Source organism: Tachypleus tridentatus, chromosome 10 (genome assembly GCF_004210375.1).
Source record: "Tachypleus tridentatus isolate NWPU-2018 chromosome 10, ASM421037v1, whole genome shotgun sequence".
Classification (NCBI taxonomy): domain Eukaryota; kingdom Metazoa; phylum Arthropoda; class Merostomata; order Xiphosura; family Limulidae; genus Tachypleus; species Tachypleus tridentatus.
Window position 1 is genome coordinate 24,815,723 of NC_134834.1, and position 120,521 is coordinate 24,936,243.

Here is a 120,521-nt window from a genome sequence, read left to right on the forward strand (position 1 = left end):
AATAAAGTTCAGCTATGATGTGAAGTGAGCCATCTCAGAACTCGCTGTAAACAGAAGTACAAACAGCTACTTTAGAACCAAGTTCAGCTATGATGTGAAGTAAGCCATCTCAGAACTCGCTGTAAACAGAAGTACAAACAGCTACTTTAGAACCAAGTTCAGCTATGATGTGAAGTAAGCCATCTCAGAACTCACTGTAAACAGAAGTACAAACAGCTACTTTAGAACCAAGTTCAGCTATGATGTGAAGTAAGCCATCTCAGAACTCGCTGTAAACAGAAGTACAAACAGCTACTTTAGAACCAAGTTCAGCTATGATGTGAAGTGAGCCATCTCAGAACTCACTGTAAATAGAATTACAAACAGCTACTTTAGAACCAAGTTCAGCTATGATGTGAAGTGAGCCATCTCAGAACTCACTGTAAACAGAATTACAAACAGCTACTTTAGAACCAAGTTCAGCTATGATGTGAAGTAAGCCATCTCAGAACTCACTGTAAATAGAATTACAAACAGCTACTTTAGAACCAAGTTCAGCTATGATGTGAAGTAAGCCATCTCAGAACTCACTGTAAACAGAATTACAAACAGCTACTTTAGAACCAAGTTCAGCTATGATGTGAAGTAAGCCATCTCAGAACTCACTGTAAACAGAATTACAAACAGCTACTTTAGAACCAAGTTCAGCTATGATGTGAAGTGAGCCATCTCAGAACTCACTGTAAACAGAATTACAAACAGCTACTTTAGAACCAAGTTCAGCTATGATGTGAAGTGAGCCATCTCAGAACTCACTGTAAACAGAAGTACAAACAGCTACTTTAGAACCAAGTTCAGCTATGATGTGAAGTAAGCCATCTCAGAACTCACTGTAAACAGAAGTACAAACAGCTACTTTAGAACCAAGTTCAGCTATGATGTGAAGTGAGCCATCTCAGAACTCACTGTAAATAGAATTACAAACAGCTACTTTAGAACCAAGTTCAGCTATGATGTGAAGTAAGCCATCTCAGAACTCACTGTAAATAGAATTACAAACAGCTACTTTAGAACCAAGTTCAGCTATGATGTGAAGTAAGCCATCTCAGAACTCACTGTAAATAGAATTACAAACAGCTACTTTAGAACCAAGTTCAGCTATGATGTGAAGTGAGCCATCTCAGAACTCACTGTAAATAGAATTACAAACAGCTACTTTAGAACCAAGTTCAGCTATGATGTGAAGTAAGCCATCTCAGAACTCACTGTAAACAGAAGTACAAACAGCTACTTTAGAACCAAGTTCAGTTTTAGTGTGAAGTGAGCCATCTCAGAACTCACTGTAAATAGAATTACAAACAGCTACTTTAGAACCAAGTTCAGCTATGATGTGAAGTAAGCCATCTCAGAACTCACTGTAAATAGAATTACAAACAGCTACTTTAGAACCAAGTTCAGCTATGATGTGAAGTAAGCCATCTCAGAACTCACTGTAAACAGAATTACAAACAGCTACTTTAGAACCAAGTTCAGCTATGATGTGAAGTGAGCCATCTCAGAACTCACTGTAAACAGAATTACAAACAGCTACTTTAGAACCAAGTTCAGCTATGATGTGAAGTGAGCCATCTCAGAACTCACTGTAAATAGAATTACAAACAGCTACTTTAGAACCAAGTTCAGCTATGATGTGAAGTAAGCCATCTCAGAACTCACTGTAAACAGAATTACAAACAGCTACTTTAGAACCAAGTTCAGCTATGATGTGAAGTGAGCCATCTCAGAACTCACTGTAAACAGAATTACAAACAGCTACTTTAGAATAAAGTTCAGCTATGATGTGAAGTGAGCCATCTCAGAACTCACTGTAAACAGAATTACAAACAGCTACTTTAGAACCAAGTTCAGCTATGATGTGAAGTAAGCCATCTCAGAACTCACTGTAAACAGAAGTACAAACAGCTACTTTAGAACCAAGTTCAGCTATGATGTGAAGTGAGCCATCTCAGAACTCGCTGTAAACAGAAGTACAAACAGCTACTTTAGAACCAAGTTCAGCTATGATGTGAAGTAAGCCATCTCAGAACTCACTGTAAATAGAATTACAAACAGCTACTTTAGAACCAAGTTCAGCTATGATGTGAAGTAAGCCATCTCAGAACTCACTGTAAACAGAAGTACAAACAGCTATTTTAGAACCAAGTTCAGCTATGATGTGAAGTGAGCCATCTCAGAACTCACTGTAAACAGAAGTACAAACAGCTACTTTAGAATAAAGTTCAGCTATGATGTGAAGTGAGCCATCTCAGAACTCACTGTAAACAGAAGTACAAACAGCTACTTTAGAATAAAGTTCAGTTTTTGTGTGAAGTAAGCCATTTAAGAATTCATTTTAAGCAGATCTACAAGCAGTTATTTTAGAACAAACCTCAATTTACATGTACACCATGCCATTACACAACCCATTCTATTGTAGAAACAAGGTCACGTCACGTGCACAGAGATAACAAATCTTACTCTATGGTTTAAAATAAAGTTAACTTACATGTGTAATGAGTTAGGGAACTCGCACTACCATGGAACTAAACTTAATTTACTTATATAATGAGTTATTACAGAACCACATCAGACCATCTACTGTGTCCACCAAGGGACCTTTCATAAGATAAACCATCACAAACCACATTCTGATACAAAGCTAAACTACTGCTGAACTCACAGTATAGTAGAATCACTAATACACTTGTAAATATTACTAAATTAATCCAATACTGTGAATGAAAAGAAAATATGAAAGTTCATTGAAAGATGTAAAGAAAAACATATAAACTACTTAAAATATGGAAGTCTGTTAGGAAGTGAATAATATTAAGAAAGAGATACCAGTATAGATATTTTTAAAGACCTCATGATACTAAACTATACAATTATTTATTTCACAGTAGGCACACAATATCAAATATTTAAATTTCAGCTAAGCATTTGCTCACATAATTACTTAATAAATAAGCCATATCTGTTGTATATTTTGAGAACTCAAGATCTACTTAAAAGATACATCTGAAACATCTGCATAATTAATTGAAGTGCAATTATATTTTCAGTAAATCTTTAAAAAAAACTTTCTAGTAAAAGAAAATAGTTCACAAAATAATACCATGTGCACCATATCTTATCCTGGAAAGACAATTCAGAAGCAAATTCTCTACACTTAATAATACTATCAAATGTCCTCAGTATAATTTGGATAAATGTTATTGGAACATCATAAAAGAGGAATATTTCTGCTTGGCAAATAATGTTCAATAGAAAACCAAAAAACACAAGGCTGCAAACACCTCCAGTGATATATGTGATTCTTATTCATACATTATGATGACAATTTAGATGAGAGCTCAGAAACAGAGTTTACAGTTCTAAATTCTTAACATACTCTACATATGAAAAGTTAAAGAACAAGGCTTAAACCACATTCATCAATATTACAAAATTATATTGTAACGAGTGCTTTTAGCAGTTTTAAGGAAAATCTTATGATCAATACACTATATTTTCCCTTTCATAAATTAAGTTTTCACATCGTACTTGGTACCAAAATATGAAGACAGCATTGTTATAAAATAACATCATTACTTATCTTTGTTAAGCATCGTAGTCTCCAAAAATACAGTACTACTATATTTTATAACTTTGACGTCAATATATAACTTGATAAATGCATACATTTATTGGTCACTCACTGCTATTTCTTGAACAAAGCAAGCTAAACATTATTACGTTTGGTTAAAGCATCTCTTCAAAAGTTGCTATGATGCCACTTTGTCGATTCATGTCCATCTGACCTGCCATCTATAACAAAAATGTAAAAATAATCTAGTCTGAATTAGAATAAAATTATATTTTAATGATTCAAATAATAAAAGTCTAATCAAGGACAGTAAATTATTTCAACTAAATAACACATTTAGATACCTTGAGATTTAAAACCTTGACTATTCTGAAAAATAACATTTCAAATGAGAGTTTTGTTTTAACTTACGGCTTCCTTTTGTCTTTGTGTCTGTTCTTTCTGTTGGTTACAGTCTTCAGCTGCAGAAGTCTGTTGACTGTTGACAACTCAAGACTTATCATCATCCTGAGACTGATGAGATTTACACACTTTTTCTAAAATCTCTTCTTCATCTTTATCCCTTCATCATCAAATTAAATAACTGTGTTAATGTTTAAAATAACTTTAATGTACAAGGTCTAATAAAAAAAACAGCTGAAGTATTTTTGAAACAAAACTCAAAAATTCTATTATTCATCTCACAAAATTAAAATTAAATGCACAAACAAATTGGGCTATCTGCAAGGAACTTAACCCCAGATTTTACACTCATAAGTCCACAGACATACTGCCTAAGACTAAAACAGCCATTAAAAATAAGAGCTGTATAATTAATCCTATCCATCAAATAATCTCACAAAAATAACTGATAATTAGAATTAGTGTTTTCAATTACTACTGTCTTTTATTATTCCAAGTATTGTTCAATTTAAGCAATTAACATCATGAGTTATGAAAACAATTAAGTAATCAAACTTAGTATTTCTGATTATTCATGTAACTGAACTATTCGGTATTACTACTTCCACTGGGGTGACTTACTTCAATGGTATGCATGTGTCATATTTGTACATAAATTATATTTGTTAGATAAATAACCATAATAATGCCTGTTGTTCATGATTATCTTGTATGTTCAAATAACAATGGTACTATAACTTAATATAGTGCTTATTTATTACAAAATGTAACTTAAATTAGGATTTCTTCAGTAAAAACAGCTATGGCAGATAATATTCATTACTCTTTAGTTGTTGAAAAATACATTGATTGCTGAATAGCAACTTCCTTTAAATGTGTTCATCAGAAATTACTAGACTTGAACCATTAACAGTTTAACAATATATATATTAGTGTTAAGTAGTTAGCCCATTTACAGTAATGAGATTCCAGTTTAATCATGATCAGTTCTGGCTACATGAGAAGCACTGAAGACTGAACACAAAGTGGCTATAATCACATTTCTTAAATAAACACTACCCAGTTCAACAAGTCTGATTTATTGACTTCTCAGCATGTGTTTATACATTCTATACTATAATATGTAAACATATTAATGATTATGCTGTGTTGTTTCTAAATTTATTTCCATATTTATTTAATAACTTCTTGCTTAAACATATAAAGTTTTTATACTTGTCAATTATTTTTTAAGTTTTCTATACTGATAGGGCAATTACAAGAAAGATACAAAAATCTCCAACAAAAGATTTTTCCATGTCATCATGATTTTAATACTTCAATTTCCATCTTTTATAATATCCAAAGGGAATCTCTATTACTGTTTGTTTTTTGAATTTTGCACAAAGCTACACGAGGGCTATCTGCACTAGCCATCCCTAATTTAGCAGTACAAGACAAGAGGGAAGGCAGCTAGTCATCACCACCCACTGCCAACTCTTCAACTACACTTTTACCAATGAACAGTAGGATTGTCCATTATATTATAATGCCCCCATGGCTGAAAGTGTGAGCATATTTGGTGCGACGGGGATTCGAACTCATGATCCTCAGATTATGAGTCGAATGCTTTAACACACTTTGCCATGCTGGGCTTCTCTAGTACTATCACAAGCTTTATGGCCAAACAGTAGGTACTGTCTTTGTTTGTCTAGGATAAAAATGGAATTGTTTTCATTGAATTATATCTTATCCATCACAAATTATGACAATAGTTTTACAAGTTTTTATGACATGAAATCTAAGGACAATTATTTTTGTTGAATAATTAGTTTATTTAGTTTCAGTAGCCTTGCAAAATACATTTGAAAGGAACTAATCAAACAGCATTAACCACAATTTGAACTTGTAATAGCTTTAATACTGTATGGTAAATCTGATACATTTCAATGAATAACAATCTAAAAATTACAAACAGGTGTTTATTCCTAAACTGTTGTACCTGAAGATGTTTATTAAATAAAATAAAGAGCAGTGTGAAAATGTTTTCCAAAAACCCAAACATGCTGAAAATAGGAAGATTATTCTCATGTGAGAATAACAAATTAGTTAAATGTGAAAATTTTCCTACACTGAAAATTTATTTCCATCAGGTGGGTACTTACTTCCACTAATGTACATAGATATTCTCATTCAGTGCTGCCCTCTATTTGCATAACATTATTTACTTGTTACAAGCCTATTATTTCTATCTATCCTTTCTGTTCATGTGATTTAAATGATTCACATAGACAAATTACCATGCAACAAACCTCCACCAATAGATGTGCATCATACACGTAGCTCCCTCTGTGATATTCTACCTAACTAACACTTTGAGTTTATACAAAAAAATCTGCACTGGTAGACAGTGAGAGCAGAAGACGTGTCTATTGAGAAATATATTTTTAGTGTTTGAAAAATACAAATTCTAACAAGGTACCTTACTTATGCTCACATACATAGCTAGAATCCCACACTGAATAGATGGAGGAACTGGCACAAAGTAAAAAAGAAAGGAATGCTCCAAAGGACACTTCCAAAGAGGGAATCCTCAGAGAAGAGGATGACTGCACTACTACTGTACCAGCTATACTCTTTGCCCAGACATAGAAAAGGTGAGACTAAGTTAGGTGGACAAAAACGAGGAACACATCAGACTGTGGGTAAAAGAAGGGATGTGCCCCAAAATGTAAAGTAGCTAGGGTACAATCATGTCTACACTACATCATCCTATTCTCAACTAAATAGATGCATTATTTTTATACTGTATATTTCATGTTCAGGAGGAGACCTTCATTGTCCATCACCCTGATGATAATCAGAGGAGGAATAAGCAGAAATATGATGCAGACAGTGTGAGATGAAACTACGTAGAGTGGTCCACATGCTCACTTAAAGAATTTCCTCAAATGGATGATGTAGATGAGATGCAATGGAAAAAATTGAGGTGTATAATCTGATGAGAAGACTCCTGGAATAACTGATAGGAAGAAGGAGTCAATGAAAAACAAGTCAACTGAATTAAAAATCAAACCTAAATGGTAAAGGCGGAAGGAGAAAGACCATAAACAAAGGATAAAAAACGGAAGGAAACCATGTATACGATATACCAGTGAAGATCATAAACAGGACATAGAGGTCTATCTGGATCAGACTGGGTAAAGAAGGGAAATTGAAAAGGAGGAATTACCCATCCTAGTTGCTGAGGTCTTGGGAAGAAAGGATTGTTCTCGATAAGAGAAATGATACAGAGTGAGTGAAACACTGATGGCAAAAAAAATCCAAAGAGCTGCACACTATGGAAAACAACTAATTCAGACAAGGTACTGGAGAGAAAAACTAAAAGTATCAGATAATGCTGCCGAAGGAGACTGAAGAGACCTGATCAATATAACCAAGTGAGGAAAACTGTAATATAATGAAAAGTGGGACAAGCAGGGCAAAACATCTCATCTAAAGACCAACAACAGAAGACATTCCAATTATGTTGATAAACCTCCATAGGAGAAAGTCAAATGAAATGTGTGAACATAGAAATTACTATCTGTGATAAGCAATATCCTCACCAAGAACCTGATAAAAGCCAGACAAAAGGTAAGAATGGTGGAATCAACTACCTAAGGATAAGGCTGACAAAGAAGGGATGGAGTGTTGGGAAGAGGAAACGGTGAAGCAAACTGGATGCGAGGAAATCAGGAGGACCTGATACAGAGTGGAGTGAATGATAAAAATCACCCTGGAAAAGAAGGGGATGGTAAAATATAAACATAAAGGAATTTGTCCAATCTTGACTGAAAGCATTGACAGACAGAGCAAGTCAATGAAGAACTGTAGACCAAAAGGTAACTTGGTATCGAGAAGAGTGATAAATGCATCCAGAGTGCACAATCACTGGAAAACCTGTGGATCTAAAAACCATTCCATCAGATAAATTTTTTCCAGGTTGTAAAGATGATCCATAACCATACTGAAAGCAACCAGAACTTGACACATAAGAAGATGAATACCTTGTGTGTGAGCTCAAAACAGGAAAAGTTTTGACTGCTTGACCAAAGACATCATGGGATGGTTTACTGATTTTGCCCTCTACCTTGTGAGCTTACTACAGCCCTGCATTGCTTCTTATTGCTACCTCATTTTGCTGTGAAGTCATTTCTCACTCTCAGGTGAGCTTTTTCTCTGGGTTTGTGAATGATCACATTTAGACAGTTGAGACATGACAAATCTATCATAGGTCACCAGCCTCTGATTTTCTTGGGAGCCATAAACAACCTGGAATAAAACCATGGGGAAGAATGAACTACAGTTTCAATAACATGTTAAGAGAGAAGATCTTATACTGCCTCATACAGACACTGACATCTGTGAGAATCCCGAGACTATGAAAAAGAGAGCAAATGAATGACAAGTCTTCATGATAAAACATCAAGGGATCATAAATCCCTGGAAAACATTTTACCACAGATGAACAAAGTGGTATGAACAACCTCCAACTTGAGTTGACCCATTACGGTAGTCACCAATACTGTTGATAACATGACACTTGTCACTGATGACAAGAAGATCCCCTTCTGGAAGGTACAGGTAAGGGTAGAAAAGAAGTAAGAACAAAGAACACATACAGGGAATTGTCGATGCTCCATGCAAGATAAATGATCAACCATCAAGAAAAAGAGTCAACTGCCATCTCATAAATTCCAGAGTTGTCAGAAGATCTCCAAAACCAACCAACAGAGAAAAGGAGCCAGATGTAAGCCCTGAAAATAAAAAGTTGATAAAGGAATATGGGACAAAACCACGTCTCTCCCAAAAAGATCCCAACAAGAGAGGAATCAAATACGTAAAGAAAGAGTCGAAGTCATCAAACGTGAGCAAGGAGGTAATTAAGGCAAATTTATCCCCTGAGAAACCTTTAGGATCACAGTGAATTGCCTTGGAGAGAAAGTAAATGGTGAATAAGTACCACAGGATAAATGTGAGATAAAGCAAAGGTGAAAAAATTAGGCATAGGACAATCAGGATTTGCCCTCAAACAGATAAAAGAGATTCCAAGTGTTGCAAATCCAGGAATAGAAAATTGGCCTGATGATAGGTCAAAGCAAACTAGTCTGCAGCCAGCAGAGACTGAGGTATACTTGTGTTATCAAATAGTTGAAATATAAAATACTCAGCATGAACTCCAATATCAGGAGAGGGTGGAAATACAACACATTGAGAGGAAAGGTATCATGTAACAAGGAAGGTAGAGAATTATAGGAAATCGAGGAAAGGAATAACACGGAACATTACTGTGAAATAATCTCCAAAACAACCTGTAACAGGCAAAATGGAAACCACAAGAGTAACCAGAGAAAACATGGCAAATTCAGGTCAAACAGAAAGCTGTTAAAATCATCACCATCATCTTGTTCAGGATTGGCTTGTCGAGTAAGAAGTTGGGCAACATCAGGAGAAGAAGATTGGCTCAAATAACAATTAGTTTCTTGAAAAATAATTACCGATGATTCAAAAGTTTAGTTACCTCTACATAAAACCTGAGTAAATACACCAGTTGAAGGCACAATCTCTGATGTGGTAACATTCATTTTGGAATTCATAATATAAACCAAACAAAACTGTATTGGTAAAGAAAAACAAACATGATAAAATTAATTAATTTCTGTAACTGGGTTTCAAAATTCAAATAATACCATTATGATATATTAAAATAAAATTACAGGTCATAAACTAAATATAAATGCTAAAAAAATTCAAACTTGATTTGAGAGAACATTGAAGAAAATGTCTTAATATAAGCACTGTTGAACAAGAAGTGGTACTCAAATAGAATAGCACAGAGGGAGTCATGAGGTGGAGGTTTGTCATATGAAATTTGCATGCATGAACCAAGTGGGCACGTAAAAATAAAAGGCTTGCAGTGTGCAGAAAACACTTTCCAAATAGAGAGCAGTATAAAATCAAAATTACTTGACTAACAAATCCAACAATTAATGAGCTAGTAAATTCCACTAGCTGCCTCACTCTACTGAAAATAAAGGTAATCTTTTCCACGTTATCCACATCTTATAAGAAATCTTTACTTTCTGTAAGAAACTTCAAACGTTTAAGCAATTTGGAGAGTAAACAACTAATACTGAAGAAATTTTTCATGATTTCTGGATTTAATGAAAAAAAAAAAGGCTTTTTTAGCAAAATATTGGTTTCTAATGTACAAACAAGTCTATTAGTTTTGGGGCTGTGGGTAATCTTAAGAGTATGCCAATGGCAATTCAGAGAGAAAAACTTAAACTAACTACTTCAACATTGCTACATACGAGCTTAGAAAAACTATACATTCAGCTACAAAGATCTTTTCACCTTTGTGTCTCTCTCTCCAAACATAACTTCTTTTCTACTTGCTCTTTTTGCTGTCTCCTCCATTCCTAATGTTCTAACAGTTGCCGCTGCTATATACGATAAACAAGCACAGTCTAAAATGAGCAATGTGACTAACATAACCATGGAGAAAATGAAGAGAATGCCATAGTGGCGGACATGACAATAATATCATGTTAGAAGACATGATTTTTACATTCTCAAAAGATATGATTATCATGGTAGGATGCGATGAATGTTCAAAATTTGTAGGCTTAACAATAATATTACCAAAGGAAGTGGTGTTTCAGAACAGTATTATCATGATAGATGTGAATATTTATATAAATTAAAATACAATACTAGAGTTTTATTTTTCCCATTTTAACATTTTTAATGATTTCATAATAATATGCCTTTTTAAATTCTCAAAATACTTCAACTCTTGCCACTTGAGCCAGCCCAACATCTTTAGTACAGATCCCAGAATGTTCAACAGAGTGTGTGTCACTCTAGAAACTGGTGTTTTAGTGTTATTTTGACAGATCTCCAGGAATGAAGCTTGACAAAACTTCTAAATTGAAAAAACAAAAAAAACTACAGATCAATGAAAATATGACATGATCAAATCTATATGGATTATATCATCCTTCTTATATTTACTCTTTATTACTGAAATGCCATTTATAGTCTGAGAACTGCTAAGAAAATCATCTTGTAAATCCATCATGAATCTCCTTCAACTTCAACACTACACTGCACTGCAACTTTGAGCTTTACGATGCTGTTAGTTTCACATGATACTGAAACCTAATGATTTCTTAGATGTGGTTCTAAGACCCCTTTTTAAAGCTAATGGTACTATAGCTCACTTTGTTTTACTGCAGGTAGGTATTTCATGTTTATTGGCACAAAGTTACTAGGCTATCTGTGCCAAACAAGATGTAGTATATATAGTATATGGTATATGGAAATGAAGGTAAAATTACATAAAATTAAGACCAGCTAGAAGACTGAAGCATTAAGTTCAAACTTGCTGTCAGTCACCTGAAGTTAACCTTTCCAGTCCTGGGTTCAGGTCAAAACAAAATTAAAATGTGTAAAAGATGTTCACTGTCAATGCAGTAATTAATCTCTGATTCAGCTGATATGTCAAATCAAGTTTCTCCTTACTTGATCTGGACCAGTAGTTTAGTTTAGTTGCTACACTTAAATTATCACATTTACAACCACACTGAGAACATTTCTAGCAACTTTCACTGCTACATCATTTACTTATAACTTACTTTCTTCATGAGGGATATAATGATCTCATATCAGGTCATGGATCCAGCTACCTAGACTTTGAAAATAGTGGCAAATGTCTTCTTTTTGTCTAATCAAAACAACCCAAACCTGTCTGGAATGACTCACTTTTTAGGATTTAGATCAAGCAGTCAAACTGGCTCATGTGGCAGGCATTAAGAAAACAAATAGTACGAACATCACATAGATACACATGATACACACGCTTCTTTTAGCTAATAAAACTGCTTTATCTAGATTTGATTAATAATAATCTAACATAATATTTGTAAATTAATCTTTTAACCTTTCAGAGGGTACTTAACATCAGTATAAATATTACAATTAAAATTTTAAACAAAATTCTTCACCTACCATACCTTTTCTGACCTTGAAAGTACGTGTAAATGTAATTTTCATCACAATATCCATATCCAAGAATAATGTGAGAAATGAACCAAAGAGTTCATAAAATAATTAGGTCTATGGATTTTGGTCACAGAACATATTCTCGATGACCTAAGAAGGTTGAAATGTTGTTCTCTCCTTATCAATAAAAGTGTTAATACCCACACCAGCCGTGAAGATGACCTAGGAAGGTCGAAACGTTGTTCTCTCCTCAGCAATAAAAGTCTTAATGCGCATACCAGCCGTGAAGATGACCTATGAAGGTCGAAACATTGTTTTCACCCTCATCAATAAAAGTGTTAATACCCATACCAGCCGTGAAGATGACCTAGAAAGGTCGAAACGTTGTTCTCTCCTCAGCAATAAAAGTCTTAATGCGCATACCAGCCGTGAAGATGACCTAGGAAGGTCGAAACGTTGTTTTCTCCTCATCAATAAAAGTGTTGATACCCATACCAGCCGTGAAGATGACCTAGGAAGGTTGAAACGTTGTTCTCTCCTCAGCAATAAAAGTCTTATTACGCACACCAGCCATGAAGATGACCAAGGAAGGTCGAAACGTTGTTCTCTCCTCAGCAATAAAAGTCTTAATACGCACACCAGCCATGAAGATGACCAAGGAAGGTCGAAACGTTGTTTTCTCCTCAGCAATAAAAGTCTTAATGCGCACACCAGCCATGAAGATGACCAAGGAAGGTCGAAACGTTGTTCTCTCCTCATTAATAAAAGTGTTAATACCCATACAGTCGTGAAGATGACCTAGGAAGGTCGAAATGTTGTTCTCTCCTCAGCAATAAAAGTGTTAATACCCATACAGTCGTGAAGATGACCTAGGAAGGTCGAAATGTTGTTCTCTCCTCAGCAATAAAAGTCTTATTACGCACACCAGCCATGAAGATGACCAAGGAAGGTCGAAACGTTGTTTTCTCCTCAGCAATAAAAGTCTTAATGCGCACACCAGCCATGAAGATGACCAAGGAAGGTCGAAACGTTGTTCTCTCCTCATCAATAAAAGTGTTAATACCCATACAGTCGTGAAGATGACCTAGGAAGGTCGAAATGTTGTTCTCTCCTCAGCAATAAAAGTGTTAATACCCATACAGTCGTGAAGATGACCTAGGAAGGTCGAAACGTTGTTCTCTCCTCATCAATAAAAGTGTTAATACCCATACAGTCGTGAAGATGACCTAGGAAGGTCGAAATGTTGTTCTCTCCTCAGCAATAAAAGTCTTAATACGCACACCAGCCATGAAGATGACCAAGGAAGGTCGAAACGTTGTTCTCTCCTCAGCAATAAAAGTCTTATTACGCACACCAGCCATGAAGATGACCAAGGAAGGTCGAAACGTTGCTCTCCCCTCATCAATAAAAGTGTTAATACCCATACCAGCCATGAAGATCACCTAGAAAGGTCAAAACATTGTTTTCTCCTCATGAATAAAAGTGTTAATACCCATACCAGCCTTGAAGATCACCTAGGAAGGTCAAAACATTGTTTTCTCCTCATCAATAAAAGTGTTAATACCCATACCAGCCATTCTGAGATACAGAAGAACATATGCTCTTACTATGTATAGAGAAACATTACTTCTAACTGCATAATAAAATGCTTTTTAAAATTAAATTTTTTCGTGCTAAATGGCCAATCATTCGAAACTTTCATCTGAAATTCTGTAAATCTCTGATGTTTATATTGGTTAAAGAAAAAAAATCCATTGAACAATAATTAATGTTACAATCCAAAGTGCTCTTACTTAACCACAGAAAAAAAAATCCACTGAACAATAATTAATATGATAAACCAAAGTTCTCTTACTTAACCACAGGAAAAAAAAAATCCATTGAACAATAATTAATGTGATAAACCAAAGTGCTCTTACTTAACCACAGGAAAAAAAAAATCCATTGAACAATAATTAATGTGATAAACCAAAGTGCTCTTACTTAACCACAGGAAAAAAAAAATCCATTGAACAATAATTAATGTGATAAACCAAAGTGCTCTTACTTAACCACAGAAAAAAATCCATTGAACAATAAATAATGTGATAAACCAAAGTGCTCTTACTTAACCACAGGAAAAAATCCATTGAACAATAATTAATGTGATAAACCAAAGTGCTCTTACTTAACCACAGAAAAAATCCATTGAACAATAATTGTGATAAACCAAAGTGCTCTTACTTAACCACAGAAAGAAAATCCATTGAACAATAATTAATGTGATAAACCAAAGTGCTCTTACTTAACCACAGAAAAAATCCATTGAACAATAATTGTGATAAACCAAAGTGGTCTTACTTAACCACAGAAAGAAAATCCATTGAACAATAATTAATGTGATAAACCAAAGTGCTCTTACTTAACCACAGAAAAAAATCCATTGAACAATAATTAATGTGATAAACCAAAGTGCTCTTACTTAACCACAGAAAAAAATCCATTGAACAGTAATTAATGTGATAGACCAAAGTGGTCTTACTTAACCACAGGAAAAAACATTTGTAATGACAGAATTTTATTTCCACATTTTTTCAATTTCTGACACATCAGATAAGATAACAGTAACTTGGATACTTTAAACTACTTGGAGATACTAAAAGCTTGACTGTATATGGTTTTAACAACCCCTATTTAGATTATCATCACTACCACCACCCACTGTTAGTACAGGTTATCTACCAAGGATCAAAACTGGACTTAGAGGATTTTACTTTAACTTGTTTCTCTTTTGTTTGTTTTTTGAACTGTTGAAAACTGTGCAGAGCAGAATGATGGTTCAGTGTAGTCTGTGTAGAGCTTGGACTGGTGCTGACAAGACTTGACTTGGACTCAAGATTTTTCAGCTTTGATTTATCCTGTTAACTGGCAAATAACTACTCTTTGGAAAGATATCTTACATTAAAATAATGTCAACGATGCTACATAATATCACAGAAAATTATTAAGTTTCTCTCTCTCTCTCTTACTTTAACTCTTTCACCAAGGGTAGGTCAAAGTGCACACATCGTGACATTTTAGTTACATTCAAACATTAATTAACTGATCTACTTCATCATCAATGTATACAGAAGAACTCAGAATCAAAATGTAGTTAAGAAACCAAGTGCTGAGCTTTTACGTTCTTAATTTCACAGGGAAATATTTTACAAAATCCTGAATCTCTTCGAGTATGAGGATCATGACATTTGTTCTCGAGGGTTTTTTCACCTTCTCTAATTTACCACCCTCCCTAAAATACAGAATCAATATAAATTACTTATAACTGCATAGGTATCACCAAGGAAAAGTTTACTTTTATAGACTTCGATGTTATTTGTTTAGAGTCATGTACTAGAAAACCAGAACTGTCTTGCTGCACCCACCTATCACATCGTCTCTTTTAAAAACTACCAATAGTTCTCTCCAATGTTTAATACTCTATTACTTATAACCAACAGAAAGCTAAGGTTTTAATATATCAAATGGCATATTATATTGTATTGCTTCCTGTACTAAGTATTTTCTATTTCGTCTTAAGTTTGAAAGTTTCTCTCATGGTGTTCAATTCAAGAAGATTTGGGAATTATTTTAAGACTTTTAAGTCATAATTAAAGAGCCAGTTAAATTATAATAATTACAGGACACCATTTGCTTGTGCGTGTTATTATTCTGTTATTATTAGTTGCATTATTTAAGCAAATTATTTAGTGTACTAATACCATTAGTGCTTTAAAGACAGGCTTAAATTTCATTAAGCAAAAAAAACAAAAGAGATAAAAGGTAAGTATTATGTTCCTTGTTTTCATGTGTATGCTTTATTTAGTATTATAGAAGTGATTAAAATGTAAGAATTAGATATTTATTAGGTTATATTACGTAAGATAATAAAAGACTGTAAAAATTCTTTACAAGATATATTCACAAGCATATAGAGAGCTATGTCATTTAGTAGGGTAATACTCACCTACACTTTTGCCACATAATTTACAACTCATGTGGAAAGGTTATTGATCAGACATGGGTCAAATGGCTAAAACATTAATGAAATTATATAGTAGCAGATGTACACTGTAGCAGATTTTAATCCATTTGGAAAAAACAATTGTACTTTCCTCCTTCAATCTCCAGTTATTATAGACAGAAAACAAGAAATGTAGATTTATTTCACATTTTTATGGTTAATAATGGTCATTCAAATCAATCAAGTCCACACAGAAAGTAAGAAATAAAATATAAAGTTTTACTGAAAACAAACAAACAAATGTTTGATACTTATTAAAGAGGTTTTTAGGGGTTAAGCAAATGAAACTTGAAAATTTTCATATGAAGCAAAGTATTTTTTAATCTTAATATGAAAATCCCTTTGAACTCTGACTTCAAACATTCACAGACAAATCATTAGTAAAAAATACTTTACTTTAAAAAATCTGATTTTTATCTACAAAATACTTATAATATTTTCTGAAAGCTTGCCAAATTTCGTGATGGTTACTTTGTGGTTACAAGGTAGGTCACATCAACTGAGTTATTATGGAAAGAGTTAAATTACAAGCAGACAAAAAAATGCTATATCCACAGTAACGAACACTTGTATATTATACTATTCAGATGTTTTTACAATAGACTGCTACAAAACATTTCAACACATGCCTCTTCAATATAATGATGGATATTTAGTTATAATATTTTATGAACTCTGTAGATATTAAACCTCAATGATGTTCATCCTTAACATTAACATAATTTTTTTAGTTTTTAATAAATTCAACTGTTTAAAATTAAGTCTACCTTTAACTTCTAAATACAAGAAGTCGATTTACCTCAATTATTACAAAAAGCACCTCAATGTGTGCTTTTTCTGTAGATTTAATATAAGTTACAACTAACTTGAGGCCAATAAAGCAATTTCACGGAATTGTCTTTTAATACAATCATGAGACAGCAATTTCAACAGACCTCCTTGGAAGTATCACTCTGTTTCTGTTTACTTTTCTTATCTCCTTTTCCTTCTGACAAATGATGCTGATTTTCTACATGAAAACAAAAAACTCAATATAGTGAACAACAGGGTTCTGAAAAATGTTCGAATCTAACTACTTAAAGTCATTAATTTTGTAATGAATGCAACTAATAAATTATTTATTATAAAGTAACTGAACATACTAACTAAAAATGTAAACAACAAGGTGAGTGAATTTTGTTTCCAAGAGTCAAGTGGAAAAAAAACTTATTTTGTTTGTTATCATGTACCTTAATATTCTACTAATACCAAAAATATCTCTGACGCACAAGAGCTATCCTTGACTATAGTAAAACTGCAATCAACAATATTAGGTTAACAGTACTGTAGTTTCTTTTATAAAATCTTTATAACAATTTTAGACAAGATCTAAGGTTTCAAGCTTGCACAAAATGCAATTTAAAATAGAGAAAATAATTTCTGTAAGTCATTATGTATCTTCAACTCATAATTGAATTAGTTTTCTTTAACATTCAAAAAGTGAATTCTGAGTCTATGAAGGTGAGTTGAAAATATGTTTGTAATGTATAGTTTAGTCATTAAGATCAATTCAGTTTTTTTAAACACATCCATACCTGTGGAGAAGCTATCACTAAACATTTGTTCATTACACCAACAAACCTGTTTTTCCTTTACTGAAGTTATTACTAAAACCCTGCCCATCACATAAACAAACAAATATTTCTTATACAAACATTGTTACTAAAACTCTGTGTATTTAAATGAACAAACCTGTATTTCCTGTTAAAAAGCTATCATTAAAATCTGGAGGAATGGTAAGGTCAGGTGGAGAAAGCTGTTCCATTTGTGGTTCAGACTCCACACTAACTGTCCCTCTTAACTCAGTTTGTGGTAAAGTGGAATCCAGATAGGTATTTTTATTCTCTGGTATTATTTGTGGCACAGCTGAAGAGTTGAACGCTCCAGAAACAGAGGTTGCAGGTCCAAGATCCAATACAGAGGAATTTATCTGAGTTGAGCACAAGCGTGGGAGTCCTGAAAAACTAGACTCATTTTCCACCGACTCATTCAGAGAAGGAAAAGGACCTAAAAAAAAATTACATAGCTTTTTATTTTTTAACCAAAATTGCATAATACCAAGTCCAGATCAAATAGTGAGATTAAAAAAAAAAGAAGTATATTTTATTTAACCAGGATTTAATAAAACCAGAGTAACAGGTAATTTCTAATGGTTAGTTTCACATAACTCTTATATGTGTAGTCAGCAATTGAAAACTTCACTCCAATTCTTACAAGCAATCATTCACAGTAAGGCAGTTACACAGTGCTAGCAAAGCTACTCAACAGTGTGCAATGAAATGAACGTCATTCTGCATAAAAGATACTTAAAAGCCTGTGTTGATGCACACACTAACTTGCACATCAACAGCTAAAAAGGGGCACAACAAGAGATGCTGTGATAAGACAATAAAGAAGCAAATGTTCCAGCATGGCAACTGGGTATGTATGGCTTTGATATGGATCAGCAGCTTGGGTATGACTCAAAAGGTCCTTTTCCAATGATCATTTCAACAGTTAAATCTGGTGACTTCACCAGTTTGCTTTCATATGGAATAGTACAAATACCCAATTCTTCACAAGCTGCATGAAGTATGTGAAGACTGAACCTAAAGTACAGCTGGAAGTCTTGATGAATCCATACCAGTTGGCCTCATTTCCTGGTGAAGATTCTTCTTGACTCTGTTGTGTTATTGTTATTTGGAGTAAACAACTGGCTTTTGTGGATTCCCATTTGTTACAAAACACCACAGTTTGCTTACCACAACTAGAGTATAATTTGTTTCATGTCTCTTTCTGGATGGTTTTGGTGTCAAATATTGATCCATATTCCCTTGTTTTTCAATGTCACTAAGCAGAAGGAATATCCCCATCTTGGAAATTTTTAATCACTGTTTTGAACATGTCTTTACAATCTGACTTTATGAATATTTTCTGCCGAAAATGGCTGTTACATACTTTCTCAAAAGCAATCAATATTTTTATAGCATCACATTACCAAGAAACACCCAACAGTGTAAAAATGTAATTTTAATACATGCCATTCAACTTCAACTTTACATCAGCTATGGTTGTTATTTGAACTGATAATGTGCATATTCAAAAACATTTTTACAAAAGAAACAAATCTTGTGCACTTGATTCAGTTCTACACCACCTATTACGAATTATAGATTAACTTTGGTAAATACAAATTTCAAAATCTCAGACAAAACAAAACTCCACCTCTTGACAACAAAATTCTAAGAACTGTATATTTTCTCCAAAAAGTGTCTGTACCAGCTGATAAGATATGGCCTAAAGAAACAGTTAATATTTTAATCAAGGAGACACAAGACTTTGAAATCATATGATTAATTATCAACGTGTCTAATGTTATAGCATTTTTCAAACACTTCTATCCTCAGAGTAATTGCTGATAGAACTTTCTTCAATTTATATTAAAATTAATAACTTCATTGAATAAAAGTAAACTGAAAATAAGTCATCACCACCTGAAAATGTCATGTCTAAAATGCTTTTTTAACTGTCACTTCTTTCTGTCTTCACTTGATAGTAGTGTTTGTTTCATTGGTTGATTATTGAAAATTTTCTCAATTTTTACCAATTATTTTTCATTATTTTTTTTATCGTTGTACTCTCAAACTCATCAGCCAAGAGAAAGTTGAACCAACAATAACTGATTTATTAAGTGTTTGTTTGACAACTCTTAAGGATCATAATACTGAATAGACATGTCTAACTTTGCCAATTACATGAAAAACGTAGTCTAGGTTTTCAATTTCATCATTAGATATTTATTGGTTATTCCACTTTTAATATTATAATTTTTTTTTAAATATAAACTTTTTATAAAACAAAAAATATATATATATTTCAATTTACAAGCAATGATGTCTGAGAAAATAATGAATTATAAACTAGGTACAAAATTATTTTAAACATGAAAATAATAAAATATTTAACAAGTTTTCACAAAATTACACTCAGAGGTTCACAATATATCTGATCCATCTTAGCATTATTAGCTCTGTTTACATAAAACACAGTTTGAATGGATGAGTTTTTATAATATATGAATGCTAACCATAAAAAATATACATACTTTATAATGTAATCCTTCTATTGTTCTTGAAAGAAAATTATTTTTTGTGGAATCTATCATGCCTTTTTTTCATGCTATTTTACATAATTTATGTAAAAACAAATGTTTATCACAGAACTGTATCACTTATCACCCATTCTATAAACCATTGTATTATAAAGTTTATTTTGTTTTAAAGATATTTTCATAATGGTTTATTTTTTATTGTTACAATCTAAGCTTTTTTAAAATGCATTTAATACTTCCCAGCTACTTACATAATCAAAACAATTTACATTACTTAAAATGAAAAAAATATAACAATGTAACCAGTGGAAAAAAATATTTTTACTATTACGGTTACAATAATTTCACAAGAAAAACTTGAAAAGAAATATAAACAAACTCTTACCTGAAATATGAGGAGAAGGAATAATATCCTTCTTCACTAGAGATGGTACATTCTTTATAACTGCTTGTGACATTATCAAACTACGACAAGTTACAACTGGATGTTGGTTCTGCACTGACAGCTGGGGTAGACCTGAGTCAATTTATTTCAAAAACATCACAAACAATATCAAATAAAAAATTATCACTACAGTTTTACAAATAAATGTCGTCTGCTAAACCTTGTAAAATATAAAAAAAAGTTTGGTTTTACAGTGAATAACCTGACATATGGCCAAAAATGCTGACTTAAAATAATATCAGGAGTTATTTGTTGATAGTGATATACTAGTTATTTCAGTAGTTAATTTGACACAAGCATTGACTTTATATGACATCAGGAGTTGATCTTCAACAGTTAGTTACTGGTGAAATTAGGGTTAATTTGAAATCAAACCTTAGGGGCTACTCTTCAAAGTAAACTGATAATAAGATTAGTAGTTAACCTGAACCCTAGCTACAAATGCTGATTTTGTAAAATACAGGCCTCATAGCCTTTAAAATAAACACTAAATTACAGACTTAAAATTTTTTGAAATATAGGATATGTTTAGGAAAACAACTAACAATAATTTTTTTCTTAACTTGTAACTGAGAACATTCATGTGTTACTGGCCACAAAGAGAGGCTATTTCTGGACACTTGTACAACAGTTTCAAACAGGAAAATAATTTTTTAAATTAAGAGCAAGAAATTCAATTACTTTAAACACATACATATTTTTAAGCAATTATACAGGTTTTAATTAATAGACTTTTGAATTAAAAAAAACAAAACAGAAAACTTTAGAGGTTAGCTGGAGGGGGACAAGTAATAGCTTTTCTTCCCTAATGACTTAACAGCACAGAACTTAGAATGAAATTACTAAACAGTATCAAGGTTTGGTTTTTAAAAAAATCATATAACTTGATTCAGTTTAGAATTTTTTTTTATGTTATAAAAATACCAAAGTTTTGATGCAAAACATTTTAATAAGATTTCTCAATATTACTCCCTTTCATTTTATAATTTCAAATTCTTCCTTTTTATTATTCATCTAAACAATTATACATAATAGGTATAGTTTCTTTTCAATCAGTTATTTTATTATGTGCATTGTCTGATAAAAATAATATTACATAAATAATTATTTGAGTCAATAAAATGCCTTCTGTATGTAATAAACCTACAGCTCACCTGATGTCTTATCACAGAATTTCCACAGCTTTAAAATAAATATAATTTAACATAAAACATTTTTCAGTAAGGCAAAACAACAAAAGAAACTATAAAAGATTCTTTGATTTGTTCCGAAGTCTTCTAAACTTACCATCAGATTCTTTTCTACAAGATTGTAAGTTACTCCTTGTGCCACTTTATTTTTTCTACATTGATATGAAGGATTTGTTATCTGCTCTACCAAATTACATCACTTTCAACTTTTTAAATAGTTGCAATGTGTCACAACACAATGATCTAGAGAAGTTGTGGTTATCTCAAGTTGCCCAACAGTGACACTAATTTTCATGATTTTCTTAAAGGTGCCAAATGAATATGGGGAAGCAACCAAAGTTTCTATCTCAAGTTATTCTCTTTTAATTATCACATGCTTACTCTCTCTAATGGCATCACATCAAGTACAAGTTGATCATTATTAGTTTTTGTAAGTATCTTCTAACACATAAAAGTATCATAATATTCCATTTCTGTTGACAGATTAGTTATTGCTTCTGTTGCTGAATTTTGCGAAATGCCAAGTGAGGGAAATCTGCACTAGTTGTCTCTAATTTTGAAGTAATAGATTAAAGTAATGTTTCTCAACCAAGATCAAAAGAGTTTTACAAAATAAAAGAATATTCGTATGCAAATTGTAATGAGTTTTCGTTTTACTTGCATTCTGATGAACCGTAATAGCTTAGGAAGGTGGAAGGTCAGTTACTCTTGTTGTAAAGGTTAAGAATTGTTGGACTAGAGGAAAAACAACTGGTCAAGAAAAACCACTATAATGTAAACTTTTTGGCTACTTTTGTCAAACTGAATAGTGAGGTTTTGCTGTCACTTTTATAACGCACCCATAGTCCCAGTAACAGTACATAAACCACTGGACCCAACTCATCACAGTTATTGCAACACTGATAAAACCTTTAAAGCATAGACCATTTCTGCCTTTATTTACCACTTGTACCTTTTCATTAAAATAGAACTTGAATGAACAAAGAAAAGATAATAATTAACATAATATAATCAGCCATTATGAGAACAATTTTTGAGTACTGTAGTGGTCTATACAAGTTGCATAATTTTGGCTATCTAATAAAAATATATGAACACTCAAAACAAATTTTTAATAAGTACACATATTTATTTTAATATGAAAATACTTACTGAATACTTTTAGTTTCTCATACATAATTAGAATATAAATCATATACAACTATGCATACTACCAACTTGAAATATACTAAGTCATGTAAAGTGGACACTACCTTCATGCTTGTAATCAGAACAGGAAGAATTGAGGCTGAGATCAAGTGAAGAGGACTGTCCACCTATGTCTTCATAGCTTTGGGGTAACTGTAAGTCTATAACTTCATCTGTCTGAAGAATACCATGCAGTTCTGGATGTACAGGCTGCAAATGTGGTTGGAATGCTCGATGATACACAAGTTGTTTATCTTCGGATTGCTGTAGGTGGCAGGCATTTTGAAAAGTCCCTCGTCCTGGAAGTTGGTTCTGTTTAAATGGTTGTTGTTGTAAGTTTTCTCGGCACATCGGTTGGACATTTACTTTATCCTCCAGTTCTCCATGTTGATACAGTTGTTGGCAGTTCCCCCTATTGTCAGGTACTACTGATTTCTGGGAATTTATGACATTTTCACTTTGGTTGCATCCATGTTGAATACTGTTTCTGCAGTCAAGCTGACTGTGCTGGGATGCACTGAAAGAGCCCTGGGTAATTTGTTTATCATGTTGGGATGGCTGTAAAAGAGGCAAGAATTACTTCAACAGGAATTTCATTTGAAAAAAAAAAAGAGCCCACATCTTATGTACATTTTTATTAGCTCTGGCATTTCATTTTAAGTCTGTAGAAAGTTTTCCTTTAATCCTTTCACTATGAGTCTCAGGTCAAAGGTCATGTCATTTCATTTGTTGATTTGCATTCAAACTTTTTTGATCTACTGTTTTATGAATTTCTCTGTCAATAGGTTTGGAATCAAACTGTAGATTATAATTCAAACTTTAATATTATATATGAGTTAATTTCTTAATTCAAAAGTAAATATTAAAATAGCACACCTAAATGTAAATTTTAGTGAGTCACGTGGTATGTTAAATGCAGCACTGTTTAAAATTAGGTGTTTGTGATGTCAAAGTACTAAGTCTGTAATTTTGTACAAATTAGGTTCTCAAATGATTATTACTGACAAGCTAGAATATAAAATAAGAACCTCATATCTTTCTTTTTATTTTGCTGAGATATAGTTTATGTACTGAATCAAACATGGTGGCCCCATTCAACTCTTTCCATTTTTTGAAACAGTCCTTTTCCACTTTTACTACAGTATATGACATGTCAATAACCAATCAACAGCTTAGAATGTCCCTAGAGTGGTTTTCTCATCCATTTTAATTGTAAAAAGGCTACCACATTTTTTCAAATGAAATTTTCAAGGAGGTAGGTCATGTCTTTAGTCTGCTTAAAGTTTAATATTTTATAAAATCTAAATAAATCTTAGTTACTGAGCTTAATAAATTATAGTGGAATTCTATATTATCAGAATAGTTATTTATGATTTTTTGGTTATTGAACTGTATATATAAAACCTTAAAAAAATTGCATTTGATACCCTCCACATACAAAATTTTAAAAAGCTTAACAACATATGTCCAGCAACAATCAAATACAAAGATTGTAGCAAGAGAGATAATTGTTTGCTTTACTTCTTGATTTATTGTTCTCTATTTTAAGAAAAACAAGTTTAATATTTCTAAATAGTAGTAATCTATTTACACATATATAATGTATAACAACTTAAATGTGACTGTATATTACAAAATACTAGTCCACTAAAACAAGTCGATACAGGAAAGACTAAAGATCAGTTTAATAATACTGAATATGTGACTTGAGTACATGTGCATCTCGTCAGTGCAAGCTGGAAGGTCAATATAATAATAAATATACATGTACATATATAGTGTTGAGACTTAAGCTACTTAGACTAACATTTGCATTTTTGTGTTATGATGTAGTAATTCTAGTATGAAAAAAGCATAATTTATACGTATTTCCTAATTCTTTATGATAGTTATGAAGTTGGTTAAGTGACAAACCCCACATAGTTAGAGTATATAAAATAACAAAACTTTGAAGTTTTACTGAAAACAAACATTTGAAATGTATTTAGGAGGTTTTAGAGATTACACAAATAATATTTGTGATCTTGGGATAAAAAATAGTTTTGTAACCATAACATGAATCATTTTGCACTCAGGTTAGTAACAAAACACTCTATTTTTACAAATAAATCTTGAGTGAAAATATTATGTTAAAAAATCTGATTTTTGTAAACAAAATACTTGTAATCTTTACTAAAAGTCCACAAAATTTTATGAAGACAAACATGCTGTATCAAAAGTTATAGTTCAAATACTTATTGTGTAAAAATGTGTAAACAAACATAACATCACTCTGCACCCAGACTAGTAACGAAAGAGACTGTATCTTCACAAACAAATCTTTAGTAAAATTATTCTTTTAAAAATCTGATTTTTTGTACACAAAATAGTTGTAATATTTACTAAATGTCTACCAAATTTTATAATGATAAACATCCTGTATCAAAAGTTATAGTGCAAATACTTAATGTTCGCAAAACTGTAAATGAATTCCTATACATTTTACCAAGCCCATAGTGAAAGGATTAACCCTTTCTAGACCAAGTGACGAGGAGGCAGGGACATCATTGGCACTTGTTGGTCATTTTCTTTATTACAGTGAAGATATTAAAATTAATAATTTACTAAATGTCATCCAGCTGGATTTAAAACTTCCTTTTTCTACCTTTTTTACAATGTGAATATCAAACATTGAGACATTGTTTTGAAAAAAAAAAAGTTAATAATTTCGTTTAACAATATAATTTTTTTACTGTTGATCACAATCTTCATTTGATATACACAATTAGGTTCACCTTCACTGATATTCATTAACATTTTTCTTTTAATAATTTCTTTCGCCTTTTGTACTAAGCAACACTTCTGACCTTTAAGCAGTAAAAAAAAACAACATAAACAAAACAGCCAAAACTGTAAAACATTTATTGGCAACAGACAACCTGACCTGGTACTGGTTCACATTAGGTAACAATGTTTTTCCTTAAAATATTTTTAATCAAGATTGCTTTATGTCTAAGAAATACAGCTTCTTGCCAATAAAAAAACAAGATTATTAAACTTCTCTAAATTATTTGAATATGTTAAACTTAACAACATTCAAAAAATAAGAATGTAAATCAAATTTGAGTCACTGAAATATTTTGCCATCACTTTCCATATTCTCTAACATAACTAGGCCTAACTGATATTTTATCATTGAGAAAAATTTCTGTAACTTTCAAAATTAACACAAAAAAATGAAAAACCTTCATGTGTGGTTTGTGTCCAAATCTTCTAAACTTCCAACTAACTTTTACTTTTCTTCTCTATATAACTACATCTAATCATTTCCAAACAACCACAACTTGCCTTAAAGACCACTTTATTCTCCTTACATTTGTGTAAGTAGTTTAAAGTCTGCTCTATTATCCAGTGGTACTGGAACTATTTTCTTGTATTTAAATGTATAAATACAATACACAGGTGTGCACTTGACACCTAAAATGTCTCAGAGGTCCAGATAGGGTTAAATGGTACAAAACAGAATAATGCATTGTCTCTGTCATCATTCACTTAAAATACATTGTTAAATTATCTGATACAGAAATAACACTGTATTAAAATAAAAACTTTAGCTAAAATATTCTTTGGAACAAAAAGTAAGTTATGGTTATAAGTACAATGAAGGATAAATTGTGTGCTACTCACAGAAATTACAGGATGAGGAGGTGTGTTTAATTTTGTATATTGTTAGGTTACAAATGTTTTTCAAACTTATAATGCTTACCATTGAAGATTACACTAATTCTACCTAAAGTCTGCAAGTTTATGCATCAATGATTCCTTATTATTATTCCAATGTCAGAACCTGACGATGACCAAAGAAGGTCGAAACGTTGTTCGCTCTTCTATGTAAAATATTTTCTCAACCCAAACAAGCTGTTTTTGCATATAAATTTCTCAACAAGTGGGTTTCTCGACATCACTGAAACCTAAGAACTAGTTCTGGTTGATTACGAAAGATATCTACCACTAATATAATGTTAGATTCCTGGATTATTTTGTAAGAAGTTTGTAATCTGTTATAAAACAATTAACTGGAAGTAAAGTTTGCAGAGCTGTTACAATACTACAGGAGGGCCACACCCAAACTGAGGTAGCACAGGTCATGGGGGTGTCACAATCTATGGTCAGTACATTGTAACACAGATACTAGCCCACAAGAAAATACAACAGGAAGTTAAACTAGAGTTGCAGTTATAGGATAAGAACATGACCAATATTTGCAGAATTTAGCCCTTAGAAACCACACTAACAACACTAGGGGACTTGGAAACAAGCTTAAGCAAGCCATTAGAGTGAGCATGTCACATTCATCAGTAAAGAACAGGCTCCATGACAATGGGCTTAGGATACCAGTTAGAGCCCCTGTACTAGCCCCAAGGGATTGAATATCCCAGTTAGCATTTGCTCAGGAACATGTTACCTGGACTCTTCAGTAAAGAACCTTTTTATAGTTCACAGATGAGACCAGATTCTGTGTATCTTCAAACAGCTGATGTGTGAGGATCTGAAGATATTAAAGAAAGCAATATTCAGCCAATAATACTGTCTATCTGATATCTTTAAAAGTGGATTAATCATGGTTTCTGATCGAATCTGCATACTGGATCATACAGGGATCTAGGTAATGGAGGGGCAGTCCACAACAGAAAGATGTTGCATGGATGACACCCAGCCATTCATTGTTTGTCTATTTGATGGTAATGTTGGAGATATGCTTGCGTATAAGCAGAACAACACCTGCCCACACAATGTCAAAATCAAATTTTTCAGGATGAAAGAACAGAAGTACTAGACATAAATCTAATTAAGTATATGTGGAACTTGCTAAGGAAAACAGTTAGTGAGAGACAATCTGCTCCTATGACCATCCTGAAGCTCAGAACATCCTCTTTCAGGAATTGACCATGCTACCCCAGTAAGGTACCTGAAACATTGTCAATCCGTACAAGGAGTAGGTGCAGGGAGGTAATAAACAAGAGAGAAGGGTCCTACTAGTTACTGCAGATTATATGTTATTTTTTTCTATGGCATTTATGCAAATACTGGCATTTTTTCATTAATTTTTTCTTTTGTTGTTTGTATGTGGATTTTTCAACTTGTTCAGTATTGTCTATCTGTGATAACTGTTATAAAAAATTTTATTCAAAGTTGAAAATCGATTTGTTTTCTTACTTCAAATTAAAAAAAAACACATCAAAACTCATTTACCTTCAATTCTGGAGGATAGAATATGATAAAAGAATAGTGATTTTACTTTTTACTGGAGGATAGAATATGATAAAAGAATAGTGATTTTACTTTTTACTGGAGGATAGAATATGATAAAAGAATAGTGATTTGTAACAAATATTCTAAAATGAAGAGCTAACACACCTGAAAATAAGTTTATTAAAAATATCAGTTTACAGTGTAGAAGCCATAAAATGCACTAGAAACTTCTACTTGCTTCAAATAAGAATTACTTTCCTTTTTTTATGTTCATGACTTGGAAAAACATTTCAAATATTTCTTATGTAAAAGAAGAAAAACACGGTCACATGTATGACCACATATCATACTAAGATACCATCCTTTTCATATTTTTCATGTAATAAAATTACAACTCAGCAGTACTTAACCCTTAAACAGTGAGAATATTGTAGGTAACAGCATTAATTGATAATACCTGCTGTTTAAGGTTTAATCACACACAAAAAAAGGTTCAAACTACTGCTTTCAGAACGGGTCACGAAAAAAGCTGTGGCAAAGAACTCCAATAAGATATACAGTAGAGAAGTACTGATTATGTTGCACTACTGGCAACATGAAGTTCAACAAAATTAATAAAATCATAACATTCATATTTTTAAATTACCTCATTTTGATCCTTCTTTGGCTTCCGTCCAAAATCTGTGATTAAGTCAACAAAACCATCAATCAATGTCACCAACCTTTTCTGAAACATCTAAAACTAAAAAAGTAGGGATGTAAACCGACGTAATTTTTATAAACACAAATGTTCACTTATTGATATTTCACTTGTGTATTTTCATCCAAATAATCTCACTGAATCTAATGCTCTTTGTTACATTTAATCTACACATTGAAAATTGTTCATTCTGGACTTTGTACTTCATTGTACAGTAAGATTACTGTATGTATTCATTTTATTACAGATTTTATACTGTTTAGAATAATGTGATTTTTCTTTTTACTGTACAGTTGGTACTATACTAATATTACTGTGTGCATTCATTTTATTACAGATTTTATACTAATTAGAATAATGCAATTTTTCTTTTTATTGTACAGTTGGTACTATACTAATATTACTGTGTGCAATCATTTTATTACAGATTTTATACTAATTAGAATAATGCAATTTTTCTTTTTACTGTACAGTTGGTACTATACTAATATTACTGTGTGCATTCATTTTATTACAGATTTTATACTAATTAGAATAATGTGATTTTTCTTTTTACTGTACAGTTGGTACTATACTAATATTACTGTGTGCATTCATTTTATTACAGATTTTATACTATTTAGAATAATGTGATTTTTCTTTTTACTGTACAGTTGGTACTATACTAATATTACTGTGTGCATTCATTTTATTACAGATTTTATACTAATTAGAATAATGCGATTTTTCTTTTTACTGTACAGTTGGTACTATACTAATATTACTGTGTGCATTCATTTTATTACAGATTTTATAATAATTAGAATAATGTGATTTTTCTTTTTACTGTACAGTTGGTACTATACTAATATTACTGTGTGCATTCATTTTATTACAGATTTTATACTGTTTAGAATAATGTGATTTTTCTTTTTACTGTACAGTTGGTACTATACTAATATTACTGTGTGCATTCATTTTATTACAGATTTTATACTATTTAGAATAATGTGATTTTTCTTTTTACTGTACAGTTGGTACTATACTAATATTACTGTGTGCATTCATTTTATTACAGATTTTATACTAATTAGAATAATGTGATTTTTCTTTTTACTGTACAGTTGGTACTATACTAATATTACTGTGTGCATTCATTTTATTACAGATTTTATATTGTTTAGAATAATGCAATTTTTCTTTTTACTGTACAGTTGGTACTATACTAATATTACTGTGTGCATTCATTTTATTACAGATTTTATACTATTTAGAATAATGCAATTTTTCTTTTTACTGTACAGTTGGTACTACACTAAGATTACTGTGTGCATTCATTTTATTACAGATTTTATAGTGTTTAGAATAATGTGATTTTTCTTTTTACTGTACAGTTGGTACTATACTAATATTACTGTGTGCATTCATTTTATTACAGATTTTATACTATTTAGAATAATGCAATTTTTCTTTTTATTGTACAGTTGGTACTATACTAATATTACTGTGTGCATTCATTTTATTACAGATTTTATACTATTTAGAATAATGTGATTTTTCTTTTTACTGTACAGTTGGTACTATACTAATATTACTGTGTGCATTCATTTTATTACAGATTTTATACTAATTAGAATAATGTGATTTTTCTTTTTACTGTACAGTTGGTACTACACTAAGATTACTGTGTGCGTTCATTTTATTACAGATTTTATAGTGTTTAGAATAATGTGATTTTTCTTTTTACTGTACAGTTGGTACTATACTAATATTACTGTGTGCATTCATTTTATTACAGATTTTATACTATTTAGAATAATGCAATTTTTCTTTTTATTGTACAGTTGGTACTATACTAATATTACTGTGTGCATTCATTTTATTACAGATTTTATACTATTTAGAATAATGTGATTTTTCTTTTTACTGTACAGTTGGTACTATACTAATATTACTGTGTGCATTCATTTTATTACAGATTTTATACTAATTAGAATAATGTGATTTTTCTTTTTACTGTACAGTTGGTACTATACTAATATTACTGTGTGCATTCATTTTATTAGATTTTATATTGTTTAGAATAATGCAATTTTTCTTTTTACTGTACAGTTGGTACTATACTAATATTACTGTGTGCATTCATTTTATTACAGATTTTATACTATTTAGAATAATGCAATTTTTCTTTTTACTGTACAGTTGGTACTATACTAATATTACTGTGTGCATTCATTTTATTACAGATTTTATACTAATTAGAATAATGTGATTTTTCTTTTTACTGTACAGTTGGTACTATACTAATATTACTGTGTGCATTCATTTTATTACAGATTTTATACTATTTAGAATAATGTGATTTTTCTTTTTACTGTACAGTTGGTACTATACTAATATTACTGTGTGCATTCATTTTATTACAGATTTTATACTATTTAGAATAATGTGATTTTTCTTTTTACTGTACAGTTGGTACTATACTAATATTACTGTGTGCATTCATTTTATTACAGATTTTATAGTATTTAGAATAATGTGATTTTTCTTTTTCTGTACAGTTGGTACTATACTAATATTACTGTGTGCATTCATTTTATTACAGATTTTATATTGTTTAGAATAATGTGATTTTTCTTTTTACTGTACAGTTGGTACTATACTCAGATTACTGTGTGCATTCATTTTATTACAGATTTTATACTATTTAGAATAATGTGATTTTTCTTTTTACTGTACAATTGGTACTATACTAAGATTACTGTATGTATTCATTTTATTACAGATTTTTTCTGTTTAGAATAATGTGATTTTGCTTTTTACTGTACAGTTGGTACCATTACTAAGATTACTGTGTGCATTCATTTTATTACATATTTTATAGTATTTAGAATAATGTGATTTTTCTTTTTACTGTACAATTGGTACTATACTAAGATTACTGTATGTATTCATTTTATTACAGATTTTATACTATTTAGAATAATGTGATTTTTCGTTTTACTGTACAATTGGTACTATACTAAGATTACTGTATGTATTCATTTTATTACAGATTTTATACTATTTAGAATAATTTGATTTTTCTTTTTACTGTACAGTTGGTACTATACTCAGATTACTGTATGCATTCATTTTATTACAGATTTTATAGTATTTAGAATAATGTGATTTTACTTTTTACTGTACAGTTGGTACTATTCTAAGATTACTGTATGCATTCATTTTATTATAGATTTTATATTATTTATAATAATGTGTGCATTCTTTATATTGTGGAAATTACAAATAGTGATTTAAAAGGGATATTTTAGATATCAAAATATAAAAGTACGGAAAACTTATTAACTTTGGGAAATGTGTAAAGATACAGTATTTTACGTGAATTCTAAGAGGAAGCAGAACTGGAAGTAAACCACATCCAATAAAATAACACCTGACTTATTATGCTTGTTTTATAAACAGAAAGGAGATTGTGTTTATGGATAAAGAAAGATTTAAATTGAAATTCAAAATATGTAGTTAAGAAAATAATTCACATAATCTTAAAGATGTGTTACTACTCACTTCTGACATCATATTATAATAAACAGCTATCATATACAAAACTCTTTAGAGTATTATCTAACTTCTAAATTTTTTTCTAAGTTCTAATTCAAAATCATGAATTCAATTATAGGTCCTAGGATGAGCTGAGTCCTAAATCTTAGAACGAAAACAACAGCCAACAGAAGGGGTGTTCCTAATTAAGAAAATCAGTTGTATCATTGACCAACACTACCTTGGTAGGAGGTTACTTTACAACTACCTTAGAATTGTGCACTTGACTGGCCTATAAACAAATGTCTGTCAAAGATGGCAAAATCAAATAAACCTATAAGTAACATAAATCTAAGTGGTACAAAAATTCTGGATGTTTACGTTTTTTGTCAACAGAAGACTTTTATAACAATCTTCCAAATTTTTATCTAGCAGTAACACCAATTAGTTATATTTTCAGTTAATTCAGCTTTCTGCCTTTTTTGAATATTTTTGTTCTTTTATTCATCCATATAAAGCTTACTTACTTTGTCAGACCATTTAAAATATTTGATGTTAAATACCTCATGCAAATCTGCTTTTATTTTTCTGACCAACAAACAGGTCATTCACTTTTCTTTTAAACAATTAAATATTTGTATATGCTCTTTTGCTTGACTTGTGCACTTTCAATTTGCAGTTTCACAGCTTAAGTACAGACATACAATCTGGTGTCATGACCACCACGAAGATTCAGTTGGATGTAAAATGATAAAATTCTAATTTGAATTTTCTCTATTTTACATTTGAAGTGAGGTATTAGAAGAGGTTCTGTGTATAGTTTAAAACTTTTGCTGGTTTCTGTATGAGATCCTAAGACTACCAATATTGCCCCTTGTTAAACACAGAGTGCTCTAAAGCACTTAATGAAGTTTATAAGGCCCTTCACAACAGAGTTTCATGGTCAAGTGATACAATAAAGTGACTAAACTTTAATCTAAGCTACTTTAAGATGCCAATAGCTGCATCTACAAGATTTCTGATTCAAACCATAGAGGAACTTTATGGTATGCAGTCATGTGTTTGCTAACCTTTCAATACAGAAATGTTCAAAATTATCACTTATTCAGGTGTGTAGAGTTTTAACAAATAACTAGAAAGTCATTGTTCTAAATTATTCACCCCAGGTAAAACTTCTGTCTTCCTGTAGCAAAGGTTCAAGGAAAGTTGCACATATAATGAGTAAAAGGGGACCCTTCTCATTAGTAGATCAGGTAACATTCTATGGATAATCATTTTGTTTGAAGGGGAATGACAGATAGTCAGAGAGTAAAACACACTTCTCAAGAGAACTAGCATTGTTGTTTCCACAGCCATGCTTTTTTCACAGTCTGGAACACATAAACAGCTTGAAAGATTTAGAGTTTGAGATTCTTGATCATGTATTGCTTTCTCTAGTACAGGTGCTATATACCATCCATTATACACATACTATTTTTATTATCCTTACATATGAAACAAACGCTGTTAAACTGTGTTTCAAATTGCATCCAGACTCTTTCACTCAAAAACCTAGTCAGTGCCAGGTAAATCAGATTTATTCTGTAACCTACTGGACCACTCGTAGAAGAAATTAACGCACATCAGAATACCACACAATGTGTGAAGGAGTTTTGTAGCATGACCAGAGGATTGTCATTTCAGAGTTCTCTATTCTCCTTTGCTCTTCTGTTGTATTATTAAGTTTAAAAAGATTGCCCTTGATGAAATGGTACTCTCAAATAAGTCCAGGTGCTTGTGACCAAGGAGTAGACAATGACAAATAAGTGATCCTGATGTCACATTTCAAAAAATAGCTAGTGATTTATTTCTCAAAACATTTTCAATTTCTATGTATTTTTTCAATGCTGCTATCACAGTCCGTGTTCACAACATTTCTTATTATAACCAAGTCTTTTTTACAACGTTTATTATTTTTGTATTCTTGCCTCTTTTATTACTTTTACATTGTTAATCACCAATTAAAAAAAAATAAAACAATGCACCACCATACATTCCAACTTTGATAATTTTGGGGATAAATGAATGCTAAATCCACACTTTAAATAAACACGTATGCTTAGGATCTTGTTTAGTAGCTTCAAAATTATAAACGGTACCGATATTTTAATGGAACACGTGTTAACTGTCGAATAAATGTTGTGTAGGTGAAACAAACAATGCAGTAAATCATGATAAACAATCAATTAACAAATGTAATTTGAAACAATGGGAGGAAGAAATGGCACAATGTAACTTTGAATCAATCACACAGGTGGAAAAAGCCTGCAGTGGCAGCTTTACTAAGGTATCCACATAATGCCAAACAAGAGATATGCCAAAGTTTAATCAACTACCTACACATCTCAGCACTGCAACACAGCTGCACTGGAGCCCAGTGTTATCCTACAATGCTTTGCCACAGCTCTGGGAGGGGAGAACAAAGAACCTGTGTGGTGTATGTGATTTTAGTTATTAGTTTGGTTTTTACTGATTTAATAGTAGGTATGGAGTATGAACAGCAAGTGGTTACTTCTGATACTTCAGTTCCAGAAAACAAACAGATCACAAGAAGGTCCTGGGAAGAGGGATAGAATGGTTAGCTCAGCTTTTTCAGGGCTAGGTAGTGCTTGGTACGTGCCTAAGGAAATATAAGATCAAGAAACAGGTTGGTAAAGAAGCTATCAGAATAGTGATTGATTTCACAATATATAACACACTTCACGTAGCCACCACTTCAGCCAGTTAACACTGATTTCACTATGTAACAAATTTTTTACTTTTTCTTCTTCCTGGGCAGAAAGTGTTATTTCCTAATTACTTATGCCTACAGTAAATGGGAAAGACCTATTTTTCTCTTCAAACTTTACTTTTGTGACCTGGATAATGAAATATTCAAATTTACCCATTTTCCAGAACATTCCAGGTATATTCAAGTGCTAAGTAGCTGATAGAGAATTTTCTCAAACTTACAAGAACTTTCTAAAATGTTATAGAATTTATAAGAATTTTCAAGTGCAAGTTGCAAGTCAGATAAAGTGTCACTGACATTTTTCAATCTTCTTCACTCATAAAATGAGCTCTGTTTCTGCCACAATGTATCCTGTCTGTGTGAGGCAATTGGAATTGTCTGTAACCTGAACAAGTGGCACCTCTTCATTGATAGCTCATCCAGAAGCCTCAAAGCTGTGCTGCTCCATAACAGGAATAAGTATCTATTTCTTCCCCTGGCTCATTCAGTGCACCTCACAGAGGAATACAACAGTATCAAGAATTTGCTAGAAGCCTCGAAGTATGATGGGTATGGCTGGGAGGTTATTGGAGACTTCAAAATGGTGGCATTCCTGATGGGTCTCCAAGGAGGCTTTACCAAGTTTCTGTTATCTTTGCCTGTGGGACAGCACGGACACCACAGCACGCTACAACAGGAAACACTGGCCACAACTAACCGAGTTCTCTGTGGGGAGGCAGAATGTCACAATTTGTCATAGCTCTTGATAAGGAGTCTACAGTCTTCAAGTACCTTCGAGGCTTCTTCCCTAAGATGTCTGAGGCAAAGGTCAAAACTGGTGTCTTCGTTGGACCACAAATAAAGAAAATCCTGGAATGCATACAATTCCCCAAGAAGCTTAGTAGGAAAGAAGAAAAAGCTTGAAGCAGCTTTGTCACAGTGGTTCAGGGCTTCTTGGGCAATCACAAGACCAAAAATTATGTGGAATTGGTTGAGGCTCTGATGTAGAACTACGGCAAAATGGGCTGCAGGATGTCCCTGAAAGTCCATATTCTTGACACTCATCTTGATATATTCAAGGAGAACATAAGAACATACTCAGAGGAACAAGGTGAGCACTTCCACCTAGATATACTGGACTTTGAACACCGCTACCAAGGAGCCTACAACGAAAACATGATGGGAGCCTATATTTGGGGGCTGATACATGAAAGTGATTTACATTACAGTAGCAAATCTTGAAAAACTACTCACTTCTTAACATTTTTGTATAACTTTAGTATAAATACATGTAAATTTTGATTCATGTTGTTTTATTCAGACCTTATGTAAATGAAAATGTGCAAATTTGCTCATTTTTACATAGAAAATAGGTTAATTTCTAAATTTCAGTATACATGTCACAAAAGCAAAGTTTGAAGGGAATAAATGACCATTTTCTGTACTTTTACAACATAAGTGATTAAGAAATAACTTATACTATCCAGAAACAAAATTTGTGTTACATTGTGATTTTATCTAATGAATGGTGTCAGACTAGAAGTGAATAGAGAACATCTTAAACTAAGTAAAAGAAGTGTTAATCACAACACTTCTAATTTTGGCACTGACATCTTCGGAATGCAAGTATCACGGAAATTATCAGTATGTCTTGCCTGTACAAGTAGGTGAACTCTTGGTGACGAGAAACCCACATGAAATAAAACTGTATCTCCGAATGGCTGGTATAGGTGTTAACACTGTTATTAATCAAAATTAATCAACAACTATGGCTGGTGTAATATTTTTTTTAAATTTAACTGTATCAATGAGGAGAAATAGTAAAACAGTATAATAATATCACATAAACTGGAAACCAGTTTCACCTTGATTTTAATAATCTTGAGATTTCCGAGCATGTACACATTTACAAGTTACGTAGTCCAGTTTGATATATAATGTCTTCAGTAAACTATCTTTAACTGAGTACGTGTGAAGAAGGAATACTGATTGCAGTTCCAAATTTATTTCGAGCATCTATATGAAAAGTGGCAAGCTCTTGTACACACAAAATCAGATATGTATTTGTACTCGTGATAAATCTGAGCTGCTTACACAAATCTGACTCAAAATTTGATAAGCTGTTGTGCAAAAAAGATAATGTACATATGAATATTAGACACTTTTCTCCATCATACAGTTTACATATGCACAGATGCATTTGGATAACCTCTACAACTTTTTAAATGTAAATTTTAGTTTTCAGTATTTGTGTATAACACATCTGATATTTACCTTCCTTCATCATGAGCTTCTGATAAATTAGCATTGTAGGGTACAATGAACAGTTGAGAAATCTGACAAGGGATGTAATGCAATTTAAAGTGGCAATCTGTAAAACATTGTGCCATACACACTTTGACCCCCACACAAGGTGAACTGTTAAACTGAGGCTGTTTCACTTTTTAAATCTATCCTGTATTCATGCCACCTCAAAGCAGCATGGAATTTAGTCTTTGTTGTTGTTGTTATTGTTCGGTAGACTATATTTTTTTTTCTCTGTCAAATTATTTTGCAGGTTTGATTAAGCAACCCAACTAAAAATATTTACGAGCTAGCATCTTTTTGCAAACTGATAATCCATGGTTAGCTTAAACTATAAAACCTAGCTTCTTCAAAGTTTATCCTACGAAAACTTTTCTGTTTCCTGACAACAAGACACTGGAGCTATTTTTTGTATCATAACAAAAACACTTTGTTTTAAATATTTTAACACACACAGTTTGCAGTGTACGTTAAAAACTTAATTTCTTAATATTGAAGTACAAAATTTTAAACACTATATAAATTTACACTGTAAAAATATACCGATGGCACTTGCAAACAGAAGCAAAAAAATGTGTAACTTGTATTATTAGTTTCATTAATTTAGTTATGTTATCCAAAATGAGGTTGCACTTTCCTAATACAGGATTCACTTGAAAATATCCAAGAAATTTGCCAATCTTTAAACTGTGTTTAAAATAGTAAGATATTTGGAATATAATATATATAAATAACAGAGGATAGAGTGAAATTCAAAGTGTGAGAAAATAAAGCAAAATAAATCTACTTCAATCTAACAATGTTTCCTGTTAAACTACGCAGCATTTAAGACTGAAACATGTTCTGAATATCAATTAGATTCATATTTGCCAATGTCCTGAGTGCAGTGTTTAACTGAGGCAGACAGCCATTTTATATTTTAATAATAAAATAACAATAACAACAAGATAGGTATGCCACTTTTTTTTATTTGACAGGTTTTTAAAGGAATATACAACACAAGAATACAATCGCTGAACATGATCAATGGTTCACGTGAAAATGATGGAGCTAGAAATGATGCAGATGACTATGTAAGAACAAGGAAATGAATCGTGAAATTCTACTCCTATTTACAACTGTCAATGGAAAGAAACTGGTGTCAAATGGCAGCATTGTACATACAGGCATACTTATTGCAGGTAAACAAAACTGTTACAAACAGAAAACACTGGTTGTGCCTTTATTAACCACCACACAGTGTCAGAGAAAAACATCTGACACATTTGTCTATAAACAGCAAAGAGGACTGATGCATTATTATTTCACATGACTGGTTAAAAGAGAGAAAAAAAAAAAGTAAAACTTATTACAGCAGGCTGAGTTTATACAAATGTTAGGCAACTTCCAGTACTACACAATATAATCATATGAAACTTTGTCGCAGAATCAATGCAGTTTACTTTATCATTCAAAAAATATCAAATATTCTGAGACAGCCTCAGAGTGCAACTGTGTGCTAAGGTCAGCCAGCAACAATTTTCTAGGGAAAAAAAAATATCTTTCAGAATCTTTACAATGGAATGTCAAAAGAAAGTAAAAACAAAACAATTATTTACAAAACTAAGAGTTCACAATTTAAGTTCCCATCTTAAGACACTGAGGTTCATTCTAACACAAGTGACCAAGAACTGGGTCTGTAAAAGAAAAATATTTACTTAGATTCCAGTTTACAGAAGTATAGAATTCATGACCATCATATGATCACTAAACTGAATTAATTTTAAGTTTTAAACATTCCTGCATTACAAATATGTTTTACATTTTTCCTATCTGTTACGATACATTCTTGTTTCCTATCTATAGGTTACATAAAAGTGTCTTAACAATTAGACTTAGCTAAAATAACAAATGAATTAAAAGCTGATATCAGAAAACATGCAAGTTTTTCTAATGGATTTTTCCAAAGCTGTGTATTAAATATTATAAACACATCTTAAAGTTTCTTTTATTGGATATTCTTCTCAGAAGCTGTGACTAGATAAAAGGTTTGTTCTTAAATATTTTTTTCCCATTTGTTTCTACTACACTGAAAAGTATATGATGGATGCAGCACGTAGCATAGATTCACAAGAATATCTCCTGATATCCCACTACTTTAAACAGCTTACGGGAAAAAGAAAGCCATGAAAAAAATAATATATATTTTAAGTAGATATAATAGCAATGCTGGAAAACTGCTATTAAGAATCAACACATTGACCTGACACGGTGTGAACTATAACATGATAAAATAATGCTTTAGGACTTTATAATTTCGAGCATCACCTGCATTTAATCTTTATGGATATTACTGAAATGTAATTTTATGACAAAGAGCATAATCATGGTTAAGACATGCTAATTACATAATGTTCAATAAAACAAACACACCATTATGAAGTAAAAAATCTTTAAAAACAATAAAGCAGGTATAGAAAAGGAATCAAATCCAACATGAACACATTAGAAACAACCTTTTCTTTTACAAAATGTCACCAATTAACAATTTAATATTGTAATGATTGGAAATTTATCAGGCATAAAAACACACAAGAACCTAACCAGTACCTGCCTACAAGAAAACTAAAATACATAAGATAACCTAAAAATACAACAGCCAGAATTCTGCAGAACCTCCATTACATATTTGTCAGAAGGTTTGAACATTTTTCCAGTTTAATTCACATGCAATATAAATACCTCATTGTCACAGAAATTTAGGAAATGCAAACATTTCTCTTCTATACTAATATTTAATCCTAAGCACTTGTATCACAACAGTTAAATCATCTTGAACAAATTTAGTACTTAAGCTACAGTACAAACAATGGCTATAGTCATTTACCCTTTGTATCAACAACAGTGGAATACAGAAATTTAATTCACTTTTTAGAGCATTCAAAAAACAAACTATAATGTTAGTATCAGAAATGTTCATGTTAATTTATACAGTGATATATGACAAACAAATTATTTTCTTTTATAGCTGTCCTAGCTAATTTAGAAACACATAGCTAACAAGTCTGTTCCTTGGATATCAACACTGTAAAAATAAAGAAAGAAAAGAGAGAGAGAGGGGGGGTGTATCATCTACTTTACTCAATAAGATAACCTTTGGTTTGTGTAAATAACCAAACAGAAAGACAACATTTTATTGTAGGAAGATAAAAGCTACTTTAGTGTCAGAACACAAGAAGACACTCCACCCTTAACACAAAGCAAAAAACTGCAGAATAAAAAAACTGTTATGTGAGTTATAAATATAAGTATCTTTCAGAGAGGTGCAGTGAATTATTTATTTTATTTGGAACACTTACAATACACTTCATTTTTTCATGTTTATTTAAACATGCAGATAACAAACCATCAACTACATTTAAAAAAATTTAAACTCATATGAAGCCAAAATATGCATTACCAAAACACTGTGTGACTTAAAAAATTTGTTTATGTAAATGTATACACAAGTGATAACTCCAAGACTCCAGACAATACACTCGTATTACACAAGTGATAACTCCAAGACTCCAGACAATACACTTGTATTACACAAGTGATAACTCCAAGACTCCAGACAATACACTCGTATTAAATTTCCATGCGATTCTCAAGACAATACAAACCTAAACACTTGCTTCACAATTACATTGAATCCTAAATACCAGATAATACTAACATATTACCCAACACATAAAAGTAATCCTTACCCTAGAGAATTGTGCCTGTTACAGAAACAAATACGTTTGACTACAGATGAGGCAACAAACAAGGTCACCTCCATCACAGGATAAAAGTGGTAAATATATGTATATATACTTGATGATTTAATAAATTTTCAACTACACAAATGAAGTTCTTTGTCAAAGTGTTTCATTAACCTAAATTAAAACTTTCACCTAGTCTCTAGTTTGTTTGTTTTTTTTTTTTCATGAATGAACAAAAATTGTATTTTCTTTTATTGTAATGAAACTAAAAAAATATCAAAGAGCATTTTCAAATATAAAAATGACTGACCTCAGAACACTGCACTCTTTGGCTTTGACATGAATCATTTTTCCCCAACATCACAGCCAAGAGAAGATCTTGGCTCAAAAATAATGCTATTTACAAAACACATGATGTATAAATGAGTTTCTTTTCACACTGACAAAATGAGTATATGGAATAATTTACTGAAATGTCTTGTATTCCTAACTTTACACATGATGGCGCTGGTGATGAATATATAATACTTGTTTATAAATGTAAAAAAGCACCATCTTAACAAATAAACACAGTATTAAACAGTGGGATGTTTGTATGGTGGGAGAAAACATGATGGTTTAAATGCCTTTGAATGAAGAAAGATTTCAGTTCAGAAAAAAAAAAACAACAAAAAAAAAAAAAAAACAGTTGGTTTTGTCCAAGAAACTGACAGCAATGCCCAAATAATCTATATCATTATTTTACACTCTTTTATAGTGTGTTTTTAAACACAGGTTGAAGACTATTATTCTCTCATTTTGTGTGAAAATTCCTTCTACAAAAACTAAAAGCTGGTGAAAATGTCACCGTTAATATTTACGTGGGCCTGGGTGTCACAGGTACGTTTGTTTCACACTTTTCCAATAACTGTGTGTGAAAGAAAGTAGCATTTCAGTAGTTCTTGATGTAGTTCCACATCACCCCTTTACTCCAAGACTCCAGAAAATGGGGCCAGATCAAGCACATACTGTTGACAGAGAGGAGCCTGACTGTGTGTATGATTTGCAGCTGCTAGATATAAAATGGTCTAACCTGACTCAGAGTCACTGCTATCTGATGAACTACTGGTGCTGGTACTGCTACTGCTATCACTCTCACTTGAACTACTGCTGCTAACACTTAATCTGCTCGGACCACCAACGTCACCGTGGGAGTTTTCCACTTCTGTAAGAAAGGCGTTTCAATGAAAAACACACTGTTAATTCAGTTTACTTACAAACTAGTATAAACTTTTTTTTTTAATTATCAGTAAGCTGATTAACATATTTCAAGAGCAGGTGCTGCAAACAAACATCAAGAAATGTTAGAATTTAAGGAAGAAAAACACAAACTACCAGTAATATAACCACAAACACCTCTCAGTAATTTTTTTTAATCAACAATAAAACTAAAGTTCAAATCTTTCAAAATTTGGAAATCTTAACTTTATATGCTTGATTTTTGTATTTAAATTCAGTAATTAAAACAGGGAAGTCTCCACTAAATTTAATAATCCTAAGACTATGAAAATAATGGACAAAACTTGTTTGTAACAAAATAATAGTCTCAAAGAAATACTTTAAGTTTCTCTAAGGTTCTACTACATATAATTTTCTGTTAAAACTGACCAATTTTATTTTAGTTCCAGAGATTAGAGTTCCACGTAGATTGGTTTAAATACCACTTTTAATTCACAATTTTATTAACAGAATACAAAATGTTTATATCATTGCTAAACAGTACACAAAAACACAACATTGTGATTTGAACTACAAATCTAGGTTTTATACAAAAACAGGGAAAAAAAAACATTTCCACAGGTAATCTCTCTCAGACTTGCATAAAAAACACATTTCTAGTAAATTTTGAGCATAAATGAAATTTTCATGTTCTTTCAGGTCAATTAAAAAATTTATCATGACAACATGAAAATACAGTTTAGTATTAAAACAAAAAGTCTGGTCATAACATTATCTTTAACCATACTGTATAAATTTTTGAAGTGCTACAAATTTTTTTCCAGGTAACTAATAACTAACCAGCCAAATTTAGTTTTTAAATATGTACATAAATATATGTTTTTGGTCCTAAAGTACGACACATTACGTTATCCGACTTTACTTTAACTGCTACACTACATCTACTTGTCACAACTTCTTGGTGAAAAATTTGATCTATTCATTCTTTTGTTGTTGTTAAGAAAATCCGTTTGTTGATATGGAAGGTTAAAATGTGAAGTAAAATAGAGATTAATATTTTTCGGGGGTTAAAAAAAATGTTTGTATAGTTTATTGAAATAATAAGTGTTTTCTTTCAAAACTGTGATAGTGCAAGGTAAATAATTTGTCTAAGTTTGACACACTTTCTCACCCTTATATAGTTAAGGTCAAAATTAGTGTGTATTTATTTCTTCAGCCCCTTACCTTTCTTGGCTGGCTTTTTAGAAGGACATAGTTGGCCACTGACATCCTGCAGCCTTTTTTCTAGTTCTTGCTTCTTTTCCCTAACTTGTTCTTCCTTAGACTTGCCTGCTGATTTGTTCTTGGTGGCTATACACACAGACAGGCAATGGTGACTCATTAGCACCAGTAACAGAAACTGTCTCAATTTTCTCCCGTTCTTTGCCTCTTACTTTCAATAAATTTTAAGCCAAACAGTATAAGCAAGAATTTGAGAGACAGCACTCTTTTCTCCCCAACCCCCCAAAAAAACATTAAAAAAACCAAAAACAGTATAACTTATCCACTTTTTATGCAAATAAAATTTAAAAAAATATTTTACATAAATTAAACAAAAAATCATGCAGGCAAACTAAATGAACTTAATAATGACTTCAAAAGTAAACAATGTTTTAAAAAATTTATTATAATTGTTACAAATATTTTAATGACAAAGATTTAACTTCTAATGGGAAAAAAAGTAATTATAATATGGATATTATGAGGAACACAGATATAAAAGATGAAAACAGAAGAGATTGAAAAAAGTGATAAAATGGGAGGAAAGTGTGCCGAAAGATGGAAGAAACTTGAAAAAGACCAGCCAAGAAAACCTTGTACAAGGGGCAAAGAATAAATCTGCATGTAAAGCATGATGAATGATACTGCTTAAAACAGCAGTTGGTGTAGGTGTATGAATACTTGTGAAAATATGCAATATTAGGAAATACAGTGCTATGTTTATGTGCTGTATTAAACGTTCATATGCAATACAAAGTGCTAATCTAGCATAAAAGCAAACAAAAAAAGCCATATACAGTCAGTACCTTCTCACAAACAAAGATTTCCTACTTTCTTTGAACCACTGTTGAATCCACCATTTTTTCACAATTATAATAAAGCTTAAATTAAGCACTTCAAACAAACAACATACGTAATGTACTTACAGTAAGGTTTTCTAGGTTTCTTCCTCAAGCATGAGGCAACATAAGCTTCTAATTCCCGCAAGGTGGAAGGCTTGAGAGTCTCAAAGTCAATTTCTATTTCATCTGGATTTGAATCTCTAAGCGAGGGCTCTCTAGACTGAATGATGTGGACAACCCTACCCAACTTATCTCCTATTAGAAAATAAATAAACACATGTTTATACTGACATTTTATTAATCCTACCATTCATCATACACATGTTGACACCAACAGAAAATTTTTCAAGAATGATAAAAATATCAGAAAAAATAAACCTTACTTTTTTCAATAAATATTATAACATAAGTATGTAACTTCCAGGTACATCAACTTGTAATAAATACACTTCAGATATTTCCAAGAAATAACTAGTATAAACTTTGAGGATTACAGCATAGGTTAATAAATAACTCTAGACACTTCACCCAATTACTTTACTTTAGGGAACATAGTCAAACTGTTCTTAGGATCTCATGTATCTAGGTTCAAAAATGGTTCAGAATGATTAACTTTAACAATAAAAGAATGTAAAACCTAATTCAATAAAAACACTATCAGCATACTTTCTTTATCTTTAAATATTTCTTGTGCTGCGTGATGGGAGAATTTTGGTTTGGCAATAATACTTTTACAGACTAACATCTAGTGACTCGGTGTGTGAACACACAAAGGAAGCAGAGTTTTAAGTGTTCTTAGTGTACATAACTTTTAAGACTTCTCACAAATATCAAATGGAATGCAACATATTATAAACAGATCCAGTCAAAAAGTTCAACCAGCTATACATGCTTGTCCCTTGAGAATATACTTCAAGAACTAATTTTAACATTAAATCAAAATTCTTACCCACACCATCCAGGAAAAATACAGTCTATAGCTACAACTGAAACAGAACTGTTTACAAAACAGTTAGGCCTGGCATTTATAACAGCTTACAACTATCTATTCACTACGCTTTTCCTACCTGATCCTGCTATTAATTTATCTGAGCACAACCAACCAACCAGAAGAGTAACAAGTGTACTAATACACTTAGGTTTAAAATTTTCTACCTCCAGGATTCCAGTTAACCCAAACTCCTGGGTCAAGTAAACACGATAGTTGAGAACTTGACAAGACTTGTAGTACAGTATACAAGATTGCACACAGCTGTCCACAACCAACTTCTCACACATTTCATCAATGAAAATTAAGTTTCATAAAAACACCACAATTAACCCTTCACCTCAGATAGGTCAAAGTGTGCATCACAACCTTTCACAGAACTACACTCCAATATAATTTAATTAAACCACTTTATTATCAATAAATAAAAAAATTCAGTATCCGAACACAGATAATTGAGCAAAGTTTTGTATTATTCAAGTTTAAATTTTATGAAGAAATACTTTTAACACACTTTTAATTTCCACTAGTATGTTACATGTCTTTCCTCCTCTCTAAGTTTACCCCCCTCCAAAAAGTAATAAAAATTAATGTAAATTACTCATTATGTTTTCATAGTTCAGAGAAGCATAATTTGCATAACCTTCATTTTTATTTAGTTACAGAACAATGAAATAGAAAATCAATCCTCTCTTGCCACACCCACCTGTCACATCATGTCTTTCAGAACTTGCTAAGTTCTTTCTGAATACAAAGCCAAATTTTTCTCTATAAAATATAATGTATTATATTACCTTGTTGTTTGAACAGAGAATTGTATATTTTCTTTTCAGTTCAAACTTTATCCCCACAGAAAACACAACAAGAAGCATAGATGAATGTTTAATGGCTTTTGTCAACTGTTAGAAAGCTAGAAAAATTCTTTCCTCTTTATATGCTACTATTCAGCATTCTTTCACGTGTTATTTAAATGAATGAAAATTATTTAATGCAGCAGCATAACTAGTATAAAAAGGTCAAGTTACGTTTCATCAACAAATAACAATAAGTAATTCGTTTCTTGTTTTTCATGTGTATTTCTATTTATTATTATAACAGTAACTAAGATGTAAAAATTCAAAACTTTATAGGTAGTTAAAGTAAAATAAATAATTTTCATGAGATATGGTCACAAATAGTCTTATGTAACACGATATCACAATGCGAAATACAAGCTCGCCAATTTCATTTGTAACTTTAAGTACAAATGATACTTAACAGAGACATCATTCAAAAGGTGATAACACAACAAAATATAAGTATAAATAGATCCATACAGTTAAAATATTTAAGCTACTCAGGATAAACAACTGTGGGTTTTTTATTACAATGTGCAGTCATTCCAGAGAGAAATTTGGGAAATTTTCTAAATTTGTTTATGATGGTTACAAGACCAGTCAAATCAACTGTCCTCATAATGAGTTAGAGTACAGAAAATTACATAAAATATAAGGTTCTCCTGGAAAAAAATAGCAGAAGCACATGATATTCATTTAGGAGGTCTACAGAAGATGAACATGTAGTGTAAATTGTAATTTATTTTTATTTTAAAGTGAGGTGCTTTTCGCTTCATTTTTTTAATTTATTAAATTATAGCTACGGAACATTTGAAAAAATAAAAATAAAAAATTGAGTCTGAGAACCTAATGAGAAACCTGACCTAATGAAGCAACCTCAAAAATGAAGAAATGATCACTGAAACAGAAAAAGGAATATGTGACTTAATATACAATTAACCAAACAGCAATTAAATTAAAACTGATTCCCAGACATAAGCTAACAAAATTAAAAAACAGCACACCAAAGGACTCATGGAACATGTAGAGCTCATTGTACCTGAAGTTCACAAATGTGAAAACACATGCAGAACTGAGCAAGTTAATCAGTTAATCCTATCTAAATAAATTATATGGTCAGGGGTTAAAGGACATGTCACATTTGTAAACTTACTTAAAATAAATATTAAAAAAAACAACCTTAATTATTGATTTCTGTGCTTATCATGTGGTATGTTTAATGTAGCTTTGGTTTAAATTAGATGTTTGTGATGTCCAAATCTATAGTTTCATATAATTAGAAACTCAAATCACTGATACTGACAAGCTATAATACGAAATAAGAACCTCCTACCTTTTCTAACTACTGAAATATTGTTATTCTTAGTAAATCAATGAAAGTGGCCCCACCCACCTATTCCATTTTTAGAAATACTTGTTTATATAAACCTACTTTGTTGTATGACGTGTATGACCAATCAAAAGCTTTATCATGTGTCCCATGTACTCTGCAAAGTGTTTACATAGAAAAACCTATCTTTTCATGGTATAATTCAAGCAGAAATATACAAAATAAAGTTAACAGAGCTTAAAAATAAATTTTTTAGACTCAAATACAGCTTCATAATAAGTCTAAAAAATTACAGTGGAATTCTGTGATATTGATATCTTAATTTATGATTTTTGTTTTTTCAAAATGCATATACATAAACCTTAACATTTGTTTGACATTCTACACGTGCAAAATTTGATAAAGCTTAGCATGTTATGGTAATCAGTAAGCAAGCACAAAGTTCATATTTAGATGAGATCACAGTTTTCTATACTTCACTGCTTGTTCAGTTTTAAGAAAAATAACATTTCAGAACCTATTTATAAACAGTAATATTACATTACCTATGTGAAATATTATGACCAAAATGTGACTGAATTTTACAAAACACTGGTCCACTAGAATAAAGTTAACAGTTTTATACTAATGGATATAATAATATGAGTGCACATGTTTTGCACCATTGTATCTTTACATGTTAGTCAAACACAGCTGACAGGTCAATGAAATACAAATAGAGATCTAGGATGAGATTTAAAATAAACATTTGTGGTCATTTCAGAATGAAGAAAGTGTAATTTATATCTCTTTCTTTTTTTATGGTTAGAAGAGCAGTCAAATCAACTAAACGCATACAGAGATACAACAGTGGAAATAATGGGGAAAAAAAGTTCTTTGATAACTCTTTTGATGTGGATATCCTTTACTGTGCATGGAACAAAGTTTTAGTGTGTTACATTCAAAACTTTATTAAACTACTTTTATCATGACATAGTAACTTAGCTAATAATCCATATTTTAAAGAATCCTGAACTACTTCCTGCGAGACTTGAAACAAGTACAAAGGTCACATGGTCAGTCAAACTGACTGAGCCTTTACATAGAACATTAAAAACAATGTTTGATAATTATACTGAGCTAATTAGGAAGTTAAGATTTTTTAATGTGAAATTTGATGATTTTATGATAAATAAAAGTGATTTCAATCTTAAAATGAAAATTACTTTGCATGTTTGACAATCAACATTCAAAATTAAAAATTGCATGAGCAAATCATTAAAAAAATCTTGAAACTTCATGAAAACATAAGACATTTTGGAAATAAAAGTCTTGTAATGTTTACTGATAATCTACAAAATTTCATGAAGATAAACAATGTATTAAAAGTTACAGCACCAGAACCATAACAAGCACGAAAACGTTATGAGGTCACTCCCTGGGACCAAGTCCTTAGCCAGAGTTAATCAATATAATCCTTTAAAAGTCAGAGATTACATGTCAAACCAGGCAAAATATTAGAAAACCAGCAGGCCTAAAATTGAACAATTATTTTGAGCCAAGATGAACAAATCAAAAAGAATATAAATAAAAACGAAAACTGCTGCTGGGATTTGTGGATTCCACCAATGTTGTAACCACAAAGCAACCATCAGATTCCATACTATCACTTTTAAAATGTAGCTAGAAAAGGTGGTACCTGGTAATTTGTTAATATCCAGGCTCAGCTGCCTTTTTTCATCGTAAGACATTGGTTTTGCGTTGTCTTCATCTTCACTGTCAAAAGCTGGTACACTTTTACTACTCTTCTTAGATGACTTGCTATTTGATCTCTGTCTCTTTATCTGACCTGATGACTTGTTTTGGTTTTGAGATTTAGTAGGTGTTGTATTACTTTTATTTTTGGCTGGTTTTTGAATTTTTTGTGGGTGTGTTTCCTTTGCAGATGGAGGTGGAACTGTGTTGTTCACTGGTGGAATAGTAGATGGCTGCATGACAGGTGGCTCTGGAGGAAGTGCTTCCACTTCAGGTTTTATTTCTTTTACAGGTTCTTCCTTTTCTTTTTTTCTCTTTTTTCTTTTTTTCTTGGCTTTTCTCCTACTCTCAGCTGCTAATAAACTCATCTGTTCAGTAATTGCCCGCAGCTAGAAGAAGAAATTGAAATTATCATAAAAGACTGACACTAAAGATGACAGCTAACTGAAAAAAATACATATCCAGCTGATTAAAACAAACAAAAAGAAGGTTGAAACAAATTAAGATTAGTGAACTATTCTCACAAGACCAAGAGCACACAGGTAAAAATACCACAGGCTGTCCTTACTAATTGTGTTTGAAGTAAAAACTAAAAGGATCATGACAGAGGACAACACACTCCTTCAAACTAGTATGTTTCTCAATGATAAAGTGCTAAAACATAAATATAATTTTTGAAAGAATGTTACCAAATAATCCCAAGTTAATGAACATTTTTTATAAAGTTTTGATGAAAATGTAACTCAAGTAATGATAGCTTCCATTGAAAAAAAAAAAAATATGAAATGATATTTTCAAAAGTTATAGACAATAAAATCTCTCCTATTCGTTATACTGATGTTGAGCATACAAAAGATGCTTCAGAGAATAAAAACATCCATTATGGCTTTGAGCCCACAAACATGTATACACTCTAATATTGTTTGAAAAGACAAGTTTTCCCTTCCCATATTCATTTCAACATTGAAAGAAATTCAGTTTAAAATAATCTAATAATACATTAAGAAAATGATGAAAGAAATATACAGAAATGATCTATCTACTCTTTACCCGTTCTGCTCCAGTCACCTAGACTTATGGCACCCAGTTTTTATTTTATGATCAAAAACTGCTTACTCAATCAAACCTGTTACATAATTTATGTGCGTAAATAAAAGAACTAAAATAAGTTTGATTTACAATTTCTATCAACTTTAAAAAAAAAAACTTCCTTTAATTTTAAACTTTTTTTCCACTATTAGTCGTGAATCTTTTAACCATACCAAATAGTTACATGATTAAAATATTCTATATTTAATAACACTATGCAATTTTCTTAACTGTATATACAAATCAATAAAAAAAAAAGAGCATTTAATAACAATTATTTTGTGTTACTGTTTAAAATATTTTGTTTATATACACACACACAATCAATGTCAGCTTGTTTTTTTATATTAACATATATCATTGCAATTTTCCTTTAGTATGTTTTCGCTCACTGAGAAAAACCGCTTCATTCAAATGGACTGGTTAACCTTAAGTATCCTTACATAAAACAAACAAAAATAAAAAAACAACAAATATAGAGAAAAAAACACAGGCCACTAATTAGGTGAAAGTTATTTCTTAAAAGAATGTGTTCAACATTCTAAGATACTAGTTCAAAACTTTATGAAAGTTGAAAATTGCCACAAGGACAAGGGTAAGGAAGATGTTGACTTGAAGTTTACCTTCTCATGTTTACAAGTCTTTACCAATTTGCAAATCTGAGATACTTTACTATATTGTCAAAACCCTCTCATGAAAAAGGTATCACATGCAACTTCATCCAATAAAATCATATATCAAACAATACTGGTACTAGAAGCTAAAATAATGGTCACGTTCTTCATAATTTAACACAGTTAACTGGTAAACCATAACTAAAAAACAACATAATATGCAGTTCGCTTATATTCACATTAAAAAGAAAAACACATTTATGGAATTTTTGTTTTGTAAAAGTAGCTAGTTGATCATTAAAAAAGTTTGTTTCTAAAATATAAAATTGTTGAAGTTTATCATAATTATGTATTAATTAAATTTCAATATGCAATATGAGTGACCGTACAACAAAAGGTTAATAAATCCATATTTGACAACTTTAATATTACAGTCTCAATGAAAAAAATTCATGCTGTAATGAACAAAAATTTTCAAAGGAAAAGCCAAGATCTCATTTGGGGGTGATCCATCTTTTATTAAGTTAGATAAGGATCCCACTGATATTAGACAAACTCCAAAAAAAGACCATTTTGTTTCCCATATTATCAAAACTCATTTGGTGAATAGTGTAGGGCAGCAATTCTCAAGAATTTTACTAAGTACAGAACAACATCTGGTAAGCAGAGATAAGATTTCCTTTTGTCAAACTCCAAGCACTGTCCAATAATTCTTTAGAACATGAGTTTTAAATCTAATCTATACATATCAAGGTAAATTTCATTTTGATTCTTTGCATCCAATTACTGCCAAGCAGGACTCATGTGAAAGCTTCCTTCTGATTATATCATACATGAAGCAATCAAAAGAAACAGATAAAGATAACAGATGACACAATGGATAGTGAACTTGAGTTATTGAAAATCCAAACCAAAGTATTCACTTAAATACAATCCATAATTTTACTTCTATATTTACTATTTATAATAGTGCAAGTGAAAAGATACGTGCTCAAAAAACAACACCATTACTACTTCAAATCACTTAAACACATGGGACAAAATATCAAAATACTTCAGTGAAATTTTTTTTCCAAGTTTTCCTATAGTTTAGTTTACACGTTCTACGTTCCAATATTGGAACCTTCAAAGTCAAAAAGTACAAAGATGGAGACTGTGAGATTGGTTCATTACATAATGGAATTATCAGAAAGTTATATGAATTAACAGCAAGGTAAATTATAGTGATACTTAATTTCTCCAAAACTGTTAGTGTTTGAGAAATAAAAAGACTGTACACGTGTATATAAAATACAAAGAATCTTTATTTAAACGTACAATCAAAATAACATGCATATACAACAGCATATTTATCATAAAATCTATCTCTAATCTTTCCAAATAACTTATTAAAATGTTTACTGTAAATTAATTTACTAAACTCTGAAATTATCACTACTTAAAGAAACAAGAAAAATTCAAATTCACAGTTCTAAGAACTTAAAAGTGAAAGCAAAAAAAAATGATATACCAAACATTGATCACTAATAATTATACCAAATATATCCCTTACATTACAGTTTGAGACATTATAGAATAAATACTTCGAAAAAAAATGAAATATGCAACACAAAAACATTAGACAAATACAAAAAGAAATCCATTAAATCTTTTTTACAAATACTTGATCATTTTGACCAACCTCGTAACCACAAAACAACACATACTATAAACTCCAGTGTCACTGAGTTCATCTTCATGAAATTGGCAAGCTTTTGGTAAAAACTAAGTTTTTGTACACATCAGGGATTAATTAGTAATATATTTTTACTGAAGATTTGTTTGTGAATTAACAAAGCCTTTACTGAGTCTGTGAAGTGAAAGGCAATTTTTATGCCAAGAATAAAAATAGTCCTTTTCATATTTAATTAGCATAATGTCTAAAATCTATTAAGTCACAAGAATATTCTTTTTTTTTCAATAAGACTTTATATTATATTCTACCCTAACACCTAACTGTAAGTCAATTCAATGTAAAAGGAAAGAGAAAAACTGAAAAAATGTGAAATTAAAGTACTTCCAGAATGACTACAAAATGTAAAAATGAATTTCAATTATTTATTGTAAACAATTTAAGCCCATGTCGGTTTCAATTTTTTCATTTAAATGTATTATTGTACTTCTCTCTGAAGTACATCCAACTACCACAGCAAAGCAGTAAATTACACAGAAACCTGCAGAAGAGATTTATTTAATATTTCTTAATAACCTTAAAATCTTCTAACTTTTGCATTATAATTACTTTTTTGTTACAAAATATTCTGTAATAAATATGATATATACATAAAAACCAAGAAATCTGTACATACTTTAATATTGAAGCCTTTTTTTCACTTGGGTATTGACTTTAGTAAACCTATTTTATAGCTCACTACATTGGTTTTCCAAAGGTAATTCAATTAGATTTCAGATATGTATCTTAGAACACAAAATATAATCAAACCCTAAGTTAAACCAGCTAAAAATATTTTAATATACATGGCTTTCTAACTAAAAACAAGTTGAAAATTGCATTACAAATTAAAGCAAGTTCTTTAGTCCAAATGTGTCAAGTACTCAAAGCAAAGTATCAGTTGTTACCACAAAAACAAAAAAGGTAAACATCTGATTTACAATGTGTAGAATATGCTCTTTCCATAAGCTATAAACATGTTCAGTAGCAAAGTTAAAGATAATCATAAATGTATCTTAAAAGACAGACAATATGGAAAGAGCATGTCAATACCAGTTGAGCAAAAATTAATACCCCAGCAAACAAGAACAGGTTAAAATGTTATACTGTCTTATCAATATCTATATCATATATTTCTAAATGTTGCACAACATGACATTGTTGTAAAAGAAAGAAATCTACAAATGGGAAGTTACAACTAAACCTAATCATGTGAATCTGAGAGGTGCAAATAACCAAGTTTGAATATTTCCTTTTAAAATTAGGAAATTAATATTACTTAAAACATAAAACTTTGATGCCAAGTATATTGACATACATTGATAATAATGGTTTTAATTACATTTTAAATAAAGCTTTATAAAAACTGCAACATACACACTTTAACCAACTTGTAGGCATGGGGTTGATAAATGTTTACGATTAATTTGCTGGAAATTTAAAACAAACAAAAGCACTACAAATGCAAATATGATGAATGATTTATAACATAATATTACAACAGAATTTCCTTAAATCCTTAAATAGTTATATACTTAAATACATAAACAAAAGGAAAACTACCTTAAACATTGTTCATAACTAAAGTAATATCTCATGCACACACACACTAGAGCAAAGGTAAATTAAAATAAATTAGTAAATTTTAACCAATATGGATAAAATAATTACAAGTGCATCTGAATTCTCACAGATAATGTAGAACTTTTCTCTTGATCAAGAATAAAGTTTCTGTAGCTTGATGTCTCAATAACAGATTCTTTAGGAATGAATGGCCAAATTGTGGTACATGCACAAATGAATAAGTGATAGTTATTTTCTTTATTTATTATGCCTTGCTAATCTGTACACTACTTCAGGTATCAATTTTAATCACCAAATTTACGTACACACAGTCTCTCTTTTCACCACCTTGGTAGAAAAAATACTCCAGTCTGACTACGTTACATTTACTTAATCATTTAATAATCTCCTGCTCTGCACTTTTAAATACCTTGTATTGTAAACCTTCCTGATTGCTACAAACTCCACAATATTAAACACACAGAAAGTCTATAACATATACCACAAAAGCTACTTCCAATAACTTTAGTATAGTGTGAAACACTTCCTGCAGTCTGCTCAGTCTCAAGCCCAGGTAGTTATTATATTATATATCGAAAATCAGAACTGAAAAGTTAAGGGGTAAGATGAATTCAAATTGTACAGAAGTTCAGCCAATTTGTGAAGCATAAGTATCATTATTACTCTATCTCTTCCATAAAGATTAATTATCTGTTAAATATTTCACTTTCATGCATTATTATGCATCTTGTAAAAAATATGTCAAGAAATATTAAATAAAACATTGTGTCAATTTAAAACATTTCAATCTGTATGACAGAAAACATTCCATTTCAAATAAAAGTATACATATGTTAAAATATCTAATCCACTCTTTGTGAATTTCATTTAATACCAATAATTTCACACATGAAAATTTCAGTTTGATCCAAACATCTTACACTATTCTTTGTAATAGACACCAGGTACACTATTCTTTGTAATAGACGCCAGGTACACTATTCTTTGTAATAGACACCAGGTACACTATTCTTTGTAATAAGACACCAGGTAAAATTGTGTTTTCTTTTATGCAAACCACTACTCTTTTTGTTATGCTTGTCTCTTCCATGAAAATTCATCCTTTGCTGAATACTTCACTTTCCAAATTGGAATTTTCTCTCACTAATATCAGTAACACGTATTCTGGCTTTTCAAATACCTCACAAGTGAAATATCAAGTCAACATCATATCAGTCTTAAAACTATGATTAAACCTTTTTTCTCCACATACAGTTACTGCCGAGATATTTGATTGATTCAGTTACACACATACTACACATGCATGACTATGTAATGTAATATACATATGTAAAACCACACAGATTTACTTATTTATATCACCATTACACACTGTCACATACTTTAGTAACTTATATCAGACTGCCTCCAGTTCTCACACAGATTACTTCAACAACCTTCCAAAGTTACTTCTTTGTTTCGGTGGTCTTGTAATGTGTTGTCATCTAGGAAATGTCAGAATTCAACTTGTAAACATTTCAGGCATTATGAAATACATACAATCACCAACGGAAGACTGCAAAAACTAAAAACTTTGCTAATGTCCAAGTGAGCCAGAATTAATAATTTATACTGTTACTTATGTCAACACACAAGAAAACACAACTCCTTCAGTGTAGGCATACACAGAAGAATCTCACAAGTACCAGGCAGCATACTGTACTAGCTTCTCACTAATTAGCTAGATTTAAGGAGTGGTTCTCCTGAAATGTCAAACAACATTTTGCATCAGAACATTTTGTAGCCTGGAAAGTAAGGATCACAATGCCCTCTTAGAAAATTATTTTTAATAGTATTATGACACTCCAGAAAGCAAGAGTAACTAAGCCTTTTTCAGTTATATTAATTTTACAATCAACAAACCATACTAGTTACATAATGATCTTGTAGAAAATGGACAAAGTTCTGCATACATTGCATTGTGAACATCACTTGATACCTAGAAAATGTTTAAGGAAGTGTCCAGACTTTCCATGGCCACATCCTCAAACATCTGTAGAAAAATCTACTAAGTCTAACTCACAGGGACATGCAAGAACTTCAGTTGGTTGGTTGTTTGGCATTTATTGACACAAAGCAACTGGACTATCTGTATCAAACAAACAGTAAAATACATAAAACAGTAAAATGTGTAAAAGAGAATCATGCTAAAACAGTCCAATTTTCAAAGTAATATCTTATGAAGAGTTAAAAAGACAAATGGCCCTTAAAAATTTAAAAACAGATGAACAGTGTCACCATTGCCAATGGCACTCTCTAATGTTAAGAGTGAACCCATAGTAAAAATATGTTTAAAATGGTGCTGTTGTTCTTGATCATAACAGTGGCATGACAGTAAAATGTGGGCTACTGTGAATTGAGTGTCACACATTAGTGCTTCAGTACCAGATAAAAGAAAGCAATGAGTTAGAAAATGTGACCAATGCACAGCCTAGCCAGAATAGCTTCCTTCTTCCGATCCTCATGGAAGCAAGACAGCCAAAGAGTAATAAAAGATTTGATCTGGAAAAGCCTGTTATCACATTGCTCACTCTGAGTCAGTTGCCAACTGGCGCAGAACCGAGCAACTCAAAGCAGTCTGTAGCTACTGTTCAATAAACCTTACACTTAATAACTGACATGAAGTTTGAAAGTCACCAACAAAGCGACTGTTTACAACTTTAGTGGAGGGGGGGACTTCAAGTTCCTGTGGGAAAAAACAGGAAAGTGTCAAATCCATATAGACTTTGATATGCCAGTTGATTAAAAAAATGTTTAATAAAAATGGGTAAATGGTCACGCAACCCGTATGAGTGGAGATTTCTCAAGATGCCATACCTCCATGTTCTATCATAAGCTTTCTCAAAATCAAAAAACACAGAAACAAGATGATGTTGCTTAAGAAATGGTTCTCTGATTGACATTTCAAGTATAATTAGGAGGCCTATGGTGGAGTGCTGTCATCGGATCCCACAGTGAGTGAGTGAGAGAAGGTTGTTTCATTTAAAGAACCAAGCAAAACTAGCATTAACCATCCTCTCTAAGATCTTACCTAAACAGCTCATCAAAGCAATTGGACAGTAGTTTGAAGGAACTTTGGGATCTTTCTCAGACTTGGAAAAGGGAGTACAATAGCATGGCACCAAGCATCAAGAAAAATGTTCTCCTGCAAGATCCAGTTAAAAACAGCCAGAAGAATAGCCAGAGAGGCAGGATAGATATGGCACAGCATCTTGTAATGAATATCATCAGGTCCAAATGATGCAATGCCAGACCAATGAAGAGCAAACTTGAGCTCCACCAACGTAAAGTGATAATTATACTCATAGAAATAAACTGCCCAATAGGAAAGAGGTGATCGCTCTGCCCATGTCTTGATGGCTAAGAAGGTGAAGGATGAAGCAGAAGTGCTAGATGCACAAGAAAAGCTTTTGTCGAGTTTTAATGGCACTCTGAGCATCAGCAACTTTCTAGCCATCAGGGGGCAAGATTGAAAGAGGGGCAGAAGTATACTGTCCACTAACCTTTTGAATCTTATCCCATATGACTTTGGAACTAGTGGTAGAAGAGATGCTAAAGGTATATTTAATCCAAGATTCCTTCTGGCTTTAATGTCCGACTTGCCAAGCACATGCGCAGGCCTGCTAAAATGCAATGCGGTTTAGAAGTGAAGGATACCTACAAAAAGTATTCCAAGCCTGTTTTTGAGCTTTCCTTGCCATGTGGCAGGCAGTATTCCCCAAAGGATGATGATGTGGTGGAAAATGTGTAAAGGTTTTAAGAATATGCTGAGCAGCTGTCTGGACAATACAGTAAGTTACAGCTGCTATACAGTCATCTATGGATAGCTAACAGATGATGGCAGAGTCGCGTTCTGTGAGAGCAGTGAAAGAGGGCCAGTCGGCCTGGTCCAACTTCCACTGAGACATGCAGGTCAGGTGGTATCGGCCACAGAAAGTCTCTCTCAAAATGATAGGAAAATAATCACTGCCCTGTGGGTTACTGTAAACCCTCCAAGAAAAGAGAAAAGTAAAGGGGAGCAGATAGAAAGATCAATAACAGTAAATGACTGACAAAATGCATATAAATAAATGTAAGAACCAGTACTGAAGAGAGAAAAGTTGTGATCTGAGAGCATATGCTCTTCAGAGCATCCCTCTCATGAATATCATCAGCACCACACCAGAGGAGATTATGTCTATTAAAAACCCCCGGGATTAAAAAGGGAGATGGTAACTGCTCAATGAGGACCTCAATGTCTGACTGGTCAAAGTCTCTTTAAGGAGCCAGGTAGAAAGAACAAAGTGATGGTACAACTCAAGGAAGCATGGATGTCTGCAGTGGAAAAGACAAGGTGGGCAGATGGTAATCAACCAGTAGTGCCACCTCATCATCCATTTGTCCCTCATACAAACTCTCATTTCTGTACAAAGAACACTGCTGAAGGGTGACTATATCAGCAGGTTCCAGAAACATTTCCTATAAGGAAAGAAATATAGGATGGTAAGAATCAATCAAATTCTCACTGTCATCTATACTTGAATGAAAACTCTCGACAATTCCACTGGATCAGAATGAGCATTTTTTATTTACATGCAGTAAAATGTGGCAGGGAGCCCTTTTGTTTTTGACCACTATTTTTCCTTTATTGGATGTAAGTCTATAGACCTCCATAGATTCTGCCCTGGGTTGAGTAGGCAGGTTTCTGTCTGTGGACAAAGATTCCAGTGACTGAGGGTGTTAACAAATGGTCATTTTACTTTTCAGGGCTGTAGAAGATGGTGTACCAGAGGAAACACCCAAACTCGAAACCAGAAGAAGAGGTAGGAACAGAGATGGAAACAGATGTAGATTCGTCATCTCTTTTAAACGTGGAGGGCAAAAGATTCTTCGGATGTTTTGCGAATGGCTCTGTTAGAGGAACAGAGAGATCTCTCTGCACTCCCACTGTAATAGTGAAATCAAGTGCAGCAGCATATGTCCGAGATGGAGTTGAGGACAATAATTTCTGAGCCTCTGGGCAGGAGCTATTATTTATAATCTTCAAACATTGCACCTCTTTCTCCTCCACCCATTTAGGACAAAAAACATAGTAAGAGGGGTGTGGACCACTACATTTAACACAATGATCTTTGCCACTACAATGAGCATCTGTTAAAGAACTGCAGCATGATGTTTTTGAGTAACTGAACTTCTGACACTGGCAACATCTGAGTAGGTTGGGAATATATGGCCATATCTTACAATTCAGATAACTGACTAACTGTGGCGGGAGGACGTAGTAATATAATCAACTTCAGAACGTTAGTTGCTCTCAATTATTCCTTTACAAAATGTCTTTGAATACACTATTTTTTACTGAATGTTTCTTCTTTAAGGTTAATAAGGATTGCTTTCATTAAACTAAATTTTGAAAGTGCTACACATATCTGCACGTGTGAATACACTTCATTCAAGAACAAGATGATATGAATTTGAATGTTGCCCTCCCAACAAATGCCAGAATAGTAAGTTGTTGAGATCATGTGAAAATATATAATTTCTTGTATCTAATGTAATTCATAGTATAGCAACAGCCTTATCATGTATTAAAAACAAAATTACAATACCTACTATCGATAACCAACCATTTACAGTAAAAAATCTTCTTTCTTTTCCAAAAGCTGGTAGTTTTCATAGACACAAATCTGTAATAAATAGCTCTATGATTTTAGCTCAATGAGAAATATATTCTATGGTAATAGGAATAAGCATGTTCCTTTCATGTTCATAAATGTAGTTTAAAGGTTAAATCCCAATAGGTCTCATGTTTAAGGGAAGTATAACCTCAGTGTAAAACTAAATTACACTTCTACAGTAAATAATTTTACTTCCAACTAGGGCTTGGCCTAAAATTTAAATATTATTTATTAAAAGAAATTAAACAATGTGTAACATTTTTAACATCTGTTTGTTTATATGGTTTGGTTTGTTTCAAATTTTGTGCAAAGCTACACGAAGGCTATCTGCACTAGTCATCCCTAATTTTGCAGTGAGAGACTAGAGGGAAGGCAGCTAGTCATCAACACCCACTGTCAACTCTTGGGCTACTCTTTTTACCAATGAATAGTGGGATTGACTGTCACATTATAACACCCCTACAGCTGAAAGGGTGAGCATGTTTGGTGTGACGGATATTTGAACCTCCGACCCTCAGATTACGAGTCGCGTGCCTTATTCACCTGGCCATGCCGGGCCCCATTTGTATGAAAAAATATAACTTGATATACATACACAGCTCTGGTGATAATCTATTCTATCCAAAGTACATATAGAATTTTGACTTTCTTTGGGCCTGCGTGAGAGCTATTCAAGCTTGCCTTCACCCACTGTACAAAGATAAAAGCATTTTACTATAGTACATATAATTTCATGGTTATAAAGTTGGTGAAGATAATAGTGGTTTTAACTCTTCAAATCAACAATCAATTAATTTTGACTGCAGAATTTCATGAAATGCTTCATATAATATTAAAAATACTTATATTTTATACTGTGAAAAATATGTACTACACTATAAATATTTATTTATTTGTTTTTAATCATTTTCCAGACTCACTGAAATCTCCTTGTGGACTCACAGTTGCCACCGGCTTAAGGCATTAAAATGCACTAAATCTGTATTCCATAAATAGAATGTTGAAATCTATTTTGACAAACTTGATTTTATTAACAATATGACAAATTTCTCTCTTGACTGTTTGCTGTGGGAAATACTGTGTGCTATTACAAAACCACCAACATTTTTTATACTGCACAAGGTGTCCAATTTTTTTCCATTTTTGTTTATTATTATTACAAAGTTCTATTTCTCCATTGTACTCTTCTACTGGCCTAAATCAAACACAATTTTGGTCTGATTAATTACATATACGTAACTACATCTCTATCTAGCTACAGTGAAAAACTACACCAGGCACTAAGAAAATCTGGTATTAATTTAATTTTTTGTTTTTCAAAGACTGCTTTATCAAATTTACTAAGAATTGCATGCATGCACCGTAACATAAAAAACAGCATGTAACAAGTAAACTGACAGTGAGAATATCTAATTAAAAATTTAGTTATTCATGAAATAGTAAATTCTACACAGTTATAAGAATTCATGTGATCGTGCTTATGATAGTCTTTTTTTATTCAGGAAAAAATATTTAACAATATAATAAACAAGTTATAATATACTGTTCAAAATTAGATATAACACAATTTTCTGAGGCAATTCTTTCAGAATAATAATAAAGTTTCTCTTCTTGTTTTTCTTCACCTACTTCAAGATTTTGATAATTACTAACATTGTTGATACATAGCTTGACCATACAAAAAATATACATGATTTTAACACAATAAATAAGCTGTTATGGCATATTAATCCTTACAGGTAAAACAGCATTAGGAACTATGATGATGATATTGTGATGCCTTAGAAAGTGTTAATTATCTGAATGAACATATACATTACTTTCTCTACAGTATAAAATTAAATGTAAATGAAGTGTTGAAAATATTGGAACTCATGTTGCAAGTCACCACACCAAAAGGTACATATTTAGAAACTACTTAATAGAAGTTATTAAATTAAAGGAGATGTAGACGTGCCTCCAAATAATAAGGCACAACAGAAAGGATTTTTAGGAAAATTTAAAAATTCACAACAGTTGTTGGGAGGTTATAACTGGGATGTTAGTTAAAAAACAGAGAACACACACACTAAACATGTCATTTATAATTTGTGAAATAATACATTATTATCCAAAACATTTCTCTTTTTTTCTTAGAAACAAAAGTCTTGTCTATATTTATGTTACTGGTAAATCTAAAAACTTGCATGCACTACACACACACACACACACAAACATGTGGGGCCTGCTGACCAAACTATATGGGTACCAAGTGTGTGTCAACTCTGGTTTCACTTTTCTGTCATCATAATGACTTCTTGCTTACTGAAAACTCGCTAAATTTTGTGAAGATACACAAAATATATTAGAAATTACAATAAAGCAACTATAAAGATCCAATTTTTGTTCACAAAAACAATTAATTTTGTTTAGAGAGGGTTAAAGGATTTTAACTTTAATATGTAATTACCTGTTCCTGCAACTGTGTGATCTTTCGCTGCCGTTCATCTTCACTGTCATCGTTTTCACTTCCTGAGTATGCAGAACTTGTGTTGCCTGTACTACTAGTGTTTCCTTCAACTTTATCGGTTTGGCAAACAAATACAGGTTCTGAGGGTGCTGGTTCATCAGGCATTTTAGCAAACATAATCTCAAATACCTCCTAGAACATACAAGGCATTTTATGAAGCTCCCATGTAAATCCTGTTACATAAATTATGAAAAGTACAGTCTAAGAGGACTCAGACATTTTACACCTATACTAGTTGAGTCTAATATTTAACAAATATTTAAGTTGCATCAATTCTATATAGTAAACTATAACTGCATAATTCAATACCCAGTTATCAAGAAGCTAGTGTTACTTGCACATAACAAACTTGTATTGTCATAAATTCCATAAAACACGTTATTTTTTTAAACATCTGACACAAATCTGATACTTATATATTATTGGAATATACTCATTTGTACACTAAGGTCTTCCTAAGACTTCTCTAGAAAATTTATCACTTGAAATATGTTTAGTTCTACTTTATGACCCTCCTGCAACATTTCTCTAAAAAACAAAAACTTACTTCTCTTTAAATGTTTAAGTAAACTATAATAACTAACTTCATGTGGAACATCAGCAGAAACAAACGTATATCTGATTTTTCTAATGATGTTTACATTTTAATTTTATGTTTCGTTTCTCAACAAAGCAGCTCAACAGTAATGTCAAACTTTTAGCATATTTCCTAAAATAAATATTTCAATGCAAGACTTTCCATTTATCTGATTTTAACTTTTTTTTCTTGCACTTGTGTGTAACTTACTTGAAGTATTCAGAACAACTCCATTTAAAATGTTATGGTTTACTTGTTTAACATGAAAATCATGATGATACATTAACCCTTTCACACTACTTGCAACAGATCCTAAGCACAAACTAATAACTATAGTGCTTATAATTAACTTCATGATTGTGCAGTTTGTGTTAGTCAATAAATTATCAGTTGTTTAAAAACAAAATAAATAAATGATATTAAATAAAGAAATGCAAATGAAAGTCAGCACAGATGCAAATTAACATATTTTACAGCAATTTCTACCACAGTTACCTCTAACAACTCACAGTGTATTGTTAATAACTGAAAATTTTAAACTCACCTGTAATTTTTTTGCCATTGCTACCACATCATGATCAGCAGGGTTATATTTATAACAGTTAGTAAATATTAACCTAACATCTCCTGCAAATTCATCAGGTGTTTTATATTCTCGTGCATCCAATTTTTGCTGGAGGGGAAAAAAATTATATTAATCAACATATTAAAAACAACATATTTCCATCACAGTTTATTTAGTAGTAATTAAACTAACACCAAGAAAAAAAATTGAAATACCAAGACGCAGTATATTGCAAAAAAACAGACCACCATGTCATTGTGAAAACCTTTCAAGTTAGTTATTGTATTACAGAGAAAAAAATAAATAAATTTCTGATAATTCTCACTACTTAACTATTTGAGAAAAAACATCAAGTTAAACCCATTTCCAATCTTTAAAAATAGTAACTTAATATGTTATGTAAATTACAATAACCCATGAACACTTTTGAAAAGTCTCTTGAATGTCACCTTAGTTGCTAATGAAAAGTTTTATAAACCTTTCACAAGTTCTGTAAGAGTTATTAAAATAAAAAAAAAATACCTTAGGAAGAACATTTGACCCTTTCTCAAGGGGCGTGGTATAATATGCACAAGTTTGTCTACACGTTTACACCTAAGTATTAGCAATATAACTCTTAATACAATCTCCACAAAATGTGGTACATGCTTAGTAAAGATAACAAGTACTTTGTATACAAAAAACCAGATTTTTAAATATTTTTACTAAATATTTGTGAAAATATTTTGTTTTGATATTAGTCTGAGTGCAAAGTGATTCATGTTAAGATTAGAAAACTATTCATCCCAAAAATCACAAATATTATTTCTGTCATCTCTAAAACCTCCTAAGTACATTTCAAATGTTTGTTTGCAGTAAAACTTCATATTTATGTTATTTTATATACTCTATGTAGGGTCTGTCACTTAACCAACCTTATAACCACTGTAAAAAATTAGAAAATAAATATAAATTATGCTTTTTCTATGCTAGAATGACTGCACAACACAAAAATACAAATGTTTTGTCTAAGTAGCTTAAATCTCAATACTACATATAAACATATATATTTATTTTTTTTTATTATATTGACCTTTCAGTCATGCCTACCTAACATTACACAGCTTCCATTGACGAGGTGCACATACATTCAGATCACATATCCAGTAACACAAGACTGACCTTTAGTTTTCCCTGTCTTAACTGTATTTAGTGGACTAGTATTTTGTAATATGCAACCATATTTCAATTATTATACATTAATATATGTATACAAATTATTACTACTCAGAAATAAATTATTAAACTTACTTTACTTAAAATATTGAACAATAACTCAAGAAGCAAACAGTTCCTTTCTCGCTACAACCTTTGTATTCTGTTATTGCTGGACATATGTTAACAAGTCTTTTAAAATTTCACACGTAGAGGGTATGAATTTCTTTGGGGTTTATGTGTATACATACATATATACACACAGTTCAATAACCAAAAATCATAAATAGCTATATTATGATGCAATTCCAGTATAATTTGTTAGCTTAGTAACTGATATTTATTTATATTTTAAAATGTGAAATTTCATGCAGACTAAAGACACAACCTACCTCTTGGAAACTTGGAACAAAAGAATGAGGTAGATTTTCAAAGATTAAAATGGTTGAGAAAAATACTCTAGGGACATACTAAGCTGTTAATTGGTTATTCACAATGTAGAGTGTAGTAAGACTACATAAGGGACCATTTCAAAAAGTTTGAAAAGTTGAACAGAGCCACTGAGTTTGATTCATTACACAAGCCATATCTCAGCAAGATAAAACATTACGAGTTTCTGATTTTATAGTTTATCAATATCAGTAATTTGAGTTCCTAATTTGTACAAAATTACAGACTTAGTAATTTGACACCACAAACACCTAATTTTAAACAGTGCTGCATTTAAAATAACATGTGACTCACTAAAATTTACATTCAGGTGTGTTATTTTAATATTTACTTTTGAATTAAGAAATTAACTCATATAATATTAAAGTTTGAATTATAATATACAATGATTCAAAACTTATTGATGTAAATTTTTAAAATAGTAGTTCAATAAAAGTGTTAATGCAAGTCAATAAATGTGATGACAGTTTTGAACCCTGACCCACTGATAAAAAAAAACTAACTATACAACAATTACTCTAGTAAATAATTATAATACATAAATTTAAGTAACTAACAAATCAAGACGAATGTAATAGCTACATTTTTTTTTTTTTTTTTTTTTCAGGGGGTTAGGAGATCAATTGTTATTTGAACCTCAGGCAGAACAGGTGTTACCAAGGTGCAGCTTATGTGTACTTTCTACAAGTACATCATAATTTAAATACGACATACTAATAAACAACTTTTGGTTCATATCACAATAGAGTTAGGGTTTCAGTGTTTTATTTTCCAAACAATTTTTGGTTTAACAATTATTAACCTAGGATGTGATACAGACATCTTCAGTGAAATCTAATCAAAAATTAATATTGTCCGAGATCAACACACAAAACTTTAGATTTTACTGCTTTAAGAGTATAAATGCTGAGAAAACTATTAACTTACTTTTACAGTTCCAAGGTCCATAGGCTGTTTGATTACTTTATGATAATCATGTAACCCTAAAAGTTGTGCATCCACAGGCTTATAGAATGGCCAAGCATAGCCCTACAACAATTAGAAACTATTAAAATGCTATAAATCTGTGTTTTTACAAATATACTTCTCTTTTAACTCTTTCTAATGATCATATGATATCAATGAGTCAACAGTCACTAAAAAGATAATGACTAAATACATTGTGTTGTTCACATTGTTTTGATGGGTCATCACACAATGTTTTTAAAAAAATCAATAGCTATTAACATTCTATCCTTGAAGTGGACATCCTATTAACACATCAGTTGTAGTATTAAAAAAATAGTTTTGTATCAAATGTAAACATAAAAATCACTGTAACCAAGGGAAAAAAGTGCATAGAATTTTAGTGAAACTAATCACCCAATTCTTTTCCCTTTTGTCCTACATCACAAGACAAAATTCACAGGTGGAAATGATCAAAGGACACTTCACAATTTTTTTACAATTACATTTAAAATCTAATTAACTTTATTACCAATGCATTCAACAAATTTGGCATCAAAATGTGCTTACAATTCAGATTTTAATATTAAATAAGGTTTAACTTAACTTCAAAAGAAATGTTTGAATTAGCTCTCTGTCTTCCCTTCTATCACATGACACCTTGGCTCCAAACTGCCCATTTTACATTTTCTATTTCTCTTTGAGGTTGGCATAACTTGCACACTTATAGTAGAGATATTTCTAGGAAATAAATTTAACCTCCAGTCTTTTTGCTTTACTGAAATACTGACCAGAAAGCCAAACTGATCTTCTGCAACCACCCATCTCTTTCAGTTTTTTAAAGAATGCCAGTAATTATCTCTGGCATCTGCTACTGGATTATTTATAACCAACTGAGAGACAAGATATTAATTTATGAAATTACATATAAAGGTTATCTCATTCTGATGACAGTTTCTGAATTATTTTGACTATAGATTTATTGTCACTGTTCCACATATTACTTCAACTAGCTAACAGTTATTTTAACCAATTACAGCTTAGTTAAAAGGCCAGTTCAACTATAAAGGTCTGAGATCATTGTTTGTTTGTTTTTTGCACAAATACTCTGTGATCTAAAATGCATGTGAAATTTTAAAAAATTACATCATACCAACAAACCCTGCCAAAAAGTAGAATTCACTTTTGACAAGATATCCATGATCAAATGCAAAATTATACATTTAAAGTACTAAATTTGCTTTATTGTGTACATTTATTATTTCAAAATAAAAATAAGTAAATCGTAAAAATTAACAGAAAATGAAATAAAAATTTCTCCAAAAGGTATGCACACGGGCCACTTGTTCATTATGTAGTTTCACACTTTGTTTACCATAACTTTGACTATGCTCTCATGGTTGATTCATTACACGAGTTTAGTGGTTATACATAGTTCAAAAAGCAAGGAAAGAACAGAATCAAATGAAAGCATTTTTCAAAAGGATTATGCTGGAATAAATAACTATAATTACATGTTACAATCTACATTCATTCCAGAAATATCAAAATGTCATTTTTCATCACGTTTTTTAACTTTCATTATGTACAGGGTGGCCCGTAAGTCCCTACCCATCCATATGTTGTGTCTACACAATGTTATAACACTAATGATGAGTTGAAGGCAGCTGTTACCATGGCATTTGGAACAATAACCCCTGCTATGTTGAGGAAATTGTCTCATATAACATGGCATCGCATAATATTATGCAGCGAGAATGAGGGACAGCACACAGATACACTGGATACATAAGATATATGGATGGGTAGGGACTTACGGGCCACCCTGTATGATTTCATTACAGTTAGTTAGGGTAGTGAAAATAAAAAATAAGGTTTTACTGAAAAACATTTTTGATATTCACTTCAGAATTTCCAGAGAGAGTGTAAACAAAATATGAATAGTGTGAGATAAAAATGAAGTACTTTTATCCTTAATATGAAAAGTCACCTCTTCATTCATATTAATCAGAGCCCAACTCACAAAACTTTGCAATATCCCAAAACAAATCTTTAGAAAATAAGTGCTTTATTTGAAAATCTCATTAGTTATGTGTAACATACATGTATTGTTTAATGAAAGCTGCCCAAATTTCTTGAAGTTGCATTCTGTAAATTTGGAATTACAGTACACATTAATCCTCCAAGATGAGTATGGTCATATTTCTTCTTTGTCAAGATCACTTTTTGAGTGCAATGATAAACTGGTAATAATTTGAAATGCCCTTTGGCAAATAATTTTAACATATTTTCATTCTAAATTATAACAATTTTAATACCAGACTTACAGCATGTTTTTTGGCAAAAATTTCCTTCAGGATAGTACTACAATATTTCATCTGTTCTGAAAGTTTTCCTTTCCTTGGTTTAGTTGTGTTCTAAAATACATCATAAGCATTTATTAGTTTTCAGCACAAAGATTTCTACAAGATTATTTAAAAAAATTTAAAATTTAACAAAAAACCTTTTTCATTGTATTCATCTATTTGTGTATGTGAAAACAGGTTTAATGTTATAGTGAGTATGTCACACTTAAAAAATTATATGTTTAAGAACCCTCAAGATTGATAACCTGAATATCTGGAAGATCCTTTGATGGCCTTTTGATTGGTCGGCCACTTTCTCTTCTTGTTGACATTCTGGAAACTTTAGTTTCATTGGAGGTCTGGTATACTAACATATCAAGTGTTGCACTATTTGAAGGGGTTGTTGTATCTGCTTTTCTCTTGACCCCTTTTTTTACCTATTAACAAACAAAAATATTAAAAATGTGTGTGTTAGCAACACTCAAGCAAGATACTTTATTACTAAAGTATTAAGTGACTGCACTACTTTTACAAATTTTAATATTTACTATTTATGCATTTGCAGTGGAAAATTTTCTCCTAAACTGTATCTACACAAATTGAGTTGGCCCAAAATAACACAACTCACTGAAGTATAGAGCTGACTCATAAAAGTTATATTTTGAGGAAAAATTATACACGCATTAAGATACAACTTCAATTCCAGAGATAACAGGTTTCTTTCTTCAGTATATTCAAATAACGTCTCTCCTCCTAAATTAAGTACTGTTTCACCACTAATTCCTGAAAAATAAGTGTTAAGGCATGAACAATCAAAAGTTGCTGACTGATTTATACACTAATCACTTAATGTTGTTCAAGTAAATTTTAATAAAAGCAGTATCTCACTTTGGCTGGTACAGAAGTGACTGTAGTGATGGAAGTTGCTTGTGTAACACTTTCTAGATGGTGATTTGTAGTACCATGTAATGTAACTGGTGGGCTTTCATTTAAGGGTGTCATGGAGGCGACGGGCACGAAAGAATCTCCTACTCCAGAGTATGCATAGGGTTTCTGTGCGATTTGAGGTGTTGGAGCAGTAACTGTTGCTGCAAAGGTTGTTGTTGTATTAGTACTACCTGGAACAGTAACTGGTGCCATGGTGGTCAAAAGTGGTGGATAAGGAGCAGGCTGTGACTCTGACACAGGGACGGAAGTAAGGGAATTTGGCATGCTGGCTGCTACTGAAACAAAGGTCACTGGATTCGGAGCTGCTGTTGTTGATGGAACTGTTTGAAACAAAGAACTCGAGCTTTATGTTCAAGTTATTTAATATTTCTGCTAATGCTCTCTGCTAGTAAAATATGTACTTACTAATTCGAATGATTATAAAATGAATGACGACCTTAGTTTTATATAGAACCTAAAGTAATTTTTAATCCAAAAGTAAGGAATAAAAACATAATGTTAATTAATTCACTCATTTTAAAATGTTCTTACAAACAGACTTAGTATCTGAACTATTATAAATACTCACCTCTCCCTCTAGAGCCACCCTTTCCTTTCTTCCCTCTCCCCTTTGGCCCTGGACCCCTAACTGGTGGCATAGGAATTTCAATTTCCTGTTATAATAATCGGAACATTTAGTAACAGCTCAAACAATGTAAAGTATTTGTAACATCTTTTTTTACTGAATGGTTAAAGGACAATGAATGAATCAAAAGCATATCTATAAAGAATAAATATAAATATTTAACTATCTCACTACGGGCAAAGTTCATAACCCCAAACTGACCTCTACAATCAAAATACCATAACTTTTAATACATTTTGTGCATCTGCCTGAAATTTCCAAAGTTTTCAGTAGCCATTTGTAGACATACAGACACCCCCCCAAAAAAAAAAAACAATTTTCAATTTACAAACATTTCTCCATGAGTATATGGAGTCAAACTGTTGACTACTCCAGGTTCAAAGTGATTTTCATGTCAAGATTAAAAACCCTTTTCTTCATCTGAATATTCTCATATTTCCATAATCTTTAAAACCTTTACAACAGGCAATTTACATGAAATTTCTCGAAGCAGTGATAAATAAATTACAGAAAACGGAACACCTAAAAACCAAGTGTCAAAATTTTTATACAAGTGTAAATTTAGGATTGTTTTTTTTTAAACTGAATTATAAAATGAGAAACAAAATTTGTATAATATTAAAATTCAGATTATTAACTATGTTTTGATGTCAGATTTATTTGTATATAGTAATAATAAAAGTACTTTGATTAAATTTTCAATGTAATTTTCTAAACGTTTGTGATATGTGCATGAAAAACAAAAAAGACCCATAATGGGTGGGTTAACAGTTTTCACTCAACTTTAAATATCTGAAACAAAATTATATAATCTCACGAGAAAGTTTTAAATTCAGAGTAAATTTCTTAATTATTCATGGTAAAATCTGACACTAAAAACTGGAATGTAATAACTTCTAGATAACAAAACAACAACAAAAATTATGCCAGTATTGTTGTCAGTAAAAACAAAAAACATTGTGTCTTTAAATAATTAGAAATAGATATCCGATAAATACGTTAAGTATAAAAAAATTACTTGTTGCAACTTTAAAACAAGAAAATTAATAAAAGTATATACACAAACAAACACGTTTTAAGTCACAATCACAAAAAATAATTTTAAATACCAAGTGTTCTATACATATTTATAATCAAGAGTATTCGAATTTTTTTTATATTTTGACAAAACTTTCTAAAATTTTTTAAATGTTTATCTTGACAAATTAGTTTGTTTATAATAAATTAGTTGGTTGAAAATAAATCCTTATTATCACACTGCTTACTTCTTTTGGCATCTCAGCAATCTTTGTCAGGAATAATTTCTCTAAAGTTTGTGCCATAAGAACAACATCCTAAAAAAATAAAAAATAAATTATCAATTAAAATAAACACATCAAACTAGTTTCACACTTCCCTTCTGTGTACAAAAAACTTGATTAAAAATGTTGATACATTAACTCCATGCATGTGCAATTTCTTATAGCAAAGCCACTTTGGGCTATCTACTGAGTCCATCTTGATTTTAGTGTTGTAAATCCATAGTCTTACCACTATACCAGTGGGAGACAATGTATTAACTGTAAAATAATTCCATGTCATATTTAATTGTTCAATTTGTGCATTTAATAAAAAGATATTGATAGTAATTCAAAGTACTAAATATTTAGTTATTTTCTTTTAGCCCCTTTAATAAACTTGGCTATCTTGGTAAAAAGATAACCAATGTAATAATGAAGAGAATGATCAATTAGATTGTCAAGAAATTAAAGTTGCATTTTGGTACACTTTCCTTAACCCCCCCCCTCAAAAAATGTTCATTACTTGTAATGGATAAATGAACTGCCTAAACATCACATTAGTGGAGCCTACATAATGGTTAAAGTTTAGTACACTCTAACCCCTTATTGTGATAGCACAGGACGAGATACACATTCAGCACATAATCTGTTTGAATACAAGGAGGGAATCAATGCCTCTGTAACCACAAAGAATATAAAAGAATTTTATGTAAATGTTTTGAACATTTGTATGTGTCAATAATGGTTCTGCAATTTTTTGTTCAGGTGACTTTAGTCTTAAAACCTGTGATGGCATGGACTGATATGTTGGAACTGATACTAATGTTCATTTATTGAGTCTAACCCAAGACAAAACACTAGTGAAATGTTCCTGAAACAATATGTAAACAGCCAAGTAACATGTGAAAATATGGTAAAGAAGGTGTCTGGGTGCCTCATGAGCTTTGAGATGACCATCATTTCCAACATGTAACATTGCTTTGTCTCTTCTACTGCATAATGTGCATGAGCCATTTCAGTCTAGACTTTTAACCAGTGATGAAAAATGTATTTTCTATTCCACTATTACATAACAAAAACAATGGATGTCTTAGACAAAACCCCTTCCAACCTCAAAATCTGGACTCTATCTGCAGAAAGTGATGTTTTACATTTGGTTGGACATCAAAAGGGAAACTCATTTCAAACTCCTCAATCCATAGCAAACTGTCAATGCAGAGATCTACAGTCAGCAACTGATACATTTAAATCAAGTCCTTCATCAGAAACATCCTTCACTCATCAATCAGAAAGGTGTTCTTCTCCACAAGGTACATCCACGTGATATGTGTGGTCACGGAGTTTGGTTAGGAAGTTCCCCTCCTCACTCACCATATTCTCCAAATATTGCACCATCAGATTACAATCGTTTTCATTCACTGCAACACCATCTTAGTGGGAAAACACAGGCAAATATGGAAGGTGTTAAAAAGGACTTCAATCAACACGTCTTTCACTTCAAAGCCAAGTCATTTCTTTAATCAGGGCATTAACAACCTGACAATAAGATGGGAAATCATAATCGATGAGAGTGGAGACAATTTCATTTAATAAATGTTTTGATATGCAAGTTGTTCGAGTTATCTATAAAAAGTGAGATAAATTTCCAAACAACCTAATACTACAGATCTAGAACATGTTCTCAAGAAAGTTATACTGCCATCCTTGTATCAGGATACCAGAAATTAAAGATGTTCCTTTGACATATTCAAAATCAATCATGATTCACTGAAGTTTATACAATTCCTATTAATTTATTTCACATGTGAATGTAGAATAGAAAGAAAAATACTTTATTTCTTACACTCAACTCCACAACATACATTAAACTTTAATATATCAAGATATTCTGCTATTTTCAAGTACTCTCACCAAAAAGGTCACTTTTCAAGCAATTTCAGGCCCTTGAATTTAGGAAGGGAAATTCAAGGGCTTTCAAAGATGGATATCATTTGTTATACAATTTTATTTTGAAGTATTATTTTCTTGTCAAGTACACTTTTCTTTTTTTAAAAATTTCAAATTTTTATTTTATCTTAAACCACTAGTTATTCTGAAACATTTGAATTTTTACTTCATGGAGTTCAGTGCAACAACTCTTCTAAGCAAAAACATACATTTATTCAATCCTAAACTAAGTCTGAAGATATTTATACCTAGCTGTGAAAATCTGAATTTATTAATAGATGCTTAGACAAAAATTATAAGAATTCATTTTGTTTTACTAAGACAAAACAAGCAAATTTATTTTATTTTCAACTTCCTCATTTACGGTTTTTTTGGTGTTTTTTTAAAGACAATCAACTAAAGTAGGTCTCTACAACAGACTGAAACCAACTGATAATTTAACTTCTGACAGTCATTTAAACTTCATTTCTATTATTCACTACATTTAGTAATATGATGGTCACCAATTACATTTGATCATAATGATTATTTATACCTAGGTTTTCCAGTTTGACTCCCTTCCCCAATAACCAAGTTTCTTCAAATGATACTTATACTGGTTACCTTACCTTTCCATCACTATATCTTTTTGTTTAATCTTTAATTGTTACATTTTTTTATTTTTGAATTTTCAATTATTTGTTGCTTTGCCCAAATATCTGAATTAAAAGGTTGAACTCATTCCCAAAGTTCAGTTTTCCCTACTTTTGACTTATTTTGCCAAGCAAATTTGGTTTTAAAGTAGTTCCCAAAGTCCAGATCAACTATTTTTGTATTTACCAATTTAAGAGTATTGCCTCATTAAGGAAATTAAGTTTTGAAGACTCAGTTCCATTATATTCATATATTTAGATTTATAAAAGTTTACAGATTTGTAAATTTTTTTGTAGGTAACTGACAAATAAATTCAAGAATCTCTGACTGTTGATCCAGGGTTTAACTGGTAATTCGTAATTGGTTGGTAGATTTGATGTTTTATGGCACAAAGCAACTAGGTTATCTGAACCAAACATCTGGTAAAGAGTTAAAAATTAAAGTAAATTTAGTAAAATTCATAAAAGAAAGTTAAGATAAAGCAAAACAAAGTTTAAAACATAAATAACGTAAAGCCAATGTTTACATCTAGTCTACAGCATTAAGAGAAAAAACTTCAGTTATACAAGTTGCAGTAGACCTTCTGTAGCATAACTGTAATTATAACTCACCAGGAAGATTAACAGATAAGTACAAAAACCACCGTCGGTCACCTGAAGTTGGCATTTCTAGTCCTGGTTTACAGTTATTTGACATTATGGCCATTTTCTAATTTCAAATCAAACTAGATGAGCTTTGATTCTTAAAAGGGAATCACATTAAAAAGGTCTAATGTATAAACTAAAAAACTTGAATAGCATTAAAAAGATTGGTGGCCTTTAAAAAAATAAAAACATTTCCAAGGTGGATAGTGTCACTATCACCAATAACACTGTCTAACGTTATGGACAGACTTTGGGACAGAACGCGTTTAGAATGGTGCCATTATTGAGTCATAATGACAGCAAGACAGTAAAATGTGGCTTACTGTGACCTGAGTGTTATACAGACAACACACTGGTGCATCAGTCCCAGATAAAAGAAAACAATGAGTTAGAAAAATGTGACCAATGCATAGTCTAGTTAGAACAACTTCCTCTTTCCGATCCTTACAGAAGCAAGACGGCCAAAGTCCAATATAAGGTTTTATTTGGAAAAGTTTGTTTTCACATTCCTCACTCCAAATCGACTGCCAACTGGCACGGAACCAAGCCTTGAATACAGGACCATAGTCCATGTATGGAATAGGCACAGAGGTGATAATGTTACAGCAGATAGATTTAGCTGCAGTGTCAGCAAGCTCATTCCCACAAATACCAATACGGTCCAATAGTCAGAAAAACTGAATAAAGTAGATGTTAACAAGAAATGGGCCAGGCAGTTTTGAATATGTGAACAAATGTGAAGCAATTCCAGAGCCAGTAAAGAACTAAGCAAGTCAGTATAAATAGTGCAGTTTGAGTACTGCTTCGCCTCTATGTGATCCAGGGCAAGAGAAATGGCGTACAGTTAAGAAGTGAACACAGAAGTTGTAGAGGGGATTCTGCATGCAACCACCAAACCACAACAAACCATGTCAGAGCCCACATAGTCACCTGATTTCAAACCATCTGTATAAATAGGAATGGAAGGATGCTTCAAAAGATGTTCAGCAAATAACAGACAGTATTTCCAATCAGTAGTGTCTCATTTTTACAAATGACTTCAAGACAGGTCACATTTGGGGACTGTAAGAAACCATGGTGGGATGGGCTGACCAGTGGAAACAGCAACGTTATCCAAGGACAGACCCAATTTATCCAACTGCATCTGGATACGAAGGCCAAAAGGAGCAATGGCAAATCGTCTGTTCTGAAATAGTCTGGCCCACAGAGGCAGGAAAACAACCCCAGGTGGGATGCTTTAGTAAGGAACGAAGTTTTGAAGCATATAGTAAAGACAATTGCAAACAACAGAGAAGTACAAAGAAGGTTCATGAGACTCTACGTATAAGCTCTGAATGAGGGAAGTGTGGGAAGCCCCAGTGCAGAGCCGAAATACTTGATGATGAATAGGGTCCAGCATCTTTAAGGCTGATGGTCTGGCTGAGCCAAACACCAGTGATTAATAGTCAAGGTTTGATCGAATAAGAGCATGATATATCTTTAGCACAGAATGTCAATCCACTTCCCAAATGGTGGAAGAGAGGACACAGAGAATATTCAGTGCTCTTGTACATTTGATTCATAGCTGCTTGATGTATGGTATAAAGGTCAGCTTATGGTCAAAGATAAGCCCCAAGAACTTTGTCTAAGGGACCACAGGCAGCACAACTTCACCAATACAAAGTTCAGGATGAATACCCCATTGGTAGCAAAAGTGCATGCAAACAGTTTTAGAGAAAGAGAAGTCAATGCCATTTGCTGTGGTTCACTCTAGTAAACAACTGAGGGCAGCCTGTAGCTGCCACTCAATATACCTCATGTTCGACGACTGACATGAGATGTGAGAGTCGTCGACATAGAGCCCATTTGCAACTGTAAAAGGGAGTTGTTCAGTGATGATATTAATCTTTATACTGAAAACTGTAACACTCAACGCACACCCCTAAAGGACTCCAAGTTCCTTTAGAAAAGAATGGGAAAGTGTCGAACTCAAACAAATTTGGAATCTCCTGTCCATTAAAAAATTAACAAAAATGGGCAAATAGCCACATAACCCATATATATCTAGAGGTCTCACAAAATGCTATACCTCCATGTTGTATCATAAGCCTTCTCAATGTCAAAGAATATTTATACAAGATGTTGTCGTTTGATAAAGGCTTCTCTGACTGATGTCTCAAATTGAGTTAGGTGGTCCACGGTGGAGCGCTGTCATCAGAACCCACACTGGGTTGGGCCAGCAGAGGTTGTTTGATTCGAGGAAACAAACAAGACAAGCATTAACTATCCTCTTTAAGGTCTTACAGAGACAGCTCATCAAAGCAACTGGATGGTAGTTCAAAGGAATCTTGGGATCCTTCCCAGGCTTAGAGAAAGGTAGGACAATAGCCTGGCATCAGGCACCAGGAAAAACATTCTCCTGCCACATCTCGTTAAAAACAATTAGAAAAGAAAGAGAAGCAGGAGATAGGTGGCACAGCATTTCGTAGTGTACATTATCAGGTCCAACCAATGTACTGCCAGACCAATGAAAGGCCAGTTTGAGTTCAATCAGTGTAAAGGGGCGATTATAGTCATATAGACGATCAGCTTGAAAGGAAAAAGGTGATCGCTTTGCCCAAGTCTTGATGGCTAAGAAGGTGGAGGATGAAGCAGAAGTGCTAAATAACCAGCAAAAGCTTTCACCTATAGTATCGGCAATACTTTGGGTATCAGCTATTTCTTGGCCATCAGAGAGCCAGATTGAGAGAAGGACAAAATTATATTGCCCACTGACCTTTCAAATCTTGTCCCATATGACTTTGGAACTGGTGGTAGAAGATATACTGGTTGTGTACTTAATCCAAGATTCCTTCTGGCTTTGACATCTTACCCACCAAGCACATGCATGGGCCTACTGGAAAGCGATGCTCTTTGAGAGTGTGGGATATCTATGAAAAATATCCCAGGCCCGTTTTTGAGCCTTCCGTGCCATGTGGCAAGCAGGATTGCACCAGAGATGGGGATATCACAGAAAACAAGTCAAGGTTTTAGAAATACATTGAGCAGCTACTTGTATAATACAGTCAGTTACTACTGCCACACAGTCGTCTATTCATGGCTCACAGACAATGGCAGGATTAAATTAAGTGAGAGCAGTGAAAGAGGGCCAGTTTGCTTGATTCAGCTCCCACCAGGGCACATGGGTCAGTGACATCGACCACGGCCATTCTCTCTCAAAATTATAGAAAGATGATCACTGCCTTGTAGATTACTGTCAACCCTCCAAGAAAAATGGGAAAATAGTGAAGGGGAGCAAATTGAGAAATCAATAGCAGTAAAGGACTGACTAGGTGCATGAAAATAAATATAAGAACCAGTATTGAAAAGAGAGAGGTTGTTATCAGAGAGCATATGCTCTAAGGAGCAACCCCTCCTATCAATATAAGCACTTCCCTCGAGGGGATGATGTCCATTAAAGTCCCCCAGGATTAAAGATGGAAACAGAAACTGTTCAATCACAGCATCAAGGTCTGATTGATCATAGATCTTTCCAGGCAATAGGCAGAGAGCAAACAAACAGTAAAAGTGTGACCCAAGGAAACACTGATGGCTGTGGCCTACAAAGATGTGTCAAGTGCAAAGACAAGATAGGCACATGCTTATCAACCAAAGTACCACCCCTCCATGCACTCTTCCATTATACAGCCTGTCATTTCTGTACAAAAAAAACAGCTGAAAGGTGACTGTATCTGCAGGTTTCAGAAGTATTTCCTGACAGTTCCATAGTATGAAGGTGGCCATTTTTATTTATGTGTAGGCAAATTGGGTGGAGAACCCTTCTTTTTATGACGTCTTTTTACTTTACTTCTTTATTCAAAGAAGGTCTATCAACCTCTAAAAATCCTGCCCTGGGTCAATTGGGCAGGTATTTGCTGTTGGAAGAGGATTTCAGCAACTGAGGACGTGAACAAATGATCTTTTTACATCTTGGGGTGGGAGAAGAAGATCTATCCAAGGAAATGCCCATACCCAGAACAAAAGGAAGTGGATCTTGGGATTTATTGGAATGTATGTAAGGGACAGAGGTGGGTGTTGAAGTTGATTCATCAACTTTTTTATCCATAAAGGTCAAAACACTTTTAATTTAATTTGAGAACAATTCTTTTGGAGGCACAGAAAGATCCGTCTGCACACCCACCATAGTAGTGGAACCAAGTGCAGCAGAGTATGTCTGAGATGAAGTCGTGAAGAGCAACTTTCAAACCTCAGGATAAGTAATGTTATGAATCATTTTCAAATGCTGCACCTCTTTTTCATCCAACCATTTAGGGCAAGAACAAAAGTAGGATGGGTGAAAACCATCACAACTGATGCAATGAGGATCCGTTTCACACTCATAAGCATTATGGTTCTTGCCACCGCAACAAGCACATATCAAGGAACCATGACGTGACATCTCTGAGTGACTGAACTGCTGACACTGGAAACATCAGAGGGGGTTTGGAATGTATGGCCATACGCTGCACTTAAGATAACCTGCCTTGATGGTGGCAGGTAGATGTGGTGACGTAAATGTAAGTACAAGGATATTGGTCGGCATCATAATTCCATCTTTGCAAGTGGATATATGTCTCACTGCAGAAACTTCTTGGGTGGAGAAACCAGCGAGAATCTTGGACTCTGAGATGTTCTTCAAATCCCTCTCAACAATAACTCCTCGTGATGAATTCAAAGTAGCATGAGGTGTATCCTCAATAGGTATATCAACAATCCCCTTTGAATGCAAGAGGAGTTCAATGTGTTGAGATGTGGATGTTTCCACCAATATGCCACCAGATTGAAGTTTCTGTACTGACTTTGGAGATCCAGCAAGTCCCTGTAGTCCCTTCTGAATGAAAAAGGGAGACATCTGCCCTGAAGATTTGTCTGAAAGAGAATGTAGTATAAAAAAAATGAGATACAACAGGTGTTACAGATGTTGAAGATTGTGGCTCAGAATCTTCCAGACAGGGTCATTTACCTGTGGACTGTTTTTTCACTAATTTATTTAAAGGATCCATAATAAAAAAAGGAATATTTTGGTGCCCACTGACCCCACTCACCATGGAGTCCTACAGGGGACATACTACAATGTCAAAAAATGACACTGCAGTAACACCAGGGTTTTGTGAGCACTATGCCCAAAGATGAGCATCAGATACAATTGTCCACAATACCTGTTGAGAACATCCAACACTGGTACTTGTTTGACCCTAGCCCAAGTGGACCAGCTGACTGTCCCAAGGGGGCTTCCCCAAGGCTGCCCGTCTAGAGGAATTCAAGGCCAAAGTGGTGTGTTAGGGTTGGACCCCTCAACCACCAGGATCTTCTCCTCCCCTTCACGGGCCACTATGCACAGCAAACACATGGGTAGATGTTTAGATCCCAGAGAAGGTAAAGGTAAACTGAAAGAACAGAACCTTCCCTGGGCAGTCCCCTCAACACGTACACAAATCCACACCGAGGGATTAGCTGGTGAATTTAATAAACTAGTTTACTCACCATACTACAGAACTAAACATTAGAAAATATTAAATGGAACAAGGTATTGTAATATTTTCAATCAATTAAATGAGATAAAATTATAACCTACTTTCAAGAAAATTGGTTGTGCTCATAAAATGACACAATTTACAATCCATTAAACATTAACACTCTTGTGTTCAAAGCATTATGGCAAGGGCCAGACTCAACCATTTTAAAATAATCACATGGGGTAAAAAAGTAAAAATGTTCAGTGATGAATATGGGTAATGTGACATTGTTAAACTTTTCACACCCGCAGAACAGATCTATTTCTTCACAATTAGTGCCATGCTGACATCTCACACACATTACAAGATAGTTTATAATATCCAAGTTGTATGCAATTCAAGGTTTGCCACAATACTTGATGGTACCAGGTTGCCAATACTGGTACTCTAGCACCTTCAATCATGTAACATGAGCAGGTAAAAATTAAACTATTCTTTCCAATGTGTTTTCATAAGAAAACATTTTCCATCAAACCAAACTGTTGATTATCTGCACATATTTTTAACGAGGCAAACTAGCCAAAAATATCACATAGACAAAAAGACGTTCCTTACATAACAGCTTCTAATATGTAGTGAACCCAGTGCACTTTGGTAAAAACACACTCCCAACAACAGTTGTGATGTTGCTCAACAAAAAAAAAAAATATAGGTTATACTTTTATGCTAAAACAGGTCTAAAATACACACACTATCCATCTAATAACCTTTGCCAATTTACTATAACGAAATAACTCAAAACACATGAATGTTGAGATTGTATAATGTAAATATAATTATCATAAGCTCTCACTCTTGTGTTTATTTTTCAAAAATGCACTTTTAATTACAGTTGTATAAAAGGGTAATTCATGGTTCAAAGTTTAAATCAAGAAGTATCAAAGAATGTTTTTTAAGATGAAGTATCCTAATAATCCATTCAAATATTCATTTATCTAAGTTATAAACTTTGAAAAGAATACTAAAAATACTAAAATGAGAAATAATAAGCATAGTTACAAAGTCAGTGAAAAACACAAACCATAAATTTAGTCCTATAAATTTTCCTTCAAACATAGAAATGCTCATTCTTTATTTTGAAATAATATATATATAACAAAATACAATCACCAACTGAGCTTTCATGGAAACAGTTTAGAAATCATTTTGTGTCTACATTACTAAAAAAAAATGTTACAAAAAAATGAAGCATGACAAAAGTAAGATCAAAATTTGTGTTTCTTTAACTATTGTCCTCGTTAGGTGGTACACTTAGACACAACAATATCCTTGTGTCAACCTGAGGTGGTACACTTAGACACAACAATATCCTTGTGTCAACCTGAGGTGGTACACTTAGACACAACAATATCCTTGTGTCAACCTGAGGTGGTACACTTAGACACAACAATATCCTTTGTCAACCTGAGGTGGTACACTTAGACACAACAATATCCTTGTGTCAACCTGAGGTGGTACACTTAGACACAACAATATCCTTGTGTCCTCCTGAGGTGGTACACTTAGACACAACAATATCCTTGTGTCCTCCTGAGGTGGTACACTTAGACACAACAATATCCTTGTGTCAACCTGAGGTGGTACACTTAGACACAACAATATCCTTTGTCAACCTGAGGTGGTACACTTAGACACAACAATATCCTTGTGTCAACCTGAGGTGGTATACTTAGACACAACAATATCCTTGTGTCAACCTGAGGTGGTATACTTAGACACAACAATATCCTTGTGTCAACCTGAGGTGGTATACTTAGACACAACAATATCCTTGTGTCCTCCTGAGGTGGTACACTTAGACACAACAATATCCTTTTGTCTAATATTATTTCTTTTTCATATAGTACAAAATTTCAATAAGCTTGAGTAAAAAGATAGTCAAGGTTTTCAATCCAAGATGGAAAACAAACAATGTATATTAAAATAACAACAATGCATTCTCACAACAAAACTAAGATATGCGCATACATAATTCATATCTTTTTTTTTTTTTATACATATTCTGGAATAGCATTCAAGTATTTTCCAGCTGAAATTAAATACTCTAATCCAACTTGAAATATAAAAGTATATTAACAAAACAAACAAGCTACTTTGATGGTATACTTCTTGTAACACTGTATTAATCAACATAAGAGTACCTCTTTCAGAACCTATCTCAAAATCAGATTTAATCTTACTTTGTAACTTATGTACAACCACAAATACCCAAGAGAAACACACACTAACAGGGCTTCCGAAAGTTTATAAAATTGTCACTGCATGGTGAAGAATTTATTTTGTCATTCAAAAAGCAAACTCAACATTCAATATTCTGATTAATGAACCATTTGTTAAGATATCTTATTTATAAGATGCTTTAAGATCACTATCATTTCAAGCTTTAATTGTAAATGTATACATCGTGTAAGGAAGCTTTCTGACTGAAAAATGACACTGGAATAAAATCATTGTTTATCATAACATTTATAAAACATGCTACTTGATGCAGTTTATTCCATACTTTATTATTTGTAACCATGCATTAAGTGAAATGCTAAATGATGAAAGTGTAATTAAATTACGGATATCACAAGTATAGCATTGACTAAACATTTCACAGGTTTTTCTACCAGATTTTTCTGCATCTTGTATGTACTATTTGTTATTTCAAAAGCAACCTTTCTTAAATTCCATAATGTTAGTTTTACAATTTCTTCATCAAATTTCCACATAATGAATGAGCAAAACCAACATGCAAACATGCAAAGGGTTAACTGGCATGCTAGAAAAACAATATTTATATATCAATATAAATGGATGAACAGCACTACACTACATGTTTGACACTTGTAAATTTAGTTTAGAGACAACCTTCAACAATGCACTGCCACTGAAAAAAGACTAATGGCTGGAGAAATACATCACAGTTCTTCCCAAAGAAGGGTTGTTGTATGACAAACTTTCCTGATGGCATAAAGCCAAAGGATGTAACATTTCAAAGAAAGAAGCTATCAGTATTCTGTACATCAAGAGGAAAAACTCACATGCCAGTGTATTTATTCCAGGAATAGACTACAATTCCAAAACCAGAGTTATTACAGAATGATGCCTTCATTTACAAAGTAAAGGTTACAGTTGTAAAACAGAACCCTCCGATTCAGAATATCACTGCAATGAAGTTAAGCATATTTCATGGTAAAATTAACTGAAAAATACCTGAATTTAACAAAATTCACACCAAACATTTGCAAGCTTAATACCAGACCTTAAAATCAACAACTCTTTACATGAGAAAAAAACGCTCAAATAAACAGCAATTCCATTTAATAACATACCTGTCAAGTTCCACAGTGCAGTTCTCCAATAGCCTTTTGTCCCTTTTGGCTATTTAAAGATGGTCTTAGAAGTTAAAATCCATAAACAGTGGAGTCTGTGCATTATTTACAAGGATGTATGACTTAAGTCAATTTGACTTTGCAATCCTTTGCAGTAGCTTGTTACAATGGAATGTTGGACAATAGTGGTCAAAGCAATCATACCAAGCAAAATCAACAGTGGATGAGGTAGCTCCAAGGGCACCAAAGGACCAGCATCATTCTCATAATATATGATTAAACCTTATTACAACTGAGGAAAATTTACAGAAGATAGACCTTTTCTGATTTTCTGTTTATTACAATTTTCAAAATTCAAAATGTTAAAACTAAATGAGCTAAACAAACAACACAGATGTTTAAAGAAAAATCCAACTATCTGCCATTTATAATTTACACAAGTGTCATCTCAACGAGCTAAAGAAACATTTCAAAATCAGTATACACATCCAAAAAATTTGATATATTACCAATCTTTGAATAAAAACTCCTCAAGTTCCTATGCTCTGTCAAAGCTTATCTGTGCAAATATGGGAAATATATTTCATAAACTCATGCTAAACAATTAAGGCTGACATAGCAAATAGTTATCTTTAATAACAGAACACTTAGTTTAAGAGATTTTATTAATGTGATTACACCAAGTGAATTATAAACTCATGAGTTTAAAACCTGAATGTCTAAACATCATTAAAGGCCACATCTGGTCAACACAAGTAAACTACTTCCAAAACACATTAGCTGTAGATTGTTGTTAGTCTTACTTAAAGAGTACCAGCAAAGATCTTTCTTCTTCATGACATATAAGTAACCTTAGCAATATTCAAATTCTTTGTGTCTTGCTAATAAGACAACCTTTGAAAAGAATACTCCTATATTAAACATCAGTTCACATTCTAGCCATCAAGCAACATAAAATACATAACTATACAGCAAAATGGTATATTAGTAAATGTTTTCAATATTAAATAATCTTAGAACAATTACCTGGCACCCAAAATAATATCCAAATAGGTACAGTAAGGAGCCTGAATATTCAGCATATGTACACAGCATGTTTATCCTTACCTCTCCTGGTTTATTGTACACGTAGCAATTTGTAAACATGGTTTTGAAGTCATCAACACATTCAGTAGCAGAATAATACCAGCAATTTTCTAGTCTTTTCTTGATAGTTCCAAGATCCATGGGTTGTTGAATAATCTTATGATAGTCCTAATTAAAAACAAGTGGCATTCATTTAGTACATAATAATTCAATCATGCTCTTCCATGTAACTAGTTTCAGAGGCAGAACACAGCCCAAGGTTCCAGTGTTATATGGCACTAATATATATGTACATACATTCGCACAAATGTATTTCGAAAACTTTGAAGATAAAGTACTGTTAAAACATAATTAACCAAAATCCATTAGTTAAAAATACACTATCTAAGCCTAAAATACAAACCCTGAATGATAATTTACTTATGCACAGTTTTTGTGAAAATTTAGCAAGGTACAATAATAATAATGACTTCAATGCTGAATGAGGTGAAGTATTTTTACTCTATTCAAGACAACCAAACATGTAAGACACACAAAAATATAGAAATAAAACTTATCTAAAAACTATGCAATTAATGATCCCAAACCAAAAAAACAAAGTGATAAAAAAGTGAAAAGGCAATAACACTGTTATAACTAGCTAACCTCCATTTACCTATTACAAGAAAGGTTCATTCAATCACTACAGTAAACTTAATGAAACTCACAAATTGGTTTCCAGTGATAAATGTACCCTTACATATCAAATATTAAGAAACTAAATTAAATAAAAAAAAACAACTCATTTTATAAATACACTGCATTATTTGTTTAATATAATTCATAAAAAAAATTTTGTTTTGAATGGTTCCACATTTAATTTTTGAGCATCTCTGATGAGTAATGCCTGTAAGAAACATTATTATAGAATATGTTTAGAATTATTCTGCCCTAACCCAAAGTACAGGTTTATATGCATTCAGAAATCGTTATGCCTGGAAAACTTATTCATGTTTGTTGCTCACAATGCTTTTCTGTAGGTGATTTTGCTTCTATAATTCTGTGTACCTAGGTCTTTATGGCATTGCAGAAAAAGGGTTAGATTGTTAAGTCACAAATCTTGTTAGCTTTGAACGTATACAGAACCAATGGCTACAAAATTACTGAAACAAAAACTTTATTTCCTGTTCATGTAAAAGTAAAAAAAGAAAAATCACTAAGCAGTAATTTATGGTTTCTGAGAAAGTGAATAATTTTGTCACTTCTTAAATTAGTCACTTGTTCAGAAAGTTAGTTTGAAATCTAAATCAATATTCTTCTATGAGATGACAGGTAAGGATAATTATTGCCAATGTGGTAAAGACGGAGATTCTATGGCAATAACGTATTTACATGACAAGTGTCTTTTCATAATTTGTATTGAACTTACTGCTACTCACACAAACAAAACATCCTCAGTTATTGAAACTAAATCATAATTATTAAATAAACTGAGTGAGAAAATATACTTGAAAATATACTCCCTATATCAGTAAAGGTCTAGACTACAAGGACAAGGTTCTCTTTCTGTCAGTCAACACTTTTACTGTTCAGTGTTTGATACTACTTTTGTTGCTTCATAGCTTTTAATGTAAATAAATATAAACCACCATTGAATGTTAAACAAGTTAGAACCAATAAAACAAGACTTTCTGATCAATAATAATACACAAAAATCTGTTCAGTGTTTGATGTTACTTTTGTGGCTACATAGCTTTTCAAGTAATTAAATATAAACAACCACCAAATGTTAAACAAGTTAGAAGCAATAAAATAAAACTTTCTGATCAATAATGATAAACAAAAATCCAGTTTCATCTTTCCTAGACATTTTCCACTGGTTAGTTTCACTGTACATCACAGATTGTATATGAACAGACAATAAAATGAATATGCTGTTATAAGAACAAACAAAATTATAGTTCTATTGAAAAATAACTATATGACATACTTATGATGTCAGACATAATAAAAGAACAACTGAAACTTGATCAAAGACTTTTTTTTAAACATTTCACAACAAACTTTTCAATGCTTCACATCTAAGACATTACATAAATAATAAACCAAATAAATGTTTTTTTCCCAAACACAAAATAGATATGTAGACAATTTCATTCAGTTTGGCTAATCACTTAAAGCACAAGAACAAAAATGGGTATCAATCTCACCATAATGGTTACATAACTGCTTCAGTGAGTAAAACTAAACATGTATACATAGTGGAGGAATACTAGACATGCTACAATTCACTGGATATATAAAACTGAACGTTTAATAAATAATAATAAACAAAAATTCAGTTTCATTATTTCAACATTTTCCAATAGTCACTTTCATTGTATATCAGTGTACAAAAAGATGAAAAAAATGAAGGAGTTATACTCTCACTAGAGCAACATTTTAAGCACACACATGCACAAGAGATTTATTTTTCAGTTTTTAAAAATAAATTTCAGAAGAAAATGTTCACAACCTAAAATGTTATCAAAATACTAATTCAAATAATATATTTTCAAGCATAAAAGAAATACTACATAGAAAGTGTGCATGAAAGTGGATACAAGTTTGTTACCCATTTTTAAATGCGAAGGCAAAAAGAATTAGGGAAGGGAATTAGTATTACCTTGCTGCCAGCTTATATGGCATGAACTGTGCAACACCTTAACAAAAAAAAATACTCACAGGCAAATTCAGTTTAATTGTATCCACAGGTTCATGGAATGGCCAAGCAAACTGGTGTTTCCACACAACTTTCATTACAACCTTAAGGAGATACTGCAATTGGTTGGTGTTCCGATGTGGTTTCTCAAGTGAAGGAACAAAAGGAGGCTGAACTACACCATTCACTGGCTCTGATCCAGTCTCTTTACACATCACTGATGTATCCTTAGTGGCATTCTGATATGGAAGAGCCAGACAAGTACCCTGTATTGATGTGATTTTTAGAAGGAAGTTTAAATATAGCATTTAATTTCTCAGAACTCCACACTTCTCAGCCATATGTATGGGTTAAATTTCAAATAAACAGCTTTGCATCATTTTCTATAATACAACACCATAATTATACAAACGCAGTCAAAAATACAAGTTAACTTTCTACTTAAGAATAAACAGAAGTTTCCACATATTTATTTTCTGCTGTTTGTATGTACACATAGGGTTGTGAATAAACATAAGAACTAAATGTGTTACATCATTAGAATATATCACATACCAACAAATGCATATAGATAATTATTTTCAAAATCAAAATGTGAGACAGTTATCAGGGGTAAAATTGTTCTAAATTTTCAGCAGGACACCTCAAAATTGTCACGGACATCACCGAAAACAAGAAATCAAGTACAGACAATTGTTATATAAAACAGAATCATTTTATTTATGGCACTGAAACTATTTCAAAGCAAGTGGCAACAAGCCTTGTATCCATGAAAAATGACATCAATCAAACTCGTAGATTTAGCCATTCAACAATAAGACATCAGCTGATGTAGACTCAGTATCTCTATTGTTTCTATGTGTGCGAGTTCCATGTGGACTCACAAATCGTCTGTTTTTTTTACTGTCCTTCCACCAGGATTCTACAGACTTGCACAGTAATTCTGTGCTTGCAAGATCACAGGTCTTATTCTTTGCTAATTTTATTGTCATCAAGTCATTAAGAGAATCATTTATTAGTTTGGACTGCCAGTCATCCTTAATAACTGCCATCTTGGAAAATCCACATTCTGGTTCAGCAGATAACACGAAATCACCTGCATAAGGCATACCAAGGCCAACACTGTTGATTCAGGGAAAGGTTTACCATTCTCAACAGTAATTTGACTTAACATGTGGGCCCACAATCCACTTGCACTACTAGCCAGGGACTCATCTGATATGGCAAATCTTGTGGCTTTGAGCAGTGTTTTGTGCAAGTCAGCTTGACAAGTATCAGCTGAAATGTTGAAACCCTTAGCTTCTAGCAGAGCACCAAAGTGGTCCAATAGTGTCTGGAGCTCACTGTGGCCATAAGATGACAATGCTTCCTTGCTTTTAGGCCAGTTTCTTGGTTCAAAGATTTGAAAGGCACCAATAAAATCCTTATCAAATTCTTCAAATATCTCATTCAGATATGTGACAATTTTACCTATAAAGATGGCAGTTTCTTCAGCCACAGATTGAGCAACTGTCTTTTTTGTGGCACGTTTTGAGCCTCTGGCCCTTGTCTGACCACTAATAGAAATCACTTTTCCTCTAAGTAACCACTTGCCAGTTTGTTCACATGTTGTGAGCTCTTTAACAATTTTCTGGGATCTCTCAACATGATTTAGATTGCCCAGCTTCTCTTTGCAAACAGCAAGTTTGTCAGAAACAATGTTCACAGTAGCAGAATTGTCTTGCATTTTGAGACTAAAAGATGTCAAAACAGGCAGAAGTGCCAAAAGTATGTCCATGTACAGGATGAATTTAAGGCTTGTCAAAGTACTGTATAATCCTGTAGGTTTCTGTCCACGTTACCCTTTGTTATGCAGTTTTACTTGATACAAATGTTCCGCTAAAGCTGGCCAGTTATGAGAAACTGACTCCAGAGTGCGCTCTTTGTAGGCCACCCACTGGGTTCCTGTCTCTCTTGTTGGCTTTACCAGCTTCTTTGAGGCCAGCCCAGTTCTGTGGCAAATTGTCATAAAACTTCCATAGGTTTTCTAAAAAGGTTTGGATACTATCAAGGTAAGAAATGTCCTTGATGGTCTTCTTAATTGCAAGTTCCAATCTGTGATTAACACAGTGGATCCCTATCAAATAAGGTTTTTGCACCTTCAATCTGTTGACAAGTCCTATATTTGTGCCAAAATTGACAGCTGCCCCATCAGCTGTCACGCGCTAATTGATTCAAGCCAGTCGGAAAACTTGCCATATATGGACAATGCTGCAAGTACAAAAAATTAGTACCCAATATTAGTTACTTTCTGTAAAAATGTAAATTTGTACTTTGGAAAATTCAATTGCTCCATTATCTATTACCCTAGTTGTGTTAGGTTAAGCTTCAATTCTGTCAGTGGTAAATACATGGTTCTTCTAGGTTTAAATCAATTGAAAAATGCTTGAGTTTTCACTGATGTATATTAATAATGGAATGACTATGTAAACCTGAATTAAAACACAAATGCACATGAAATATTGTCCATTTTAATTTTTCTTAATTAGGAATTCAGGACAAATCCAGAAAATTCTCATCCCAGATAATTAAGAAACCTTTACCTGAACTAAGTGCAAGTGTTTAGAATCAGCCTTCTCAACTGACTGCAGGCACAGGAAGTGGGTTACTGGGTAACAGTCACTATCCAAGCATCTTACATAGACTATCTCCTGCTCAATGTTGGCAGTGTCTGTTGAGCCGTCAGTCATAATGCCAAAGAATAATGAGGTGTGCAGATGAGATCTGACATTAATTCTAATTGTTTCTGCAATATACTTTGTAAAGATAACTGCTTGTTTGTCATTGGCATAATGTTCTGTTAAGTTCATACCAAGGTTGTGCTCCTGCAGCAACAGAAGCTCTTGAAAATTGCTGAATGGTTTGGCATTCAAGGCCATACAAAGGGCAGTCCTGAACAGCACAAGCAAACAATCTTCCTCAGTCTGGTTAAGTTTGCTCAATTCTTCATCATGGGAGTTAAATCAGGTATTTCTTCTACTGTATTAGCTTGATAACTGCTTGTTTGTCATTGGCATAATGTTCTGTTAAGTTCATACCAAGGTTGTGCTCCTGCAGCAACAGAAGCTCTTGAAAAATTGCTGAATGGTTTGGCATTCAAGGCCATACAAAGGGCAGTCCTGAACAGCACAAGCAAACAATCTTCCTCAGTCTGGTTAAGTTTGCTCAATTCTTCATCATGGGAGTTAAATCAGGTATTTCTTCTACTGTATTAGCTTGACAACTTAGGCTGTGAGTGCAACTGTTTTCATGCCCCTTAACAGCACTTGCTCTCAGGTTGGAAGATCCTGTTATGAAGGTGTTCTTCTGCCTTCCACTACTTTGGTCATATTCCTGACAAATTGACGAAAACAACAGTCCAGTAGCATTATTATACTCCAGCTATGGTCAGCCTTTATTCCATTCATCCTGGAAACAACAAGCAGACTTAACACCAGTACTAGCAGTAACAGTTTTTGCTGTAACACTTGGGCTTTTTCACTCGGGGTTCCATAGTATTGTCTTCTGATTCATTAGTCTTGCTCATGAAGCCAAACTGAAATAGATCACGAGACTTTCCGGTTTTTATACTACCAGACACCATGGTCAGATTGTCATGAATGTTTGGCAGTCACGTGACTATCCGGGACAGCACAGATAACGCAACTTAAAGAGCGCATTTTGTGAGTGTTCACAACAGTTTTTTTAAAACTTGCTCTTTTTCTTTTTTATTGTCTTAAAATAAATCTTAAATTTTGCAAGTTATTTTCTACTCATTATAGAATATACTTTTAAGCAAAATCTTTGGGCTGTGCATACAAAGCTTTTGCCTCACTTATTTTTGAGGGGACGATGTATTTGTACCCGATATGTTAGGAATATGACCACCGGTCACGATGTCCGGAGACAGATGGGAAAGTGCGGGTCAAACTTGATTTTTTAACGGACATGCCCGGCTTTAAATAGAAAATTTCGAACCCTGATTATGTCATCAGAATTATAACTCACATGTACAAAAATATCAGCATTCTTTCACAGTTTTACTGAACAACTTTAATAATAATAATAGTTGATTACAGAATGCTTTGCCACATAAGAGGGTTAAAAATCCAAACAAGTCAAAATAGAAGTAATCACAAAAAACAAATAGAAAAGTTCCTTAGAACAAGTTTTCCTTACTATTATCAGCTTTTACATTAGCTAATGGCCCCCTCTTTGAGAAAAGGACATTTTTAAGGTCTATCTGATCATCCTAAAATCAAACATGAAAGTTAACATTTTCCACAATGGAAACTATGTTTCTGATAAACATTCATCTCAATAAGCAAACAGCTATTTTCTTCATGAAGTTGTACTTTCTGCTTTTGGGATTTGCATGCCATCAACCTTGTGAAAACCTCTAGAATTCACATGAAACACTAAGAAAGTGTAGAGAATGGGTGGAAAAATGTTCTAAAAGGTATCTACCTAAAATACCTTTTCAGGTATGGAAAATGTTAATTTCCAACATGACCATTTACCTCCTCACACAGAGCTAGAATCCCACAGTAAGATGGTAGTGAGATCAGTTCAAAACTTATCTAAATGATATCCCTTCAGCAAGCATCCAAAGGAAGCCCATAGGGTATGACACTCTATGACAAGGGCCCCCATAAGGAAACACCAATGGGAGACCACATCCCATTCAGGGATACTCTTCACTCACATTTAGGATCAAAAGAAATGAAAGGACAAGCAGAGAATACAGCCCTCGAAAGGCTAACACACAAGTAGTAAAGAGGAAGCTAAGGTGAGACTGTATTTTATGTGCACACATCTTCACAATTCAGAATGAGGACTTTTATGCATGAACATAAAAAGAGCATATGCACAAGGAGATGTGTCGCATTCCTAATGGTGAAAGGCTTTGCTGCATGATGTTTCATCATGCAATAGAAAAAAAAATTCAAGCATTTCACATTAGTTTTAAATGGAGGTTTTCACAAGTCTGATGGCATGCAAGTCTGTTAGGCAAAAAGGTTGACCTCGAGAGCAAAATAGCCATCTGCGTACAGAGGCAAGTGATCATGTAGAAATTAAAAATGAACAAATAAAATACTGTATTCAGCTTGAACACATAAAATATTTATCATGTAACAAGTTTCACTGTACCAAAGTTAAACAATAAAACATGAGGGTAAAAGTAATTTACAACTCAAATGAAACCTACTGTTGAACTATATTTTTTAGAGCTTAATTTATGCTAAAAATATTCAAGTAGTACCAATGTTTCAAAAATAACAACACAGTTGTTCTTTTACCATTCCAACTAAAATACATGAAAATGAGTAAGTAGAGATACAACAGGTATGTTATATCAAATGAGTTATGACAAAAAGAAATTGAAAATTTTATCCAACTAGAAACACTTTAGAATTATACCATCAATGAAAAATGTAAAAGCAGAATCTCAAGATACAATAAACAAACAAGCTTACCACATCATTATGTCCACTCTCATCTTGTGATCCACCCATCCTAAATACACAAAATTATGTTTTTTCAGAAAGGATGAAATCAAATTAGGATTTACAAAATAATGTCCAATGGCTCTACCAAAACAATGTAAATGAAATAATCAGTTTTATCATAATTACTTTTATATGGCACAATAAAGTGCAACATAACTACCTTCAACTTCTATCACTATAATGAAACAAAAAACAAATGAATAACCGAGGCAGCTACAAACAACATAGCTAACATACCAAATCAATATTTTTATAGCTATAACTTTAATCTATTTACTGTTCTTATTAGAAGATATCTCTCACCATAAAAACATTTAAACATTTCATGACCTAATATTCAATGAATGCACTCAAAGGGTGTGTTTTCTAATTTCAAAGCCACATTGAGCTATCTGCTGAGCCCACTGAGGGGAATTGAACTCCTGATTATAGTGTTGTAAAATCCACAGACTTACTGCTGTACTTGTGGGGGGGCTCACTTAAATGAAAAATAAAATTCATCAAGAAACAGTACCATACTGGACATACAGAATACAATGTAAACTTCATATTTCTCTAGCAATCAAAATAAACAGCTGTATTATAAAGCTTTCTTATCACTGTTGCCAACATAAAAAATGTTATTTGGTATTAAAAGTTGTAAAAATCATAGCTTGTTTGTTTAACTTATTTTCAGTGTTAAATGGTGCAGATCCTAATATTTACATAAGCCAATTTGAGGTAGACAAGTACAAGAAATGCATTTAAACAGACTCAAACTTGTCACAAACACCAAGTTTAATAGTTATTCAATACCAGTTGAGAAAATTTCCACCAGGAAACATGATAAAAAATGTGGAAAAAAATGCTAAAAGCATATTTATTTTACAATATTACCATAAAATATTTTATAAAACACAGCAAAATATAAACACTACCATTGTTATTTTATCATAACAAGGCAGAAAAAAACCTTTTAGTTGAACCTTCCTTCGATATTTTTGTTGTTGTGAGTAACAAGATCCAAGTGTTGCACCTTTAAGATTTAAACAAGTCATCTTATTATAAAATAAAGGGGTCATTCCATGTCAAATCATCCAGATTTTAGGAAATTTTCCAGGTGACCCCCTCAGAATGCCTTGAAAAAATTCACGTGTGCTCATGTACCCATATAATGAAAATTTGCCAAAGATTAGATATCTGTAATAGTTTCTGATTTACAGCCCTGTAAAATTTAATTTTTTTTTTATTTTTGGCAAATTCATTTTCGGGCAACTTTGGCTGCTTAAAGCTACAAGAGTAATGGTGGCAGAAGGCTGAAATTTGTTACACTTGCTGAATTAATCTCACAGAATTCAAAAATGGTCTCAAACCAAGTTTATCTCTCTTGAGAATTTCATAGTGAGGCTGTATAATCACCTGAAAACCCAAAATCGTAAAAAACTGATTTATTTAACAAGCCATACCTCTAACACTTAATGTGATGCAAAGCTGAACTTTGTTTACACGTCCTATAACGTATCAGTTGATAAATCATTAATTGTTGTATTTAAAAGCCTGTTAGATCTCCTGTAAAAATATTTAGTTGCATGCAACTTTTTATGAAATAGCTAAAAATAGCCCTACTTCAGGCCACATTTTGACCATGTCACCAGTTATTCAGCCTTTTCAGATTTTTACCATATATTCTTACATCTCTGAATATGATCTACAAAAAATATCAGGATGGTGTTCAACCTACTTTTTGAGTTATAGTTTTTTAAAGTATCCTCTGACCATACATTTTTTAACTTGAAAAAAAACACTTCATTCCAGGTGTGTTACTGTGTGCAGATATATCCATACAATTTTGAAATAATTTATGAATCCCATTGAAATATTCTAATCATATATTCTACCATCTCTGAACACGATCTTCAAAAAAATCAAGGTTGTGAAAAATAATAAATTATCAAATTTTAAGTGTCTCTAATATGAACCATTGGGTAAAGGACCACATTCAGGGAATTCAGTTCTTTCTTGTCAATCAGGAATCAGTCCTGCAGTAAAGTTTGATCTGCTTGAGTGCTATGAAAGACACAAAACTGTGGCAGGTATTAGGTCACATCACAGCTTTATTCTCCACTCTACCAACACATTGTACATGAGAAGACTATCAGAGGATGATGTGTACACAGTTGTAACTGTTGGTAGTAGCAGTGAAAGTGATGCTGCAGCAGCTCAAATAGAGTCTAATGATAGCAATGACAGTTATCAGCCAGGTAAATATGTGGCATGCATATACGATCAGGAATGGTATGTGGGAAACATACAAGATAGATCAGATGAACATTCTGATGTGTTGGTGTCATTTATGAAGAAATCAAGAAACAAATTGTTCTCGTAGCCTGGAAGGTCACATAAAGATGAAAGCTGGATTCCTATCCAACATATTCTTTGATAAGTGCACCTACCGTGCAAGGCAGTATTGCTCGCCACTATGTTTTAAGTCAAAGTGATCTCAACATAATCAAACTCGAATTTCGGAAATTTATTCAAGCTGACTGAACAAAGCAATGTTTGATGCTGTTGAGGCTAATTTATCACCAAAGCAGTTTTTGAAACATTTCATAGTCACGATTATTTCAGTTTGGTGTGACTATAATCTTTCTCAGTTATCCCCTGTTGTAGCACTGTGCTTTTTGTGTCTGATTTATCTTTGTATTTATTATATTATGAATCTTAAACTCAGCCATACCTGCATAACTGTAATGCATACATAATATATTTGCATTGCCATGTGATCTAACTAGTTATGCCAATAAACAGAAATGAATTAATTCTTTCTTGTTTCTTACAACTTCATTATTTAACATTGTGACAGGCTGGTTAGAATATTTCAGAATAATTCATAAAATTCTGACAGGTATTTTTCAAAATCGTATGGATATATTTGCACACAGTAACACACCTGAACTGAATTTGTTTTTAAATAACAAACGTCTGGTCAAAGGATACTTCAAGAAATTATAACTCAAAAAGTAGGTTGAACACCATCCCGATTTTTTTGTAGATCATATTCAGAGATGTAAGAATATATGGTAAATATCTGAAAAGGCTGAACAACTGGTATTTTTAGCTAAATCAAAAAAAGTTGCATGCAACTACATTTTTTTTACAGGAGATCTAATAGACTTTTAATTACAACAATTGATGATTTATAAACTGATATGTTATAGGACATGTGTAAACAAAGTTCAGCTTTGCATCACATTAAGTCTTAGAGCTATGGCTTGTTAAATAAATCAAAGTTTTTTACAGTTTTGGGTTTTCAGGTGATTATACAGCCTCACTATGAAATTCTCAAGAGAGATAAACTTGGTTTGAGACCATTTTTGAATTCTGTGAGATTAATTCAGCAAGTGTAACAAATTTCAGCCTTCTGCCACCATTACTCTTGTAGCTTTAAGCAGCCAAAGTTGCCCAAAAATGAATTTGCCAAAAATAAAAAAAAAATTCAATTTTACAGGGCTGTAAATCAGAAACTATTAGAGAAATTGATCTAACCTTTGGCAATTTTTCATTATATGGGTAGATGAGCACATGTGAATTTTTTCAAGGCATTCTGTGGGGGTCACCTGCAGCCCCCTGCATGAGTTGACATGGAATGACCCAAAGGCTAATGCTTTTCATTACTACTTCTACTTTATGTAAAGACCAAGACTTGAGATGAATTATGTTGTGTACCTGCATGTTGCCTGTTCTATATTTCCTTATTATTTTTTATTAATACACTAGAAATAGTAATATTATTTATTCATAAATGTAACAAAAGATTTGTTAATATTACAATAATCTTTCTGCAATGATTGGCTTAAAATACAATGGCTAAATAATAAAGAAATAAATAAATTATGCTAATCTCGTACAGTTTACTTTGTGATTAAACACAAAGTGACACAATGGACTATTTGTGCTCTGCCTACCACGAACACTGAAACCTGGTTTCTAGCACTGCAAGTCCACAAACTTACTACTGTGTCCCAGGAGGCCTGTAAAGTTGAACTTCAAAATTAGTATGCGCATAATAAAACTAACAATTATAATTAAATTTAATGTAGTCATTGTATCATTTAATAACAATTATATTATAATTAATGAATATTCTATTTGTAAAACTTATCAATGGAAAACAAACAGTACAAAGAAGAAAAATCAACACTGACAATACTAAACAGACTTATTTCTCCTATACATGAACAGAGATTCAATTAAACCATTATTTGTTTGTTTTTAATTAAATACAAAGCTACACAAAGGTTATCTGGATCAAATTTAAAGAAAGTCCATAACAGAAATCTACAAAATTTGTAATTTTGGGACAAGGACAGAGGGTGTCTTACAGTTGAAAGTTGAAAACACAGATTCACTACAACTGTTTCTTACTTCTGCTTATTTTAAGCACAAGGTCAAAATATACACCAACCACTGGTTCTAGGCATAAGGTCAAAAGCCTACTGTGACTTAATTTATAATTCCTACAACCATCCACTTGAAAACTGTGGTTCAATTTAGATAAATGCCAATGACTTTAACAAAATTCAATTTTCTCTCTCTCTCTCTCTCTTGTAACATCTTTGTTAGTTTTAGCAACCTTTTTATGTTTACTGTAATAAATTTAATACATCACAGTTCATCATCATGTTTATTTGAACCAAACAGATCAATAAAACCATGAAAAGATAATGTAACATTTCTACCAACAAATTATTAATGTTCTTAATCAACTGTAAAGAAAGTGAAAGTAGCAAATACAATAGAGTAGCTTCCCTAAAATGAGGTCACACTGGTCACATACACCCAGAAGCATGATCTTTGGTACTGTGCATCAAAAGCACAAGTGTCATGTCCTAGTACTATAGTTTCTAATAAACCTTCTAATCACCACTTAGTTTTTTCAGATTTTTTCCCCATTGACACCACTATGCCACATTCACTTAGACAGTTCCACTGTAATTTCTATATTAATATTAAACCATGAATGCTAACTGACAATGTTTTCATGCAGCTAAACCTCCACCCACTTATATAGCTTGTTTCACAACTCTCCTTTTTCATTTTAACACTAAGTTCAGCTTCAATATTTTCAGCATTCAGTAAAATTCAAATAACCTTCATTGACAGTAATATTTCATAGTGATCCAGCTGTTTTGTTGCACCTTTATTATGAAAGCAGATTTCAACAGTTTATGATTTTAACTGTGTTATTTTTTGCAACAAAAAACCGAGATGTCACTGGAAAAGAAAATATAGAAATATTGAAATATTTTAGTCCAAAAAAATAAAAAAAGGAATATAGGACAAAACCAATACATTACCCAAAGAAAGAAGTCTTGAAACCTAAGTATCAATCTCTAATACTACTATTTCCTAAGATTTGGTTTAACAATACAAATGTTAACTATTTTATACTCACTTAAATATGTTCAGTGCTTCGTATCTTGAAATCAGGTATTATTACAATATTCCCCAAGGCAATGAAATACTACACCTGCAAGCTGCAGAAAAAGAAAGTTATTATATATAACATCAAAGACCAACATTACACAACAGAAGAAAACCAACAAAAAAGACAAAAACATTCTACGAAAAGAAACATAAAAAATTACAACAACCAAACTACCTTAGGTCATTACTGAAATCAAAAACTTTCTTTTAAACTAAACCCACATCACGTTAAAGCGACTAGTTTTAAAATAAACCCATATTATGTTAATCCGTGATGATGAGAAAACCCACTTGTAGAGAAAAACATATGTAAAATCGGCTGGTATGGGCTGAGAAATTTTTTTTATGTAGAGGAGCGAACAACGTTTCGACCTTCGATGACCGAAGGTCAAAACATTGTTCACTCCTCTACATAAAAAAAGTTTCTCAACCCATACCAGCCAGTTTTACATATATATTTTTCCATATCATGTTGAAGGAATTAGTTTTCAAGTCAAGTGAGAAAAGATATACTTTGTATAGAATAGTTTCAGTTAATTTTGTTTTTTACATAGTCATAACCATTACCTCCTAGTTAAAAAAAACAGCATACATTTCCATTTATTATGAGCCCCCCCCCCAAAGAATTAAGGGATTTGCTTTATTTGTATATTTTGCTTGAAGAATTGAGCTACTAAACAATAGTGTCCCACACACATCCATAATTAAACAAATTAAACAAAATTAAAATCTAAACAAGTTTCTAGCATTTCTGAAATGATCACTGCACTGAATAATAACAACAAAAGAACCAGATACAAGTCAGAAATAACTGTCACAGAACTTTTGTTTCCCATGTTTAACACTATGATGTTTAAGTAAACAAAATTTCAAAGCAGTGATACCTATCATTTTTGAACAAGAAAACAAACAAAAACTAACTAAAATTCACAGATATGTAATTTTTCAACTCAGTACTTTCACTAACATAACTTACTGAAATTACAGATGTTAAATTTTCTTAACCTGGAAGTGTATTTTAGTTAAATACTCACCTATCCGTATCACAAAGAGCTTTTTACAACATCTGTGCACCAAGTTGTAATTTATTCTATGTCATGAAACTTATATAATAAAGCTCCTATTCATACAAATGTCTGTGCATCTTGCACCATTCTGTTTAAATTTCACACAAAGCTACACAAGGGCTATCTGTGCTAGCCATTCCTAATTTAGCAGTGTTAAGACTAGAGGGAAGGAAGCTAGTCATCACAACCCACCCTCAACTCTTGGGCTACTCTTTTACCAAATAGTGGGACTGACTGTCACATTATAATGCCCCCACAGCTGAAAGGGTGAGCATGTTTGGTGTGACAGGGATATGAACCCACGACTCTCAGATTATGAGCCGAGTGCCTTAACCACCTGACCATGCTGGGCCAGGAAGGAAGGATAGCACATATTGCAAAATGAGCATCTACTTGAAATACATCTTTGGGTTAAAAAAATATCAGCTTCAGAAATCTCATCTCTATGCACCAGAAAGAACTAAAATGTTGCTTAATAGTTTTGACTTCTAATATCTACACAATCAGTATGATTTTCAGTAAAAATGTTATAGCACTGTTAGACATTAAGAGTGCACATATGATATTCAAATGGACAACTTAAAAAAGAAATTGCAGTTTAAATATTTTAAAATACTTGACATTATCTGATGCATTTTAAATAAAGCTTATGCTTTTGAAAATTTACAAGGTAGCAAAACATTTTCACAACAATGCAGCAATACTGTATGTTTTGCAATAAATTATAGCCTAAATAATGTGTTTAGATTGTTTACAGTGTAACAATCTGTTATTTCAATTACTTAATGAATAAAAATACATAACTGATCAGTAGTTATAAGACTTCTAAGACGTGTTGACATGGGCTTTTCGCCAACCTCCTTCAATGTTATAGAAATGGAAATTGAAAATATTTTTCTAAAACACAAAATCTTTTAGAAAATCTATACACTCTGAAAATATTAAAAGACTATTTTAATTACAATATGTAACTTTATCATTAAATTTTTTATTAGGGCAATACTGATATTTTTCAAACTTGAATACCATGCGAAACCAAAAAGGACAAAGGTCGACTAACTTTCATATAAAGTACAAACTACAAGTTCAATGATTTTCAGTGGTATATTGTTTTCCCAGAAGTTTCAAGGTATATTACAATGATTTTTTGTTTTCTTTACTTTTTAACCATAAGAAGACTTGATTTATATTGCAAGCTTTATGAAATTTACTTACATATCAACATATAGACCAGTGGTTTCCAACCTTTTTTATGCCCCTCACGTCTAAAAAATTTTAATATGTTCTTGCACCCCTCACAGTAATTTAAGAATAAAGGTGAAGGTGACCAAAACAAATTTTTATAATTAGTTTTTAATGATATTTAAACAAAAACGAAACATTTGAAAAAGAAAAAATATTATAACATACTAAAATATGCACAAACCCTACATGGCCCACAAAAAAATAAATTTTCATCCATGCATGAAGTGAAATTTCTTTGAATTTGAAATGTTCAAATGTTCATAAGCCAATTTAAATTTAATGACTCTTTTGTTCCTGTTTATTTCTTACGAGCTTTTCAAAGCGTGGCACTTTGTTGCTGATAGCAATCCGCAAGTCTGCCTGTGCACCCAAGCGATTTCTAGATTTTGTCTTGATTGACAAAAGAGCACTAAATCCAAACTCCAAAGTATGTCGTTGCGAATGGGATGAGCACATTTAGTGTTTTTTCACAAAGTCTTGGAAACATGTCCATTGCCGAACACCAATATTGTTCCAAAGTTTTGCTTTCAAACTGCATTTCAAGAACTCAATTTCTGTGTAGTTCGATAAGATCTTCTTCATCATCCAATATCTTATCCATATTGAAGGAGTATGGATTCATATTCCATTCTTCAGAAGTTTCTAGTTCTCTTTCAAAATATCCATCAAATGACTTTGATAGTATTTCCAAATGATCCACAATTTCTTCACACACACATGGAACTAGGGACTCATCCTCACCTACCATTACTTCAAGTGATGGAAAATTTGAAAGATTCCCTCTTTTAACTCGTTGACACCAAAAATGTAACTTTTCTTTGAAGGCATTTAACTTTTTGCAGCATTTCAATATGTTTATGTTTGTCCTTGAAGAGATACACTCAGGTCATTCATACAAGTGAAAATATCACTCAAATAGGCTAGCATTTGGTTGAATTCTTATGATCCTATTTCTCCGGGCAGATCATAGTCATTTTCCTTCAGAAAAGTTTTGACTTCTTCTCGCAGTTCAAAGAAGCACGTTAAAGCTCTCTCACGTGACAGCCAGCGAACTTCTGTGTGGAAAAGCAAAATTGAATGCTCACTTCCAAAATCTTCACAAAGCGACTTGAAGAGGCAGTGGTTCAGAGCACAACCCCTAATCCAGTTGATGATCTTCACAGAAGTGTCAAGGGTGTTTTTGATGCCAAAGCATGTCGATGAAGAAAACAGTGAGTTTCTTGCAAGTGCAGAATCTCTTGTTTCATCAGTGCAAAAAATCCTGATTTATTTCCTAACATAGCAGAGGCATCATTGGTACACACAGAACCGATAATTCAGATATCTAAATCATATTTCGCAAAGAAGTTCTTCACACACTGGAAGACATCTTTCCCTTTTGTGGTTGTTTTCAGATCTTCACAGACAGGAAATCTTCCATCGTGGCACCATCATGGACATACCTCACTAGCGCGATACGTTGACTGCAATTTGCAACATCAGTTGTTTCGTCCAATTGGAGAGATTTTCAAAGGACTAGCCCTGATGTGTGCAATAACTTGGTCCAAAATGTCCGAACTCAAATCATCAATTCGGTTTTGAATAACATCATTTGATAACGGCACTAATTTAAGCTTGTTTGAGGCTTCTTTTCCCAGAACAATTGTTGCCATTTCTAATGGACATGATTTTATCACCTCTTCTGCAATTGCATAGGGCTTCTTTGATTTGACTACTTTATACACCACATGGTATGAAGCCATCAGTAGTGGTTTGTCAGCAGATATAAAACCTAAATTTGGAAGGGTTGCTCGAGAAACAAAGTGGGCTCTTCTATCTTTCAACAATTCAACATCATGGCCTGCAAAAGCTGCTCCACCATGCCGGCTGTTGAAGTGTTCCTGCAGCTTAGATGGCTTCAAATCTGCATTTGAAAGAACAGCATCACAAAGCATGCACTGGGGTTTTTGCAGATCCTCAGTTGTCCCGATGCAAGTGAAACCAAACTTCACATAATCATCATTCCATTTCCTTTTCTTTGACATAATGAAGTTTTTTTGCATGAACACAGAATCAATAATGCACTGACTACCATAGCATCATGCATGGGTTTATAATACACTGCAAAACTTTCTAGAACATTCTCGAATATACGTCACATGACGTCATTAATTAATTCTGAATACTTCTGGAAGTTTCTGAAGTCACGATCATGTGAATACATAACATAAATAAATAATAGACACTTTAAGACGGCATCCACGAATGTAACTGAATTAGTTGTGCCAAGTATTTAGGTCATGTTTATGTTTCATGTGTTGTTTGTTTACAGTTGTACATTAAGATTTCGGTCTGCGCCTGTGACGGCAGAAAAAATAGTTTATCGTAACAAGGTAAAAAGCTGCATCTGTAACAAGAAAAATAAGAAAAAATCGAACGTAATTTTTTAATATATAGGACAGTATCCTTAATATAAAACCAAAAAAAAAAAAAACTGAAATGTTATCTCACACTCCCTGGAACGCTATCTCGCACCCCTGATTGGGAACCACTGGTGTAGACCATTTAGCACAAAAAGTACTAGCACAATCATTAGATTTGACACAGTTGTTTAATGTAAACTACTATTAAATTTTATGGTTCGATGAATCAGTAAAGTAAAACCTAAATCTAAATACCAAACATTTGTTATTTGCATCAAATCTGACAACAGACAATAATACTGAAGAAGAGGCGACTGACAGGAAAGAAGTAGATGGGTTTGTGTGCATAATTTGTAACACTGGTCTGTCCAAAACCTATCAATAATTATTCAAAATGTCTCTTAATAGTTTTCAATGGAGAGCTTTGAAACTGTGTGTAATGAATTTATGAGGGAAGGCATACAATCAAATATTTTTGTATTTTTGAATATTTTAGTTTTCTTTCAATTTTGACAACCAATACAACCTGGATTACTTCAGAGCCTGTCTTCTACAAATTTAGTTCATGATGTGTGAATTTTGGTTTTAACATGGTATACAAGTGAAAGATATTGAAATGCACACAACTTAAAAAGGCAGGCCATATGCATGAAAAATAATCCTAAAGTTAGCATTAACCTAATAAACTCCACATCAACAAAACCAGTTGAGATTTTCCAAAATGCCAATTATGAAATTTTTAAGCAAATAAAATGAGAACTGTCTTCCAGTTAACCATTTTCAGGACTTCATGTTCATTGCAAAAAGCTACAAGGGAAAGCACTAAAAGGAACCACATGGCAAAATTTCTAAAACATGATCTCAACAAGCCAGGAGAGCCAAGGTATGTTGGAAGTCAATACTTTTCCCTTGGACTCTATTTAATGTTTTTTGTTTTTTTTTAACTAAAAATAATACATATAATGCTGGATATTTGGCAAAAATCATCTACCAGCTTGGAAGAATATCAAATAACACTACATAACACAAATTTTGTTCCTTGATAGTGCGTGTTATTTCTTAATTGCTTATGTTGTAAAAGTAAACGTGATGAGGAACTTTATTTGGGGGCTGTTAGGTGAAAGTGATTTACATTACAGTCGCAAATCTCAAAACTACTCACTTCTAAACGTTTTTGTATAACTTTAGTACAAATACATGTAAATTTTGATTCATATGTTGTTTTATTCAGACCTTATGTAAATGAAAATGTGCAAATCTGCCAGTTTTTACATAGAAAATAGGTTAATTTCTAAATTTCATTATACAGGTCACAAAAGCAAAGTTTGAAGAGAAAAATAGGTCTTTTTCATTTACTTTAGGCTTAAGCAATTTGGGAAATAACACTTTCTGTCCAGGAACAAGAAATAGCAAGAAATTTTGTTACACAGTGTAATGATAAAATATTAGAAAAATGATTAGGTAGAAAAAAAAAGTGTGACAAATCATACTGTGGGAGATGTGCAAGATGAAAGACTGATGTTAGTAGATTATTGTCATGAATAATTTAAATATTTTATATTCACACTTTGTAAACTATCCTTTTCTTTATGTCAGAGAAAACCTGTCCAATAAATTTATGAGAATGAAAAAAGACAAAGACATTATTTTATCACATAATGGTAAAAACTGGGTTTTATAAGAATTGATATTTCACTATAAAATGTTGGCATAATGAAGGTAAGAATGTATCAATATGCAACATAAAACCACAATGCTTCCAGAAGTTCACAACTTAAACCTTTAAATGTTGCAGCAACAATCACCGTCACAACACAAAATTGTTAGCTGGATATAATCCAATACTGAAGATGGTGGAAGAGTCAGTGATGGGAAATAAAATACACTCCTTTGTAAAAAAGAGCACCAGAAACACAAAGCCTATGGAGTGTGACATCCAAGAAGTGGGGAACAGCTCTCTGTGGGACAATGCATTTATCTCAAGCAGGGAATACTCTTTGTCCAACAATCATAGTCACAAGTATCTTTTATTAGATGCTAACATGTTACTACCAAATGGCAAATTAATGTTACATTGTCATAAAGTCAGGGTGCAATACACAATGGTGCAATATGGCTAGAGTTAAATATTAGGTGCAAGGAGTAGCATTCTATACTTGTGTTACATGGTAAACTCAAGACCCATAAGATGGACTTAAATGCTGAGAATAGTTTCACTCACATTTAAGTGCACTTTTCAATTTTAATTTTTTTTTATTTTTCTGTCCTTTGAAAAGGATTTTTCCTCAGAAACTAACATCCCATTTACTGATTTTCAAGCTTTTTTCATTTATTTTCCATTTACTTTTTGAAACTTATATCTCTTGGACAGCTACAAAAATCTTCAATAAAAACACACAAGATAACTTGAGGTAAGCCTGTAACAGTTCACACAGCTAGAATGGGTAACAGAAAACTAGAACAAATCAAATATACAATAAAGGAATGCACATTCAGTACAAAACAACCACAATTTGAAATTTGTTAAGAATTATTAGCAAAGGTATCTTGTTGATGTGTGAAATTGTTTTTTTGTATCACAGTGGTTGTAAATGATTTTTTTAAATTAAGTTCACCAAATTAAATGGTCATGAAATCAGATAAGCTTACTTAAGCTTATCAGACATGGTAAGCAATGGTAAAATATTTTAATATTTTTTTATCATCTGCATGATCACCCATTCAAGCAACATGAATAAAACTGTCACAATTTTTAAATAAAAACACTAATACTGTTATTAGTGATAAAACATGTTTTCATTAGTTATCAATTTGACTTGCACATGATTAATGAAGGATAACTTCATGTTATAAAAAGAGACATAGCCATTAGCCATCTGCAAAGTGGGAAATACCCAAACTGTCTCTTAAAAAAAAAAAAGAGTAAAGATTTTGCCAAAATACTTTTTTTATTTAATCTGGAAAATATTTCCTTTGCAAAATATGCAAATGGAAAACAACATATATCTATCATAATAAATAAATGGTAAATTAAAAATTACTTTCCAAAAATCCAAATTTTCTAGCTGAAAGTATAAAAAGTTTAAGAAATCTAGTAAGTTCTCAAGAGTATAAACTGGAAAGCTGCTTTTTTCTTTCATAAATACATATTTTTTTGCTTGACATTTGTACAACCACACATGGACAAATGCTGGTAAGAACACTGTACTAACTGACTAGTCAAATATAATTTATGAGCTCACAGATTTAAGTAATCTGTGAATACCAATACTTTCCCAGCTCTAAACAACGGTAGTACAGTGTCCCACTGCTAGCCCACATAGTGTTATGTTGGATACAGTTTTTGTTATTATTTTTAATTGGCACCAATAGGGTTCTCTTCCACTGCAAACTCACTGCATATAGCTATTAGGTTGAGGAATAATTCGTGAGCGTTTTTAAACAATTTCATTCAAGCATTACATGCAAGACTATACAATACTTCAATGCATGAACACATTACACCCAAAACATTTATTATGATACTTTATTTCATGTAATACCTAGGTATATAGTATGCATTGTTCTAAACGAAATTGCAAGAAATTAAATGCGAAAAGCAGATGGTGTCGAAAATGCTCGATTTTGTCCACTTGACAGTCCATTTAACGAGCTGAAAATGAAAGCAAAAATTAAAGACATATGAAAATCAAACACACCATCTATTAGAGCAAACAATTATCTACCAAATGACGAAATATTTTGCGAAAGTGTTTCATTTATGAATATATTTGTTTAACTTGAGAAAACGCTCACGAATTATTCCTCAACCCAATATATAAATACTGCACATAGCAACAAACAAGTGTGTACATAAACAATGTGCTTTTACTTAAAGCATGAAAAACATTGTTATTGTTCGACATAATATAATTTTAAACTACTTGTATTTTATTTCATTTATGTGGATTACCTATAAATTAAAAAGGGTTTCAATCTAATATAAACTAGAAGTTTATCTTTATCAATAAATTACAAAAATTACTATTTTGAAAGGTTTATTCAGTCAGGTGTTAAAATCTACCCTCTGTTACAGCCCCAGCAATAATTAACTTTTAGCTTTTCTAAGAACATTAGAAAACAAAATTAAGTTATTAAAATCTCCAACAAATAAAAACCTTTTATTTCTTAAAAAAACATACACATACTTTACGTTCAAAAGGTACAAAGTCATAAATATATCAAATATATTTGTAGAAGCTACATAATCTGTAGAAAGTTCATTTGCAAGCTTAAAATGTTTTCATTCAGTTTTTTTTAACAGTAAAATAAACCTTAGATAAAAAAGATAAATATATTCAATTCACTTTGGTGTGAAAGTAAATTTATAACACAGCATTTCAAAATATTTCTTATTATTAATAAAGTTCCAGTAAATACCCTTATATCATAGTTTTCCCATTTGAAATACAGCTCTATTTCATTTTGAAAGCTCCTGACATTAAAATATGAACAATTAATTTCTGGAACTAGCATTCACCTTTAACATTTACATATCTTTAAAACTACTACTCAACCTGTGCTTCCAATATCTTTATTCAAATTTTCTTGTTGTCCTAGCTATCCTACTAATTTCCTCAGCATTACACAAGTTTTAAACTGTTTTAACTCTTATTATGACCAGTGATCACCTTTTCAGTAACGCTTACACACTAGCATATCAAATTTCAAAATGTACATAAAATAACTGTTATAAATATTTCAAATTAAAATGTTTCAAGTTTGATTTCTGCACAGCTTTTAATGATATTGTCTACAAACAATCACCCTTTTTTTTCTTAATTTCTCTGCATGGGATTACATTTAGTCAGAAAATGTCATCCCTAAAAAACACTTATCCATGTTTTGTTTCTCATGTGATTTAGTTTTCTGTCAGTGATTTTACTTTAGTGTCATGTGACAAGTCTTTTAACATGTCAGAGTAAGTGGGTTGTACAGTAATAAGTCTTAGTTTTGAAAACAGATGAAAGACAACTTGATACAAAAGATTCTTGTCTCATCTTGTGTGTGCATTTTTTTTTTATAGCAAAGCCACATTGGGCTATCTGCCGGGTCCAATCTATGTCAGTGTAAAGAAAATAATGTGGAATATGGACTAATTTAGTAGCCCATCTAAGATTCTGCAAAATACAAATGAATTGTCCTTCATCCTTTTCATGATAGGTCATAGGTCAAAGGCCACATCATTACATTTGTTGACTTGCATTCAAAATTTTAGTGAACTAATATTTTATTAAATTTATATCAGTAAGTTGGAATAAAATTGTAGATAATTCAAACTTTAATATTACATGCGTCAATTTCTTAATTTAAAAGTAAATATCAAAAGAATACACCTAAATATAGATTTTAGTGAGTCACATGCTATGTTGAATGCAACACTGTTTGAAATCAGATGACTGTGATATCAAAATACTAAATCTTTAGTTTAATACAAATTAAGAACTCATATTACCAATATTAATAAACTAAAATATAAAATAATCTCATTTTTTTTATTTTGCTGAGATATGGTTCATATACTGAATCAAACACATCCTGCCGTTATCCTTTGTAAACCACAGAAATGTAATAAACTAAACTAATTTCCCCCTATGTTTATTTAACTAAAGTAACTGCCTTACCTGTTTTTAACTTGCAGTCATTATCACTGCTGTTATAACTCACACTCAACCAAAAGAGGCGATATTTTTTATCTTATACATAAATTAATAAAATATGTAAGTTATATATGTAACAGTATGTGATAAATACTATTTATTCACATAAGTTACCAGACTTCAGAATTTTTATTGCACAATTTATTTTACCAAAATGGCCTGGCATGCATATAATTAAACGTACTACAGAATTTAACAGTTTCGTTAAAACGTCACTGCCATAAAAGTTTACAGAAAACTAATTTTGTAAAATTTACAAAATACTAGTGGAAACTCCATGGAAACTAATTTATAATTGTTGAGAAAGTAACAAGCGGAAAGTGTAATAAAAGTGAACAAAGGATGAGAATACAAAGTTCACAACACTATAGAACAAGCCACAAGCATGAGGATTTTTTCTGTTATTGTTTATCTTAGCATCTTTCCATGTTACATGACTGTTTTTAGTTATACAAAGTTCACAACACTTTAGAACAAGCCACAAGCATGAGGATTTTTCTGTTATTGTTTATCTTAGCATCTTTCCATGTTACATGACTGTTTTTAGTTATACATAGTTCACAACACTATAGAACAAGCCACAAGCATGAGGATTTTTTCTGTTATTGTTTATCTTAGCATCTTTCCATGTTACATGACTGTTTTTAGTTATACAAAGTTCACAACACTTTAGAACAAGCCACAAGCATGAGGATTTTTCTGTTATTGTTTATCTTAGCATCTTTCCATGTTACATGACTGTTTTTAGTTATACATAGTTCACAACACTTTAGAACAAGCCACAAGCATGAGGATTTTTTCTGTTATTGTTTATCTTAGCATCTTTCCATGTTACATGACTGTTTTTAGTTATACATAGTTCACAACACTTTAGAACAAGCCACAAGCATGAGGATTTTTTCTGTTATTGTTTATCTTAGCATCTTTCCATGTTACATGACTGTTTTTAGTTATACATAGTTCACAACACTATAGAACAAGCCACAAGCATGAGGATTTTTTCTGTTATTGTTTATCTTAGCATCTTTCCATGTTACATGACTGTTTTTAGTTATACAAAGTTCACAACACTTTAGAACAAGCCACAAGCATGAGGATTTTTTCTGTTATTGTTTATCTTAGCATCTTTCCATGTTACATGACTGTTTTTAGTTATACAAAGTTCACAACACTTTAGAACAAGCCACAAGCATGAGGATTTTTTCTGTTATTGTTTATCTTAGCATCTTTCCATGTTACATGACTGTTTTTAGTTATACATAGTTCACAACACTTTAGAACAAGCCACAAGCATGAGGATTTTTTCTGTTATTGTTTATCTTAGCATCTTTCCATGTTACATGACTGTTTTTAGTTATACAAAGTTCACAACACTTTAGAACAAGCCACAAGCATGAGGATTTTTCTGTTATTGTTTATCTTAGCATCTTTCCATGTTACATGACTGTTTTTAGTTATACAAAGTTCACAACACTTTAGAACAAGCCACAAGCATGAGGATTTTTTCTGTTATTGTTTATCTTAGCATCTTTCTATGTTACATGACTGTTTTTAGAGTTACCAAAATATTCTTCTCATGGAAGTTATCAGATAAAAGTAATAGATGGTTAGTATACTCTAAACAAGGAATTCAGATGATGTGTGTGTTAGCAGAATTATTATTACATAAGTAAAACAGATGTAGAACACCTTAGGTTATTAAAACAATTATTAGAGAGAAATTACATTTATCCAAAAATACAGTCAGAAAAATGCTTCTTATATAAAGAGCTAAGATACAGGTTTGAGTTCTTTTGCTGTTCCACATGTTATACTATTTTCATGGTTCATACAGGGTAATGATGCAGAACCAGTGTCATTTTCAAGGATCTAATTAACATTTTTTAACATAATGTAAACTCCATTAAAATTAAATAATTAATGTTATATTTTATAAAAAAAATGAAGCAATATTTATAAAGTATTCAAATTATTACACATAAAACAAAATGAGAGTAAAAATGAAAAAATGTTACCCTTCCCCCAATGTTTTCTCTGTATACATTTGTATTACACAAAGTAAATATTTTACATCTGATCTAGTAAGCAATTACAATAAGATGTCAACCAGAACATACTGATATTGAACTATCTTGTCACACTTTGGATGTCACCTGATCTAATACAGAAAATGTTTTCATAAGAGAAAAGATAATTATGAAACAGTCTGTTAAATGAAATTACAAATTACCACTTAACTGACCAAACCACTAACAGATTCATCCTTTATGATCCCCTAGGTATGTTTTAATTTTGTCATTTTCAGTTTAAAACAAACACTAAACAAGTTATACAATTTGTTTTTTAAGCACTAGAAATCTACAAAGTGTGTACCAAATTTCATTCAAGTTAGTTAATATTTTATGTGTGAAAAAAATTAGTAATAGTGACACCCTGCAAGCTTAGAAAGGGTTAAATTCTTTACTTCCAAAAACATCATTCTAACTATTTTTGTAGAGCCCACCTTCACCCTGAAATCCATCCCACAAGTTCACCTGTTGCTCTATGTATATTCCTGATAATCTTGGGTATCACCAAATTATTCTACTCACATCTACCTGAAGAAACAAGCCTAAATGGATCACACATGTATTTCCCTCCCTTAACTTCTAAAGGGGGTCATCTCCTATTTTTAATAACTTGTTCTGATTTAAAATTTCTATCATCATTTGTTTTTATATGCACTACAGAAAGAGAATTCTTCTTGATACCAAGAAAATTTTACTTTTTTATAACATGAAAAACTTTCTTTCTGACACAAAAACACAGCTGTCTTTTGTACAAGTATTAAAATTTAAAAGAAATAGTCAGTTGATAATTTGTTTTCAAGTAGGGTCACAGTAAAGTAATAATTCAGGTTTCTACACAATTTGTATTTGTAGTGTCTTTAAAACCCATGAGGTTACATACATCAAACTCTTCCCACTTGAAAAGAAAAAAACAATATTCCTTTTTTAAAAAGTTATATGCATAAGAACTAACACAAAAGAAACATCACTAAACTTTAAGGTTATATTGTGTGGTAATACCTGATTAATCACTCATACTTGACAACTTCCAAAGACTTTGCAACCTGAACTTTTAAAATCAGATTTTTACCATACCATTTCACTTTAAAATTGTGTATTTATAACTTTTTTTTACTATGTGAATTAGTTCCATCCTTAAATCTTGCAATTGTGCCATACCCCTGATACTACAATTTCAATTATTCCAAACCCACTTCAACTTTTAAAGTAAAATGTTAATATAAATTACAAATATAGACCAGAAGCAAAATAAAATGTCCACACTTCAAACTTAACAAGCGCTTATATATACATATATATTTATATGTATGCACCTTAAGAGCCGTCTTAACGGTTAACCCTCGTGTATTCGGATTCATGATCACATTTCGTCACAGATTACGCTTTCACCGTTTCAATGCACAAGTTAGGAGTCGCACAAGCTACATTAGCCAGTTTAGCTGAACGCGCGCCCTCACAGCTCACACATACACACACACTGACAGTACACACTAAGTGTATATAGTAGGTTAGGCTTATATTTTGATCTTTCTTTACCCTAACTAGACTATTATGCTACCTGATCGAGCACTCAAAATTTCATTCTTGGGCACATTATTTCTATAGCTGATTGCTGAAAAACCACAATAAATCACATTTTTTAATGTTTTTATAATTTATTTATATAAAGCAACTTTTGTAAGCGCAGTGAAAGTCAAGTATTTAAGCATCCATGATGGCTGTCCTTGAACGAATTGATACCAGGATACTGTAATAGCTTATAACATTTTAGTGTTTCGATAAAAATAAACAATATTAAAAAATAATAAGACAGTACCCTTCAGTGATGAACGCTGCTGTCTCCAAAAAGCCTTGCGGCACAAGATGGTCCTCGACACACATAATAATTCCAGATTTTGTGTCGAAGAAAAGGACCTGTTAAATATCACTGATTGCGCACCATGGCAAGGACGCCTTGTACGCTAGAAGGTTCAAATTTATCAACGTCATTGGTTGGTTTAAGCCACGTGACCTATACCTTCACAGTTTTGTTAAATAACTTGTAATATTATAGTTTATTCGGAACTCGGACATTGTTAGAATGAATGGTTTTATGTAAATGTTTCATTTAAAACCACTATGTTTCCCGCTAAATAACAAGAAATCCTGTACATACTACTAACACTTCAACGCTACCGTCCTAGCAGTTATGGTTTCCAGATTACAGTGTTGTTTGTGCCCTCAACGCTTTTACGGTCACATGACTTCAAATATTTTGTTGGTTTCTTTACACTACTTGCGTAAACAAATTACCAAGTTTTAGAAAGACCTTCAATTAATTTTTACAAGCAATTCTAATAAGTTATTATAACAAACGTTCTCCTTCTATTGGATATTTTAATTGATCATTGCTATTCCCATCACCAGGCGAAATAAACTTTGAGGGATCGCTTTTATAATTTTCAAGCTATTTACAGTAGAAAAATACCAAAATGTAAATAGGCGTTAATAACTATTAAGTAAGAAATATCTGATTACCAGAGTATAGCCCGTCATAAATGACGGGGCAAGTACTATCACCCACACCACATAGTATACCCTAACCTCGCATTCCATAGCTAATTGATATTAGTAACTTTCGTGAAGCCAAGCTTGACCAAGAATGAGGCAAAAAAAATGCAATCGAGGCAATAGTATGTCAGTAAGTTTATTTATGAGCCAATCAAAATTATGATCATTTATGAAATAAATTCATGGCTTATTCATAGAATAATTATTGGTAAAAATCAGTTATGTAAACATCTTCTAATACACAAAAAAGCCTTTGAGTTTTGGTAACACCACGTTCAAATAATCACTTTTATGTCATATTGCTCGGCAACAACACAACACCACTATATCCTGATATTGTTGTTAGTCTATACGAGGTCTGTTCAAAAAATACGCGGACTGTTTTAATTGCGCGGCTCCAGTTGGTTCCAGGGGAATCCGCTTGGTGTCGCTAGGTTCGCACAGATCAGCTGATTACGACGCCATTTCCCGATTGCAGATATCTTCATTTGTGTATTAGCTACGCGGTTTTAAGTGAAGTGCGATTTTTTCGTTTGGCGGATTTCAGAATGAATGACCTGAAGGAGCAACGACTTGCTGTGAAATTTTGTATTAAACTTGGAAAATCTGCGACTGAAATTTTTGCTATGCTTAACACGGCTTACGGTGATGTTGCTATGAAGCGTATGGCATGTTTCAAGTGGCATGAACGTTTTAAGGATGGTCGGCAGTCCATTGAAGATGATGAGCGTCCTGGACGTCCTTCCACGTCAACTGACGACCAACACGTCGACAAAATCAACACCCTGCTGCGGGCAAATCGACGTCTGACTGTCAGGGAGCTTGCTAAAGAGTGTGGGATATCAGTTGGATCTTGTTACGAGATTTTGACCGAAAAATTGAAGATGCACCGCGTTGCTGCGAAATTTGTGCCTCAGAACTCGTGAGTTTTTGGCCAAACACTCGATCACTGTTCTTCCCCACCCCCCTACTCACCTGACCTTGCTCCTTGCGATATTTTCTTGTTCCCCAAACTCAAAAGACCCTTGAAAGGAAGAATATTTGAGACGATTCCCGAGATTATGGCAAATGCAACGAAGGAGCTGGAGGACATTACAAAAGAAGCGTACCAGGACTGTTTCAATAAGTGGAAACACCGTTGGGATAAGTGTGTGCGTTGGGGAGGAGAGTACTTTGAAGGGGTCCCAGACCTGTAACTTCTAAATAAAGTACATTTTGTTTTATGACGTCAGTCCGCGTATTTTTTGAACAGCCCTCGTATACTGAAAAGTCCCCCGCTAGTACAGCAGTAAGTCTACGGATATACAACGCTAAAATCAGGGGTTTGATTCCCTTCGTGGACTCAGCAGATAGCCCAATGTGGATTTACTATAAGAAAACACATACACACACATATACTGAAAGAATAGAATGTATAGGCAAAAAAACTGGAAAAAAAATTGTTGATTTATTAATTTATGGTCGCTATTGTTTAAATTTTTTTAATGTCATTTTATTTGTAACTTGCTTAAATAATAATATATAATAATAATAATAAATTTATTAAGCAATAAATTAGACACAAAAAATCAAATATCAATATAAAACCATCAACAAAGAGTTAACTCGTCCTGTGATGGTTAAACACATAATAAAGTAAAATCAAAACTTACAAAATCAATATAAAGTTCCCAGAATATTATCATCAGTATTTAAGATCCATTGTTTTAAGTATTTCTTTTGATTAACACGATTAATAGAAGATCTTATACTATAAGGAATAAAATTATGAATACGAGGTGCCAAATAAAGATATTGATGAAGTGTAACTGTTTTACGTGGTGTGGGTACATTAATTGGAAAAAAAGATTGAAGTCGTGTAAAATATGAAGTGACTTTAAAAGGCCTATTAAAAGAAACATGCAATGTAGATAAAGCTAAAAAATATAAATAAAGTTTATCATATGAAAGAGGGAGTTAAATTTACTGAAATCGGTATCAAGCCTATGAGTAAAAAATAAGAGAGAAAACACTTTTTTTGCAACTTGTGAATAGGAATTAAAAAAGTCTTATATGTGCCACCCCAAATTGAAATACAATATTGTAAGAAAGATTGAAAGAGAGCATAATATACACTTAACAAATATGATAAGGAGCACAATGACTAAGTTCAAAATTAGCATAGAACTATATTTTAATTTATTAACTAAAGAATTAATATGAAATTGCCAATTTAATTTTCGATCTAAAATAATTCCTAAATATTTAACAGAGGAAACTTGAGTCAATTTGGGACACTTACAATTAGAGTAAGTATAACAATCACTAGAATGATAAAAAATAGAAGGAAAAGCTGGAATGACACCATAAAGGTTAAACTGAAGAAGAAAAGATTTAGATATATTTAAGGATAAGTCATTACAGAAAAGCCAATTTTTTAATTTTATTAAGATCACTAGAAATAATGGCTTCATTAATTAGATTTGGCTTACTATAAACAACAGCAATATCATCGGCATAGGCTTGGATATCTCCAAAAAACTGTTGGTAAAGAATATCATTTATATAAATGAGAAATAATAAAGGGCCCAGAACAGAACCTTGTGGTACTCCAACATTAATGGGTTTATTTTATTAAAAGCGTTGGTTATATAACATAAAATAGCTTAATTAAAAATAATTTAAATTAAAATTGAATCGATATTTTTACTTGCGTTTTAAACTTTATGCACTCTGTTCTAGGCAAAGTAATCACACACAATGTCTTTACTTTAGGCTTATTATATCAACACTCACTACACTTATAAGGTTTCACAGCACTCACCTCCTTTTTTTCATAGTTACGTAACTTCCTATCACTAGAATCGTAATGAGCAGACAGAAACAGAGCTATTCTATATGCATAAATGCCTATTCCAAGATATCAAGCGTGACGTGACACAAGCTTCTTTTTGTATAAGTTAGATATAACTTTTTTTAAGTAATTAAGACAGTAATTTATCCCCCAGGTTGCACAGAATTTCGGGAGTGGTTATTGTAATTTTGAAACAAAGACAGAAACTATACGGTAGTCAAAACAATGTTGAAAAAAAAATCAACTTATGAAATAGCGTAATCTGTTGTTTGTTTTGAATTTCGCGCAAAGCTACTCGAAGGCTATCTGCGCTAGCCGTCCCTAATTTAGCAGTCTAAGACTAGAGGGAACTCTTAGGCTACTCTTTAACCAAAGAATAGTGGGATTGACCGTCACATTATAACGAAATTTTCAAATTTACCCATTTTTCAGAACATTTCAGGTAGATTCAGTGCTGAGTAGTTGATAGAGAATTTTCTCAAACTTACGAGAATTTTCATAAACCTTTTAGAATTTTCTAGAACTTTCCATAGTAACATATATACAGGGGCTCACCAACTACTACTTCAGTTTAGTTCTAACTGCCCAAGTAAACACATAGACCTATCTGATTTTATCAGAGATGGCATCAAGAAGCTACAATCATTCTTCAGACGTGTTTTGCTATGTATGTGACCAATTTATCAATACAAGAGCGAAAAAGTACTCTGTGACAGCATCTGTTAAAGTGTGTGAAGCCTACAAGACATATTTCGGCATGCCTATTAGGGATCAAGACAAACCATAGTCACTTCATTACACCTGCGAGCACTGTAAAAAAAACTCTAGAAGATAAGACGAACAATTTTTGCTTTCTTGAAAAGTAAGACTTTATATTATATACACTTTAGACCTTTTAAAATTTAAATATATTTTAATTTTTATATATTTTTAAAATTTCCAATAGTATAGAAAAATATCGCATATAACATATTTTGCATGAACCTCTTACACATTAGTTGTGGATGAAATAAATTTATTCTTCATAATAACAATTTAATTTTGCTCTTTTACAGAATGTTACAGAGAGAAAAAGAGAGCTATGCATTTCGCTATTCCAAGAATTTGGCGTGAACCCACTGACTACTCAAGCAAATGCTACTTCTGCATGGTTAACTCTGGCAAGAATGCATCTACTATTATGTATTCGGACCTTCCATCCTCCATCATCCATCGCCACATTGCTCTAAGCTCTCTGTACCCATTCCATCTTCAGAAAGCAGCCATCCTCAGAAGAGAACAGCAAATCAGAAAAGGAGGTAGACGTTAAAGATCTAGATTAAAATTTCAGTGGTGCAGCTGGTGAGAGAAACCCATACTACCCCAATCTAAGAGACCTCAATGACTTGATCAGATATCTTGGTCTAACAAAGTCGAATGCCGAGCTTTTGACATCTTGGCTCAAGGAGTGGGATTTGTCAAATGAAAGTGTGCAAGTCGCAAGTCAAAGGAAGCGTCAGCTGTGTCGCAGTGGTTCGGGGCTTCTTGGGCAATCACAAGGCCGAAAATTATGTGGAAATGATTGAGGCTCTGGTGAAAAACTACGGTAAAATGAGCTACATGATATTCCTGAAAATCCATATATTTGACGCTTATCTTGATAAATTCAAGGAGAACGCGGGAACATACTCAGAGGAGCAAGGCGAGCGCTAACACCAAGATATACTGGACACTGAACGCCGGTACGAAGGAACGTATAACGAAAACATGATGGGAGACTATACTTGGGGGCTGATACGTGAAAGTGATTTACATTACAGTCGCAAATCTCGAAAAACTACTTACTTCTAAACATGATTGTTCATTTTTGTGTAACTTTAGAATAAATACATATAAATCTTGATTCATATGTTGTTTTATTCAGACCTTATGTATATGTAAATGTTCAAATTTGCCCGTTTTTACATAGAAAATAGGTTAATTTATAAATTTCATTATACAGGTCACAGAAGCAAAGTTTGAAAGGAATAATGGTCATTTTCTGTAATTTTACAACATAAGCAATTAATAAATAACACGTACTATCCAAGAACAAAAAATTGTTATACATAGTGTTATTAGATATAAATTTACATTATAATTCGGACCTGCATAGCCAGGTGGGTTAAAACACACGACTCCTAATCCGAGGGTCGTGGGTTCGAATCCCCATCAAACATGTTCGCTTTTTCAGCCGTAGGGACATTATAATGTTACGGTCAATTTTACTATTCTTTGGTAAAAGAGTAACCCAAGAGTTTAGCGGTGGGTGGTGATGACTAGCTGCCTTCCCTCTAGTCTCACACAGCTAAATTAGGGATAGCTATTACTGATATCTCTCGTGTAGTTTGGCGCGAAATTCGAAACAAACATTTTAATTTTATTTTATTTTCTAAATCCTGCTCTCTTTATGTTCTTCAGTTTTGTTTTGTTTTTTAATAATTACTAGCTGGGGTACTCGTACCCTGGACGGAAGCTATATAAATGCATGATAAATGAAAGGATATAAAGTTGTTTTTTCTTTATATATAATCTAAACAATCCAAAGTGCTCATAAAAACAACAAAACACAAAATGTGAAACCGTAAGTTTGCTTTGTTTGTTTGTTTTTGGAATTTCGCACAAAGCTACTCGAGAGCTATCTGCGCTAGCCGTCCCTAACTTAGCAGTGTAAGACTAGAGTGAAGGCGGCTAGTCATCACCACCCACCGCCAACTCTTGGGCTACTCTTTTACCAACGAATAGTGTGATTGACCATCACATTATGACGCCCCCACGGCTGGGAGGGCGAGCATATTTGGCGCGACGCGGATGCGAACCCGCGACCCTCAGATTACGAGTCGCACGCCTTAACACGCTTGGCCATACAGGGCCCCGTAAGTTTGTATGTATCTTCTCATTCGCCCAACAAACCTTCATGCCAAATATGGTTAAGATCCATCAACAGGGGCGAAGTAGTGGTTAAAAAAAAAAAAAACTCTGCGAAAACATTTGTAAAAACCGCACAATGCAAAATTGAAAATTTATGTGTATTTTACCATGGACTTCATGAACTTCCATACTGATTTTAATGAAGCTCCATCCACACCCTGAGTAGTATTTAGGTGGACATACAACAGACAGTACTACATGTATTATATTTATAAAATTAGCACCAGTGCATCAGATCCGGCTGCGACATTTTAATGACGTCATGACTGCCCCATGACAATGAAGAAAATAAAGTTTTCCGTGACAGCAAACGAAGGCGAAACGGAAAGATTGTGACCCCCCTATTGTAAAGCTATATAAAAACAGGATAAAATTTCGCGAAATTTGGAGTTGCATATTGCGTGATGAAGATTTTCCAGTATCATATGAACAAAAGTTTCATTATAGTGGCCCGGCATGGCCAACGAATAGTGGGATTGACCGTCACATTATAACGCCCCCACGGCTGAAAGGGCGAGCATGTTTGATGCGACGGGGATGCGAACCCACGACCCTCAGATTACGAGTCGCACGCCTTAACCCACCTGGCCATGTCGGGCCAAATACAAGCTATAATTACCAAATTACCTACCTAATTAGTTTCTCACTTTGGAACAAACAAACTTTTTAATGCGTATTTAAAAAAATTAATAAAAATAATTAAAAAGGTAGACTATATAAAAAATGCATGGGTGAAACATTGTCCGTATATTGCAGGATTCCTGTATGTTTACTATTTCTCATCTTGTCTAGTCTGCCTTGCACGAACATCCTTCCAATCAGATGACTTTGTTGGTATTTTGTGGACACTTTCAGATCCGCGAACACATTTGTTTACACAATTATCTAGTTAAAAATTACCTTACAAGAGTATACTCTCAATTTAACATGCTCGCCCTTTCAGCCGTGGGTGCGTTATAATGTGACGGTCAATCCCACTATTCGTTGGTAAAAGAGTAGCCCAAGAGTTGGCGGTGGGTGGTGATGACTAGCTGCCTTCCCTCTAGTCTTACACTCCTAAATTAGGGACGGCTAGCGCAGATAGCCCTCGTGTCGCTTTTTGCGAAATTCAAAAACAAACAAACAATGTGGCTTTGCTATAAGAAAAAGCACATACAAACAGAGTTGAATACGAGACTAAAAATTTTCAAAAATGATTAAAAAATACAAAAGGCATGTTTATACAAAAACAGTTTCGTTTGAACACAAAACAAAACTATGACGATTTAATTC

General features: G+C 32.4%; 1 protein-coding gene across 4 annotated transcripts; it reads right to left on the minus strand.

Annotated features, from left to right (window-relative positions):
- Positions 1-2,283: 2,283 nt before the first annotated feature.
- Positions 2,284-113,315, minus strand: LOC143228897 (bromodomain-containing protein 3-like). 4 transcript variants are annotated; one of them, XM_076460334.1, is made up of 25 exons: positions 112,734-113,315; positions 98,404-98,485; positions 92,937-92,976; positions 87,465-87,680; positions 84,783-84,929; positions 71,586-71,654; positions 70,264-70,348; positions 69,636-70,015; positions 69,014-69,184; positions 68,730-68,819; positions 66,385-66,486; positions 63,793-63,921; positions 62,612-62,803; positions 49,413-49,857; positions 44,665-44,835; positions 43,703-43,828; positions 42,333-42,464; positions 28,910-28,944; positions 23,097-23,589; positions 20,594-20,725; positions 17,811-18,125; positions 17,015-17,088; positions 10,388-10,476; positions 4,019-4,169; positions 2,288-3,828 (listed from the first exon to the last, which is right to left on the minus strand). In XM_076460334.1, exons 3-23 carry the CDS (start codon positions 92,973-92,975, stop codon positions 10,453-10,455), a joined length of 3,567 nt encoding a protein of 1,188 aa, XP_076316449.1. In that variant the 5' UTR covers position 92,976; positions 98,404-98,485; positions 112,734-113,315; the 3' UTR covers positions 2,288-3,828; positions 4,019-4,169; positions 10,388-10,452. The 4 variants fall into 4 exon arrangements, with proteins under 4 accessions (XP_076316451.1, XP_076316449.1, XP_076316447.1 ...); XM_076460332.1 differs by having other exon boundaries at positions 87,465-87,707; positions 112,734-113,133; XM_076460333.1 differs by lacking the exons at positions 2,288-3,828; positions 4,019-4,169; positions 10,388-10,476 and having other exon boundaries at positions 16,837-17,088; positions 87,465-87,707; positions 112,734-113,133.
- Between the last annotated feature and the right edge of the window lie 7,206 nt (positions 113,316-120,521).

What these genes read in the sequence shown, in the direction of transcription:
- LOC143228897 (XM_076460332.1), bottom strand. Translation starts at nt 92,975, where the DNA reads ATGGGTGGATCACAAGATGAGAGTGGACATAATGATGTG. An exon ending in TGTACAATAAACCAGGAGAG is followed by an intron (nt 71,655 to 84,782) that starts GTAAGGATAAAC and finishes TTATTTTTTTAG; the next exon opens with GATGTTGTTCTTATGGCACA. An exon ending in TAGCAGTGACTCTGAGTCAG is followed by an intron (nt 28,945 to 42,332) that starts GTTAGACCATTT and finishes ACTTAATCACAG; the next exon opens with ATTTTGGACGGAAGCCAAAG.